Source organism: Truncatella angustata (genome assembly GCF_020726525.1).
Source record: "Truncatella angustata strain MPI-SDFR-AT-0073 chromosome Unknown BKA67scaffold_13, whole genome shotgun sequence".
Lineage (NCBI taxonomy): Eukaryota > Fungi > Ascomycota > Sordariomycetes > Amphisphaeriales > Sporocadaceae > Truncatella > Truncatella angustata.
In genome coordinates, this window is record NW_025763393.1 from 566204 (window position 1) to 685120 (window position 118917).

At 49.0% G+C, this 118917-nt stretch overlaps 39 protein-coding genes and 1 non-coding gene across 40 annotated transcripts; 14 read left to right on the forward strand and 26 right to left on the reverse strand.

The window, feature by feature from the left end:
- Window positions 1-2248: 2248 nt before the first annotated feature.
- On the reverse strand, window positions 2249-3212 carry BKA67DRAFT_587673 (thioredoxin-like protein). Its single transcript, XM_046104339.1, has 3 exons — window positions 2929-3212; window positions 2533-2859; window positions 2249-2441 (listed from the first exon to the last, which is right to left on the reverse strand). The coding sequence occupies exons 1-3, from the start codon at window positions 2938-2940 to the stop codon at window positions 2355-2357; spliced, it is 426 nt and encodes a 141-aa protein (XP_045951365.1). The 5' UTR covers window positions 2941-3212; the 3' UTR covers window positions 2249-2354.
- A 109-nt stretch (window positions 3213-3321) lies between these two features.
- Window positions 3322-5555, forward strand: BKA67DRAFT_651797 (uncharacterized protein). Its single transcript, XM_046106086.1, has 3 exons — window positions 3322-3353; window positions 3419-3718; window positions 3820-5555. The coding sequence occupies exons 2-3, from the start codon at window positions 3627-3629 to the stop codon at window positions 5060-5062; spliced, it is 1335 nt and encodes a 444-aa protein (XP_045951366.1). The 5' UTR covers window positions 3322-3353; window positions 3419-3626; the 3' UTR covers window positions 5063-5555.
- Window positions 5556-5961: 406 nt separating this feature from the next.
- Window positions 5962-8219, forward strand: BKA67DRAFT_596179 (uncharacterized protein; the record flags this gene model as incomplete). The annotated part of the gene is made up of 2 exons (XM_046105267.1): window positions 5962-7431; window positions 8133-8219. 2 exons carry the CDS (start codon window positions 5962-5964, stop codon window positions 8217-8219), a joined length of 1557 nt encoding a protein of 518 aa, XP_045951367.1.
- A 760-nt stretch (window positions 8220-8979) lies between these two features.
- Window positions 8980-9920, reverse strand: BKA67DRAFT_587679 (uncharacterized protein). Its single transcript, XM_046104340.1, has 2 exons — window positions 9606-9920; window positions 8980-9538 (listed from the first exon to the last, which is right to left on the reverse strand). The coding sequence occupies exons 1-2, from the start codon at window positions 9843-9845 to the stop codon at window positions 9371-9373; spliced, it is 408 nt and encodes a 135-aa protein (XP_045951368.1). The 5' UTR covers window positions 9846-9920; the 3' UTR covers window positions 8980-9370.
- Window positions 9921-11163: 1243 nt separating this feature from the next.
- On the reverse strand, window positions 11164-12504 carry BKA67DRAFT_134967 (CAP domain-containing protein). The gene is made up of 3 exons (XM_046095033.1): window positions 11773-12504; window positions 11403-11719; window positions 11164-11345 (listed from the first exon to the last, which is right to left on the reverse strand). Exons 1-3 carry the CDS (start codon window positions 12384-12386, stop codon window positions 11278-11280), a joined length of 999 nt encoding a protein of 332 aa, XP_045951369.1. The 5' UTR covers window positions 12387-12504; the 3' UTR covers window positions 11164-11277.
- On the reverse strand, window positions 12401-12856 carry BKA67DRAFT_587685 (uncharacterized protein). The gene has a single exon (XM_046104341.1). It carries the CDS (start codon window positions 12824-12826, stop codon window positions 12434-12436), a length of 393 nt encoding a protein of 130 aa, XP_045951370.1. The 5' UTR covers window positions 12827-12856; the 3' UTR covers window positions 12401-12433.
- A 6973-nt stretch (window positions 12857-19829) lies between these two features.
- On the reverse strand, window positions 19830-21026 carry BKA67DRAFT_587696 (NADH-ubiquinone oxidoreductasesubunit). The gene is made up of 4 exons (XM_046104342.1): window positions 20872-21026; window positions 20529-20756; window positions 20243-20375; window positions 19830-20182 (listed from the first exon to the last, which is right to left on the reverse strand). Exons 1-4 carry the CDS (start codon window positions 20889-20891, stop codon window positions 20027-20029), a joined length of 537 nt encoding a protein of 178 aa, XP_045951371.1. The 5' UTR covers window positions 20892-21026; the 3' UTR covers window positions 19830-20026.
- Window positions 21027-21677: 651 nt separating this feature from the next.
- Window positions 21678-23080, forward strand: BKA67DRAFT_587697 (nucleoporin complex subunit 54-domain-containing protein). The gene is made up of 3 exons (XM_046104343.1): window positions 21678-21813; window positions 21894-22537; window positions 22600-23080. The coding sequence occupies exons 1-3, from the start codon at window positions 21738-21740 to the stop codon at window positions 22717-22719; spliced, it is 840 nt and encodes a 279-aa protein (XP_045951372.1). The 5' UTR covers window positions 21678-21737; the 3' UTR covers window positions 22720-23080.
- Window positions 23081-23834, reverse strand: BKA67DRAFT_587701 (uncharacterized protein). Its single transcript, XM_046104344.1, has 2 exons — window positions 23611-23834; window positions 23081-23512 (listed from the first exon to the last, which is right to left on the reverse strand). Exons 1-2 carry the CDS (start codon window positions 23618-23620, stop codon window positions 23337-23339), a joined length of 186 nt encoding a protein of 61 aa, XP_045951373.1. The 5' UTR covers window positions 23621-23834; the 3' UTR covers window positions 23081-23336.
- Window positions 23835-24344: 510 nt separating this feature from the next.
- BKA67DRAFT_587703 (glycine decarboxylase-like protein) lies at window positions 24345-28498 on the forward strand. Its single transcript, XM_046104345.1, has 2 exons — window positions 24345-27432; window positions 27492-28498. The coding sequence occupies exons 1-2, from the start codon at window positions 24777-24779 to the stop codon at window positions 28088-28090; spliced, it is 3255 nt and encodes a 1084-aa protein (XP_045951374.1). The 5' UTR covers window positions 24345-24776; the 3' UTR covers window positions 28091-28498.
- A 404-nt stretch (window positions 28499-28902) lies between these two features.
- On the forward strand, window positions 28903-28975 carry BKA67DRAFT_t194. The gene has a single exon. It is a non-coding gene; the product is annotated as a tRNA-Lys (tRNA).
- A 1511-nt stretch (window positions 28976-30486) lies between these two features.
- BKA67DRAFT_651802 (glycoside hydrolase) lies at window positions 30487-31954 on the forward strand (the record flags this gene model as incomplete). Its single annotated transcript, XM_046106087.1, has 4 exons — window positions 30487-30493; window positions 30583-30809; window positions 30878-31057; window positions 31182-31954. The coding sequence occupies 4 exons, from the start codon at window positions 30487-30489 to the stop codon at window positions 31872-31874; spliced, it is 1107 nt and encodes a 368-aa protein (XP_045951375.1). The 3' UTR covers window positions 31875-31954.
- A 1400-nt stretch (window positions 31955-33354) lies between these two features.
- BKA67DRAFT_542398 (uncharacterized protein) lies at window positions 33355-34818 on the reverse strand (the record flags this gene model as incomplete). The annotated part of the gene is made up of 4 exons (XM_046101107.1): window positions 33355-33597; window positions 34082-34291; window positions 34350-34355; window positions 34666-34818. The coding sequence occupies 4 exons, from the start codon at window positions 34816-34818 to the stop codon at window positions 33355-33357; spliced, it is 612 nt and encodes a 203-aa protein (XP_045951376.1).
- A 1114-nt stretch (window positions 34819-35932) lies between these two features.
- On the reverse strand, window positions 35933-37986 carry BKA67DRAFT_587707 (cytochrome P450). Its single transcript, XM_046104346.1, has 4 exons — window positions 37664-37986; window positions 37374-37613; window positions 37079-37325; window positions 35933-37017 (listed from the first exon to the last, which is right to left on the reverse strand). Exons 1-4 carry the CDS (start codon window positions 37712-37714, stop codon window positions 36017-36019), a joined length of 1539 nt encoding a protein of 512 aa, XP_045951377.1. The 5' UTR covers window positions 37715-37986; the 3' UTR covers window positions 35933-36016.
- A 102-nt stretch (window positions 37987-38088) lies between these two features.
- BKA67DRAFT_587708 (S-adenosyl-L-methionine-dependent methyltransferase) lies at window positions 38089-39201 on the forward strand. Its single transcript, XM_046104347.1, has one exon. It carries the CDS (start codon window positions 38353-38355, stop codon window positions 39133-39135), a length of 783 nt encoding a protein of 260 aa, XP_045951378.1. The 5' UTR covers window positions 38089-38352; the 3' UTR covers window positions 39136-39201.
- A 469-nt stretch (window positions 39202-39670) lies between these two features.
- Window positions 39671-41623, forward strand: BKA67DRAFT_596186 (major facilitator superfamily domain-containing protein; the record flags this gene model as incomplete). Its single annotated transcript, XM_046105268.1, has 4 exons — window positions 39671-39742; window positions 40043-40188; window positions 40274-40730; window positions 40790-41623. The coding sequence occupies 4 exons, from the start codon at window positions 39671-39673 to the stop codon at window positions 41621-41623; spliced, it is 1509 nt and encodes a 502-aa protein (XP_045951379.1).
- Window positions 41624-41693: 70 nt separating this feature from the next.
- BKA67DRAFT_632928 (6-phosphogluconate dehydrogenase) lies at window positions 41694-42905 on the reverse strand (the record flags this gene model as incomplete). The annotated part of the gene is made up of 1 exon (XM_046105615.1): window positions 41694-42905. One exon carries the CDS (start codon window positions 42903-42905, stop codon window positions 41808-41810), a length of 1098 nt encoding a protein of 365 aa, XP_045951380.1. The 3' UTR covers window positions 41694-41807.
- Window positions 42906-43712: 807 nt separating this feature from the next.
- Window positions 43713-46134, reverse strand: BKA67DRAFT_665258 (ferric reductase like transmembrane component-domain-containing protein; the record flags this gene model as incomplete). Its single annotated transcript, XM_046108527.1, has 3 exons — window positions 43713-44927; window positions 45007-45580; window positions 45656-46134. 3 exons carry the CDS (start codon window positions 46132-46134, stop codon window positions 43713-43715), a joined length of 2268 nt encoding a protein of 755 aa, XP_045951381.1.
- A 2261-nt stretch (window positions 46135-48395) lies between these two features.
- BKA67DRAFT_587714 (major facilitator superfamily domain-containing protein) lies at window positions 48396-50027 on the forward strand. The gene is made up of 2 exons (XM_046104348.1): window positions 48396-48552; window positions 48600-50027. The coding sequence occupies exons 1-2, from the start codon at window positions 48496-48498 to the stop codon at window positions 49881-49883; spliced, it is 1341 nt and encodes a 446-aa protein (XP_045951382.1). The 5' UTR covers window positions 48396-48495; the 3' UTR covers window positions 49884-50027.
- A 753-nt stretch (window positions 50028-50780) lies between these two features.
- Window positions 50781-51071, forward strand: BKA67DRAFT_665260 (uncharacterized protein; the record flags this gene model as incomplete). Its single annotated transcript, XM_046108528.1, has 2 exons — window positions 50781-50896; window positions 50948-51071. The coding sequence occupies 2 exons, from the start codon at window positions 50781-50783 to the stop codon at window positions 51069-51071; spliced, it is 240 nt and encodes a 79-aa protein (XP_045951383.1).
- A 722-nt stretch (window positions 51072-51793) lies between these two features.
- On the reverse strand, window positions 51794-54281 carry BKA67DRAFT_587717 (GMC oxidoreductase). The gene is made up of 5 exons (XM_046104349.1): window positions 54096-54281; window positions 53919-54038; window positions 53642-53858; window positions 52439-53582; window positions 51794-52380 (listed from the first exon to the last, which is right to left on the reverse strand). The coding sequence occupies exons 1-5, from the start codon at window positions 54140-54142 to the stop codon at window positions 52157-52159; spliced, it is 1752 nt and encodes a 583-aa protein (XP_045951384.1). The 5' UTR covers window positions 54143-54281; the 3' UTR covers window positions 51794-52156.
- Window positions 54282-55017: 736 nt separating this feature from the next.
- On the reverse strand, window positions 55018-55834 carry BKA67DRAFT_528026 (uncharacterized protein; the record flags this gene model as incomplete). Its single annotated transcript, XM_046098918.1, has 3 exons — window positions 55018-55269; window positions 55331-55552; window positions 55655-55834. The coding sequence occupies 3 exons, from the start codon at window positions 55832-55834 to the stop codon at window positions 55018-55020; spliced, it is 654 nt and encodes a 217-aa protein (XP_045951385.1).
- A 1543-nt stretch (window positions 55835-57377) lies between these two features.
- Window positions 57378-58936, reverse strand: BKA67DRAFT_665263 (citrate synthase-like protein; the record flags this gene model as incomplete). Its single annotated transcript, XM_046108529.1, has 3 exons — window positions 57378-58560; window positions 58620-58804; window positions 58889-58936. 3 exons carry the CDS (start codon window positions 58934-58936, stop codon window positions 57378-57380), a joined length of 1416 nt encoding a protein of 471 aa, XP_045951386.1.
- Window positions 58937-60062: 1126 nt separating this feature from the next.
- On the forward strand, window positions 60063-61757 carry BKA67DRAFT_528182 (isocitrate lyase; the record flags this gene model as incomplete). Its single annotated transcript, XM_046098929.1, has 1 exon — window positions 60063-61757. The coding sequence occupies one exon, from the start codon at window positions 60063-60065 to the stop codon at window positions 61755-61757; it is 1695 nt and encodes a 564-aa protein (XP_045951387.1).
- Window positions 61758-62139: 382 nt separating this feature from the next.
- On the reverse strand, window positions 62140-63196 carry BKA67DRAFT_527909 (uncharacterized protein; the record flags this gene model as incomplete). The annotated part of the gene is made up of 3 exons (XM_046098910.1): window positions 62140-62790; window positions 62858-62999; window positions 63129-63196. 3 exons carry the CDS (start codon window positions 63194-63196, stop codon window positions 62140-62142), a joined length of 861 nt encoding a protein of 286 aa, XP_045951388.1.
- A 2182-nt stretch (window positions 63197-65378) lies between these two features.
- On the forward strand, window positions 65379-66896 carry BKA67DRAFT_528205 (uncharacterized protein; the record flags this gene model as incomplete). Its single annotated transcript, XM_046098932.1, has 2 exons — window positions 65379-66725; window positions 66783-66896. 2 exons carry the CDS (start codon window positions 65379-65381, stop codon window positions 66894-66896), a joined length of 1461 nt encoding a protein of 486 aa, XP_045951389.1.
- A 2110-nt stretch (window positions 66897-69006) lies between these two features.
- Window positions 69007-70469, reverse strand: BKA67DRAFT_542411 (concanavalin A-like lectin/glucanase domain-containing protein; the record flags this gene model as incomplete). The annotated part of the gene is made up of 2 exons (XM_046101108.1): window positions 69007-69595; window positions 69655-70469. The coding sequence occupies 2 exons, from the start codon at window positions 70467-70469 to the stop codon at window positions 69007-69009; spliced, it is 1404 nt and encodes a 467-aa protein (XP_045951390.1).
- Window positions 70470-71989: 1520 nt separating this feature from the next.
- On the reverse strand, window positions 71990-73325 carry BKA67DRAFT_587735 (phosphoglycolate phosphatase). The gene is made up of 2 exons (XM_046104350.1): window positions 73105-73325; window positions 71990-73014 (listed from the first exon to the last, which is right to left on the reverse strand). The coding sequence occupies exons 1-2, from the start codon at window positions 73111-73113 to the stop codon at window positions 72277-72279; spliced, it is 747 nt and encodes a 248-aa protein (XP_045951391.1). The 5' UTR covers window positions 73114-73325; the 3' UTR covers window positions 71990-72276.
- Window positions 73326-74136: 811 nt separating this feature from the next.
- BKA67DRAFT_671146 (chaperonin 10-like protein) lies at window positions 74137-75342 on the forward strand. The gene has a single exon (XM_046108689.1). The coding sequence runs from the start codon at window positions 74405-74407 to the stop codon at window positions 75143-75145; it is 741 nt and encodes a 246-aa protein (XP_045951392.1). The 5' UTR covers window positions 74137-74404; the 3' UTR covers window positions 75146-75342.
- Window positions 75343-75392: 50 nt separating this feature from the next.
- On the reverse strand, window positions 75393-77117 carry BKA67DRAFT_587738 (WD40-repeat-containing domain protein). Its single transcript, XM_046104351.1, has one exon. The coding sequence runs from the start codon at window positions 76942-76944 to the stop codon at window positions 75451-75453; it is 1494 nt and encodes a 497-aa protein (XP_045951393.1). The 5' UTR covers window positions 76945-77117; the 3' UTR covers window positions 75393-75450.
- Window positions 77118-77907: 790 nt separating this feature from the next.
- BKA67DRAFT_135470 (uncharacterized protein) lies at window positions 77908-79273 on the reverse strand. The gene has a single exon (XM_046095034.1). The coding sequence runs from the start codon at window positions 79053-79055 to the stop codon at window positions 78129-78131; it is 927 nt and encodes a 308-aa protein (XP_045951394.1). The 5' UTR covers window positions 79056-79273; the 3' UTR covers window positions 77908-78128.
- A 2848-nt stretch (window positions 79274-82121) lies between these two features.
- On the reverse strand, window positions 82122-82629 carry BKA67DRAFT_665272 (uncharacterized protein; the record flags this gene model as incomplete). The annotated part of the gene is made up of 2 exons (XM_046108530.1): window positions 82122-82136; window positions 82246-82629. 2 exons carry the CDS (start codon window positions 82627-82629, stop codon window positions 82122-82124), a joined length of 399 nt encoding a protein of 132 aa, XP_045951395.1.
- A 492-nt stretch (window positions 82630-83121) lies between these two features.
- On the reverse strand, window positions 83122-85481 carry BKA67DRAFT_587742 (uncharacterized protein). Its single transcript, XM_046104352.1, is given in 3 exon segments — window positions 83122-84848; window positions 84965-84967; window positions 84982-85481. 3 exon segments carry the CDS (start codon window positions 85098-85100, stop codon window positions 83240-83242), a joined length of 1731 nt encoding a protein of 576 aa, XP_045951396.1. The 5' UTR covers window positions 85101-85481; the 3' UTR covers window positions 83122-83239.
- A 1166-nt stretch (window positions 85482-86647) lies between these two features.
- Window positions 86648-88533, reverse strand: BKA67DRAFT_135501 (uncharacterized protein). The gene is made up of 4 exons (XM_046095035.1): window positions 88049-88533; window positions 87706-87994; window positions 87566-87652; window positions 86648-87515 (listed from the first exon to the last, which is right to left on the reverse strand). Exons 1-4 carry the CDS (start codon window positions 88130-88132, stop codon window positions 86797-86799), a joined length of 1179 nt encoding a protein of 392 aa, XP_045951397.1. The 5' UTR covers window positions 88133-88533; the 3' UTR covers window positions 86648-86796.
- A 980-nt stretch (window positions 88534-89513) lies between these two features.
- On the reverse strand, window positions 89514-90438 carry BKA67DRAFT_504198 (Reticulon-domain-containing protein; the record flags this gene model as incomplete). Its single annotated transcript, XM_046097115.1, has 4 exons — window positions 89514-89873; window positions 89927-90120; window positions 90179-90296; window positions 90352-90438. Coding segments are annotated over 4 exons (759 nt in total), but the record flags the coding sequence as incomplete, so codon positions are not given.
- Window positions 90439-92332: 1894 nt separating this feature from the next.
- On the reverse strand, window positions 92333-94279 carry BKA67DRAFT_527888 (uncharacterized protein; the record flags this gene model as incomplete). Its single annotated transcript, XM_046098904.1, has 1 exon — window positions 92333-94279. The coding sequence occupies one exon, from the start codon at window positions 94277-94279 to the stop codon at window positions 92333-92335; it is 1947 nt and encodes a 648-aa protein (XP_045951399.1).
- A 3214-nt stretch (window positions 94280-97493) lies between these two features.
- BKA67DRAFT_596201 (uncharacterized protein) lies at window positions 97494-98424 on the reverse strand (the record flags this gene model as incomplete). The annotated part of the gene is made up of 5 exons (XM_046105269.1): window positions 97494-97571; window positions 97606-97712; window positions 97805-97938; window positions 97978-98123; window positions 98260-98424. 5 exons carry the CDS (start codon window positions 98422-98424, stop codon window positions 97494-97496), a joined length of 630 nt encoding a protein of 209 aa, XP_045951400.1.
- Window positions 98425-102830: 4406 nt separating this feature from the next.
- BKA67DRAFT_528189 (glycoside hydrolase family 28 protein) lies at window positions 102831-104041 on the forward strand (the record flags this gene model as incomplete). Its single annotated transcript, XM_046098930.1, has 4 exons — window positions 102831-102992; window positions 103043-103212; window positions 103277-103381; window positions 103435-104041. 4 exons carry the CDS (start codon window positions 102831-102833, stop codon window positions 104039-104041), a joined length of 1044 nt encoding a protein of 347 aa, XP_045951401.1.
- A 5016-nt stretch (window positions 104042-109057) lies between these two features.
- On the reverse strand, window positions 109058-111675 carry BKA67DRAFT_596203 (uncharacterized protein; the record flags this gene model as incomplete). The annotated part of the gene is made up of 11 exons (XM_046105270.1): window positions 109058-109101; window positions 109387-109863; window positions 109963-110116; window positions 110293-110296; window positions 110377-110465; window positions 110495-110752; window positions 110789-110966; window positions 111049-111131; window positions 111168-111275; window positions 111315-111446; window positions 111661-111675. The coding sequence occupies 11 exons, from the start codon at window positions 111673-111675 to the stop codon at window positions 109058-109060; spliced, it is 1542 nt and encodes a 513-aa protein (XP_045951402.1).
- Window positions 111676-112416: 741 nt separating this feature from the next.
- BKA67DRAFT_542424 (uncharacterized protein) lies at window positions 112417-114291 on the reverse strand (the record flags this gene model as incomplete). The annotated part of the gene is made up of 2 exons (XM_046101109.1): window positions 112417-113645; window positions 113724-114291. 2 exons carry the CDS (start codon window positions 114289-114291, stop codon window positions 112417-112419), a joined length of 1797 nt encoding a protein of 598 aa, XP_045951403.1.
- Between the last annotated feature and the right edge of the window lie 4626 nt (window positions 114292-118917).

Genomic DNA, 118917 nt, shown 5'->3' on the forward strand with positions numbered 1-118917 from the left:
GAGAATGAAGAGGCTCTGCAGCTATGAGAGGTTAGACTTGTCAAGAATGCTATCCTGTAAGCAAAGCAAAAAAAAGGTCCAAGTTGCTTACCATTATAAGATGCGGGTTGTGATAGAACGAGCTCATCCCAATCACCATTGATTAGATGGTCGTGAGCCTTGCATAGTGCATCGCGGACCATATTTAGGTAGTAGGTGGGTAGAGAATGGAGACTTTTCAACTGCTCTCCGTCGAATTCGCCCAGAGGATCGGCCTGCTCCTTACGATCCCACTCTAAGAAAGCCTTCTTGTTATTTGGGTTGGCAAGAAAGTTGCAGCACCACGACCCAATGATCTCGCAAGTCCAATCAAGCATAACAGGAAGACATGATTGTACCTCGCTGTATAACTGGTTGATGATATTCCAGGCATTACGGACGCCGATGGTGTAGAGGTCTTGGGCGTCGAAGTAAATGTATAAATCCCAATAGCCCTTTGGCTGCTGGATATCCTTTAGTACCTGCCAGCAATACTTGGAGAAATGTTCCACAGCTGCTTGGATTAGCTTGGCGTCCCAAGAAAAGATCTTACGGCCCGTAGGAAAATTAATGCTGAACCGACGGCCTTGCCTGCCGCACATGGTAGAGAAGTGTGCAGGCAGATGAGTTGGTGCGTTTAGGAAATAGTCCATCGTAGGTTCAGCATCCAGGAAATGCGCGTATCCCCACGTCGGAGGAGCGCCGGCCTGCTCAATGAAAGCAGAAGTCATTGCTGCTACGTTGCAGGAGTGGGTGGTGGTGAGGAGATTGATGGTGTTAATGTTTGAGGTTGATGGACGGGTTTGATGAATGGGGTTGAAGCGTGAGGTTGGTTTGGTGGCAGGTGATGTTGTTGAATTATAATACTAGTTGATGAAATGATTATAACATAGGGCGATGAATTAAGTTACTAGCAATATGTTAATCATAACGGTGGTTAATTCATAAGGTTAGCAATATGGTATCTTAGCCAATTATAAGGCTAATAGCGAGTAGTATTAATTATAATCAAAGCTCTAATTTAATATGCTTGTTTTATATAAAAATAAAAATAAATAAAAAAACGGGTATAAAGGTTAGAAATTACTTATAAAAATATTAAGAAAATTTAAAAAGTATTAAAAGAAAAACATAAGAATTACTTAAGAAATTAAAAAGAACTCTTTAAAAAAACATAAGAATTACTTAAGAACTTAATAAATATTAATAAAAAAAATTAAAACTATTAAAAAGATAATAAGAATTATTAAAAAGGGTGGTTAAGAAATATCTAAGTTCACCGCTGCTAAGATGTGAGTGTCGATACTCGAAGATGCAAACCGATATCATATGTCTTGTCCAACAATACTTAACTCATTAATGCTTGCCAAGAAGACTCAACTGGTGCGAGAAGTGGAGGTGGCCAGGAAGCAAATGCATTTGGCATTTCAGGTGATGTATTTCAAGGCTGTCTTACGTGGATTGATGATGGTCTAATAGTGGCTATGGGTCTCAAACAACAAGGGTGTAATAAACGGTTTGAACAAGTCGGGTAAGTCTCTAGTTTAGTTGATGAGATGCGGACGAACTTGATATCGACGGGCACTATGCTGAGGTGGAAAGAGTTGAGAAGATATTGGTTGTTCATATTATCAAGATGGCGCAGAGTTGTTGTCGATTGGCGATGAGGAGGTTATGGGTGCGGTATGTGGCAGGCAGATTGCAACGCAAGCAGTATTGACTTAGTTTGGCAATATGGGTATAAGTTGGAAGACTCCAACCAGCAGTCTTACACAGGAGAGAAGCCGACGTTGCTCCCACATACCGAAGAGCTGAACGTGGTACGGGCAGGTGTTGGGTAGAACCGAATGGCGAAATTCGAGGCGAGTCCTTGAGAGTTGATAACATTTGTTATAAAAACACTTCTCTTCCTTGAATACTTGGTCTTCTGGTAAAATAAGCCGTCTTTCTCGCATAAGCCACCACTACTTCCACTATACCAATGACCTGCCGTTTGTATGGCAAATGGCATCGGAGTATCCATAAACGTTTTTAGAAACCTATGGAGCTGGTTCTTTTCGTATTACGAACTCGAAATACCATGACGCTCACTCAATACCAGCGCGACCCAGGCAATATGAGATCAGTGACATACAAGTGGGACGCTCGTTCGAAACAGCAACCTTCAGGTCCATATGGCAAGCATTTCAGGCAGAACGAGACGACAAACAGGTGAACGGGCCAATCATCCTTATCATCATGAAAAGTTTAGCATTTGACTATTGAATAGACTAGTGACATATGCATGGTGGTATCGCAGTTTGTACATGGTGAGACAGGAGCTTCCGAGGAAAAGATTAGGCCTTGTTGAGCTCGTTGACCATCTTCAAGATCTCGGACTCGTTTTCACTAGCAACGGCCTTCCCGTTGTTCCAGTCGACAATCTATGTATGTTAGCTTGCACGAAAGTAGGAGTTTCTGCAACTTGACGCAATATGACATTGCGCATGAACGATGGCGGGGGACGCCACATACCACTGGCCTCTTGAAGTTTTCCGAGCCCTCCTTGAACTTCTTCAAAGCGTCCTTTTCATTGGTCGCGCCTGGGATGACGGAGCCAATCTTGCCTGCACCGACGTACTCAAGGATGGACCTCAGCTGGTCTGATGTGGGGGCACTCTCGGTGACGTCGAGGTCGAACTCGGGGCGCTGGGGGTCGGTCTGGTGGGTGTGATCGCTTGCCTGGTCCTCGGTAGCTACCTCGGAGGCATTGGCAGAGACCTGCTTCAAAAGGTTGACGACCTTTGTGGAGGCAGGAGAGTTTGCCTTGTGGAAGACAGTGATGATGTCCTTGGTCTTACGCTGTAGCGAGTATGTTAGCAATTGACACTGCGACTGAGCAGTAGCTCCAACCAGGGTTTCTAGACTCACGAAGGAGAACATTGTGGAAGATTGGTTGTGTGCGGGATGTTGTCGATATGAAAAGAGTAAGTAGAAGGTTGCAATTGAGGTTGGCAGCTTGAGGTCGAACTTCACAAGCTATGATGTCGTCCGGTGTGCCGTTTTGGGATAGCTAGCTCATGGAAGCTTGGGGGGGCGGGCATGGGTAACTACAAGTCTGCAAGCCATGCACCTGGCACTCTGGAAGCTTGGAAGCTTGGGAGCTTATAGAGGCTTGTGACGTGACGGCACACCGTCTTGGCCAAGGCTCCAGTGGGTATGCACCGAAGATCTACTGTAGCACCTCAAAGGGCCCCTGCACAATCGGTACTGTAAAACGCATTTTCACAGGGGACCCGCTTGTTGCTATGGCAGACCACATAACTACAGTACAGCAGACGGTCGGTTTATACAGTGTACGCACATAGTCTAGTCTTACCTAGACTAGCATCAAGTTAGTTAGCACTAACGTTATTATTAGTTAGCAACTAAAGGCGGACTGGACAAAGTTGAAGATCGCGAACTCGCCAGAGGAAAGCCTTCGCAAAGAAGCATCCAAAGGTCCGATCCTCCCCCAATACAACCATTCATTCAGCTGCACAGGCTCTTCCTCACGAGTCGCCACATTCTTTGAACCCGCTGCAGCCTCCGACTGTTTCTGCCTCTGCCTCGACTGCTGTTTCCACACAATGCGTCCTCTAATCCTACACAACGTCCCCGATGAGGAGCTGTATACCGGCGATGATGGCATTACAAGGCCCTATGCCATGATATTTCCAGAGTACGCAATATCCCAGCCCCAATCTACATGGTCCATCCCGCGTCTCGTTCCCTCAGTGACCCTGACCCCGACCCTGACCCTGACTTACAACCCAACCACAGAGGCGACCGCCTACGAGATGCGCCGCGACGGAGAGCAGTAGCAGAGACGGGTTCTTTCGGAAAATCAACCCGCAGGTCGAGGTCGAGGACCGGCAGTCTGCCCCCCAAGCGCGAGGACGCGACCATGCAAGCTGCCGATAGGATCTTTTCCGACTTTCTCTCCAAGCAAGAACAGACCTCCAACCCCGCCACCCAGCGCAAGCCCAGCTATGCCACCATCCCCGACGACAACGCATCAGCTCAGCTGCCGCGAATCGTACAGGAGCCCACCGAGGTGATACTGCGCGGCTACAAATCGTCCATCCAGCAGTATGCAGCCATCAACCACTATGAGCAGCTGGCTGGCAGGATATGCGAAGACTACCCTCGCGAGCCTCCCATCGAGCAGCGGAGATACAAGTCAGAGCTGCGAGACCCAGCCTTTACCAGACGGAAGCCCCTGACCCCACACGAGAAGGCAAAAGTGAACCAGGTCGACGGCGGAGAACACTGGATCAAGGTCACATTCGAGTCTGCCGACGCGGCAAACGCTGCCACTTATGCCTCGCCTCAGAAGATCCTGGGCTATCTAGTCTATGCAGAGCACTATCGGGGTCTGCCGCCCATGGAGGATGCTGCCGTCGTTGACATGGCTGGCGACGTCGGCATGCTACAGGACGAGAACCCACTTTCTCGAGGGCCATCACTCCGGAGCAGATTACAGAAGGGAAAGCAGTCTACCCTGCCCAAGAACTGGCAGTCCACCCCCGCAGTCGCTGCACCTGGTCGAACAAGCGGGCTGGAGCTTGGTATCCACGGCTCGTCACCCGATTCGCGAACATCGACTCAAACCATTGACTCTACCACCTTGTCTACTGCTACTGGCACAGCCTCGTCAGCCACCGTCACCGGCACAACTATCAACGGGACCGCGTCATTCAATGACCCCCCGCGGCCCGAAAACACAGGGGCTGAGGCACAAAATGGCGACTACTGTAGAAGGATACCGACGGCGCGTCGTGCTAAGCTCCTGACAGCCGAGCAGGCACTTCTGCCACAGCAGGGTCTCATTCAGCGCATTGGCAGTCGTGTGCCCCTCATTGGATGGTTCAGCGGCAGCATGATTGGAGACGAAGTTCCTCGACTAGAGAATGGCGAGTTCGACTTGAACAGAGCCAGCCTGTATTGGCGTCTCATGTACTTCCTGGATTACTGGTTCGGGCTTTTCGGACATGAGATCGACCACCTGGAAAAGGATGATTGAGAAAACAAAGTCGGGCGAGATCAAAGTCGTGTAATGCATAATGAAAAAAAACAAATTGGTCTTGTACATTCGTGGGACGGCCAACACATAAACCATTTTCAGGAATTGAGGAGTTGAGGAGTTGAGGAGTTTAAAACCGGGGCGCATGAAGCGGACATGTTAGACAGTGGCTCCCAATGATACTAACCTAAGACTTGAAGTAAGTAGAATGAATCTTCATACTTGGTCTTCTCGTGTACGGATATGTATGTTCGTCCGTTCGTCAGAACCCCACTAGCAGAAGAACTTCAGCCGAACAAGTAGGTATACTCGACTGAAATAACGATTGTCTTAGTACATATTGTGTGCAGGGGTCCACCTATTGCATACCCTCACTTGATTACAAGGTCACGGCATGCTCCAAGGTCATCCAAATCTCATGCATGTCTGGTCGGCTCTCCTCCCAACGCCCATCCCATGGCCTGGATTAGCGCATCTGACAATTCATGATACGGTGTGTTGGTGGGGGCGTGAGCGGGCGGTGGGCCAGCTTTCGGTCACAAGGCAACCGAGAAACAGGGACCGAAGCATAACTACGGGCAGGGAGGTCTTTGTTATCTTTCTCCCTACCGGTATCACTTAACTTTGGGCCAGACTTGCGCCATTCTCTCACAAACCTAAATGACACCATCTTCACTTCTGTAAATGAAAATTACCAGATTGAATTAAGGACTTATGTGCGGAGCAGCAACAAATCGTACTCAATAGCAATAGACAGGGTCGGAGGTCCAGCCAGTCTAGCTGAAAGTAAACAAACCGGACCACTCACAACTCAAGGATCCTCATCATCTAAAGTTACCAGCACCCCCCGTCTCATCTCACTTTCGCATACACGCATCGCAACATCACCACCAGCCGAGATGACCTCAACGGCGACCCCCGGAGGCGCCCCTCAGACCCGGCCGACCTCGCCGTCGCCATCACAGCTCCCGCCGATCCCCGGCTCGCCGACCTTTACGTATGCCACCACAAACCGCATGTCCACCTACACCCTGCCCATGCCCCCACCGCCGCGGCCCTCCCACGCCATCCTGACCAAGGCCGACCTCGAAGCCAGCCAGATCGCATACGGTGACCTGCTCGCCACCGCTAAGACATACCGACAGGCGCTGGCCTCGCTGTCGGTGGCCGCGTCCGCCTTTGGCGCATCGCTCGAGGCGTGCGCCCGCCTCAAGGAATCGCGCTCCGACGCCCTGGGCCCGGACCACCAGAAGCCGGCGAGCCTGACCAACAGCTTCACGGCCTCGAGCGGGTCGTGCACGGCGGACCTGCTGCTGGGCGCCTCGGGCGTGCACCAGCTGGTGGCGAACCACCAGCAGATCCTGAGCGAGACCGTGTACCGGAGCTTCGAGGTGCCGCTGCTGCACGAGCTGGACAAGTGGCGGGCGGCTATCGAGGACGAGGACGAGTCGTACCGGCGGTCAGCGGCCGCGCAGTCCCGCGAGATCCGAAAGCTCGAGAAGGAGGGGCTGCGCCTCCACAAGCAGCGCAGGCGGGACGTGGGCAAGTTCCGCGAGCACCTTGTCGAACTCACCACCAAGCTCGACGGCCTCACCACCCTGCACGGCGAGCACGCCCGCACCATGCTCCGCGAGAGCCAGGAGACGAGCGAGAAGATCCTCGACGCCAGCTGCAGCCTGGTGCGGGCCGAAGTCGACATCTTCGAGAGCCTGGCCCGCAAGGGGTGGACCGGAGGAGGGCTCGACGAGCTGCTGGACAAGGGAAAGGATCTCTTCGCCAGCGACGAGGACGCGGCCTTGGCGAGCGGCATGGACTCCTCGGTCATGGGGGGCGCCTCGGCGGCGGCGGCGGCGGCAGAGGGCGCGAGGCTCTTTAGTATACTGCCTCCCAAGAGCATCCTGGCGGACTCGGCTTCCGGCCGGTCGGGCACGCCTGCGCATAGGGGACACGGCCGCGCCGACAGCCTGCTGGTCGATAACGACCGGTACCAGAGCCTGGCCGGGGCCATCGACCGCGAGGGCGACGGGGGCGATGCCGACAGTATCTTCAGCGATTTCAACCAGAGCCGGGGCGTCAGACCGTTCAGTCCGCAGCCCATACGCAGACATCCCACCGATGTCGTCCTAGACCCGGACACCCTAGTCATCGAGACCCCACAGCCGTTACGCCGACATGCGACAGATGCCATCCTCGACCCGGAGTCACTCCTTTCCGGCGACGGAGAGCTTGAGGGAGGACGGCCACGGGACGCCAGCGCGCAGGACTTGCAGGTCGATGAGCGGAATGAGGAGGATAACGACGACGACGACGACGACGATGACGACGATGGTGAGGACACGGCCGAGGAGTCGCCGTGGAAAGACGTCGTGGTAGGACCGAGAAAGGTCAGCGGTGATACGGCCACCGATGTCTCGACTGCCAGGGACAGGGAGCAACGGTGGAGTGCCGATCACGGAAACGGCAGCGATACCGAGTGAGCACAAATCACAAGCATAGGCCTGAGGAAGAGTGCAGGCTCACCTCGGTTTCTCGATGAGAAAGTTGACCACGAGGAAGACATGATAGATGGATAAGGCATAAAACTCTTGGCGCAAATTGCATATACCCTTCTGGTTGTATTTTTCTTTCGCATTATAGATTGATGATTCTCTGGTTTTGAGTGGCTGCATTGGCATAACGACATTGCTGTGATGCTGTGGGCGTTCCTGGATCATAGATAGATTTGTTTTAAATGAACTCCAAAACTCCTATATACGTCTCCAACTCTCTGTTTCTTTCAAACCATGGGTATAATGCTTGCCTGCTGACCGACCCGATGCCATTGATTTAGCCTCAGGAAGTATTATACGCTCGATGAAGCACCTGAGTTGAGTCCCAAATATCTGCCTTCCAAGTTCGATGTCCTGGAAACCCCTATTTGCCATGGTGACCTGTTCCAGAGCAGAAGAGGAGTAGTGGATAGGGCCCTCGTGTGCGTCTGACGAAACTTGTTGAACGACACACGCCCCCGTCTCGAAAAAAGAATTTGTAATAAAAAGATAACGAAAATTTGTTAAATAAAACATAACAGAAAAAGGAGAATGGGGATGTTATCTCCATGATTCCAAACTCCTATGCGTCTATACTTGCAGCGGCGCTCCAAGGTGTCGGTCGTTGATGTATTACTACTGCCGCTTGCTATCTTGCATTGTATAGAGATGTGATGAGTTGAGATATCTATGGGCCGGCTCACTGGCGATCTAGCCAAGGGAGAAAGGGAAAACACCTCACGAGGTGTACGACCTGGTAGTCAGAGTGGGAGTGGGAGTAGGAGTAGTAAGGAGACATACATGCGGTCGTTCGGTGACGGGGACGGGGACGGAAGCTAGGTGAGAGGGCGTTTCTTTTCTACCCCAGGACTATATTGACATTAAAGAGTTAGAAATCGCAACGAGTCACCAAGAAAGACATGTCCTATACTTACAAAACAGACAAGGCCACTGGTATCTGGGCAAACGCTCCGGAAGACGTGGTTTGAGCAGCTTGGGTACTGCTTTTTGGCAACCCGATTTAGAGGACGCTGTTGGTAGATTATTCGAGCATGACTCGTCCCACAAGGAAAAGACAACAAAACAATATCAAACCTCGCCTGGCGCTACGAAGTTCTGTACACATAAAACCGTTCTAACCACAGATCCTACACGCCTGGTGGCCTGGATCTGTGTCTTGTCGTTATTTACCCGCTGGACAGTCAAGGTTTACCATAGGATGACAGCACTGGACTGTTCTGGACCTCAAGGCACTGCTCGGTTCCAAAGTTGTTGCCGGACGGTGAAGACGCTAGTCCTCATGAACCTGCCGCTGGCGGATATGTCACGGTGCGGACCGACTCTCGGTTTGCCAACGGTCGGAAATACAGTAGAATTGAATAATACACCGCGCGAATGACGTTGCGCGAGCAAAGGTGCTAGAACCGCCCATCCCCTCTCGCCTCGGCATTACAATCGCAACTCTGGTCGAAGGCAAAAGCCTCTAACGAATATAGCTGTTGCAAGATAAGAATTTCTTGTTCAAGCTCCATGCAGGCATTACTCTCATGTATGCCGCTCCCAAAGGCCCGGTGCGCTGCTTGTCTCGAACGTGCAGTCCTCGCCATTCCATCGGAGCACAATAGAAACAACGACACGCCACAAAGTCAACGCCTCCCCCAACCACCGTCAAATGCCAAAAGGGGGTCTTACCGCCATCGGTGGACGTCCCCCAATCTGATGCGAGATGCCCTTATCTAAAAAAATTCTCGTTCTATCTTTGACGCGTCTGAGACAGGATCTAGAAGCAAAAGGACCTAGACACGGCACGGGTCGGTGCGTACATGTGGGATGGGTGCTGGACCAAGGCGCCCCGGTGGCCCTTTTTGTTTTCCTTTGCTGACGCGTTACGACGCAATAAGTGGACGGAGTATGAAATTCGCAAAGTGTTTCTGGGGCAATTGATAATCTAATATCCTTGGTGAAATGGTGGGCTCGTCGCGCAAGAGAATGTAGAGAGTGCGCGGTTTACTAACCTCGTTGCAGCACGCATGGACTGCTGAAATATTCCACGTTGAAATAGTGCAAGGTTTCCATATGAGCGAAAGCACGAGGCTCACGATGAATAAAGCACGTCGGTCGGTGGGGTATACAAAGTGAACCATCACGGAAGAGCACAACAAACAACCGAGAGGTCCTCCTGAGCTCATCGGTATTGAATAGAACAAGAACGCCGTTTCAAGGCGTCGGACACGATGCCGATTCTTCGTAACCATCTCTTTCTCTTTCTACTAATTCGGATTCAACCCCCATGACGGCACCACAAAGTCCAACCCCGCAAGGCTCCTAGGAAAACGGTCAGACATTGACAATATTGAGATATTCTCCCAATGATCTGCAATCCGGGAGCACACATATTGGCATATGCGGTCCGGGCATATGAAACTACTACTTCCTATTCAAGATAAAGTGACGGATACGATGATGATGATGATTCTTTTGGTACAGTGCCTAAGCATACCAGCACCGGCGCTGCTGGTGGCGCGCAGCTGAACTCGTGTTGCTAAAGACTCGATTAAATTTATTTCAAGGTTCAGGTTCTTGGCCGAAAATTGGCGCGCCCTCGGACATCTTGCCATACTTCAGCTCATGTGCGATGACGCGTCAAAGTCGGGATCTTCTGTGAAGACCAGCCTCGTTGATTGCCATGTACTTGTCCATCATAGTCCGCGGAACGAGAGTTGGAGTGTGCAGAACTGGCGACGTTTGGACTAGTCTAGACTACATCGATGTTTCGGTACTTGACGGGGCAAGGTGCATTGACCATGACGAAAGCCAACATAAACCTGCATTGTGGTGAAGACGCGATTGATAATAAACATAGTTTGAGGAACATTGCACATGTCACACAGCATCAGATGAGGAAAAGATGTGATAAATCATCGTCAGCATTTTCATGGCTAGCTGGACTTGGGCCGTCTCTTGTCTCTCAAGTCTACAGCGAAATCAACGCGAAAACATGTTTTGCTCATCCCAGAGAACCCTAATTCTCAAGCCATTTCGCGGACATCCCTTCGACCCTAATGACTTTTGCCATGACGCCAATCCCAATGTGACAACACATTTCAAGCGAGGGCGGCATCCATCACGTCGAGTCTCGGGACAATGCCATGCAGAAAAACAGGCTAGGTACAAGAAGTGAAGAAAAATCAGAAAAGGGGCCGAGACTCGACTGATGAAAATGCATGTCCCTCCAAAGATGATGGCCTAATCCGGTAGTTCAAGAAACCAGGGAACCAAAAACAAGGACCAGGTCGAAGAAAGAACCGCAGATGCAACCGCCGAAAGTCTGGCAACGAAATGTAGAAAAATGCTCAAGTGCCAATGAATTCCCTTTTGCCCCGAACCCCCTTGACACGCCCAGTTTCTTTTGGTCATTGCAGTCGTCATCGTGAGATTGGTGCGGATTGTTTCCGCCATGCACAGGATCTTCTCTCGGTGAGCTGGAACGGTATGTGGTGACCACCACGACTGTGCGCGGTATGAACGTTGGTGGTTGATAAACAGACTTCGTGTACAAGTTTATACACTACAAGAATATAAGAGACATGCTCTGTTGATTCGCTCCAGGCTCATCATAGACTCCCTGCCCTCAAGGCACGTTCGAGACTAGGGGCCGATTCACGGCGGCGTTCTAGATGGCGAAACTTAGTTGGTGACGGTAGCCTCGCCAAGGGACTGCGCAATGTTGGTGCCGTAACCGCCGCCAACGTTGCCTGTAAGAAAGTTAGTCTTTATGAGTCTCGCCCTCGTTTGACACCGGATTAACGTACCAGCGGGTCTGTAGTTGCAGACCATGTACCAAGCATCCATGTCGGAGTACATGGTGCCGGCGGCGCAAAGCTTGGCGTAGCAGCCGAGCTGGTTGGATCCCTTCCAGACAAGCTGAGAGAAGTGACCCCAAGCTTCGAAGTCGGTCATGTCGGGAGTGGACTCGCCGTAGTAGGAAGGCAGGAAGAGGTTGACTTCGCCATTGTACCACATGTCGTGGGAGGCCATGCCGATGGCGCCAGCCTCGCCAAGCGCAGCAGCGTTGTCAGACGTAGCCCACATGGCGATGTTCTGGCCGTAGTTGCCAGATCCTTGGTCCCTGGGTAATTGTCAGTCATGCCATATTGGATAGGCGGTGAAAGAATAACTTACATGTCGTGTGCGAACTTGCAGCTGTTGGCGGTAGTCTCAGCGTAGGTAGCGATCTCATCGAGCCACTCCATAGCGGGAGCAGAGTGGTTGGCACGGTGAAGGTTGTGAGCGTACAGAGCAGTGCTAGCCATGTCCGAAGGCGAAGCTGAGGCCTGGGTGCTGCTAGAAGCCGCGGCCTCAACATAGCTGGATGCGGCCTGGGTGCTGGTAGCAACAGGCTCCACAGTGGTCTGAGCAGCCTCAGTAGTTTGAGCAGCTTCAGTGGTCTCAACAACCTCAGTGGTGGGCTCAGCCACGGAAGTTGCCTCTGTAGTCTCGGCAACAGACGAGGCGCCGTAGGTCTTGGTGGAAGTGACGTAGACAACCGCAGGAGCCGCGCTGGACGGGACGACAACGGTGCTAGAAGACGACTTAGATCTGTGCTTGCCGCCGTTGACGAAAACAGTAGGCTTAGAGACACCGGTGGTGGTGGTGGTAGCAGGCTCGTCGCCAGCAGTGACAGTGACGGTTTGGTACTCGACTACAATGTCAGTCTCGACAACAAGGCGCTTGTCGACGGGTGTGGCGAGAGCCATGATGGCGCTAGTGGCCGCGAGAAACATTGACTGCTTCATCTTGATGATGGTTGACAAGTTGAATCAAGGAATGTCTGCGGATCGCGTTAGTGAAATGAATGATCACCTCGACGGTGTTGGTTTAAGGAACGTGTGTATGTTTGAGCGGAACGAATGAGCAAGTGAAGAGAGTTTATGGTGGTCCGATGCCGATGCATATGCTGGATTCGGCGCGGACACCCGCACGTGGGCCCGGTTATGAATGTGGAGATGACAATGAAACAATGACATGGCACTATGGAAAGAACAAGGTTTCCTCCATTATTGCCATCCGTGCTTCTTTTGACGAGGTATTTCTTTCTTGTCCGCTGGCAGACAGCCCGCGCCAAGAACCTTGACACCGGAAAAAGAACAATGGCGCTCAGTGATGGCAACGGGAATGCAGATCCCCAGAATAGGTGGAAGATCAAGATGGCGGACCAGCCAGATTTGGTATTCATGACATACCTTAAATAGAAGATTTCCTGTTTTGAAGCTGAGGGCTGCTCCAAAGGTTCACAAGAGTTGGTGAGAGATTGCCTCTTTTATCTGTAGCAGTAATGATGATGTGGAGCTAGGTATGATCCAGATGGCCTCAGATAGAGAGTGTGGTTGGACAACAGGCAAGTCTTGTTCGACAAGATTGAGAGACAGAATCAACTGCTTTGATTTGACGAGATCGTGAGATGCGATTCGTGGAGTTTGTTACGAAGCAGAATCCTGTGCTTGTGGTTGACGAGCTGGCGACTGGCGTCCAGGCGAAAGAGTGTCAATGTCGAACTAGCCGAACGGGTTGAAGATAACAACTGAAAAAATCCTGATGCTCGTAGACGAAATGAAAACTTGTCAAACGAGATGAAAGTATCCGGGGATTTCTGGTATGTTTGTGAAGGAGTGAATGTGCGCCGAAGCGGGTGGTTGTTGTTGTTGTTGCTGAATGAGCGGAAGTGGTTGGTCTGTAAAGAGGTCAGGGTCTCTGAGCAGGCCACACCGGGGATTTTGAGTGAATGTCGGGGTGGGGATGGTGGTTTTGACTAGCGAGCGGATACGGGAAGGAAGGAGTGGGTGAATGTGAGAGACAGTGATTGTGAGTGGGTGGATGCGAATCGTATGTACCTAAAGGAATGGACTGGCTGAAAAAAGTCGGCCGTGCTTGAGAAATGTCGAACCCGAAAGGCAAAAGAGAGGGTGAAGAGAAAGAAGGAAGGAGGAAACTCGTAGATGTTGACGGGTGACGAGGTGGAATTAAACTACTCGAGTCGCTAGCCTGCATCTTGCATTTCGAGGCGGGGGGAGCGGGGTGAATCTACGAAACGTCCAGGAAATCTGTGAGGCGATCCGCCGTGGTAAACACCAGACAGGGACATGAACTACTAGGCTGCTAGGGAAATGAGCTTCATTATTCCTACAAATGATCAAATCATGGCGGAAAGTGAAAGGGACTGCCTGGGAGGGGCACGCCCATGCTGCTTGGTGCGGTGTGCGAGATGAGCAGATGGGGGGGTGTGAAATTAGATCCAGGCCCCTTCAATTCTACTTTGTGCCTGTTACGACGTCACAAACCATGGTGTCGATCATTGGGGAATCCGGGACTTTCATGGTGGACCGGACAGGAGACAGCTGAGGTCGAGAACAAAACTCGTTTGCTTGGCAGAGTCTGGGGCATCGTGAAAACTGCTCCAGTATCCCCTGGCTCAAGCCGCCACTGACAAACTGCTGAGTCCATGGTAAAACAGACGGGCGCAGATTTATGTCTCGCCTTGCGCCGACAAAGCAACCACGCCTGCGGCGGATCCAGTAGATCATGCCCAGGTGATAGTTGACAGCGGTCTGTGGTTAGATCGGATCTCACGAAAGCAAAGTCAGCAACACCAAGAGCAATTATGGGCATGCACGGATCACAAGCGCAGAAGTATGTTAAATGATCGCCATTATAAGCGCTCAAACTGAGTTCTGTTCGCGCATTCGAGAGGCTGTGCTGTAACAAGCAGCAAACTTTGGTCACCAAAACGCTCCGTCTGGGACGTGCGCAGAGGATTAACACTTCAGCGATGGCGATAGTGAGCTCTCAGTAGTCCTTTTGCAAGTACAGTCGGGCGGTATACTAAGTTATACAAGTATAGGGGTGTACTGTGATATGTAATACGTACGTGCTTCCGCTGTTTGTTTTACGGCGTGGACATTCCCAGCCAAACAGAACTGTTTCCATCAGACCCAGCGTTCGTCACAAACCTGTCTGGCGGCTTTCCGTGCATGACAAGAGTCTGCCAATCTGTTTCCCAAAACAAATCAAGCTTATTATGAGATGTGCGCTGATTACCATCGGGAAACTTGACACACCAGTGGCAAGCGGTAGCTTCGGATCTCTGCGCGTGTTCATCCAATCTTCTCGTGGCCCTGTGCCAATCCTACCCCTTTCCCAAGCAACTGTCGTCTAGCGTGGCTGACCGATGCAGATGTGTGGAGTTAACCCCTGCCGCTAGCCCTGCTAGAGCGTTTCCAATATGCAGGTACATTCCGCACCAAGATCCATCTGAAGGCAACGGCGCCGCCAAATACGACAAGGGGACTCTTGGCGAGGCTTGCGGAGGAGTGACGCAGCTTATGATTTCTAGAATAATACCCCGTACATAACAAACAGTACAGTACTTTGCCAAGCTGGCTTGTCCCGCTACAGAGGCACAGCGCGGGACCGAATAGATGCATCCGTCGTCCAGACGACTTTTGAATCGTTCTTCCCAATAGGCAGTTCGACAGTTTCAACGGTTACTGCAGTGAACCCTAGCCACAAGCAATCCGGGGTCAATATCATGCACTGCTATTCTGCAGCCATTTAATGCAATATCAGCAACAACACGCAAGCTGCGGGGTTTATTAGAGTGGTAGTATAGCAGTTCAGACCTTCCCAACCGGGCTGCTGGGGCGCTGCTGATGGTGAAGAGGAGCAATTGAGATGACTGATTGATTGATTGACTGATTGATCGATGGGAAGAGCTGATCGGATGAACCACAGACATGGCTCGTGCTTCTTCTGAAACGTGCCAGGCTTGGCTTAGGCTGTGTCTGCCGGCTGCCCGCCTGCCCAGCGCTGGTTCGCTGTGACTTTTTAAATGGTTGGCGCGGGTTTTGGCCGTACCTTAGTGGCCCAACTTGATAAGCCACAAGTGCCTGATTCCAACGTCCGCAACCGCTTGATCGGCTCAGACATCTAGGTTAGAACTTTTCGAAGCTAAACAGAATCATTTGATAACGCCGAACATCTCACGAAGATTAACATGTCTTGGTGCAAGACATCCGGGCTTGACTCGGGTTGTCACACGCACGCACGCACCTACATACACTCACAAATATACGTAAACAACACATATTCCGGATCCTCTTAGCGTTGCGACACTTTGACATACTCAAATTCTTCTTGTGTCACGCGGTATCTTCCCGGGTCTTGCGTCTGCTCTGGCATTAACTTACACCCGTACGTATGGGCAGCTCACAAAGCACCGCATTCCTATGATTGATGGATCTTGCGATGACTATGGCTCGAGCGCTAGATGTTTTCGTACCCTTGTTAAAAATTGCTAACTCTACGCTATACCATGTAGAATTAACCAGAAGAGCAATATCATGCATATAATCGTTCACATTATCCTGACAAGGTTCAAAAATAGGTGACATACCCTACTAATAGCCAAAGTCTCTCTCTTAGCAATTAAACAACCGAGAGGGAAAAAAGAAGAAGAAGAAAAAAGCCAAGGTCGCGTTCTGGCCATATTCTCTGTCGTCTACTGGCGTCTCGAGTCAATATTTCGCCGAGACAGATCCTGTAGTGGTGTGGCGCGATCTTCAAAACCCCTGGATGAGGTAATTATCTTGCTTGCCAGCGACTTCCGTATGGTCGTGGGTATCAGTGAAGAATCTGATGGAACCCAAGTCCCCCGCCTTAGAACATATGTATGGGACGACATGCTCGGCATGATTCAGCAGCCGCCACGTTTTTGTTGTCTCGTCTCGAGTTTCTCAATTCACAGATCACATGTACTATGGATCGGGTTGTCCTAGGCCCCACGACGGGCCGTCCGGGATTGCAGTCGAGACCATTGACGCGTTGGCTGACAGGTCATGGAGGGTGCAAATCTGTGATCATGATACGTGGTGATCACAAGTGGAGATGGTGGTCTGTAAATGAAACGCTGGTCACCAAATGCACCAAAAACTTTATTTTCATCGCGCGTGGATCCCTGATCCCCCCATGCCCCCCTCCCGACAGCCCAACCTGCCAACTGTACATAGTATAGTACTATGTATTCTCCGTAGATGCGCATTTCGCTAATGGAGCTCGTCAATGCGTGTAATTTACTGATGCATTTTTCCCTCATCGCGCCCCAGTGGTTTGTTGTCTAGACCACTGCGAACTCCGCACTTTTCTAATGCGACGTGTCTGCATGCTGCAAACGCACAGGCAATAGGTACGCACTGTCGTCGATCAATGCCAAGCATTTCTCTCTTCAGCCCGGGGTTGTCTTCCGGGTGCCGGCACAACAGCAACCCGCTACAGCCCGAATCCTGGAGATTCATTAAATCAATAGATCTTACGGAGGACGGGGCTACTTTGATTGCGCCGCTTCATCTCAGGTTCGATATTAACTCATTACATTTCAACATTATATCCCAGTTTGATATGTGGAAGCCCTCATGGTCTTACTCCCTTCTGTATGTTATCGCATCCTTCTGTATGACATGACGCCCGCTGCATGCCTGGTGTGTTTGCTCATTTTCTTGCCTTTAGCCAGCGTTTCGGACTGGTATTGGTGACTGATAATAATCCCTCTTGTATAACCTTGCTCCATGTACAGTATGCTGCCTTCCACAATCCCACTATGCGAGGACAGCGATTTTAAAGCTGCATACGTTCGCCGCAAGGCTAGATATGATTGTAACTTAAGGAATTTTACACGGCAAAGGTTGCCTGGTTTGGAACGGTTCCTGGTCAAAGGTTACGCTCATCGTTTGATTCGTCATCTTTGCGGGAACACATCTACTTTCATTCGAAGATTGACCAATATAGATTGCATTGCGTACTATAGTTTGTTCGGCGAGGCTCTGCAAAGAAGTCCCGTCATCCCTCGACATGTTGCTTTTCGTTGGGGAAAGGGTGATTGCAGAACTCGCCCCCCAGCTGTTAATAGGTGTGTAGGAACACAACCACAGAAGTTCCTTCTTATGTCATACCGCTTCCCCACATGAAGCAATTATGTGGCGTCCGGTTGTCGGGTATGAGCTCCCTTGACTCTCTGAGAAATGATCACTTGGCCTCAGAAGCGGTATGGATCACTGTTTGTAGAGTTCGATTGGTAGCAGAGCAGGCATCTGGAACGCCAGTTTGTACATTGTATACGCAGTACTACGCGATGGCACCCAGCAACCACGCGGCGCGCCTACCCTGTGATCCAAATCATAGGTGGTTCCTGAGACATCTGTTTTCTTTCATAACGATCGAGCTTCCAGAAAATGTTTGAGGCAAACTTCATGCCGTCCACAAGCAAGCATTTGCCTCAGACGATAGACCTGAAAGTCAGAGGATGCCACAGCCTCTGACGTGTTAGAGCTACGAAGTTCTTGCTGTACGTAGTCATGTGTAAAGGCTAGCAGTGTGAAGCTGCATTTCTTGTAAAGGAAAGCACTCCCCTTTAACCAAGCCAAGATGACCGGATGTTTCAGTTCTCAGTGTTATACACGAGTGTTGGAAATGGCTTTTATGCATGAAACAATGACATAGCCAGTATATGTGTGTCTCAAATTTGGACGCTGCTTCCACCTCGTCGGAGTCGTCTAAGTTAGGACGGGTGCCTGTCTTGCTTCATTCAGGTACACACAAATAGATAGCCTCTGAGACATGCATACGATTAGCATCCAACTGAACGGGTATGCCCATAACTATCGTCCGACTGTCAAATGACGCCTGTTGCGAAATCCGTGGGCGCTGCCTGACTTGTGCAATCAGTCAGTGAAGACGTCATCACCAAAATTTCTTCCACTACTCTTATATGATTCACCATGGCAACTTTTCAAGACCTCGCACCGGTATACATGAATGTTAGCTTGTTGAATGTATGTGGGCTACTATCGAACGATACTTAACAAATTTCTTAAGAACTGTAAGCAATGAACTACCTTCGCGTGGCTGCTGTGCCACACGTCCAAGTCCAACCTCGTAATCGGGAGCACCACGCATGTTGCTCCTGCAACCCATTCAAAGTGACGTCGTCAATGAGCTCGTCGTTGATCAGTTTGTGCAGTGCGGTTTGCCCTACGTGGTTCAGCTGATCACCGAACCGCCACCACTGCCTTATACCTCGCATCATTATTGGAAAAATCAACATTACCTGTCAGCAACGTGGAAGCATGAAGATACCTACATTGTAGAAGCAGAGGGCGTTTCGGCCATTCTCTAATACAGTCGTAGATATATTATTACCTGTGGTAAAACACAAAATGGTGATTCTGCCTCACGGCAGTAGCCGAAAAATCGGGGTAATGTCTACGGATGATGTCTGCTTTTAGTTGTAGACATGGTTTCTCAACAGACCAGCGTCGGTTACTTGCCGTATTTTATGATCGAACCAATGAATGAATCACAGAGTCAGATAACCTAAGGGCTTGCAAAATTGAAATACTTCATAATTACAAAGAGTATAGCCCACTGTATAGTTCATGTATCAGCCGCGAACTCATGGGCAATATGCGTGTCCCGAGACTAGACTTTGTTATGTGTATGGAATAACAAACATCACTAGATGTCCCATTCACAGATCATGGAGAAATGTTACACGTGCCCGGAGCACGTCCAATGGGAAATGGGGTGTCTATCGAAGAAACTCATATTGAGTTTTGTGGCGCCAAGATGTGTCATAGGACGGCGAGGTTGTATATGCCGTGCATCATCCGGTTTTGCGGGGTAAGCTATATAGGTGGCTGGCGCAATGACCTGTGAATCATGACGTATATTGCTGGCATGATTATTGGGTAGGGATAATCGATTGGCAGTCAAATTTCACCTGGAGGTTGCAGTGTCGGATGGTTGGGTACAGCTACGGAACTGACTACCTTGACGCTTGTATTGCCTTGGAAGCTGACAGGTAAGTTGGCAGGAATCTGTGCTCTTCGCTGCATGTTACTACATGTGGATGTTACCCAATCCATGTAGCAGGTAATACAATGGCTGTAAGTAACTAATAGCGCCCCATCAATAGCTTTCGCCAGGATGTTCTGCGAGGGAAAGGAGTATCACCGACTAACGTATATGCAGCAAGTCGTTGACGATGATCAACGTGGTTCAAAGGAACAGCCCGGAGAAAGACCCAGCATCCTTGTCCATTCTCGGAGTGTCGGTCTTGTCCTGATAGTTTGTCTACTGCGACTGATACCGCAGTGGAGCGGACGTTGGTAAAAAATCAGGCATTCATATGCACTCGTAAGATTCAGTATAGAGAGGATTATCGTGCCAGTCGGACGAAAGTTTAAATGAAAGCCTGTTTTTCCTCGTGCAGACTCTGTTTGATGTTAGAACAATTGGCACTTTCCTGCTCTATGTACACGGATGCCTGGCGTCCAGCATCTCGAATCCCTAACCACAAAACCAGCTCATACATCGACCCTAACACTTTCTATGATGCCGGTGCAGATTGGGCTGAAGGAGCCTCAACAGCTTTGCCGAAGGGCTTCTGACCAGGGTCTCTGAGAATGGGGTAGTGGGCATAGATCTGCTTGGAACGAAGGTGGACGGGGATGCCTTGAGCATCAGGAAGTTCCTTCTCGAGTTTCTGTGGAAATTGTTAAAGACCTTGGCCTAGTATGCTGAGAGAACACATGGAGTGACATACCAGGTTGTCAAAAACACACTTGTTGAGCTTCCATTCGGGCTTACGGCATTGCCAGAGCTGGTGGTTGTTGTCATCAAGGCATTGCCAGTGTTTCCGGAACTCCTCTAGACAGTGCTTGTTGATATCGTCGACGCTGTTGAAACCCAAATGTCAGCCTAAGCTCGTGATCATCCCCGGATCTCAGCATCTTCTATCCATGCTCCAACTCGTTCCTCCCTGTGCATAGACGAGCGGACCGGTGGCCTGCTCCCAGACCTTCTCTCTCGGAATGGGGGATTCCACCTACACGGTGGCGGCGCATCTCGTGACCCGTCTGCCCTCCTTCAGGCACTCGTATTCGCCCTTGCCGGGATTCTCGTTCTTGCATTGCATGAAGTCATCGTTGTATGGTCGGCATCGGGCACCGATGAAGAATGAAGCCGACAGAAGAGGTGCAGAGGTGGCGCCGACCTCCTTGACCTTGGGGATGCTCTCGGGGAGAGGCGTGGTATCGACCAAGACTTGCTGGTTGAAGCTGTCGCAATCATGTTAGCTCGTTCCGGTGGTTGAGAAAGGTATACCGGAGGTTTTTTGGATGCTGTCGGCGTAGGACAACTTTTGGAAGGTCTTGGAGGAGGTGTGGTACGTACATTGGCTTGCGGGCGGCCATGGTTGCGGTATTGTCGGCCTTCTGGCTGGTGATGCGACTCTTTTGAAGCTCCGAGTTGACGTTCACGAACTCGAGAGTCGATGTTGATAATTGACGTCGCTGATTGGGTACAGCCACACTGAGGCTGGATCGACGGGCAGCAATGTCCGTCACTAAGCTCTTCTTGGAGTAGATGTGGCGGTGCGACCTGGAACCGGGCTATTGGACAAGGAAATTGGAGCTAAGGAAAGTTGAACCTCAAGATTATTATCATTATCGGGCGCAGATGCTTCAGCTGAGCTAAGCTGAGGCTAGACTAGGGCCAATGAATTGAAAGTCAACATATATGGAATTGATTGTTGCTGGGAACTTCATCGCAAAAGGCGACGACAAGCTGTAAATTCCAAACCCGTGGACACTCACTCACGTCACCATCCCAGCCGCCTCACTCTCACGCGCACTCAAGTCAAGACATCGTTGCTTAGAGTCGTTGACTGGGTCAATCATTGGTGCAAGTCTAAACTTTTCAGCCCGTTGTTTTGTTTTGTTCTCTCGAGCTTTGCTTTGAGTTGGAGCTTCATCTCTTACTGTCCTGTACCATCGTCTGCACCTCAGCGGAATATGGCAGCCATGTCTTTATTATTTCCGCCAGCGCAGCCGGCCACGAATGCCACCAATCCCTTTGGAGCTCCTCTTAATCAACAACAACAAAACCAAAACCAAAACCAACCTCAGCAGCAGTCCGCATTCGGCACCAGCAGCCTCTTCAATCAGTCGCAGAGTCAACAGCAGCAGCAGCAGCAGCAACAACAACAACAACAGCCCCAATACCAACAGCAGCAACAACAACAACCACAACAGCAAAACATGAGCGCATCCTTCTTGAACGCCAGTCAAAATCAACAGAGATCCAGTCTATGGGAGCCCGGTAGAGACTCGCCCAGTACGTCATGTCACTCCACCCCATTTCCTCGCAAACCCTTGCGACATTACAAGTTGCTGACCTTATCTGTCCTGTCCCAGACCAGAAACCTATTGACCAACAGATGGGCGCTCTCTACGAGAAGTGGAATCCGACAACAACCCAGACCGTGTTCAAGACCTACTTTTACAACAAAGTCGACCAGTCCCATGTCCCCTTCTACGCTCCGGGCCCCGCAGAAGATCCACGGGAATGGGAGGAGGCTGTTCGCAACAAACCTGGCTCAGCCTTCATACCTGCGTATGCCACCGGTTTTAAGGGGATTGGCGAGCGACTTCTTATGCAAAAGGCCGTCCTTGCTCAGTTCAACGCCCGCCTACACGAAATCAACAGCAATCTCGATGCCATCTTGTCGAGACATGACCTAGAGACTAGTGTCCGCGCCGTCAACGCTCGAAGGAAACACGTCGTCCTTCGTCAACGGTGTCTGGCGCTGGCGAGCAAGGTCCAAGTTCTTCGAAACCGGGGATATGCCCTCGACACTGACGAGGATGAGCTCAAGTCTAAGCTGGAGCAACTGGACCGGGGAATGGCTGATCCCGCACTGAGTGCCAGGACGGAAGAGCTTTGGAGCCGGCTGATTTTATTGAGAGGACATTCCGATACCCTCAGAAACGAGTTGAATGCTAGAGGAGGTGACACTGGAGAGGGTATTCCTGAGGAGGCTGAACAGAAGGCCAAGAAGGTGAGCTACTTCTCCCTTGTTGCCAATCCTCCATGACCACATGCTAATCATTCCGACCTCAGCTACTTGAATACTATGACAAGCAACTACAGGAACTCAAGAAGACCGTGGACAGGGTCAAGGATGACTACGAGGAGTGGGAGAAGGAGCGGAATCCCGACCCCAAAGGCAGCAAGAGCTGAACCCAATAGCTCAACAGGTTCGCGGCTTTGAGATACACCAATGCAGAATCCCCATGTGTCGTTTTGTAGAACATTTGCCTACGGCCACAACCACAGTATTCGAAACATAGTCAGACTCGCGGTGCTGATGAGAAAGCTATTCTACAAGCACGGGCAGATGACAAGGTGCTTGGCGAACATGCCGTCGCCGCTGCACAGCAATCCCAGGTGCATGATGCTTGGACTTGTGGGAGAGCTGTCTACGGCCGAGTTTGAAGGCGGCCAGTGTTTGAACAGTGACTATAGCCTACTGCCTTTCCAAACCTTCCGTTGATAGTGGCGGCGCAAGGCACCAGACTAGTCGTTTGATCAATGCAATGCTTGGGTGAGAATGGATGTCCGTTTCTATGCACAAAATATACACGTAATATACAGCCTGCAAGGAGTTTGCCCCTTTTTCGTTGGCCGGACCTGACGCCTGTCCATATCCATGATGCCCATATACCCTGACCAGAGATGATGTACCAGTGAAGTGTCAAGACGCGTTCCTATTATACAATGTATGGGCTTCCATCTGATTCCTTTGCGGCATCGCCGATACCATTTGGTCACTTAGAAGAAGCTCGAGACGGCATCGATCACGAAGGGGGCTGTCGGGCAGGATCAGCAACGCCATTTGGAGAGGACACAAGAGACATGACGAAAGACGTACAGAAGTACAGCGCAACAGCGGCACCAGCGAATGACTTGATGGTGAAGTTGGCAGCATCTTCGAGTTCGCGGATCTCCTCCTGAGACAGCTGCGGCGGTTGGACTACTGCATGTCAGCTCTCTCTGCGGCCTCGGTCAAAAAGATAGAAACATGAAACAAAATAAAAGGCAGACGCATGTTTCTCGCGGGGTGTCACCTACATCCGAACATCTCGTAATGGGGGTTGGTGCAGCTAAAGTCGGGCCTGAGGGTTCTTGACTTGTGTTGAGGTCGAAGTGCGACGCCGGGTGTTGTGTCAGTTGGTGGTATGAATGTCAGCGGTGTTGAAGTTGTACCGAAATGCGCAATGACGCTATCCACTGGAAATTTTTTGGTAGCTCCAAAAGTTTAGTCTTTGGTTTGACCAACTGCCAACAACAACGATGAGGACCGTCCGCTGCGTCCCGTCACATGCACCGCCTAAGTTATGCCCCAACTCCTAAATACGCCTAGCCTACGCCTACGAGTGAGCTTGGACAGCCTTGGAGCTCTCCATTGGCCGGTTATCGCTATCATTGAGTAAAAACTGGGGTATACTTGTACCTACCCAAAACTGGTAGCTTGGTAACTAGTTAGTCTATGTAGGCACTTATTTGCACGGAGAAGCAGCTACAGCGATAGCCATAAAACAGCGAGCAACTTGAACATCTCTTTGCTGAGACACATGACTCTCAACTGGAACAAGGTCGACTCTTTGCGACTGTCGAACTCTGGTAGAAGTGAGGCAGTGCTGTTAATCAGACATCCAGGGCTACAATGACACTGATTCCGCAGTAATGCTGATTCGTACCGCCATTGATCTACTGTAGGCCTAAGCCCTATTCAGTATCATTTAGGTGGTTAGTGCTTCTCGGTCAGGAAGAGAGCCCGCAGTTCTCAATGGACCGCTTTGAGCCGGTCCCTTACCCCATGTGGCCCTCGGATAAGCCGTTTGGATCCTCTGTGTAAATCTTATCGCCATACATAATTGATTTGCTACACAGATAGCCGATCAACGGCGAGTCAGACGTGTGAGCAAGAATACTGGTTTTCAATCTTGGAAACTCTAAACTCTTCTGTTACTTTATCTCTCGTTCCTCAGAAACCATTGGCTCGAACGGACGATTGCTTCATTGCGAATTGGTCCTTACAGCTCGTCGAGGTGGCAGCCCTGGAAGTCGATCTTGAGTACGAGTACCTCCGCCCGTTTGGTGCTCCGTCTTACGACCTTTTTCATTGATCGTCACGACTTTCGTGCAACCGTCCCAGATCAGTGATTATCTATCAACAACCTATGGTCTCTTTTGCAGTCTGAACATACACTGCCAACCTAAAGAACTAGGCAACGATGGCAAGCTCTGTTCGAACTCTGCCGAGGCGATTGGGCCAGTTGACTGTCCAGACCAGGCTGTCCGCGGCCAGGGCAAAGCTCAACCCCAGGGCATATCGCCAATGCGCTCTCCAAACCAGCACGGCCATTGCCCGGCCGTTTACCAGCTCCGTGGCTTCAAGAGCCGAGGTAGATGTGAACGCTGTACCGCAGTCGACTGAAGCTGTCGGGAGCTACGCTGATTTGGATACCTTTCCCCGGCGTCACATTGGACCGGATGATGCAGATACAGCAGCCATGCTCAAGGCTCTGTCGCCAGCCGTGGATTCACTCGATGCCTTCATTGAGCAGGTTATTCCAGCGGATATCCTCACGAGAACCCAGATGGATCTTCATCAACCTGGAAGCCAGTGGAAGCCGCAGGACAAGGCCATGTCAGAGACAGCTTTGGTTGAGTGGTTTAATAACTGCGCGAAGAAGAACATTCCTATGCACAGTCTTATTGGTGCCGGCTACTATGAGACCATCACACCACCAGTAATCCAAAGGAATGTCTTGGAGAGCCCAGCATGGTATACCAGCTACACGCCTTACCAGCCAGAGATCAGTCAGGGTCGTCTGGAGTCCCTGGTAAACTTCCAAACCATGGTGACTGATCTCACCGCCCTTCCCATTGCAAATGCCAGTCTGTTAGATGAAGGCACAGCAGCTGCAGAGGCCATGACACTCTCGATGAACGCGTTATCATCATCCCGCGCCAGGAGAGAGAACAAGACGTTTGTGGTTTCGCACAGGCTGCACCCACAAACCGTGGCTGTTCTACGTGGACGTGCTGATGGTTTTGGTATCAACATCGTGACCAAGGACGTCACGAGCAAGAGTGCTACATCCGAGATCGAAGCTCTTGGCGACGATTTGATCGGTGTCATGGTCCAATACCCCGACACACTAGGTGGCGTTCAGGACTTCCGAGACCTTGCTTCTCTAGTTCACAAACAAGGTGCACTTCTGAGTTGTGCAACTGATCTGTTAGCACTCACTGTTCTGACCCCTCCGGGAGAGTGGGGCGCAGATATCGCCTTCGGAAGTGCCCAAAGATTTGGAGTACCTCTTGGCTATGGTGGTCCTCATGCTGCTTTCTTCGCGGTTACTGAGAAGCACAAAAGGAAGATTCCCGGAAGACTTGTGGGTTTGTCCAAGGATCGTAACGGCGGCAAAGCCTACAGACTGGCTCTTCAAACCCGTGAGCAGCACATCAGACGCGAGAAGGCCACCAGCAATGTCTGCACCTCCCAGGCATTATTGGCCAATATGAGCGCCCTCTACGCAGTCTACCACGGACCTGAGGGCCTCAGGGCTATCGCAGAAAAGACCATCCGAGGAGCCCGCGTTATCCAACACCTAGCAGAGAAGGCCGGTTTCAAGACGGTCAACTCCAACACGGATGCCAATGGAACTGTCCTTTTTGACACCGTAACGATCGATGTCGGTACTTCTCACACGCGAGATATCATCATGGAGGATGCACGGAGTCAGAGACTGCTTTTCAGGACAACTGGGGAGGCCAAGATTGTCTTTAGTGTTGGTGAGCTGACCAACCTTGCGGTCTTGAAGAAGGTGGCCAGAGTGCTCCTCTTCCAGGGACAAGACTACGATGATTTTGCTAGTATGTCCACTACTTGTGAGGCAGCTGTCAATGAGGCCCTTTCCAAGCAAGGTACAGACCTCGCCATTCCTGATGCATTCCGCCGAACCAGTAACTATCTCAGTCATCCCGTTTTCAACACACATCACTCTGAGACGGAGCTTTTGCGATATATCCATCATCTCCAGTCCAAGGATCTTTCGCTGGTGCATTCTATGATCCCACTTGGTTCGTGTACGATGAAGCTCAACGGTACTACCGAGATGTCGCTGATCTCCAACGATTTCATGGCTTCCCGTCATCCGATGGCCCCGCTTGAGAACACGAGAGGATACTACACCCTCTTCAAGTGGTTCTACAGCCAACTGGCAAGTATCACTGGCATGGATGCCGTCTCGCTTCAGCCCAATTCCGGTGCTCAGGGTGAGTTTGCTGGTCTGCGTACCATCAGGGAATACCAGAAGCTGCATGGAAAGGGTGACAAGAAGAGGGACATCTGCTTGATCCCGGTGTCTGCGCACGGTACAAACCCGGCTTCCGCTGCGATGGCCGGCATGCGAGTTGTTCCCATCAAGTGTGACACGAAGACCGGAAACCTTGACGTTGTCGATTTGGAAGAGAAGTGTAAGAAGCACCAGGATGAACTCGGTGCTATCATGGTCACTTACCCCAGTACCTTCGGTGTCTTCGAGCCCGAAATCAAGAAGGTCTGCAACCTTGTTCATGAGTATGGCGGACAAGTCTACATGGACGGTGCCAACATGAATGCCCAAATCGGTCTATGCTCACCCGGAGAGATTGGTGCCGACGTCTGCCATCTCAACCTGCACAAGACTTTCTGTATTCCTCACGGTGGTGGCGGCCCTGGTGTCGGTCCCATCTGTGTCAAGGAGCACCTGAGAGAATTCCTCCCGCGAGACCCGTACAAGGTTCCCGAGAAGGGCGAACCAGGAAACCATCCTGTCAGCAGCGCACCATATGGTAGTGCAAGCATCAACCTAATCAGTTGGGCATACAACACATTGATGGGTGAGTAACAGTTCGTCAACGTACCCCACAAGGATTTGACTAATATGTGCAATGAACAGGACCTGAGGGACTCACTCACGCCACCAAAATTGGTCTTCTCAATGCCAACTACCTCCTTGCGCGCCTCAAGCCCCACTACCAGATTCTCTATACGAATAACCATGGTCGCTGCGCTCACGAGTTCATCCTTGACATCAGACCATTCAGCAAGTCTGCTGGTGTCGAGGCTATTGATATCGCCAAACGACTGCAAGATTACGGTTTCCACGCACCCACTATGAGCTGGCCGGTAACCGGAACTCTGATGATTGAGCCTACAGAATCCGAGTCTCGTGACGAGCTCGATCGATTCGTGGACGCACTGGTTTCTATCCGTAAAGAGATTGCCGAAATTGAGGAGGGCAAGGTCCCGCGTGACCGCAATGTCCTCAAGCTCGCGCCACATCCTATCCAGGACATCATTGACGGAGATGGTGAGGGCAAATGGGAGAGAAGCTACTCCAGAGACAAGGCTGCCTATCCGTTACCTTGGTTGAGGCAGAAGAAGTTCTGGCCTAGTGTTGCCAGGATTGACGATGCGTATGGCGACATAAATTTGTTCTGCACGTGCCCGCCTGTGGAAGACACGACTGACACGAAGTTCGGTGTTGCTTCGTAGTGGTGTGGTAGTCTAAGGTACTACATGTATTTAGAACAGCTAGGGCTATGCCATCGTGATCGATGGATAGCAGAGGGTCAGCATAACATCCGATTTCAACAGTTCGGTATGAGGCGTACAACGGCATATATAAGACCGGTATTTGACGCAGAGTCAATTTACTTTTCGAGCGCGGAGTTCTCATCAACTTCTAGGAGCACAGAGTTTTTGGTTGCTGCAAATGGGTTATAGGATTGGTTGGGTTATGATAGATTGTGTCGGCAATAGCACAAAATATTACTGATGGCTGCGATCATCTCATCTATGGATTCCATAAAAACCGACCGAGCAAGCGATAGCGTTGATGGCATCTGTTTATCGTCCCCTCGTGTTTACGAGATCTCTCCCGTGGTGTAAAGGATCAACGTCAAGACAGTGACAACCCAGAAATTGGGAATGCATGATCCGATACCTTAGCGCTATTGGTACTGCAATCACTAAGACTGGATGAAAAAGATTCACTTGATGATTATATACACTTCTCAAGCGAAAGGCTCCGACAAGTTGCATCCTCATGAAGCCCGACCACTAACCACTCTCGCAGAATCTGAGTTTCTCCTACCGCCGTTATCCACATCATTGTCGTCATCATCGCCATCGTCATCACCACCACCTGTTCATATCGTCGCCCACCAACTCTCCACAACCACCACATCAGTACACATAAGGTTTCGTCCCCGACCATTTTGACTATCCGGTATCTCACCGTCGCCCTTTTTGGCCGTTCTTGAAAAAAGACAATAACGTGGTGCTGCTTCAACAACAAATGACCCGCCTGGTTAGCTCAATCGGTAGAGCGTGAGACTCTTAATCTCAAGGCTGCGGGTTCGACCCCCGCATCGGGCTCAATTCCTGATGCGTCTCAGTTGACTGAGACTTAACTTTTGTGATAACATTCTCCTTCTTCTTTTCTTCTTTTTTATCTTCTTTTCTTCTTCAAATTTCTTTCTGAAGGATGAGATGCGTGGAGTATGTCCCGGTAGAGCGAGGTGGGTGGATTCAGCGAACAGAGTACTTCGCGGGTCAGATCCGGAAGATATTGTTGCACAGTCAGTCGTTCACACTAACAATTATTTATATTTTTTCTGAGCTAAAGATAGTGTTGTACCTCACAGGCAGTACTGGTATTGCAGACCCTCGCTCTCAAGAACGACGACTACACCTCCTTTGATTTCACGGCGTGAAATATCTCTATCACTACTAACATGTCAAAGACGAGAGGAGAATAGACGATCAAGGCCATAGTATCAGCCAGTATTATGGGTGGTCATGGTGGTTACTCGATACTTCATTTAGAACAGTAATATGTGACAGTCAACGATACTATTAGCAAAAGAACGAACCTTATGTGCCACGCACGTCTCTCCTGTATCTGAAAAGAGATGTGGTTATTCGTATCGTAAACAGCGTCGCATTCTCGCACAATACAGCCAGATCCAAGACTATTGCGTGGATAGCATGCGTCTCATTTGCACGATGCGGGCGCCGTCAACACGAACGACCCAATATTTGGTTGGGGGGTTTCATGTGATTGTTTGCTGCTTGTTCTCGTTGAATAACATTATAAATCTACGTATGGCTGGGTTTATGGTGACCTAGAGCGGCAGTGACAATTCCTGGATTGCATATATCGCCGGACTCGGAAGGACGAAGAGACTCGAAGTGGTCGAAGTGAGCAAATAGTGACTCGCTCTGATAACTCTACTAAAACATTTAAGCAGGAGGAGGGTCAAACTGAAGGACTTTTTGCTGCGAAAGCAACTTAACAGAACAAACATTAGAATGATCCCCACGGAATGCACTAACCTAGTCTAGTGCACAACATATTGCGATGCCTATTAATTTAGATTCTTGTTTCGACATGGTCTGTTGGCTAATGAAGCTTATACGGCTCTGCTATAGTCCAATCAAGACTGATTTTCAATTCACCACTAAGAAGAATTTCCGATATTATTAACTCCAAGCATAGTATTCGGTTTATCATCATGCCAGCCGCATATTCAATTAAGTCATTCCGGGAATCGTCGCATTCGTTTCTCTGTCTCCGTACACTCCTTCAAGTTCTCGTCATTTAAGAAGCGACCACTACAAGATTATGTTCGAGACTATTTCAATATACAATGCAACACCGGTCAATACAAAATAACAAAATGGCCACATGGTAATTTGACATGGAGGGTTCTCCATGTATAACAGGGATGCTACATGTTTCAGGATCGGATTCAGACCTTCCGCAGTGTGGAGTAATGTTATGTATTTGATTCTTAATGGTGGGTTTTCTTTTCCATCATGACTCCCTCAAATTCCACCTCCTTACCGTGCTCGAAGTAGGCCGTTGTATCAATGCGAATACATAAATGACAGGTAAGTCATGCTAGAAAAAAAACCCTCATCAAAATCAAGGCGACTTGGCAATTTAATCATGATGCAGCATTTAACGATATTAATCACAGCATTCGCGGTCGCCAAGACTTGTGCCACCCCTGCCCCGGCACCAACTCCAGGACCCAGTTTGGAAGATGCAGTCGTAAAAAGAGCAAACTCGTGCACATTTAGTGGTTCAAATGGCTACTCGTCAGCAAGTATCTCCAAGACTGCATGCTCCACGATTGTATTGTCTGCTCTTACTGTTCCCGGTGGCAAGACGCTGAATTTGGAGGGTCTTCGCGACGACACCACGGTCAGTAAATACGAACTACCCAAACACAGACTACATCCTAAAGATGCATATCTAACCACGAGCTTCAGGTTATCTTCCAGGGTAACACGACATTTGGATATAGCGAATGGTCTGGGTCACTCTTTTCTGTCAGTGGAAACAATATTACCGTGAGAGGAGATCCCGGATCCGCTCTAGACGGTCAAGGTGCGTTATACTGGGACGGCAAAGGAGGAAGTGGGGGTGTCACAAAACCAAAGTTTTTCAAGGTCAGTCGTATTCTATTCAACTCTTGACCTAGTGTTCTAGATGGCCTCTGATTCAGTGCTTGGAGTCACATATGCTCAGCACAATTGGTCTTACTACGACGGATTAAACTAACAGCTATGACAGGCAAACCATCTAAATGATTCTCTTTTGGACTCAATTACTATTCGGAACGCACCGCGGAATTCATTTAGCTTAAATTATGTCAACAACCTCATCGTCAAGGACATTACAGTGGACGACTCGACTGGTGATTCGTTGGGCAAAAACACTGACGCATTCAACATTAACAATGCGGACGGGGTTCTTATCACTGGTGCTAAGGTTTGGAACCAGGACGACTGCGTTGCTATCAACTCTGGCAAGAATATCGTCTTCACCAACGGCTTCTGTTCAGGCGGACACGGTCTCTCCATAGGCTCGATTGGAGGACAAGATGACAATACTGTACGCAATGTTACCTTCAGTGACACAACCATGGAAAAGTCGCAGCAATCCGTTCGTATTAAGACCATCTCCGGAGCAAACGGTACTGTAGATGGTATCACCTACCGCAACATCGCCATGAGTGGCGGAGATGACTATGGCATTATCGTCATGCAGTCATACAATGGTGTCGACGGCGAACCGACCAACGGAGTGAGCATCACCAACGTCGTGTTGCAAAATGTCACGGGTACAGTTCAGAGTGACGCTGTCGACATTTACATCAAATGTGGCCAAGGAAGCTGCAGCGACTGGACATGGACTGATGTATCTGTTACGGGTGGAAAGAAGAGTACCGCATGTCAAAATGTCCCTAAGGGGATCTCGTGCTAGTGCACAAGACCCGATATGGGTTCAATGCGCATGCATTGAGCAAAGGAATCAGCATATGGCGGCGGAATCATAACCTTGGTATGTATACTACAATTTATCTTTGAATATTTGCAACTGGACTGGATGTGACCCTGCTCTCGTGGGGGCTGGTGTACCGCAGATAGACTGTTCTCGAATATCGTAATTTGGAGACTAGAAAGCTTTTAGACCTCGAATGAAGCGGCTTTTCTGTTTTACCAACTTCAAGTGATCAGGACAGTTCAAGAAGAACTTATGACATTCCAGCAGTGCGTCTATGTCTGTAGTTCTACCACGCTAGAGCCCTCCTTGATCGACCGAACAATTCGCGAGTTCTTGTGCCAACGATTGATCTTGCGTTTCGTAGAGTTTGGAGACCTTCACAAATTCTGTTGTGGGATACACATATAGAAATTCGGGGCAGGTACTCCATGCTCTAATGAAAGTCGCGACATCAATAATACCGGTCAACATGCCCCTAATCAACGGTAAGAAATCATAGCCTTTGCGGCGTCTCCAAATACGGTGATACTTGTTCATCTTAGTGAAAAGCACCCAACTCACCAAGATGAGTCATGTCAAGGCGGTGATAGCCACCAGAGGTGAGGTCAATCACGAGCTATATGCATCAGAACCAATATGGTAATAAGTAAAATCTATATCCGTGTGTGGTCTAATTGTACACAATAGTCTAGTAGCCGATTTCTGACCTCCACTGAATGTGTTGAATAAGGCAGCTCCTCGTAGGTAAATTCAATCATGCCATCTGTATAGATATCCAAGCCATCAATGATTCAATACAGTATTATAGACATTGGCCTTCAGCTTTTCTCAAGAACATGTAGCAAGGTGTCTATAGGTGCTTGCGAGAATTCTTGGGTCTGGTGACAGGCGTGGAATTTTTGCCTACAGTGAGGATATGGGTAGATTTGACGCTGCACGTTTGACACTGCATAGGTAGGAAAAGGAGTTCTATGTCATTGGCGACAGGTTTAATTGGAACGAGTCTGTCAAGGCTATCGAGGATGCCTGTTATAATTTCGAAGCCGAGCGAACGTGCACATTCTTACAATCTTACCGAGAAAATTAGAAGTATCAAGTTTGACGCCACGAACGATTCGATTGAATTGCTCACCATCTAGCAAGGCCACGGAGCTCCCTGGCAATGTGCCCGGCTATGCATTCCATCCTAAGAAACAGACACAAACGGTAATTGCCGGCTATGAGCTTTTATTTGCGGAAGGTTGTTTCGATTCCAAGGTGAAACAGTGGGCTGAACGGCCTGTCTCCTGTGATCCGTAGGATATCTGCTAAAGACATGCTGCAAGTTGGTTGGAAATCCTCACATTGATGCTAGACCATGAGAGCCACATGAAAACTCGCAGAGTGCGGCCTTGAGATATTGGTAGGAGATCAAAAGAGTCAAGCAACTCGGGGTTTGGTACGCTTTCAACACCCATGATCAAGCATTAATGGGCTGGGGGATCGACGAGTGAAGGGACGCAGGAGGTAATTCCTGAAACTGGAAATTCTCGTGTTTCAACCTGGCGTTCTCGGATTTGTACTTGAAAAGCTCGTCCTTCATACGCTTCAGCATGACCTCAGTGCCCTTGACGTAGCGTACAGCTGACTGATAGTGGCTCTCGAGTTGCGTTATCGTCTCACAGTATACATCTTCCCTTTCCTGAATTTGAGAATCAAGGTTCTGTATCATTTCATGTAAGCCGCTCGAAGATCAACCAGCCGCCGCCGTAGATTGTCTTTATCAGGAAAGCTATCTTCGAAATTAACATCGCCCGACAGAGAATCCATTCCATTCTTTCCTTCGGCAGCATCACAGCACCAGTCTCCCAGCTTGGCTTATTTCTCTCAACTTCCACGGCTGTACCGGGGTGCTGAGACCTGGCTTGCATTAGTGCTCAACGGTATGCCCTCGAATTGACAACAAGATCATCGAAGAGAAAGGAGGTATGAGTGGCAACCATTCCAAGGATGCTCTCGTTGTCTAATGAGTCTTCAAGTATTGATCCGGGTGCTTTGACCCTTGGATTTCTGGATCTCAGAGAACGCGTTTGACAATGATTGGAGTTGAGCATAAAGCTATGCTGAATCACGAGCTAGTGAGTGTCTGATAACGACTCCCTGCACCGGTGAGTTATGGGAATTCATGTTCTAATCTGAACACTTACAGCTGCAGTGCTTGGATCAGCAGGCTGATGGTGTGCTGCTGAGAGCAGGTCGGTTATAAATTTCTCCTTCCGGAGGAGCTTGACCCTCTCCTTCCGAACAGGCTGCAGATATGCTGCATATTTATTGTATAGCACTGCATATATCACCATGTATCCTGTAACAGCGATGTAGAATATCGCCACGAGTTCAGAGTGTTCCCTCATTTGTGACTGTAGAGATTCAGGTCTAAGCAGCACTAAATTCTGTATCTGAGAGAGAGAGACGCACAAATAACTGTAGATTCTGTGCATAGTGCTGATCATGTTATGTGGGCGTATTTGAACTTCTCGCGCAAGTCGCTGATGGCATTCGCCGTTTTTAAACAAGCTGATGTTAGTGCTGCGACGCTTGTAGTTATCGAAATGGGGTCCATCTTTGCTCTAGTGCTTAGTCCGCCAGGTCGAAGATGATAGCACAAAAGACGAGGGAAAAGCGATAACCTTAAGGAAGCTGTAATTGGGCTTTGAAGCCTTGTACCGCGATGAGACTGAGGAAGGGGCTAGCGGTGCTGTAGGTCGCATTTCATAGAGCGCTCGTTGCTCACGCCGCCTACAACAGTCAAAGCCCAGCCAACGGCGACGATTTGTTCGGGAACCCTCCTGATGGTCCTCGCGTGCCTCAGAGTTGGCCACGCAATATGTGGAGGCCACCCAAATGACAGGAATTGATATAAATGTGTCAACCGAAAGGAGTCCATGGTCAGCTTGCGAGAGGTTTTAGCAAGGCGAGCAACTTTGCAGAGCCATTGAGATAGTTGTGGAATTGGTACCGAATAGCGAATATATATTGCCGGTGATTAGCGCTTTGAAATTCATATCTGATGTAGGTTGCGATCTTCTCGCGCACCAATTTCAAATAACGAGTGACGAAGCTGCGAAAAGAACTGCTACGTTATGAGAAGAGATTGTGGGTGGCTTGCAAAAATATGAAGGAATCTCGGAGATGTGAAAGTGTACCTGGTTATGTTCCCCAATAATGAGAACATCATCAAAGCTTCAGTGGCACTTGGATGCTGAGTCCTGCTAGCCATCGAAAACTTCATCAGCTCTTACACTAAGAACAAAGGTGATTAAGAACACAGGAATTTATGGGCGGAAATCTGGTCGCAAACTCTTCTTGAATGTTTCTGAACTACTCGGTAATCCAGACCGGCTGACAATCTGTAGTATCGAAGAGCATTTCTACAGTGTTTCACCACCAAGAGTATAACAAAGACGTGAGAATTAGACATTGACTCGAAAGCGAAAACCTCGTTAATTGATTAGAGAGGAAAGCCTTTCATTCAACGGCCAGCCACGGTAGCCGATCGAGCTGTGAATCTGCGCAATGCCGCGTGCAAGGATATTCAAAACAAAATCAGTGACAATCTTGGCTATCATAAACATTGACATACGCCATTGCGAGTGTATCGAGGATAATATAGTCCAAGAATGTAACGCAGCCAGGGATCAGTCCTGTATCGACTAGCCCAATGAGGCCGCATGTAACAAGTATGGCTCCTAAGTGATGATGCTTAAATGCTGCGAACTCGCGTCGGTTTGCCACCTCAGATAAAGTCAAGAGTTCCATCAAAGGCACCCGACATGCCTTTGAATCATTCGAAAAGCTCGGTATGTCAAAGATGATCAGCATGATCAAAGGCATAATTATGACGAGAAAGAGTTTCGTGGCGTTCAGCTTTGAATTATGAGAAAGCTTTTGAATAATTGCCGAGACAATACTAGTACGGCCCATGAGCAACAAGAAATTGAGGAAAATTGTAGGAGTTAAATTACGCCGCGACACTGAATGAACAAGCAGAACTTTACGCATAATTACCGATACATAAATTCAATATCTTTCTACGAGTCTCATTGAAGACAAGTGATTCCTTGACCATTAAGAGTCGTACACCGTCATACCTGCGCCTTGTTCAATCGTATCCACAACTCAGGTTTGGTCATTGAATGAAATACCTTCATAGGTTTCATCTTGCCATCTAAACCCCAAACGTCATTCTTCTTTCCAAAGTCTCCCCTATCAATTTCAAGGTCAAACTTCCATAGCAAATGTGCTGTGATAAGCCGCATCTCCATGTAAGCAAGATTTCTCCCGATACATACTCTAGGGCCAGTGCCAAAAGGCAAAGAAGCACTGAGATGATCATTGATGTAATCTTTATCTTCACCTAGCCATCGTTCCGGTCGAAATGCATCGGGCTCCTTAAAGTGTAGACGTGAATGTGTTGACACCCAGGGCGGAACGGCAACTGTAATGCCCTCGGGGACATGCAAGCCGTTGATTGTGGCACCACCTCGGGGAACTACACGTTGCTGACTCGCGGGCGAAGGAGGGAATAGGCGCAACGATTCATGTATCGTCGCTTCAAGATAGGGAAGTTTCCGAACCTTGTCCCATTTTATATCGTCATCCGTACCCAATGCACCTCTAATTTCGCTTATCAAACGTTGGTACACATTTGGATTCGTACAAACAAAGTAGGCCCAGCCAGTGAGTGCTGTAGCGGTGGTATCTGTCCCTGCACTAATGAATAGTGCAATGTTTAGAATTATTTCGGTCTGAGAGAGCGAATGTTCAGTTGCACTGTTAAGAATGTGATACATGAAATCAGTGTGGTCGCGATCCCGATCGTTCAAGCGTTGGATTGTCTTCTCACGCGAGTTTTGCAGATGAGTTTTCCTCCACTCGGCCGCATTTGTAGGAACAAGCAGCCAGGTCATCAGAGACTCAAGCCACGTACCGGTGCCAGACAGCCGGCGGATGCCCTGCGTCCAGGTAGCCGCCACAAAAACGTTGATAACAGAGGTAGACCAGTCTGTAGCCGATGCCTGGTCCAAACATCCGAAGGGCTCTGCGAAGCAAAGGTCGCCCATTATGTCAAACGCAAGGTAGGTGACTATATTTGCAGTTAGTCTAAGCAGACCTGAAATATATCCTTTTATATGTTCAAAACTGACACCAACTCGATAAGTCGACGGACCGGTTCTCGGTAATCTTCCTGTCAAGAACGCCAACGAACTTGTCGATCTGTAGTTGAATCAAATCCTCAAACTTGAGTAGTGCATTGTTCGTGAACAAATAACCTAATGCCTTTCGCTGGCGAGTGTGCTCTGCGTCAAGCGCTAAACTCACGCCAGTCTGGCCATCGACGTTTCCGACCGCTCCAAGAAATATCGGGCTTTTCTCCATGCGCAGTCCGCCCTTCTAATGGTATTTTAGCTCTCATGTATTTCATTTACGTATTTGACTTACCCGGAATCCATAGATATCCTCTCGAGCTTGCACACCAACGAAGCTCAGTTCATTGGGAGATACTCGTACCACTGTACCGTATTGATTATGTAGTGACTTATAGTATACATGTTGTTTCCCTGTCACTAAAGCGAGAAAGGCAGGAAACTCTGAGACCCTATTGAGAATAGGACCTGGGACTGATCGGAGTGGATGGAAGAATAATCTTTGCAAAATATGAAAGACCATCCAAACAATAAGCTGCGAAATTTAGCGGAGATTTTGCCGACTGGCATTCAAGGCCAACTTACTAGCAATACAAGTATCGCGATGCTGGTCGCGGTAGGGAAAGATTCGTTCATGATCAACTACTCAAGTGAGCCTTGATATACGGAGACGCTCATGCACACCCCTTGACGTTCTTCTTATCAACCGCAGGAGTTTTTCTTCCTCTTTGTATAAATTATATGTTGCAGAGAAATTACCGAATTCGGTAGGTTCTACGACCAAGCAACGTTGCAGGTGGTTTTCAGCCTTTGCGGGTCATGAAATAACCGCTGGTAATACAATACAGGGCTGCCTTTGCTGCTTCAAAGTATGTGTCCATTTTAACAGTGTTCGATCTGCTAGAATGTCTCTCGGCTACCTATGTAGTCCGAAACGAAAAGTCCCCACCAGTTTGCCGCAACTATTAATCTGCAGGTGTTGGGGTAAGCTATGGATCCGTAATGTCACTGAACAATTTAGCACACAGTAAATAACTTAAATCTAGTCTAATGTGCTCAAACCACCTCGTCTTACCAGAGCGTTTCGGAAGGTTGGCAACAATGCATCTTAAGGAAACTGTCGGATTGAATCTAGCTCCGCAAAGCGGCCTCATCATGTCCAATTGCAAATATAAGGTTGCCAGCCCTTGTGGTAGGTATGCGCTCGTGGAACTCCAAAGGAATAATTTTGAGGATCTATACACCATCACACAAGCTTTATTTCAGCAGACACAATGGACACCGAGGAGCTGGCGAAAGGTTACACTGCGGTGAATGACACCCAATATAATGCAGGGTTATTCCTTCTGGAAAAGCTGGAAATAGTTCCAGGTCTGCGCGTTCTCGATGTTGGCTGCGGGCCTGGTAACCTCACCTCTCATATCGCCACTTGTGTTGGGGATCATGGAAGCGTTGTTGGCATCGATCCGAGCCAAGAGCGGATTGCCATTGCCCGTGCCCGTGGCAGAACGACTCCGAACCTATCATTCCATGAAGGAAAAGCTGAAGACCTCTCACTATTTGCCGCGGCCAGTTTTGATGTTGTTTATGTAAACTCTACATTTCATTGGGTAGAAGATCAGCCGGCTGCACTCCAGGAATTCGCGCGGGTGCTCAAGCAAGGGGGCCGACTCGGTATCTCAGGTGGCTCAGGAGACTTTGTTTCTGCACAAGAAAAGATCAAAGCAGAGGTGCTTTCGAGGGAGCCCTATCGGCGTTATCCAGAGAAGAGCGGCCCGAAATTTCTTAAGCAGCGAGAGCTTGGGGTTCTTCTGGATGGTGCAGGGTTAGCCCGAAGACAAAGTGTCACAAATAAGATCGTCAAGCTGGCTAGGAACGGAGAAGCGATGATTGAGTGGTTGGACACAAGTTCATCGGGGAAAACCTATGGTAGCATCCCGTTGGACTTGCGCCCAAAAGCGCGGGAAGAGATGAAACAGGAATGGAACAAAATTGCCACAAAGGATGGAATTCAAATGGACATGGAGCTGTTGGTGACTGTGGCTATCAAGGAGTAATAGTTGCATCCACTCCAGCGGGTGTACTAAGGAGTATATCAAATCTTTATAATTATTCATATTGAGCTTCGGACTATTCCTTAGAGTTACAGTGCTTGTAGCCAGCCAGCACTTCGTTAGTTTCGCCAGCATTTCTTTCGTTTGAGTAACATAGGTCGACACTGAAATCATCGCGCAACGACTCAGCTTGACTTCAAGATGAGGGGGGGAGGGGGGACTAAAAATCCAGGCTTCTCTGGGGCTACGTAGAAAACGATGCCGATCATGCTTTTGTTCGCATCCAAAAATCACCAGGTTGACACGGTACCTTGTGTCAGATTCACTAACTTAGCTCACATGTATGCCAAGCGTCCGTAAAGAGCCAAGAGCCTGCTATACCCCTCTCTAAACTTGTTGGGAGCAGTGCCAGAGCGAGTTTATAGTGCTGCACTAATATATCGAGGTATTTTGAGCAAAATAACCTCGATGATCCGGCAATGCCAATCACGCTTGATCTTTGGCATGACCTTAATTTTAAGCGCAAAAGTACGACATGATGTGTGTCTCTCCAATGCAAAGTGCGCCGAGACAAGACCTCGGCAGTGGAACGTCTTCCGTTCCTGGTAATGTACACGAAGTCATCAGCTCTATTCTCTAACTACGTGGTCCTCTTCTCAAAGTCCAACTTCGGTGGCTGGGTCGAGTTTCGTTTCAATCGGCGACCACCTGTCCTTGTATTTTCCTACGACTCACTATGCCGTCCTCGCCGGTCTCGGAGCAGTGCTCGATAGGGTCCACGTCCAATCTCTCGCATTCAGCGGAGATGGAGCGAATTACAGGCGTATTGGCAGAGAGAGGCGGTTCAAGCCTCATCGGAAAGAACAACAACCTCACAATAATCACCCCCCCAAGCGTTTCATTATTCAAGGACGAGACTATCCCACATGAGCTCGACTCGGAGTTTACAGTATGGTGGAATTTACCGGAACACAAAGATCCAGAGAACCCAATGAACTGGCCAGCACAGAAGAAATGGGTTAACATCATTACTATTTCCATAACTAGTTTTCTTGTGTGAGTATATTGCATAACCATACTGTTCTACCACTCATGGTGTGTCTCAACAACTCGTTGTCAAACTATCAGTTAACGCTATCAGGCCGCTCGTGTCCTCCATGCTTGCACCGGCTGTGCAGCTTGTGATGAAAGACTTCAGAACCACTTCTACATCATTCGCGACTTTTGTAATCTCAATTTTCGTACTCGGGTTTGCTTGCGGGCCGTTAGTACTCGCGCCAATGAGTGAGCTTTATGGCCGTGTGCTTATTTACAACATAACCAACGCGCTATTCTTGTGCTTCACTATCCTGTGCGCTCTATCACTAAACGAGACAATGCTTCTGGTATTCCGCTTTTTTTCAGGGTTCGTAGGGGTCGCCACAATATCCATTGGCTCGGGCAGCATTGCAGATATGATGCCGCGTGAGAAAAGAGGTCTAGCTGTGTCAATATGGTCTATAGGTACGATTCTAGGCCCAATGGTTGGCCCGATCATCGGCGGCTACGTAACAGAAGTCGCTGGCTGGAGGTGGATGTTCTGGGTCATTGCAATTGCTGTAAGTAAATTTCAAAGCGCTCGTCTGGATATATGATGGTATCCATTAACACTCACCAGGTCGGGATTGTCGCGATCTTCACGTTTGTTGTCTTGAAGGAAACCAATCACGTGGTGTTGTTGGAGAGAAAGGCAGCTAAGTTGAGGATCCAGACGGGAAATCCCACATACAAATCCAAACTCGCACCAGACATTACTTCTCTGGAGCTATTCAAACGAAGTATCATGCGACCTTCGAAACTGCTGATTTGCTGTCCGGTTGTCACTATCATGTGCACCTACGTCGCCATTCTATACGGAATACTATATCTCCTCTTCTCAACATATTCCTTTGTATTCAAAGAAGTATACGGATTCTCCACCTTCGCTACTGGCCTAGTCTTTCTTGCCGGTGGCGCTGGTACATTGTTGGGGCTTTTTTATGTTGCGAATTTCAGCGACCGAGCCCTGAAGAAGCGTGCAGCGGCGGGGCAGGCGACTACACCAGAAGATCGACTCTCTCGCATCATCATCTTGCCTGGTACCTTGACATTTCCAATAGGCCTGTTTGTATACGGATGGGGTATTGATGCGCAAGCTCACTGGATTGTTCCTCAAATCGGCACGGCTGTTACGGGATTTGGCTCGATTTTGGTATTCATCAGCATCCAGACTTACCTGATCGACGCTTTTGAAGGATACGCCGCCAGTGTGATTGGCGCCAACACGGTGCTAAGAGGTGTCGCCGGAGCTCTGATACCGCTAGGCGGGTTGAACCTGTACAAGGCGCTTGGATGGGGATGGGGAAACAGTCTACTGGGCTTTGTAGCACTGGCCTTTGCACCAATACCCCTAATATTTGGGTCCTACGGCGCTAAGATTCGTAATTTACAGCACAGCCGGCTAGAATTGTGACGTACCGCTACACACCCTTGACATATAAATGTATATTTTCCAATTGAAGCTGAGCCGCATATCGCTGCATCTCAATTTAGACATGCCTGTATAACTGAGGCTCCATCTTCCACAAGGTACACTTATGATTGAGAAGCCTCGCATCAAAGTTGCACTTGAAGCTACCAGGTTTCACTAACCACTATTACAATCGACTCTCGAAATCCACTATTGAGTTGTGGCCAAACCTTGCAAGGAGCTCGCTTCTAGTGACGTCTCGAAGTTGAAGTTTGTTCAAATTCCTCCCCATGCGCATGTAGTCTGTGCCAGTAGCCATCCCAACGAGAACAATAACGGCAGAGAGAGGCGATGCATCTATGCCAATCTTTTCAGCTAGGCCGTGCCAGCTCACCAGTAGGTCTGGCACGTCCTCTGAGATGTTACGGTTGCCAATGTTGGACGGTGCTTTCAACTTGTTGTGAGGCGGCGACCGGCGTGCCAAATCGACCAGGTCGGTGAAAGTTTGACCGTAACACTCATTGGAGACTTCGAGCGCACTCCTCAACCTAAGTCCAAATGATGCAGCAATTTCTATTCGCACTCGGTCGACCGCAAGCATGGCATTGGCAACTGATCGGGTGAGACCATCCCGATACAAAAGGAAATCGCCAGCAGTGCTTTCGATACGGCCAGCGTTCATCAACATCATCAAGGGATGAAACACTCCATTGACATTCGACAGACTGACTTCAACAACGCTGCTGCACCAGCGCAATGTCATTGGGAAGATGCTCTGTATCGAATTGCGAAACGCGGGCGTCGTATCATGGCGCAGAGCCGCGATAAAAACGAGGTTCTTTCTACCCAGCACAAGCAATTTCCCACCCTCCATTCTGCAAGAATACGGTGACAGGTTGATTTCGAGGATGTTTTCCACCTCAATCTCTGTCTCAGCTATCAGGGAAAAAAGGTTGCCAGGGATTGCGATGATTGTGTGCTGGTGCAGGTCAAAATTCTTCAACTCCTGCAGCACTGTCTCTTGTCCAGTGGATGGGACCGTCAGTATGATCACCCGGGAAAATGCAACGACCTCACTCATACTAGTCGTCAGAGGGAGGTTGGCAAACCCATCCACCGTACCGCTCGCTTCGAGATATCCCTGCTCTCTCACGGTTCGGGCATGCCGTGCATGGGTTGGATGCGAGTATAGCAATACACCTTTCCCGTGACTTTGGAGATCAGCGGCAAGTGCAAACCCAGAGGGCCCGGCCCCAACGATTGACAAATTCGCCTGTACGTCCATGATATGATATATTTGTTAATTTGTTTTTGTCCGCGTCAAAACATTCATGTGTTTGATGTGATATATGTAATACAACGAGCGCCAGAAGCTTGATAGTCGCCCAGTGATGAACTTGGAGATATGAAAATGGTGTCATCGCTCATCTAGTGCTACATGAAAAGTCGGAAAATGTCCTAGATGTATATGGTAAGAGACTCTGTAGCACCATGTACACTATGTTGAGCGATGGCACAACACCTTTACGGAATACTCAACCTAGAATGGCGTCAATACGGGGAATAAAGTCCCGCAGAAATCGTTTTCGTTCTCATTCGAACCCCTGTCCGTCATTCCCCACCCATTTTCCTTTATCATATTGCTCCGTCGAGATCATAAGCCGCGCCCCATTTTAGTTCGCCCTTGAGCAAGTTTGCTCGGTTTAGAGTCCATTTGGTGAAACTTGTCTGTTTTCAATAGTACCTCATATTCTCTTTTCACATCGCCTCATCTAATCATTTTGATGTCCGGCGCCGATCTCGCATCAAACGAATATCGTCATAACGACATCTCAACAGGTGCATAATGATTGTCCTGTTATTAGTTGGCAATTACTACAATAATCGATATTTGTGACCTGGCATACTCGCCAATACCTAGAAGCGACATTCCTCGCCTCGCTAAGACGAGTGCCCATTTAGTTCATGATATAATCACTCGGCGCCACAACGACGGTATGAGCAGCTTACCGATCTTAGCGGAAAATTGGGTCATAGAAAGAGTAAGAGAGCGCCTTTGAACTGGACTATGTATGGAGAAAAGAGCTGGTGTCTACCAAGTGTAAGCTTCCTCCACCAGATCCACGTCAAACCCATCCTTCACACAACTCACAACTTCTCTCGTAGCCTCATCCGCCATACCACCAGGGCCACAGACCAATACGGTTGTCTGATGACCTACTTCCACGGAGGATCTTATCACAGTCCCAACGTCCATTCTTCCTGTATTTATTACTGGTATTGCCGGCGTCGCTGGGCTTCTACTTTGTTGACCCTCTTCCTTGAAACTCTCAGCCTTTGGTACAGAAGTATCGGAAGTACCTGTACACCAGAAGTGATACTCAATCCCTTCCAAATCGGTAAGAAAATTCTGTTTGACATGTACAATAAGAGAAATCTCTCGAGCAGACCAGTCAAGAATGAACCGTTTCGTATTCCTCATAATCCCATGAGTGTTTCCTGATGGCTTGCCTTCCCGGAGGTTTGCTAATGTGTATGCGTGGATAAACCCCAGTGCATTTGTGATGCCAATGCCTCCCGCTAAACATAGGACGGTATCGGCAAGTAACAACGGTTGAAGTGTAGCTCGATGACCGGCATATGGCCCCTCATTATAAACCGATACTTCAATACTGTGCTGGGGAGAGGATGCGAGGAGGCGACGTCGAAGGCTAGCAGTGGTTCCACTGTGCGCACGAACTAAGAAACGAATAGATGCACGGCATCGAGTCTCCGTCTCGTTCAAGGCCATTGCCTGAGTTGTGGTCTCATATATAGTCTCATCATCGTTCTTGGACCCAGACACAGACGAATGAGCCGCCGGTAGTGCTTGTCCCTCCTGCTTCCAGCTCGCAACACTGAAAGGGTGGCTCTCCCAAGCCTTGCCTACTCCAAGGAAGTAGAGAAAACTGTGCTGTCCAGGCCCAAATCCGCGGAGTGTCCTTGGGAAAACAGTAATCTGCATGATGCCGCTATCTGGGATTGCCTGCACTATTGCCTTGGAGCTGCCGATACGGTTATAATAAACGATGCGAGCGAACCTCACAACTCGGTCGACAGCCCAGAAAGCAAACGCAAGATAGAGCCAAACTTGGTAACCATAATCGTACCCAAAGTGTGGAACGACATGATACCAACACCCAACCAGGGCCAGAACCACAAGAACGATGTGGAGTATCAAAAAGGTCTCGTAGAACCTGATGCGAAATGGTAACATGGCAAATCCTGCTGCCAAGCAAAAGGCTATCGTCGCAAGAATGCCCCACCACTACAGGAAACAATTAGCGAATACCGAGAAAGGGAAAACTCTATAGGAACAGTTTGAAGCGCAAGTATATAGCACGTACATAAAAGGGCTCTGCCGCCTTAGCAGAATAAGCAGATGCTCCATCGTACCCGGGCTCGAAATATGCCAATGTATACACGATACTGTGTACAACGGCTTGCACAGTAGCGACTCGCGCGGCCCAACGATGTAATGTTAGAAACGCCGATTGACTCCATCCGGTCACCACAATCAGAATGTTGTTGCGGCCTGCAAACAAGATGGCGATACTTGTGTTCACGAAGCTGAGGATACCCGTTCGGTTTCCGACATATTCGCAGAATTCAAATCCTGAGGACATGAACCAAATGTTTGGCTGAAAACTTTGGAAGGAGATGGAAGATAAAATAACGTTTAATACAATATATACGAAGATGAAAATGCTTAGCGCCCTGCTTGGGACATATCCTAGTTGGGAAGGAAGCGGCTCTAACCGCCGAGATTCGAAGAGAGCAGGAAGCCATATAAGTCGACGAAGCTTGGTCCAATGCTTAGAGGTCTGCAGCAGTTTTTGCAGTCTGGGAAATGTGCTCATAATATGGTTCAGAATACCGCAGCCGATGCAGATGCCAATGACTATCAGATAGAGAATTAACCTTCAAGACGAATTAGTGTCATGTTCAGAAGAAATGTGTCTACTACCTAAAACGGTAAGCTCAAAGCAAACTTACGAATATGTTGTGTGGAGATATTCAGATCTTGCAAACTCCCCGAGAGTCCCATGAGTAGAGTAATAAAGATCGTGATTGACCAGGCTTGTCATGTTAAGCCACATAGCATCATCTGGTAGTTCGAGTGTAGGAGCGTTGGCAGGAAGGCTATCTTCGAAAGTCGGTTCTGAAGCCCCAGCAACTGCCTGATGACTGAAGCAGGTGGCTTGCTTCTCTGAGGGATAGCCATCTGCGTTACAGTTTTGCTGTATACAATACGCCATAGTCTGGAGCCAAGGAATGTTGGTCGCATAGCACTCATCGCTAGTCGTACCCATAGGCATGTCCACGCCCATGTCATTCATGTCCATATCCGACATTCCACTATCAGTGTCAAATATGCTACAGTTCAAATAGAGCGAGGTGAGGGAGTCATGACATGCTTGACAGCACAAGTCCTGATATAGGGAGACACCAAAGCCGACGATTCCATACTGCATGGCTCTGGCATATTGGGGAAAACAGGATATGGGCAAGAAAAGAAGGATGAATGAAGTATTCATGATGAGGAAGTTACAATCCAATTGGTTGACAAAAGGAAAGAAGTATTACCAGATGACAGCAGTTGTTCAGAGGCAAGAACGAATATTCTCTTCCGTAGTATGGAACAACAAAATATCAAATTTATATGGACCAAATCGGAGGCGAAATCTGAATGCGATGGCTAAATTGGCGCTTTGGAACATCCGTTTCTAGTTCATTCGAGTGAATTCAGCTCGCACTACTTAAACCTGAGTGCGTTCAGTGCATGAATAACGGCAAATAATTTCAGCAAGAATCCAATTCTGGTGAAAGAGGAATTCTGATTTGTTCATGGCGAGAGTCTGATTAATAACATCTGCCTACAGCATCTCGCCATGTTTTATCACAACGAGGACGCTGGCCTGGGAAATTGGGCTAACTCCAATGTGCTGCAATACGTTTTGATATCATTCGCTCACCCTGCGGTGTTTCAAACTGTTAAAGATGTTAGGGGGAACGAGAAAGATTGAGTAAGTTTTCGTTACCGGCTACTGACGCGGCTAAAAGTAGTGAACGCGGAAAGCATACTCCGTTCCAGTCATGTCGTGCTATATATAGCCAATCATGATAAAAACAACTTGCTCAAAGCGGGCACCTCCGAGAAACACATGACGCGCCCAATTTGGCGTAGCTTTGCTTTGCGCTTCTATGTAATATTAGGCAGTAATCATGGCGACAAATCTTGCGTCTTCGCGTATGGCGTTGGCCTCTCGACAGAACGCTCATAAGGGTTGCCGCCGTGATTTACTAGACAGCGATATGCAGCAGATGAGGATAATTGGATAATCGGGCCAAGATTTATTAGTTGACTAAAAAGCGTTAATAAAATAGAGATGGGCTTTGTTGCATAACAATGGATCAACGCAAGCCCGTTTTGGGAGCAAACTCGACCTCACATCTCACCCAGCGCATTAGCCACAATCAGCATATATATTACAAAGGACCTGAGTTTATCGTACAAATAGATTTATCACATTACTATAGGAACCATTACAGGTTTACCATATTAACTTGACACATGGATTACAAGATTCATGAAGTTGATGATTGCAGAGCCCGTGAATCTTGAAAGTCTGCTTCGATACCCGTGCAATAACTGCACTTCTCCGACCATCTACAGAGGTCCATACCACTAATTGGTGGCACATGCCAGCGCTCACCAAAATGTTCAACTGATGCAGCATATGTCATACCCATTTCTACGATACCCCTATGCCCCTATGGTCGGCCAAGTAGTCGTGATCACTCGGAAGGTTTCTATCACCAGATATGACCAATTGTTTCTTTCTTACGCCATGAATCGTTGATTCAAATGTATGCTTTATGGTATCTCATTTCAGCCTTTGCTTCTAGAGCATTAAGATGAACGAATTGTGTTGAGTTCTCGTCGCCGTATGCGGCCTGAGGGATTTGAGTGATGTTCCAGATGCAAATGACAGTAGTGATAACTGATAAAGGAAAATGATAAAGAGAACAATAACCTTAGCTCAATTCTTGGGCGGAAGTTGATGGGACATCTTCATGGATGGAGTAGTCTATATCGGTTCCACAATCGCGCAGACCGTCCATGTCGACCTAACTCCGAACCTCAGGTAGGCGAGCATGGGCCGAATCGAATTTGACTCTAGACTACGGATCCGTATACTCATTCACACTTGAATGAATTAGCTGATTGGACTGATAGAGATTTTCATCAGAAATGAAATGCTGGTAATGCTATCAACACCTTGTAAACCAGGTGTCATGCATTAAGAACTGTATCTGTTATCTCGGTTCTTTACGACTTCTTGGGGCACGTTGCTGTCCTCTTTCTGGATGTCCACGCGAGCGGTTAACGAATGCGTCGGCCGTGCTGCCACGTTAAGCTACTACATATGCAAGGACACTCCCCACTCATTCAACATCCCTGACCAATCAACCACAACACCCGTCAAGCTGTGTACGTATCAGCCGATTGAGGAAGGATGTATGACATCCACATATTCTTGCTTCATAATTGTAGCTTCTTTGCTTATACGTCCTTCAAGATTGGAATTTCACTCGTCCACATTTGCCTAGTCGCGATGTCATTATATCAAGAAGATCGTGGTATCTCAGGCACCAAGAGCCCTTGTCATGAGGCGGCCAGAAATGCCCAACCCCTCACGGGCGATGTTGGTAATCAAATAAGAGATGATGCCCTTGATTTTCTTGAGCATCATAAAGCAGGAAGAACGGAGAACTTGTCCCAGGATGCCTGTTTTACAAAGGCTCTAAGGCGAAAAATCGATTGGAGATTGATGCCTTTCCTTTGCGCTTGTTACACGCTGAATTTCATTGACAAAGTCCTCTTGAACGTGAGTCATGGTTGGTTATTGTACGGCAATGACGCTAATTGGTGAAGTATGCCAAAATCATGGGAATGGAATCTCAATTGCATCTTATCGGCAACAATTATTCGAACGCTTCCTCTGCCTTCTTCATTGCCGTCCTTCTATTCTCATTCCCAAACATGTGGCTGCTCAACCGTCTACCAGTTGCTAAATGCTTAGGCTTCAATCTTCTTGGATGGGGTCTATGCTCAGCTTGTCACGCGGCTCTTAGCAACTACGGCGGGCTTGTTACTGTTCGTGTCCTTAGCGGAGCGTTCGAGTCAGGTATTCCGCCAGCTTTAATGCTTTTGAGCAGCCAGTACTTCACATACAGCGAGCAGGCTCCTCGGTTTGCCTATTGGTATATGGGAATGGGGAACGGACAAATACTGGGTGCTCTGATCTCCTTTGGTTTCCAGCATATGTCGCCAAGCGCCCCACTCTCTAGTTGGAAGACGATGTTCTTGGTTCTCGGGCTCGTCACTATGATGCTTGGGGTCATTGTCTTGCTTTTTGTCCCAGATTCGCCGATGAAGGCTCGATACCTGAATAATGAGGAAAAGGTGGCCCTACTAGAGCATATCAAAGTCAACCAGACCGGCATTGATAGCCGTCACTTTCATCCTCGTCAACTGCTTGAGGGTCTACTCGATTTGGGATGCTGGGGAATATTCTTTGTCATCATACTCCAATCTTCTGGCTCCGGTGTCGTCACAGCTTATTCAGCTACTATTCTGACCTCGTTTGGTTACACCCCAAAACAGGCCGCTCTGCTCAATATTCCTTCCGGCGTCGTCAACATCATCGTCATCCTGTCGTATTCTGCATTCGTCCGATTTAGAGGCCAAAGGTGGCTGGTGAATGCTGTTGCAGGTGCTATAGGTACGATGGCTGCCGCACTGCTCTGCTTTCTACCCAATTCAAACCGTGCCGGACTTCTCGCGGGGATGTATCTGATCAACGTCCTGCCTGGAGCCTCGAACATCACCTTTCAGTGGCTGACGTGCAACACTGGCGGACACACTAAGAGGACATATGCTACTGCGGGGATGAGCGCTGCTTTCGCCATTGGGAATATTATCGGCCCTTTGACATTTAGAGCCCAGGACGCGCCACAATTTAGACCAGCGAAGTTGACGCTCGTGGTCATGTGGGGGACTTCAATATTAGCTAGCGTGCTCTGCTTCCTCTACTACTCCTGGATGAACAAGTCTCGAGCCAGAGGCTCTGGAGGTACTGCAGAAAAGGTCGAGCTGAGTCAGGCTTATGCCGGACTCACGGATAAAGAGAACAAGGATTTCAGTTATCATTTGTAGCAATCCGGTCATTAGACCAGCAGTACTATGGCGCAATAATTGCTTTCCTTTAGCGGGGATGAGGGATTGAGTATTCAAGGAAGTACTCACAACGCATGTCGATCTGGCACGGTAAGTCCTGGCCAATCTAACACTCTGCATGGGAAAGAGATAGAAGTCTTGTAGAATATCAACATGATTGAAGTCGTCGCAGATCCGGAACAAATATTCGGAATGCTGTTCCTCGTAATGTGGTTTCACGATCTCTACCGCAGAGGCATTATTAGCCAGCAGCTACCGATACTTCCTGTGAATGAGCACCATGTACACGAGTAGATGCGGCTATGTAGACGCAAGCTATCATGCTCACCTTTAGTGCCTTACCAGTAATGGAAATTCAGCATGGGTGAGCGAGTGATTTTAAGCATACCTTCTTGCATATGCGAGTGGACCCATAAGCGAACCCTTATTTCCCACGTTTGAGATACGCAATAAAATCTGGCGATTGCTAATTACATTCTATTCCTTGCCTTCGTTATTCATCAAACCTTTAATTCTTGGAATCTTTCTGCCGCTGCCGAGAGATGTCTGCGCTTCAGATTCTGGACTAGTTAGGTCATACAGCCGAACGTGAAGCCCAGGGCGACAAGCAGGCCCGTCTAGACCATCTCAAGGGAATCCAGAGGCTGCAGAAAACTGTAGCAACTCCAAGATACAAGATTCTCAAGGTGGGTTTTCAGGCTTACCGAAATATTTGTGTACGAATCGTCCAGGAGAGAGGGATCCTCCTAACCCTGGCAGCCGGTCATTGCGTGACGGCCCGAAGCTCAGTGCCGCTAAAAAAGCTGATGAGATACTGATAGGTAACAATGCTCTTAATCTCTCGAAATGCATGGTCTAACAGTGTCAGTACACATCATGAGACTAGTGACAATGATCGGTGTAGCAGACGAGGTCGGGCCTAGTACCTATGAAGCCAACGAGGCGACGCACTTCAACGTCAAGAAACAGATTCTTGGCGATTCCAAATACTAGTTAGTTGCTACGGCGATTATATAGCGATCTTAATGTTAACTCGTTTTTAGTAATGACATCGCCCTCAAGGTCTACAGCAACATGGGCTCTCTGATGGCCCAAGACATTGAAACTGACGGCCATTTATTTACCTTTGGCAAGCCCATGCTCGATTACACTGCGGAAAACCAGTAGTACGATCAGGCATTCAACGACTTCTTTACGTCTCGTCGCGCTGCTACATGAGGTAGATGGTTCGGCCATTTTCCGGCTCGAGAAAAGGCTGACATTTCGAAGAGGAGAGAGATTCTGCTTGTGGATGTGGCAGGTGGTCAAGGATATTGATTACATCAGTTTCGACAAGCATATCCAGGCTTGCCAGGACTCATCATCATCCAGATCAAGCCACATGTAATCACCAGTCTTGATGATATCGAAACCATGGCATATGATTTCTTTACTCCACAGCCAATTCTTGGTGCCAAATTCTAGTACATCAAGCAGACCTTGCACAATTGGAGCGAAGAGAAATCGATCGCTATTCTCCAGAACACGGCACGAGCAATGGAAAGAGAGTATTCAAATATATTGCGGACATGACACAAAGTTAAGACTCAGTGGTGGCATGGTTGAAAATTGGAGCACTGCCGGTTTCCAGACCCGTCCAATGTTCTTGTATGATCAATTTCATCGGCGATGTAGGTTTACAGAGACATTGAGAGAATATCAAAAGTGCTTTCTTCATGTCACCATGATCACCTCGGCACCCAGGTTCTGTTGACAACGCGCAGATAACAGAACGAACGTCTGTGTTTACTTCTGGCCTTGAGAATCGATTCTCAAGTCGCATTGATGATTTTGCGTCCAAAAGTAAGGCCAAGTTCAGCTAACTAGGATTAGAGATCTCCACTCCCAGTGCGCCAATAGCGGATACAGGACGCGCAGGTAGGTATGCCACAGTGACAAGAACATGTTGGGCAGATTGAGGAGGACGCGCAGATCGTTGGTATAACAGTACTCGTAGGTTGCCCTTGTGCTAAAGAGGAGATGGAGAAGCTTTAGAATGAGCAGCTGGAGTGAGATCTCGGTCTCGCTTCCGGGGGGCAGTGAGAAGAGCGTGAAACGCCAACCAGCCTTCTATGCCCTAAAATATTTGCAGAATCCTATGCTGTTTACATTGACTCCAATTAAACGCGTCTTGCGGAACTTCAACCATTGATATGCCACAATATCCTCAAACACCATGTTACTCATATCTGAAAGCCGTCATGATCATTGCGTTAAACCACAATGCCCATGTCCGTCCAATGCAATTTGATCAGATCTGCGCACTTCTCCCCAATGCCATACGCTGGCATTTGCGTGTGACCGCCGTGCAGAGTTGGAATGATGCTGCAATCGGCCACTCGCAAGCCTTTGACACCCCTCACGCGGAGCTTCTCGTCTACTACAGCTGCCGGATTATCCGCCTTGCCCATCGCGCAAGTCCCTGAAGCATGATAGCCTGAGATTCGATTAGATATTACAGTACCCACCGGACTATTAGGATAAAAGTTACTTACAAGTCGTAGCATTTTCGCGAACATACGGTATCCACTCCTCTCGAGAGGTGTATTTGTGGTGGGCCAAGTTCGGCGGCCACGATCCTTTCACAACGTCTTTGGTGCCTTTGCCATTCATGATAATCTCGTTACCGAAACGGCATGCTTCGGCGAGGACCTCGACATCCAATGGATCGGTGAGATATCCGCAGTCAACCTCCGGTCCAACAAGAGGATCTGCGTTCTTTAGTTTCACAGAGCCGCGGGAGCGGGGCGCGAATAGCTCCGCAATCATGCTGAATGCATGCTTATTGTCGATCGGGAACTGGTCGTACTGCCTTGGACCTCCGTAACATTCGGTATTCCAAAACTCCACATTTGGCTGTTGAGGCGTCAACCCCATAGGATCCCGTCCCGGTTGCCTTGGCGCAGAGTTCCACAATTCAGAATCAGCGAGGCGATCGTCGAGTCGGGCGAAAGCGAATGCTCCAAATGGGAATGTCGCAAGAAATCCTGTCTTGGTATCCTTCCACATCTTGTAGGAATTAGCAAGCCCGTCGCCATGATATGCAAGACGATCATTTGTGAGCCCTTCCTGCTCAGTTTCGTAGAACATGAACACGATCAAGTGGTCCATCAGGTTCTGGCCAACGCCAGGCAAGTCGATCAACACTTCAATCCCCAGTCGCTCGAGTTCTTCTTTGCTTCCAAGACCTGAACGATTTAGTATGTTTGGACTACAATAGGTTCCGCCGCTAATAATGACTTCCTTTGAGGCAGCGATCTCGGCTGGTGAGCCGTCTGGCTTGATAACCTTGACACCGGTTGCGCGCAGCTCTCCGGACGGGCTGCGCTCGAACATAATCTTGTCGACGTGTGTTTCTACCAGAATGGTGATATTGCCTTTGGCGCGGTTGTTGGTAATGAAATCTGCCCCGGTTGTACGAACACCCTGATGAACTGTTCTAAGCACATGGCCGCATCCGTGTGGATTCTCTCCATGAGTGAACATGTCGTCGTCTAGGGGCATCCCCTTAGATATCATGGATTCTAGTACGCGTTCCGATATAGGTGCCAGGTCGTGCGGTTCGATATGAAGCGGACCGTCATATCCATGTAACTTTGATGAGGACTTGAGCCATGGCTTTGAATGGAATGTTTCAGACTGGTTATGGTGTTGACATCAGCATGCGCGCCAACTCGTTGGCTGGAAGCCTAACTGACCTTTTGCATGTAACCAAAAAATTCTTCGCCACTCCAACCTTCCAGTCCCCAGTCATCAAAATCTTGCTTTGAACCTCGAATGCAAAGCGTGCCGTTGCAGCCTGAGCAACCACCAAGAAACTTGCCTCTACTTAATTTTACTTGGCGGTCGTCGATCCCATATCCTCTCTCACAAACAATGTTCCAGTCAGTCTCTTTGTCGAACAACTGCGACCATCTAGGCAAGGGTTAATACGATAGTAAAAACATGGTTTTCGCTCTTGGGGCAGCAACTAACCCTCCGGCCATCTGGGTATTTTCAAGGTTCTCATTATGCTGGCCTGCTTCAATTACTAGTACGTTGACATTCTGGCATTCCGCAAGTCTGCCCGCTATCACGCAGCCAGATGTTCCTCCGCTACATGCAATGTCAATTTCGTTTCTTGCCATGTCAGAGGGAGGCGTGGATACTGACCCGCAGATAATGAAGTCGTATTCAAGCTGTTCGCCACCAGAGCCCATTTTGTTTGTCTCGGATAGGCAATGATAACATCAGCGTAGTCTTGTTCTACTCAGTCGAAAGGGCATAGGCATGAGCAATTCAAGTCTGCAGGACAGAATACTTATACAAGATCTGGCCATGTGGAGTCCTTCAGATGGGATATCGCTGTATTACTAAATAATCTCACGGTTTAAGTCGAGAAGCTAGCTTAATCCGCTGATGCTAAGCATAGCGAGCCACGACCCCGCATTCTACCAGATGCACGTTGCTTATTCAAGAGTCTTGTCACATAGACCGTGTCTGATCCCCAGCTGCACATGTGCCGTGATTCGTCAAGAGCGCCAAGTCATGGAGCTATGAAGCGATAGCGTGTGGAGAACCCGTGACGATCCCCCGTGGGGTAGGTCGAAGGAGGCCAGACTAATAGAGGAGACGTGTGGCACACACGGGATTGGCTGCCGTTCGGAAACAGAATACTGGCGGAATAAGAGCTTCCTCGGAATCAGACCATGAAACGGAATGCATATGGCTTCAACATGCGGTCAATATTAGCTTTCATGTTCATCTCTCGGGGCACCGGGCAGGACTCTGTCCGGGTCTTCGAGTCATCAAGTCGTCGGTTATCCATCAACTGAGGGTTATGCAGTGTAGATAGGTATTGAATCAGTCCCATGGTTTGCATTCAGACTCAATGGAAAGGCTTGATTGAGTTATGCTAATGCCCCTGACATTATAAAAGCCAAGAAAATAGAAACGACCATGGAAGAAATCAACCTCAACCCTTCACACACATTCTTTCCATATTTCAGCTTGTCCACAGTCTCGTTACTGTGACTTGGGTTTCCTGTTCTGGTCAATGCCACCCCGCTACTTTCGGTCATGTCTGCAAATTCGCTTACTTAGGGACACATGGCTGCCAAGAGACGTGAAGCTGATGAGTAAAGGCGACTGTAGCATCATCGTCGGATATCTGGCCAGTGGCTGTAGCGTTACTGCTGGTCAGGGCAATGCGGTTGTTGATATTAAGAATGCCCGTTTGGCCGCAGGGAGACCAGATGGTAGAGGCGGTGGGGACCTGGTCCTGCTTTGTGTAGACCTGGCCGTTGGCCCATACGCCACCTCCAGCAATCGAAGCTTGAGTAGTGGTCTAAACGGTATCATTAAATAGCTGTTCTTGAGTTGTTAGAAGAAAGCAAAGCTCAACGTACGGTAGCTCCTGCATCTTGGGAGAAGAAGTAGGTAGAGTAGAAGGTTCCAGTAACACCCTTGTCCAACTGGGCAAATCCGTGGTAGGTGGACTCAACGATAGCGAACTGAAAGCCACCAGGGTACTTGAGATTCAAATGCAACTGGCAGTTCTTGGTCTTGTCTGCAGCAGTAAAGCCAGGCCCGATGTAGGTCTGGAACCCGTCAAAACCGAAGGTGACGACCTAGCGCTGCATTAGCCGTTGTGTCTCATGTGGCATGATTACATAGTAACGTTGTGCCGAGGGAGAGTAGGGGGTTCAGGTATCACGCAAGAAGATGCTCACAGTCCTATCGGGAGAGAGGTCGGTGGTAACGGTGCCCTGGGGACATCCGTTGCCAGAGTTAGAGGTGCTGACGATCTGGATTTCGTTGGGAGAAGGAGTATCGCCGTTTGAGCCAGAGGGAAAGTTCACCGGCCCAGCTACAGCCAGAACAGGTGCGAGAACAGCAACAGAGAAGCGCATCTTGAGTGATTGGAAATTTCTCTGTTGGAGAGAGTAGTTATGAAGATCCTATGACTGAAACCTGGAGAGCGAAGTTGGCTGTTTTTTTCTTTCAATATCGCATCATGAAGGGATCAAGGCTTGTATTTATAGGCATCGTCATCTCGTACTTGCTTGGTAAGATCTCTACAAGTCCAATAAACCGAACTCATGATGCGACGATGCTGAGGCTGGAGCGGTCCCGTGGGTACGATTCAACACGTCCAACGCAAAGGAAGTTGTGTAGCTCTGACGAGAATAGATTGCCCGTGGTCTGACTTCAAGGTCGCTCAGCTCTTCATCTCCGTTCCAGTCCGCCAGCATCTAGATTGCGGTCGAAATACTTCAGTCAGATTATAGATGAAAACATATTGTGCCAAGGACATTTGGCTACACCTTGTTAGAGAGCAAAGTGCAACATTATTCTGTTTATAGAACCACTTGTTGATAGCTTCACTAGAATGGAGGGTCTCGCTGCCGCAGAACGCTCAGCACTTTTGTCAACCCAAGCTTCTGGGCTAATATCGGTACAGGTCTGGCCACTCTCAAAGTTACGGCGCTGGTATACCGCGTCTCTCAAGAAGACTTAGTCTTATATGTGGCGCACGTGTTTTCATGGTAGCACATATTGCGCAGGTTCTAGAGCTCCGTATTGTCGGAATTGCTGCTATTTTTGTATCAGTTCGAGAGTAATATATATTAAGCTTTATTGTACTCATCAGCTGACCCACAGAAGAAAGTTTGGTTCGAATTCGCTTGCATATGTCGAGACCCTTCCGGCGATGGCAACCGGCCTTCCTCGACGCTCATCATGGTAAAATGGACTGACGAATTGCTGGAGTGGACGACCAACTTCTCCCTAAACCGGGTGCTGGATTGGAAGGTTGATAGTATCATGCTTGATATCAATTAAGAGATGTAAATTTTGATACAATCAACAAAGCGCGCGACTCGAGCACTTTCGGCTTCACGGTGTTTCCTTCTTGTGCAATCCTGGCTAAATATACATTTAGCCTCATTTACGAAGGTCAGGGACAACGCTAGGGACCACTAGTTGTAAGGTTCTGTCCTAATCAAACGATGTCACTGTAACATGACATCTAGACTAACCCAGGCATAAATAAATACTAGGCAAAGCTAAGCTTTGAGTTCAAAGCTGAATGGTCTGCAAGATCTCAGATATTGTGTAGCATTGACGCCTGACCCTGAAACTCGCTTGTTCGCACATTTTCGAACACCGGACCGTCAAATCATTTTACCCAGCTGAACTGTGGTGTATTCTTGTTAGCGTAATGCTATGCTCTTCTGGTCCACTTCTCATTATCACATTCTTCCATACTCCATTGTCACAGCAGGATGAACAATATGATTTTACTGGCGTGGTATTTTCGTAGCGTCATGAGCTCTCTGGAAAGGAAGAACATACAAAAACCGCTGGCAAGATCAGAAGTCTAATGTCGTAAGCGTAACTATGAATGATCTCTTGCTTTTTCTTTTCATAAGATCTGATTCCATAGCATTCAGCTCATGCATCAAGTAATCCCTGCAAGTTGATGCTCTTGGGCCGCTCAATTGGCAAGCCGAGAGCACGATCCCAGATCAGCTGGGCCAGAGGACCTAGACCTCTACTTACGCCGAAAGTGGCGGTGTAGTAAAGGGTCTCATGGAAACCATAGTGATGAAACAAAACGCCAGAGCTTGAGTCGACGTTGGGGTATGGGTTCTTGGTCTTGCCGTGCTTCTTCAATACTTCAGGTGCAACTTCACTATTGATCTTGACCAATTGGAACACGGGGTCCTTAGCGATCTCTGGTCGCGAAGCGGCGTAGTCCATGAGGGCCTCAAAGCGAGGGTCAGGCTTCCGAAGGACTGCATGGCCATACCCCGGAACAACTCTTCCAGAGTTCAAAGTGGACCACAGGTAATCATGTACTTCCTTCTCCCCGTAGTTCTCGGGAATAACTTCCTTCATCTGGATGATCCATCGCAGAACTTCTTGAGCAGCCAAGCCATGCAGGGGACCGGCGAGACCCTGGAGTCCTGCACTGTAACTGAGGAATGGGTCGCTTAGAGCGCTTCCAACCAGGTGGGTGGCATGAGCCGACACATTTCCGCCTTCGTGATCACCGTGAAGAGCCAGGTATAACCTCAACAAATCCTGGAAGTTCTCGTTCTCTTGGCCGCCTTTGCCAAGCATGGCAGCAAAGTTGTAAGACCAGTCCTGCTCCAAGTCTACGTCGGCTGGCAATGCGCCGCCATCACGGTATGAGTTTTGATATATCTTTGCAGCGATCGTGGGTAGTTTGGCGAGCAGGCTTATACAGTCGTCAAAAGTAGGCTCCCAATAATCGGCTTTGTTCAAACCGCGCTCATAGGCCTTGGCAAACTTGGATGTATAGTTTAGCGCGCTGACAGCAATAGCAAACTGGGTCATGGGGTGAAGATCTTTGGGAAAGTTGTCGAGCATCTTATTGACGAAATCAGGAAGTGATGCTTGCTCAGCAAGCTCTCGCGAGAATTGTCTGGTTTGGGCGACAGATGGGACTTGGCCGGTGAGCAGTAACCAGAACATGGCCTCTGGCAGCATCTCAGTACCGGTCTTTCCTTTGGGAAGCTCCTTCTGGCATTCCTTGATGGTTCGGCCATGAAATCGGATACCCTCATTAGCATCTAATACTGATCCTTCCCAGAGCATTGCCTTGAGTCCTCTGTCGTATGATTAGCCTGTAAAGCACCTCCCATGTCTTCAAGTCGCGAAATGGTTTACCTCATGCCGCCAATTGCATTTTCCACCTTGACCTCTCCAATGACCTTGGAGCCATTGGCTTTGACCTTCTTGAGCAGCTCGCGTTTGGCGGGTATAACTCCTTTCAAGGTCTCCTTCAAGTCTGGTTCGGAAGAGGACGAGTAACATCGGGCTGCTGGGACTGCAATAGTTGGGGCAATGCGTGGCTATACGGGAGCATGAGACGTAAGAACAGAGACATGGTCGAACGATTTGTTGGATGCATAAGTGAGTGTAGGTCTTGCACTTACACGAAGAGCCCCAACTGCTCTGGCTGTCGCTCTGACGTGCGTAGCCATCCTTTCTGCTCAATTGACGAACGAATTGATCTGTGTTACCTCGGCAATCGCGGGATGCGCTATGCGATGTGTGTTTAAGGCGTATGAATATGATATGAATCGACTACTATGGCACGGTCTTTGGATATAAATAAAAAGAAGAGCTTGCACACTGCAAATTCCCACTTTATGAGCTGAGCAAACAACAACAAGACAGATTATTTGGACAAAGATAAACAACACACTCTCAATGACCCAACCATCCGCCTTTTGAAGCTCGGCATTAACGGGAGACAAGACATGCGGGAGAGGGGGGCGCTACGAACACTCACACCTAGAACTGACCACAACCCACGTTCCCCCGCATGAACCGAGGGAAGCCGTCGCTGCAACGGCTTCGGGGATATGGGGGAACACTGGGTAAGACCCCTGACACTTTTGACCCGTCCACTGAGCAACTCTAACGCCGTCTCCATTTAGTGGGACATTCCCCTCACCTCCCCAAGTGTCAGCGCCAATTGCCCAATTACAATAGCGCTCATGGACTCTGGATGGATGTACGCACTGGAGTAACTACTGGATCCGTGCCTGATCTGATCCAATCGGCAAGCGGTTAGTTACCACATACCAGTAACCAAGGTCCAAACCACCACCAGATGCAAGCTGTGAGGGTGAGCAGTTTTCAACATCCAGACGGCTGTGAAAGGATAGGTCCTGTAACACAACATGCTGGTAAGCAGACTGCTGATAAGCAAGGACTGACTGGTCCGATTCGAATCTAGATATCAACCAAGGACCCGACATTGTAGGAACTATTATCTTCCCCGCGAAAAAGAAAAAGACACACCCCAGCCCGCTATAGCCGCTCTACCCGCGCATGAGCCGGTCTTGATAGACCTCTCTCTCTCTCTTGTTCTCTCTCTACCTCTCGGCCCATGATACACACTTGAGCTCCCTGTTCCTGATTCTTTCTCGATAACCTCAAACTATTTCCTTATTTACCATCTAATCGACAATCTCACAAATACTGCAGAGCATGATGCTTCGCCGTGCAGTGCTCCGAGGTTCCCGCAGGGCGCTATTGCCAGTGCGCGCAGCGCCACTCATTCTGTCCGTCACAAGACCGCTGTCGACGTCCGTGTCGAGGATGTCCCAACCATCTGTTGACCCTCCCATCTCCACGGTCCTGCCCTCCGACTCCTTCCAACTGCTCTCCGAAACCGACAAGGCCGGCGCGGCAGAGGATGCCCTGTATGAACAGCAGATCAAGCATGTCGAAGCGTGGTGGGCCAGTCCCCGATACAAAGGAATCAAGAGACCTTACACAGCCGCCGACGTCGTCTCGAAACGCGGTTCGCAGCTCCAGAGCTACCCGAGCTCGCTCATGGCACGGAAGCTCTTCAACCTGGTTCAGGAGCGCATTGCAGATGGAGAGCCGATACACACCATGGGGGCAATCGACCCGGTGCAGATGACGCAGCAGGCACCGCACCAGGAAGTCCTCTACCTCTCGGGCTGGGCCTGCTCGTCTGTCCTCACGACGACGAACGAGGTCTCTCCCGACTTTGGCGACTACCCGTACAACACCGTCCCGAACCAGGTTCAGCGCATGGCCAAGGCGCAATCGATGCACGACCGCAAACAGTGGGATCTGCGCAGGAAAATGACAGCCGAGGCCCGAGCAAAGACGCCATTTGTGGACTATTTTCGCCCCATCATCGCGGACGGCGATACCGGGCATGGTGGGTTGAGCGCCGTGCTCAAATTGGCGAAGCTGTTCGCGGAGAATGGTGCTGCGGCCGTACACTTTGAAGATCAGTTGCATGGCGGGAAGAAGTGCGGCCACTTGGCCGGCAAGGTGTTGGTACCCACCGGCGAGCACATCAACAGACTACTCGCCGCTCGTTTCCAGTGGGATGTCATGGGATCCGAGAATCTAGTCATCGCCCGTACCGACTCCGAAAGTGGCAAGCTTCTCTCAAGTGCCATCGACGTTCGGGACCACGAGTTTATCCTGGGTGTAGCAGAAGAAGGCATCGTGCCTCTTGCCGAGACCCTGCAGGCTATGGAGGCTTCTGGCGCATCAGGCCCCGAAATTGATGCTTTCGAGGCTGACTGGGTCAAGAAGACCCGTCTGGTATCCTTTGACGAGGCAGCTGTAGAACAACTGCGCGCCCAAGGTGTCCCGGAGGAAAAGATCGGCGCCTACATAAAGGCGGTAGAGTCAGACCCCAGCCTAGGCATTTCGAAACGTCGCGAGCTTGCCAACCAACACGCCAACAAGCCCGTCTACTTCGACTGGGACGTACCGCGGACGCGCGAGGGCTTCTACCACTTTAGAGCCGGCATGAAGGCGGCCACCAAGCGGGCCGTCGCATTTGGCCCTTACGCAGACCTCCTCTGGGTCGAGACGGGCGATCCCAATGTCGAGGTGGCATCCAAGCTAGGCCGCGCCGTGAGAGAGGTATACCCCAACAAGGGTCTCGTGTACAACCTGTCCCCATCCTTCAACTGGATGTCGCATGGGTTCACGAACGAGACTTTAAAGTCGTTCATCTGGGACATTGCGAAGGAGGGCTTCGTGCTGCAGCTCATCTCCTTGGCCGGTCTGCACAGCACCGCCACGATCACCAATGAGCTGGCTAAGGAGTACAAGAAGGATGGCATGTTGGCGTACGTCAATCTCGTGCAGCGGAGGGAGAAGGAGCTCGGGTGTGATGTCTTGACGCACCAGAAGTGGAGTGGTGCAAGCTACATTGACGGAATACTTGGCGCTATACAGAGTGGTAGCAGCGGTAGCAAGAGTATGGGTGATGGAAATACCGAGGGCCAGTTTCACTGAATTGAGGAGATCTACACTGAGAGGGGGTCGAGGTGAAGAGATAAGCAGCATTTACTGGCGTTCGCGGAGCGGCATAGTGTACCAAGAATTGGACATTAACTTGTATTTTCTATTGAACCATTGCTCAATGGCTCCAACTCAAGTCTGTGAGGCGTGACACCACACCTTGACAAATCATACCCAGACCATGTCTATCGTTAGTCGCAAGCGCGCAAATAGACTGCACAACAATCGTTTCATGGGGGAATCCGTGCGACCATCCATCTAGCAAACCCTTTCAAAACACCAACTCCATTCTCCGAGCGCAATTGTCAGTTGAAAAAAATACTAATTGCGTTATCCTCCGCATAGAACATCATAGATATCAGCTTTCCACAATTCCTTACAGCTGATCCTTCAGGGCGTTGTTGGTAGGTGCAGCGGTAGGCTGGCCCTCGGGTGTGACATAGGCCTTGGTCATACCACCGTCAACAACCATCTCGTGTCCATTGACAAAGCTGGCCTCGTCGCTGGCCAGGAACAACACGGCCTGTGCCTGCTCGATGGCCTCGCCAAATCGACCGCCGGGGAAGTGGATCTCACGGCGCATACGCTTGGGGATATCATCACCGAGCCAGTCCTGGAGCAGCGGTGTGTTGAGCGGCGCCGGGCACAAGCTGTTGAATCTGAAGCCCTCGCGAGCGTGGACGATGGCCAGTTCGCGGGTGAGCGCTAGGACAGCGCCCTTGGAGGCAGTGTAGGCGAGCTGCGGGGTGGCGGAACCGACAAGAGCGACGACCGAGGCAGTGTTGATGACGCTGCCCTTGGTCTTCTTGTGCTTGCGGAAGGAGAGCACGGCGTGCTTGGAGCCGTACCATACACCCTTGACGTTGATGTTCATGGTCAGGTCCCAGATGTTCTCGGGCGTGCCGACGGCGTCGTCGTCCTGTGCGTGCATAATACCGGCGTTGTTGAAGATGATGTCGAGGCCACCCCAGGAGTCGAGGGATTCGACAGCAGCTTGCACTTGGGCTTCCTTGGAGACGTCGGTCACCTGGCGAGAAGTCGCAGTCAGTACAGTCGTCCAAATTTTACAGGTCACCTCGATGAGTAGAACGTACTCTTGTCTCAACCTTGCCAGCGTTGGGAACCAATTGTGTGACCTTCGCCTTGGCCTTCTCGAGCGCGGGCCCCGAAATATCGGTCATGAGGACATTGGCACCCTCCCTGGCGAAAAGGATACACGTCTCGAGACCGATGCCGCTGTGAAGTGTTAGCAATTGTGATTCTGACTTCTTTGCGCTCCACAGTAAATCCTCACTGCATTTGCGACAACGATGCTAAGCACATGCATGCGCGGCAGAAAGTATCTGGGTTGGGAATGGAGCTTACCCGGCAGCACCAGTAACAATGGCGTTCTTGCCAGCGAGACGGCCCTTGTTTTCGAGGAGAGATCCCATGTTGCCTTGGCGGGTGGGTTGTGAGCGGTGAGAGGAGGGTAAGCTGTTTCACGATGATATGACCAGGGGAAGGAAGTCTGCGTGTGGAGGGTGGTCGCAATAATCGATGTCACTTGCTAGTAGAGTTTTGGAGATGTTGACAAAAGTTATAAGGAGGAGGGAAGAGCTCAAGGCGCGAGATTGTGTGATAGAAATAACAAACGATTATGCGAGTCGGTGAAACCGCATAGTCCCCAAGCACAAGACAGATAGATAATGAGTCAAGGCGCAGACGCATTACCACATGGCATAGCGCAGTATGGCCCATGGTACACATAAGATAAAGCAGATCCCCGCCATGCTGGACCCTGGATGGGGACTGTATTACGAGACCCATGGCTGATCTTGGTCATGGCAGATGCTTCTGGGCGGCAGGCGAGAAGGGCAACCAGAGTTCCGTGGAGGGGCGCTTTCCGAAAACGGCGGAGGGATTGACCATAATGGGGAAGCTTGGGCAGATAAGGCGACTATGCTTATCTTATCAGCCAGCCAAGGGCAGACGAACGGAGGGGCATCGGACATATCGGTCTCTGTACGGATCCGTAGTGTCGCTTTAGAACGCTTCAGAACTTACTTTGACTCGCTCCACCACCACCGTCATGTGTCAGGACTTCGTGAATCGTCGGCGGTTCGCTACACAGGCTGGCCAATCCGGCAGAAAACTGGAAAGGTGCAAAGCTAATCAAGAGCGGATGTGAAACAAGAGATAAGCCAATGACTTGCTTGTGTGTCGTCATACCATCCTGTATATACGATAATTATATGTGCTATTTTGAGGCAACCACTCATCGAACATCGTGATCGGATCGTGTGATTCCCAATTCCCGTTGTCGGTTGTGATAAGTAGTAGGTGCAGGCGAGTACCAGATTTGGCCGACTAATAGAATTGTAATAGAAACGCCAGCTGACCATCTAGGAGCCTCGGCGATCGGCTGCTCCGTACATGGGGCACCGGTTGAGTAAGCTAATGACTGATGAAATTACAGAGAAGAATAGTTCTATATACATAGTATACAATGGTCCAATCTGTTATCCAGTTCCGAGTCATGATACTGCCACCGTTGGTTTCATACCTGGCAAGCAAGTGGGCTGTTCGAGCCGATTTGCTTCTGCTGGCCTATTTATTGAGGGGTAACAACCGGGATGCGGGAAACAGCCCCGTACTTGAACCTGAACCTGCACAAACCAATGGACTGCCGGTATGAGGATATTAGGTCATGGGAAATGCTAACTAAGTTGGCAATAAAAGCTGAGATAAGGTATTGCACATTGTTTCTGATCTCTCGGGATTCGGTAAAGAGTATACAGTGAGTAAGATAGTACCCGAGATCACGGTGGGCCTACATTGTGAAATGCTGATGGCGAGATCCGTAAGCGACGGACAACTCAATTCAGATGAGTTATGCCTTCAAGCTGCGCGCTACGTTACGCAAAACTCAACCCTCAAACCGGTGGTGACCTTGAAGGAATCCTGGTGTGGTGTGGCAAAAGACAGTCCATAAAGTATTATACATTCGAGGGACCGAAAAGAAGTCGTAGGTTTAGCATGGGTATCTGACATGAAATCAATCACCAATGACATTGCCAGCTTACGTACCAATGCTTATCGCTGCCCCAGGTGCATGATGCTAGCCAGGCTGCCAGGGCGGCTTGCTGCAATGACTGCCCCACGTTCCGCACAGTAGGGAGTTGTTCGCATTACGTATGTAAAGATGCGACGGCTGTACATGCCATAGATGATCTCGAGATGTAAAGGACAATGCGATATGAGATTTCCTTGTCCCACATCTTGTCTTCGTTGACTTTTGAGTGATCGCTTATAAGTTTTTCTGTCTTGCTAAGACGATCGCTGCTCGTATTGCTTGTTGTCTTTTGTATTGCCCTCTGTTGCTCACATTTGTTGAGTCTCAGCGTCAGTAACCTTTTCGTTGGCACGTTAAGAACCCACTACGTCACCGTATAGCGCCTCTTTGATCAAGTTTCCCAGCCTCGACCATTCTGTGAGAAGGGCGTAGAACGAGACACGCGACATTTCCTCTCCTCCGCGACTGTCCCGCGCGTCTATCATCTAGAGCCTCCATATACCTAATTCGTTGCGACGGTAACTACGCTCCAGTACAATTTCAGCTCACTTCAACCCACGATGCCTTCGCCGAAAGAGATCACAGCCGAGACTGTGAAAGAGCTCCTCCAAGATGACAACAAGGTCAAGCTCGCTGGAGTCGACGCCGACGGTCAACTTCGTGGCAAGCTGATGTCAAAGAAAAAGTTCCTGTCAATCGTCGAGTCCGGTTTTGGTTTCTGCTCCGTCATCTTCGGATGGGACATGCACGACCAGACATACTACCAAGAGCTCAAGATAAGCAACGCGGCGAATGGATATAGAGACTTGATCGCGATCCCAGACCTCAACAGCTTCAGGCGCATTCCCTGGGAGGACAATGTTCCTTTCTTTCTTGTCAGCTTCTACGATCCCGATACCAAGGCGCCCGTCTCGGCATGTCCACGAGGTCTGTTAAAAACGCAGCTCGATAAGTTCAAGAAGCAGGGTCTTGATGCTATGGCCGGTGCCGAGTACGAGTTCTACCAATTCAAGACGCCATCCTCAGAGACAGAGGCTGCGGCTGGCACGAAGCCCTCGACCGCCGCGTATTTGCGCGATAATCCAACACATACACTACCCGCTCTCACAGAAGGCATGTTCGGTTACAGTATCACCAGACCTGTGCATAACAAGGATTACTTCTACGAGATATATGACTCGTGCGCCAAGTTCGACTGCGACATCGAGGGATGGCACACGGAAAGCGGGCCTGGTGTCTTTGAGGCGGCATTGGAGTTCGGCCAGATCAGTGGCATGGCAGACCGCGCGAGTTTGTTCAAGTACGCTGTCAAATCCATTGGTACCAAATACGGCATTACTCCCTGCTTCATGGCCAAGCCGAAGCAAGGTCTGCCCGGTAACAGTGGGCATATGCACTGCTCCATTGTTGATAAGGAGGGTAAGAACTTGTTCGCTCGGGAATCAAAGGATGAGAATGCGGCATGGCCAGACATCGCTGGTTTGAGCGACTTGGGCAGACATTTCCTGGCAGGTCTCATTGAGGGCCTGCCTTACATCATGCCTCTTCTGGCACCCACAATCAACAGCTACAAGAGACTTGTCGAGAACTTTTGGGCTCCTGTGACTGTCTCGTGGGGTTTAGAACACAGAGCCGCGTCCATTCGACTGATCGCACCGCCAACCTCAAAGCCTGGTGCGACAAGATTCGAGGTCCGTGTCCCTGGCGCGGATGCAAATCCTCATTACGTGATGGCTGCTATCTTGGCACTGGGTGCTAGAGGTGTAGAGAAGAAACTGGAGATCAAGGTACCACCTTTGGGTAAGGGCGAGGACGTTGGCGGCAGCAGCGATCAAGGAGAGAGGCTGGCAAAAAACCTTAAGGAGGCAACTGATAAGTTCATGGAGGAGGGCAGTATTGCGCGAGAAGTATGTTATCTTCCCGTCCGTCTCGCTTGAGACCTTGCATTGCTAATCAAAGTTCAGGTATTCGGCGACGAGTTTGTTGAGCACTTCGGAGGCACTAGACGCCACGAGATCAGGCTGTGGGATGAGGCTGTGACTGACTGGGAAATGAAGCGATATATCGAGACTGTCTAACCGAGACATGCATTTATGGGGACCATGAGAGTTTTAGGGCAAGTGAAGGCCAGACTTTGAAACAATGTGATTTCCTAGACGGTGGCTTATATATAGTGAGTGATGTCCCATAAATCTGAATGGACAGCCGGTTTATATTTCCACGCTTACGATAGTTCTCGAGTACACAGCATGGGAGACTGAGCATGAACATTATCGCCTAGGCCGGAACAGTCACAGACTTATACATGATCTGTTTTACGAATATGCAACTCATGCACCAGTGATTGATTCTCGCCAAAGGTGGCCGAGCCGGCCTACTAGATCTGGAAGTTCGAGAGCTCGGTGCATACCACTATATACAGTCCCGGGTTTTAATACACTGGGTTGCACCGCACGAGCCCTTGGGTAAGCTTGTGTCGACTACGTGATCGTCTGAGCTTATCATTACGTCTCCTGGAGTATTCACCAGCATCGTTGTTGAATTTGTGAGGGTTCATATCACCTTTATACTAATGCTCAAACTCCTTTAATGGTGGCATTAAATGTTTACTTGTCAAATGCGATATTCATGTGATGTCTTCGACATGCTTGTTAATTGACTGTAGGCTCAGAGATGCCTACATTCACCGCTGTATATAGTCCAGAAGCAGAATCGCCAGAAATTCATCATAGAGCGAATATCTAACATCTGCTACTTCATGGAGCGGATGGATCCGAGGGCACAGTTTGTGTAAATTGACGGTTTCCGAGTTCGACGTTATATAACGCATTCGCGAACCTCGGGAACCTTGGGCAGTATCGTTGACTATTTTCCAAACCAGACCTGGGATCCACAGACTCAGTCGAACGGAATTGTAATACGTGTGTCAAGTTGAATCCGAGTCTGAGCTCGGGTGGCGTGGTGCTACATGCTTAATCGTCACCGCATTGTAAGTGAAGGCTGCTGGTGGTCTTACAAGTCTCTGTCCACGATCTTGCTGTTTGGAGTGTACTTTAAAGAACCAAGCCAGGTTGGGAGATCTCATTTATATCTGTTAGTAGCTAGGTTATACACACTGACGCACTGACACACACTTCATAACGATGCAAAGGTGATAACGCAGCTACGACGTTATAAATAAGGCGGCGGCGGCCATAGCATCTTAACTTATACCGTATCTTTCCGAGCGAAAGATCGCAGTCTGGGAACCAGCTCATCTACTATTGTAAAACGGACCCCATCTTGGCAATTTATGTATCAAGCTGTCGAGGATTGCCCTGATTCAGGCAAACGGCATCAACCGACGATGTACTCATTCCCGGAGCATAAAGCGGTCTCGAACACATGGGTCGGAGGGGAGGGTGGCATAACTACCGTTTGCCCTAGTTAGGTCAAGAAGTACTGGGATGCCTCTTTAAATCGCACATTTATTGGGATACACCTTAATACCTGCCAGATTGAGGTCGAGCTTGAGGTGAATGCGTTCATCGTCGTTGGCTACAGCCGATAAATCTATAAGAAAAAGAAAAGAAAAAACACCGTAGCTCGTATGGAGCCAGTGCTCGCTTATAGAATGAGGTTAGTACTAGAAGCGTATCGTTCGGAGCACTCAATATTTCTGATGCGCTCATTTGGCTGGTTGCTGCATCTACATTGCCGTGCTCTCTGGAGGTTCTTGGAAGATGAGCCGCGTTTGTACGGTACACCTGCAGGCTAATGCAAAATTCACCCATCTGGGCATCTCATTTGGAGGACCGATCTGTAGTTCCGGCGCCCTTTCTGATTGACATATGTTTGCCCATATCAGGCTGAGCGTTGCAGGTTTTGCATGTAGGATTGCCGTTCTAAGAAACGACAGCAGGATTCGCACCAATGGTATTATTGCATTACCAACGTTTTGAGCCAAGCCTCAAACCATTACAACGAATGAGTACTTAGCATCCTGTGGTGGGTTCTCGCAAAACATGACCACACAATAAAGCATATTGTAACCCTCCTTAGGTATATACAAACATCAGATACGAAATTGAAGGGGGAAAAAAATAGCTCACGTGGCTGACTCCGGCCAGGGAAAAAAAAAAAAAAAAAAAAGAACGCTCGTTTTCGCACCACAAGTCATACACATCTCATTCTCTAACATTGCCTGTATCACCTATATCCACCGTTACCGTTGAAATATCCGTTGTTGGCACCAGTGTAGCCACCCGAATGACTCGGCGCCGGACTTCCCATTCTGTTCATGCCCCCTGGACCTGTCGGTGACATAGGGCTATAGGTGCCGCCGTTGCTCGTAGGGTCCCAGCCGGAGGTCGTGGGGGGGACCGCATTGTGCACGCTGGATAGCGAGTTGCTTCGAGAATCGCCGCCGGGAACGGTGTATGCCGTGGTAGAGACCATACCGGCCTTATTCATAGCTGAGGCATTGTATTCCGCACCTTCATAGGCCAAGGCATCGGGGTCTCTCCCCTCCTTCTTGAACTGCTCGAGTTCCAAGCGCTCCTGCTCCAGGGCCTTGGCGGCGAGCGCGGCATCCTGCTGGCCTCGCTTTCGCTGTTTGATGTAGTAGACGAGCCAGGAGACAAATGCGAGGGCTGCGAGACCAGCGACACCGGCGCCGATTCCGATCTTGGCGCCGGAAGAAAGACCGTCCCACTTCTCGCTCATGGAGCTGTCGTCGTCGGCGGCGGCCGTGGTAGGGTTGTTGATCGTGTTGACTGCAGTCGAATTGCTTCCGGCGCTGCGCACAGTTAGCATTGTGTCGAAGGTCCACATGGCTCAATCCTAAGCATCACTTACTTCTTGATCTGAATGCTTGTGGAATTGCCGGTCTTGTCGCCATAAATATATTCCGTACCGCTCGAATAATCCTCGACACGCGCACTCTTCACATACATGCTGTACGGACCTGCGTCGTAGTCCGTTTCGCCACCAGCCCACTCAATGGTTCCTGCGCTCTGGCTGCTGTCACCACCGGCCCAGATTCCGACAATGAGCTTCATGGGTGTCTGCGGGTAGTACAAACTATTGTTGGCCATGGCGGGCGTGAGAGTGCGGAGGAGCGTGCCGTCGTACCACCACTCAAGCTTCTCCTCAGTCCAGACATTGGTGTAGTTGTGGTATTCGGTTTGCGTATTTCCGGTGACGGAGTGTGTGGCACCAACAGAAGAGTTGGTGTTACCCTTGCTATAGTAGTTCGATTGTACACTTCCGGTGTCGACTCCACGAATCTCCCAATCCACCTCATCGAGATCGTCGCTACCATATACGATGGAGCTGATGATGCCTGTACCATTGGCAGTCTTCATGATGACTTCAGTCCTGCCCCAGAAGAAGTAGAAGTTCGAGGTAAGGGTAGGCGAGTATCCTTTCTCGGAAATGGTGAAGCCAGCACCGGCGGTGGCATCATAGGTAACGGAACCAGCTGATTCGTTCCATAGACCGGCTGTAGGTGTCGAGTTGAAGTTGAAAGTATGAGCAGTACCCAGGGCTGGGTCAGCAGGGCAAGTCTTCAATGTTGGATTGCAATCAGTGTGAAGCTGGGCGGCAATGGGTGTTGCGATGAATGAAACCAACAGCGTAGAGGCTGTGGTCAGGAAGGATCGTGGCGACATATTGATGTCTGTTGCTTGTTTAGTTTGGTTTTTAAGGATACTACGTGTCTGCCTTTAACTGTGCCGTCGATATCGGCCGTGTAAGGACTGGCGTGGTGCTTCGAGTCCAGCGAAACACAATGATGCCAAATGAGTGTGGATGTCTTGAATCAACCAAGATATACCGGCGTGCTATACTCTTCCGTGCATAACCTTTGAGCGTATTTGATAAAAATCCGAACTGGAAAGATGTCCAAACGCTTTACCACAATATTCTGGCTACGCGTAGGCGCGAAGGATGTTGGGATAAAGAGCGACGGTTGATGAGTTGCGAATTTGTGATGGAGAACTAATGTCACAGATACAAGCCACTAGTTCGAGAGGTCTCAAAGCGCCGAGCCGAGGACGGTGGTGTGCTGTTTCAGATGAACGGTTACCCGGAAATTCGACAGATAAGAGACTCAACCTTTTTTGGGCAGGTAGTCGGATTTGCTTGATGAATGTGAAGGAATGAGAAAAAATGCTTTTTGGTATAAAATAAAAAGAGTGGGTAATCCAATCAATGACTTTGGTCTTGCGGTCTGGTTCTTTTTTCGAATCTCTTTGTCCTCCTTCGCAAATTTGAGAGATCCGAGAAATGAATGAACGTCAATCTATGGAAGGGCTGCACGGCAGCAGAAAAGGACCCAAAGATAGTCCCTACGGATCAGAGAAAGCGGAAAGGGGAGATATTGTATGGAGATGGCATCCATTTCTGGATAACGGGAATTGATAGGCGGTTTTGGCGGCAGCATTCCTTGCAGCTCGGCGTTCCGTTCCTGCATTGGTCTCAATCATGGATATTAAAGGACCAATCAGACCAATTGCAGCCAACAATGACTTTGCTTCTGTTCCGGGATTGACGGCGCAGGGGGCCTCGAGGGGGCACATGAATGAGGAATCTGTGACGGGCCCCTGAGCGAGTGTTAGAACCAAGCCGCCAATGGTTTAGCATCCCCTTCGTCGCCACCAACCATCATCTCGCATCATCTCGGCATTGGTGGAGATAGACTCGACGCTTTCGATAGATCCTCCAAAAGATGACCCGTGCTTTAATGCAGTGTGGGGATTAGCTCCTTGGCATCCATTCTTAACATTAATCTTACCGGCTTTTAGCAAGCTTGATAATCGGCTCTTTCCGCTGGCGTGCGGAAGCACCAAAGCTCTTAGACTAGGGGGATATCGATGTAGTTATGTGTGACCCAAAGATCGGATTACAGATTGTAATACTTTACCAAATAAAAAATGGACCTCGAACTTGAGTTTCTCTATGGCTTAATGGCATTTGCCATTCCGACACGCTACCTTCTGCGAATAAACTACAGATCTTGGGCAAGCATCACTTCATACCAAGTTCGGACGGCTACGCCCAGGATCTTACTGTCTCCTGGATCAGAGCGGATCAAGTGACTAGCTTGAGGCTTCCGGGATCATCATAACAGACCAGTGTTTCTCCAAGTGGTACCTTGGCTATGTATGAACAGCTCGGGATTTCTAATCAATGGCTGTTGAACTGTATTTCAATTGATGCAACATCATACAACGCGCGCCCACATGACTTGGTGGTAAGTGATCTCAACGGGGAGTAGTGAACAGCTCTATTAGGCTATCTAGTTGCACCATTTTGGTATTCATCGATTCCGCGCCAGAATCTATTACCTCATCATTCATCAAGATCATAACCTATTTGCCAGTGGCTTTCCATGGCTCCTGAACCAGCTAAGCATCGCTGCCTGTTGAGACATCCTCGTAGGGAGTCGCCGAGAGTGTGATAGAAGCGGTGGTCGACTTACAACATGGATTCAATCTTCTTGACACAGTCGGGGAACTCCTTCCAGTCATACATGATGACAGCAGCGTTGCACTGCTCAGTGAGGATCTTGGCCATCTGGTCCATCTTCTCCTTACCCTCCTCGATGCCGTAGATGCCGACGTAGCCAATGAGAGGAATGCCAGCTCGCATCGCAGCAGTAGCACCACTCTTACTGTCCTCGACAGTGAGGGTGTCCTTGTTGGCGACGCCGAGCTTCTCGCAAGCGAAGTTGTAGATGGCGGGGTCTGGCTTGCTGGAAGGCTTCTCCATAGACGTGGCAGCGCTATAGACGTGCTCATCGGGGAAGTAGTGGTCGATGCCGACCTTCTTGATACTGGCAACGACACGAGGCTTGGCGGAGGTACTGACGACGGACATGGGATAGCCCTCCTTCTTGGCCCACTCAAGCTGCTCCAGAACATTAGGGCAAGGCTCGCACTTCTCGCTCAGTTTGGCAGTGACGGCTCCAAGCTCACGGTCGACGTAGGCATCAACCTCCTCAGGAGTCATGGAGAAGCCATGCTTTTTCTGGAGACCCACGAGCATGCCACGGAAGTTGTGGCCGACGAAGTCCTCGAGCAGCTGGTCGACGGTGTATCGCTCAGACTTGCCCCACTTCTCAAGGACTTCATTGGTCAAGTCGGTGCATGCTTCGAAGGCGAGACGCTCTGACTTGCAGAGAGTGTTGTCGCAGTCGAGGAGGATGTACTTGACCTACATTTGGAATGGTTAGACTGAAGGGAACGAGCATGGTAGGCATGGTAGAGTTGAAGGTAGCTGGGTGGATGGAGAGCTAGAGCTTACACGAGGCATTTTGTGTGACGTAGTTGGTGAACGGGTAGTTTGAAATGGACAACGTGAAGTGCAATGCTTGTTTACGCCGAAAGTAAGGCAGTCTGGTGGTCGATGGTTGTGAGTGAGAGTGAAGAAGAAGAACTTCAAGTTGCAGGTAAATTCGCTTGCTGAAATACTTGAGAATGGAGAGAAATTCCGGACAGGTTGTTGTTTCTCAGACAAAACTTCTTGATTGTTGATAACACTTTTAAACTCAATGGAGGAACGTGCCCCTCGATTATTGCAAGGAGCATCCTCTGTGCAACCAAGCAGCCAGAAAGTTAAAGGCGGGGTAGTGAGCCGTTTCTTACTTGATCTGTAACCATGAACCAATGAAATATGAGCAAGATAGCACCCGCCCTACAGTGCTACGACCTTTCTAGTTAGCTTAGCGAGAATGGCCGGTGAGCTGCATGTCAGAGGGGCATTCCCGTTCGTTCTTGCATGCACCAAACATTCAAAGTCTTGGAGTTCATCGATCGATCCGATTATATGATCGGGAAGACAGCCCAAAGAATAAACCTGTCTGTTGCTGTTAGTTCTGAGCAGTGGGTTGGAGATAAAAGGACTGTCAAGGAAAAGTCAGATTGGTTGGTTCCTGGCGATTTTCAGCCCTGCCAACTCATAAAACATCAGCCAGTAGCGCATCCCGTGATGCTGTCTCCTTTGAAAGTTAAACCCGAAAAGCAACATTTCAGTGTTCGGTCAGCTGAGATGAAACTTTTCATGGGGTGAAATCCGGACTGCTCCAGATTCTGATTGGGTTACTCCATAAACTCTAAGAATTGCAGAGTATAGAATCGGAGATAAGTATGGATCTGCAATGACGTCACCAGTAGCTCGATATAATCTTATCTCAACCATACAATCCCCAAAGTGTTCAGCAGACTTTATTAACCTAGTAAGAGCGGGGGGCTGCCGCCGCCTACGGCTGACAAATACTATCTCGAACATAGGGATAATGATATTTGTGTCACCATAAGATTTCAGATGCGATTATTCAAGTCACCTACAGATATAACCAACGTTGGGTTGTTCCATGTGCGCTAATCTACCCAGCTTGAGCTCACGATGACATCCAGTCGGTCTATCACCAAACAAACCCAATCATGCCACCCATTGCAAAAAACTTCCCAAGCAGATGAAAGCCGTCTAAAAAACGGGATTCAACAAACCCCATGTCATAAATACAGTATCCGTGCCCTATGACCTTGGGCCGCATGATCTTCTGGTCAAGGTCGCCGTCGCATCCTACTGCCACACGGACTCCATGGTGTCCCCGGGCAAGTTCGGCACCAAGTTGCCTGTGACAGGGTCACACGAGGGCTCTGGAATAGTGACGTCCGTCGGGTCCGATGTTCCCAACTTTAATCTTGGTGATCGTGTTATGTGCGGACTGCCGCTACATCCCTGCGGAGCCTGCCATGACTGCCTGGGATCGGAGGAGGGCCGCCGGCAATATTGTGCCAAAGTTGAAGGGCATGTGGGCGTGCACATGAATGTCTGTTTTGCCGAGTATGTCAAAGTTGATTCGAGGTCCACGACGCCGTTACCGGACCAGGTCAGTTTCCTTTCTGCGGCGCTGGCTTGTGCAGGACGGACGGTGTGGCGGAGTGTGCTGCAGGCAGAGCTGAAGCCGGGCCAGTGGCTGGCTATCGTTGGATCTGGACGTGGGTTGGGCCATTTGGGTATCCAGTTTGCGAAAAAGGCGACGGACCTAGAAGTGATCGCCATTGACGCGAGAGACGAGGGACTTGATTATTCCAAAGAAAATGGTGCAGATGTCGTTATGGATGCGCGCAAGGGCAAGGCGAATGCCGTTGCCGAAGTGCAGCATGTCACTGGTGGTGATGGAGTCGATGCTACTGTCGTATTGTCCGATGCGGGAGACTCAGCTGCAGTCGGGTGTGCTGTTACAAGGATGCATAGTACGTTGGTGCAAGTGGCGCAGCCTGACGAGGTCAAGATTCGCTCTTCTTCCGTGATATTCGAATCAAGGGAAGTCTTCTGAGTTCGCCGGATGAGTCTAAAGCAATGTTGAAGGTGATAGCAGAGCATGGAATTACCGTCAAGACGAACCAGTTCCATGGTCTGGATAAGATCAAAGACTTGATTAATCTGATTCGCAGTGGTAAAATGTCTCGCAAAGCAGTGATAGTGGTTGATGCTGAACAAATCGAAATGGAGAAAAACATAGGGGCGAAGTACTGATGTTGTGGACGCAAACCAAGCACTGGTATGAATGCGTACTGATAGGCTAATATCGTTCGAACCGTAATCTCTACTGTCTTGAATACCTGAGCTATGTAGCTTGACTCATGCCTCGAATACAAGCACCACACCATCGTCACCAGCTGTGATGATTCTCTCACCAGAACCACCCTGCACGAAGCCAAGCACGCCACCCCCCTCGCCATCTCCTCTGTGACCTCTCCACTCCTTCATGAATCCTGAGGCCGTGGCGACACTGACGTTTCCACTGGGGGTAGCACCTCTGACATCCCATCTCCTGATGACACCATCCATACCACAACTGGTCAATAACCAACCGTCGCCTGTGCCCTTGACGAACTCCAGCTTGACCACGCTGAAATCCTCATGTGCCTCTTTGATATGTCTACGGACAGCGAATCCTCGAGCAGTGTCGTAAATAGCGATACTTCCATCAACGCTTCCGGTAGCAAGCAGATTCTGGGTGGGTGAGAATGATAATGTCTCGATACCGTCGGCTTGTGTTTGCAAACTAGCCAGAACAGTGCCGCCTTGGCCACCACCTGACTGGCCGCCCTTGGCCTTGGCTTTACTCTGCTTGCTGGACTGTGGCTGAGCAGATGCTGTGTTTCCTATGCGCGGTAAGGCAACTATCTTGACGACACCGCCGGCACCGCCCACGGCGACGAACGCGCTCCTCGGGTCAATGGCGACGGAGTAAAGTCCGCCCTCCACCTCGAAGCGCTGGTCTTCGGCAGTGAGAGAGACGACCGTCTGTCCATTCGCATTGGTGAGACCTTTCGCGGCGGCCTCTCCCCAGACATCGAAGACGTTCAGCGAGCTGTCCTCAGCCACTGTTGCCAAGAGAAGGCCGTCGGCGGACCAGGCGCCGGCTGTGACAGGAGCGTTGTGTAGGAAATAAGTCTGGACAACCTGGAGAGGATTCGAGGCTTCAGAGGCATCGATCGTGTACACCCATACCGAGCCATCGGAAGCTCCTATGGCAACAGAGTTCGGGTGCTCCGATGACGGGCAGGGTTGTAACCAGTTGATCTCAGGCACCTCTTGCGCTTCACCGATGAATTTGAAGGAAGCCTTGTTTCTGCCATCAAAAGCAACCTGGTATGCTCGCAATCTTCCGTCCAGTCCTGCTGATGCCAAGTATTTTCCCTGCGGGAGTGTGAACGCTAGGGCGTTGATCGAGTCAGTGTGACCTTCGATGGTGAACAATGGAGTCAACTCGGTGTTTTTCTGCTGGGTCGCGGTCGGGTCTGCGTTATAACTCGGAGGAAGAACCGGTCTACCAGCGATGGCGCTTGTGTCGAAGACATATCCCTTTCCAGGGGCATCTTCTTCTTCGCCTTCTCCACCTCCACTTGCGATCAGAGAGGGCTGTGTCGGGTGTTGTGCAATGGCGTAGACGGAGTCCTTGTGCAGATCAAAGTAGGCTATGCTATCGTTCTGAAGCTGGATCTCTTCTTGCTCATCGTCCGAGTCCATCGCAACATCACCCTCGACATCCTCAATCTCTTCGGCCGCCTCGTCCAAGTCGAGCATCTCTGGCGCATCGTCTGTCGGGTCGTCGTGCGGGGCAGACATGATGACTGGTTGGGATCGATGGGGTATGACGGTAGTCGAAATCGGGAGGTTGGACGGTTTTATGCTTTAGGAACAGAGGACGTAGGAGATTTGACGGCTTATACTCCCGAACTGGGTATGATGGATGGCAGAAGAAATGCTGAGATAATCTGTAAAACCTCGCAACTTGCTTGATAATCACCATGGGCGACTTATTTTTTTCATTGCTGCAGGTGCGGGATGCGTTTGATGGTGGGGCAGACGATTGACCCCGCAATAATGCATGCACAAATACATCATCTCACTATCCACATTACTGCATAACTCAGTTGCGTATCTCTTATTGTAAATTCAGCCTCAAGATTGTCTTCGCGAACCAAATCTCCACATCTTGATATCGCCAACAGTCTCGATACAATAGTTCACTGATTTTAAAACCCTCCTGAGGAATCTGCTGTAGCAAGACCGCGCCCTCCCTGCAGTTATGAATTCGACTCGCAGGTGTACCAACTACCAACGTTAAATCCTGTGACCACCGCAGCCATGCCATGTCATCACACCTGCGGTATGCAGCTGGAAAGCAGGAAACAACTTCAGCCTCTATTGCTTCATGTGATGTACCAATGAAACCGAATTTTTCGGCCTCGAGGTAGAATATGCGCATCACACGGATTCCGCTACAACGCCCGTACCAAGTCGCAGTAGTATGGCATTCAGCTTCTAGACATCTTATTGCATCGAGGTTCGGGTTATCGCAACACATCTTATTGCGCCAGCATGCCTTTTGCCGTGGTACCTAAAGTGTGCAGTGGTCGAATATGCACTCATTCATTGGAGATACTACCTAGAGGTACTGCATCCTAACGATGGCGTTCAGTGTTTAGAGCAACGGTTATATAAGAAGGATGGTCAATTTTAGCATCGACAATCACAGTTGCAACCTTTGGATTGTTATTATGAGTACTTGGTGGAGCTCCCTAGCCAAATTCTGACCGAAGTGCATCATATTAAGCTACAGGAGACTATCAAGTACTTATATTGTACCAGTACCCATCATGTATAGAATGGACAACAAATAAGTGGTCAAGCTCTCTATCGTAACCCAAAGTGAAAGAAAGTCATGGTTCTGACATCTAGTGACTGCTTACAATCAAACATCAAGAACCTCAAAGGACAAGTTAGTAGACGTGATTTTACACGCCAGACTAGCCCAGCCCGAATTCTGCCGATCTATCGATTTGACTATCGAACAGACGCTCAACAGCATCCGGACTGCCGACGGTCTTGGGGTTGTCTAGGTTCCACCAGCCGCGAATGGTTGCAACCTGCCCATATAGGTAGGCTATAGTGAAGAATGCCGCCATGCCACTAGTCGTCCTGACATGAGTTAACTTGGCTTCGGCATCCTCGACGCTCCCAAGGGATTTGAGCTGCACTTTGTCCCCAGTCTTTTTCTCGTAAGCCGCGGCTAGGTCTCTCGCACTTGCTGCTGCCGACTGGACACTGAACAAACCGCCTTCGCCATTCAGAACCGCCTGGTTGGTTGTGATCAAATCCATGCTGAAACGCGCTGCGTCTGGCATGTAGGTAAAACTCCATCTGGTGTCTCCATCGCCCCAGTAGGTAAGAACCTTTCCGTCTGGGCTGTCCACTATGTTGCCAATGCCAAAGTGCTCGCTTACTGACAGCTCGGCGAATAAGCCTGTGAAAACAAACACAGGTTTAATGGACGATGTAAGCTCTACCTGTCGTCGAAAACTTATATATGAGTCGTATAGTTCAAAGTCGCCAAACTTAAGCTTACTCCAGTCAAAGTTCCAAGAGTGCGCGTGGTATATTTTGACCCCAGCCCTCTCAACGGCGCGGAAGAGACTCAGCTGAGATTCAATAACCGCCGACGCTATTGGATAATAAGCGCATATTACGGCATCTACACCCGATAGTGCCTTATCCAAAACTGCCCTGTCTTGGTAGTCGTCACATTGAACGAAGGACTCCAGCTGATCCAGGAGATGCGGTGGCAGTTTAGATGGTGATCGACCAAAACCCCTGATCTGGTGTTGTTTCGCAAGGCCGTACTTAGCCAGTTCCCTGCCTAGATATCCAGTGATGCCAGCGATAAGAATCAACATGGTGAATGAAGGCTGCGAAAAGGCTGTGGCGCTATTGCCTTCAAACTAGATTAAGCTTGAGTATTTCTCTTGTAGATGGGCGACTCGCGATGGATGATTACAAAAGATCGAAGATCCTTTGTATATCTCACATGGACCTTGTTGTACAAATGCGTGGGTAAATCATAGCTCCAAATAAATTGCTGTGTCGCGATTATATATTCAGGAGCCGGCCTTTGATTTGTCATTGTACCCGTAAATCATCGTACAGTATCTCGCAATGTGATGTATCAAACCTGCCCATTATGGTACCGTGTGTTCCTAGGTAAGCGAATATCATGGCATGACAAATGGTGTTTCACAACGCCTCTTCATTTCCGCCGGTATTGTTCAACGAGATCTAAGCACATGCTGACGAATAATAACACCACTCGGTGTCATTGGATTAGACGCAGTGTACAACGCGCAGCACAGCTCCGAATATGAGACATTTTGCATTGTCCACACAGTTGTGTCGGCGGTACAACCCTCCGTATGAATAATCCGATAGCGTCGACCCCTTGCAGCATGCTGGAATGTCGCCGAGTTGTCCTGCAGCCCGGAGACATCTTAAAGACCTTATATAAAATGTCGCCGGTTGGCTGTAAATATATATGTGCACCTTCAGCGAGACCGGCTTCTGCAACTACATCAAAAGTACGCAGTCCAGCATCTGACTTGGCCATTCGAATGATGATAACAAATATGTGAGACTACCATCTTCGGCCGTTACTTTTGCTTGCCAGAGGGTATATTCGTGGGTCTCTGCTTGTCTACGCCAGTCCTGCTCCCGCGATGTTCGGCTCCTCAGTGAAGACCTCTCTAGTCTTTTAGTCATCTTAAAAAATTCCTTATCAGATCCTTTGAAGGAGCCAATCCCCATGGTTGAGGTTACATATCTAGGATTCGACATCTCCGGGCAGATTTGAGTGCTTGAATGCGATCACGGCATCAATAGCACCGAGTGATAGGCACCTGTCCCTCGTCAGTCAGGTACTTTCCAAACCTAAATATATGGAAAACGATGCATCAGGGTCTCGTTTTTGCGTGGTCTCAGTGACCCTTTGCAAGGAGCCATGGAAGATTCTATGTATGTAAGTCTCCGTGAATAGGAGCATTATGTAAAGAACAAGCATAAAGTCCAGAACGAGAATCTATTCCTAACACGGTGTAAGCTTTGACCAGAACTCAAATTTCTGATGAAGAAGTTCTTAAAGGGATTCGATATCGGTTATAGAGTGTAGTCAAAGAATACCCCCTATTCTCCAAGCATAGGTGGCAGCCAAGGCAACAAATCCCAAGAGAGTATCAAGGCATGGTCCATCATATAGGATCCAGTAGGATATTCTAACCTATCCGACCATCCAGCATGCCTTCTTACCACAAGATATCCAACCGCTACTAGCAGTAGGAATGAGCCTTATAACAAGCATTATAAGTAAGACGATTATGCCGCTCAATTACCATATAAAAACTTACACCGACTCTATAAATATGGCTGAAGTAAAGTGATTGAGGACGAATGAACACTACTTAGCATTTAGGCTAAATCCTGCGCCACATCAAATGATAGACAGACATACGTCCTGCTCGTAAGCCTTCGAAGCCAGCACTAATAATCTCTATGTTGGTGACAATTTGCTGATCGCTAAGCGCAAGCACTATCTCATAGAGATATTGTGCAACCTAGAGTAGCGGCATCCTTGAGCCGGTGTGGGGGGTGGAGATGGAAAGTATTTCGGTCAATAAGGCCTTAAAAAGATGAGCCGACTAAGCCGAAGGCTCGAGCAGCCAGAACAGCAGTGGATGTAATATATTGTAGCTAGGCGCCAAGAGCAAAAGCCAAAATCAAAACAATACCAGAAATGTCGGCATCACTTTGAGCAAAAGCCTCCTAGGCCATCAATTATTAGCCTGATTCGTTGGTCATGGCATCACATGAAGCATTCTAGAGATCAAGAGACAATTGTCAAACTATGACAGTTTCTATAATTGGTATAGAACACTGTTTGGGGAAAGATAGGTCTGATGCACTGGAAAGGAAGGGCCTGGTTCTACTCGAGCAAAGGATAGCACATGCGGTGCTCGCATAAGCGTACTATCAAGTAAATGGTATATAGAAGTCTAAGTCTACAAAAGAGAATATCAGTGTACAGAAAGTGGGCATATGCCCACTGGGTAAGACACGTGATCACCCAAACCAAGGTTAGGTGATCCGAGAACTCCTCGCCTTAGTATACGGAGTGCTCTCCGTTAACTGTGGTTATCTACAGTCGTCCAGATTGCCACACAAACATATCACGAAGAGTTTTTTGAACCATCGCTTTTGTTTTTATTTTCCGCTTGTCGGGGCCTTTGGGAGGTTTCTCAATGTCATCGACTCCACACTCCACCGTGCCGCATACCCGCCGCTGGGGTCAAGCCTCTCATTGAGCTAAACTGTAAGCAACATGAAATGTCTCGGGGATGAATGTACCAAATCCGTCGCGCCGGTTCAGCAGCAACAACCAGCGCGGTTGGCCAAGTCTAGCGCGGATTTTATAAGCAGGATCCCATACACGCCTAACCAGCTTCGTACGCTAACTCAACACTCTGTGATTGTTTTCTTCACTAGCCTAATGCAGACGGTTCGCACAAATGATGCAAGTTGAATGGCATTTCTCATAATTTTCCTAAATAATAAATTTTACGCACGGCTTGATTTGAGCTGGCGTAGAAGACAATTTACAAGTAGCCAACGTGGTCGTGATAGGCATGGTTTATTATAGTATTGATGCCAAGCCTTGATAACTTGTAAATTGTGGGACTACGAGTTCATCCATAATCCATGATACCCCTAGAACCTCTTCTAGTAATTTGCCTTAGTGGTAAATAGCTTCGGCAACCACAAATAGGGGTTTTTAGTAATTGAGATGTCCTTAGAAAGTATACGTTGTAGGCTGCGCATTTCGCTAACTCTTGTGCGATTCTTCTACTTCCTGAATTGTTTCTAGACGTTTCAGATTCAGTATTTCGTGTTGCTGGTCCAAAATTGCGGCAGTCTTTCTATCATTTGATATCGTTCTATGGACAGATTAGCACAGTTCACGAGAAAGCGTTGCACTATGAAAGTGTTCATGAGGGAAGCGTACGGGTGCACTCTATTAGATTGCTGTTGCCAAAACTCACAAACTTCCACCACGAGTACCACCGAAATCATGATACTTAACAAGACAACGATCATGGGACCATCTTGGGCTGTAAGTGGGGCCATGACCGAGTCTGCTATGCCATACTGATTGTTTGATATCGTGGCAGGCTTGTCATACAGTCTGTCCCATAGTAGGGCTTCCGGTAGTAGCTCAAAATCTTCTTCATCGTGAGTGTCGGAAGTCTGAGCTAAACTGAGAAGGTATGTAGTAGGTAATGGGCGTTGATCCTTAAGTGCAATTGCGGATGGTATGTCGTCGAATGGTGCAAGTGGGTTATTATCAAATCGTGATGATGCTTCGGCTGTTTTTGTTCGCAGAGGCTCGATCGAGGGCTTAGCCTGAGGCTTGAATTGTACTGGTGCCATGGTTTTATGCGAGAGCGTTCGAATTCTTGGTAAGGGCTACAAAATTATGTCGTGAGAACTTGCGTCACGCAATCGGACAGTATGAACGTTGTCTTGTATCTTGTCGATGTGATGTTGATATTGCCAAGACCTAGTATGGTGGCCATGGGGAGAAAGTATGAAATATCAGAGGCTGCTGCCTATTGTCTTCCACCAAACAATGCCGATCACCGTGCCCGATCACACCTAGGTTAAGTCCTTTACGGAGTATTATGCTGCAGGTTAACAGGTGGCTTGGACCGATCGAATGTTAGTCGGAACCGAAGCCGTTGATTGGTTGTGTCGTATTTCCGCCGTACTAAATTAGTGCTCTGCATTTATCATTTGGCAAATCACCGAGTGCAATTTGAGTGCCAAGAAGCCGTTTGTGCCGGCACTCGCCAATGCGCACATAAAAGCTTGGATACAAATGCTCCCAGTTGGAGCAAATTTATTGGCGCTGCGTTGAGGGCGCGGTCATTTGTGTATTGGAATCATCTAGGTAGCGAGCTTACTTGATTAAATGAGTTTAAAATGCTAGGCATGACTTGGCGAAAGTCATTCAAAGTCTCATACAATTTAATTTGGCTCTTTATGTCGCCATAAAAGATGCTAGCGGTGTCGTTTTAACACTTTGTGCCAATGGTACAATCGAGTTTGTGGCAGAAATGCACGGAATGTTCAGAGACAAGAGCATTTTCGCCATCGATAGTACCCCACCGGCGAAGTCAACTTTGATAGGTAGTCCGAGCTGTTCGCGTGCTGTTATGGCTGCTTCAAAGATCTCGGCAAGGTCTTGGCTGTCCCAAACACCTTCCCTCCTGTTGAGTCGCCTCAGTGCCGTGATAACACGGTGCAGGAGATCCCTATCGTCCGTAAAACAACCGACGAGCGCCAAACATGGTATGATATCCGCATCACAAGTAAAAAAAGGTCGCGACAGGGACCCCATTGACTGAATGATCAGCTCTGCGTCATCGACCATGCTCTCCAAAGATCCACGTTCAAAGCTGGCTTCCATCATATCAAGCCAAGGCGTCTCGTCCAGAATCGCACACCAGGTCTTCTGTTGTAGGCGTACTCTCAAAGCATCGCCTGTTTCTTTTGGCGAGGCAGTCTCAAACTGATAATGGTCCATGAAAGTGTCGAAGCGTCGACTCCACTTCCAAAACATACGATAAATCCCTCGATATGTATTTTTGTCCTTTTCAGAGAACTCAGGTGGCGTCCGATCCAGTTCTGAATTTTCTTGCCCCGCTACAGCTGGTAAAGGTTTGTGTCCGTCGGCGTGGCATAATTGCTCAAAGAAGATATCGTGAGCGATCTCGATCCTGTGGAGCTCTTTTCTGGCTGCGGAGAGGCACGTGAAAGACGAGTTGGTCGTAGCAGTCTCGACAGCAAAGTCACTGGTGCTAACTTGTGAGAGTTTCTCGAGCGGAACAACCTCGTCTTCTAAAAAGATTGAGACATCTATACCAAGGCAAGAAAACAAAGTGGTGAGAGCATCCATATTGTCCTGAGAAGAAACATGTGTGGCAGTTTCATACTGAGCACGACTTACTGTCGGATCTGATTCAGACACGGACGGCAAAAAGATACTCGAGTTGGAACCTTTCAATGATGCGAGCAGGCGTGCACCAGCCCGCAGGTGCTGTATAGCTTCGGTGTATTGTCCTCGTAGGTTTTCGAAGCAGATAAACAAGAGGCAGCAGATGAGTGTCGCCTGTATGTTGGTTGTCGTTGGCTGAGACATGAGAGGCTGAATGTGGCGAATGGCAAGATTATAGTGTAGTATAATAAATCGCTCGTTATCTCTTTGCGCGACCCCCGCTATCTTTCTTCCTCGTAATAGGAAATCTTTATGAGCGGCTCCTAGGGCAATCAAAGCATGGCGTATGCCCTCGACTTGCAAACCATATAGAGGTAAATATTGACTCCAGAAGCTCGTGTTCAGGATTGAGTCTGCGAGATCTGGCATTGTGTAGAGCATTGCATGATGAAGAAACAAGTTTTCAAGATGTGATGGATTGCCATGTGTTGAAAGACGAAAACAGGGGATAGAGTGGCTGAAATGAGGTGTTGTTCTCTTCTGAGAGATGACTTGTCCTTCTCGAAACTGATCGTAGCCATCGCATTTTATCTGGTCTTTTTGACATCGGTGGCAGATTGGTTTTGCCTCATCACACTTGAGGTGGCGTACCCTAGAGGTCTAATCAATGTATGACAGACAGGCGTCTCCATCCGGACGAACTCACTTGCTGAATATAAAGATGTTAGCGTTTTAGGTCTCAGTATAGCCTCGGAACCGTTCCGAGGCTTGTAGGGTCAACCAACCAGGTTTTACATCCGGTCCGTACCTTGGTGACGCGGGCCCGGGTTCGTCTACGAGGGAGTGAGACTTCTTGATTGTCGCGGTCTTGCACCTCCTGATTTCGATTCACTGTTCTTGCCATTGTCGTGGGCAAGTCTACAGGTCTGTGAATTTACATTCTGACTGCCATGGCGAATAAGTTAAGCTTTTTAAGATCTCGGCATGTGCATAGCCACAATCCCTCCGTTGACAGGCTTATTCAGAGGCTTATTTAGCGCAGGGAGAACCATTATTAGCTTAAATGACTCTGCCAGTGGACTTTGAACTTTTTGTTTCGACCTCGTCTCAACTACGATGTACGAGCACTGCCCACAAATACTTGATCTTACATTGTTAGCGTCATGCAAATTACAGCCATTTATTGCAGAGGACTTGAGGCTGAGGCCGGCCCCTAGCAACTCTCCAACGCCGAATCATTCGGACAGCTCGAGGCGCGCTCCACGGTCGCCGCGGACACCGACGCAATCCATTCCGTCCTGATGGAACGTCCTTATACGATGTATTATGCAAAGCCCTTACATAAAGCTCTGTTTCCCGCATGAAGTCTTACTCCAATTTGCAACACAATCCATATGCTCATATTGCACGGATGACTGGAATATCATATTCGCAGAAGGTCGCAGCCCTAGGGCTGACTGCTTTACTCTGCATCTCCTTTTTGTACAGACTTTGAAACCCAGATGACATGAGTTCTGCTACCTCAACCTCAGCATTAACAAATTCCAGTACAAGTTTTCAATACGACATCAACAATAGGATTCTATGCTCAACTCCACCACTAGCCTGGCTGGTCCCACATGGATTTGTACCATCAAACTCAACTTGAAGTAAAGCCATGAAGCAGTGTCTGTATCTGTTCATACAATTGACACGAACATGAGTGAATGACATTCTTCTATCTCTGTGGATCAAAACCCGCCTATGGCCCTCGAGCTCATTAAATAGTGATCAGCTAGCAGCATACTCCATCGTCAAATCCGAATTGGGACACTCATGCGACAATTGGGGCCAGGGACAGACTCCGAGGGGGAGGAATACCAAGTGTGGAGTATCTACTAGGTTAGTAGTGGTATTGGGTTTCACCACAAGCCGGGACGACTCTGTACAAGTAGTCGTGATGAAGAAGATGCCTCTTTCGGGAGACGACAATACCGGATGTGGGAACCGAGCTCTAGTTGTCATGTGAGATTCCATGAGAGAAGGCGAGTTGGTTCTAGTCCACGAACGAAACCATACTGATCAAGCAACGAGTTGGGCCAGGCATGTTAAGCACAGTAGTTATGTGCTGGCACGACGAAGTCATTTGAAGCGACATGTCATTGAACCATCTCTTCGCTATGCGCTCGCGCTCAAGATATTCGCTATCCCGGTAGCAAAGAAAATAACGGCAGTGCTCCAAATCATCGCTGAATTAGCGGCTAATGATTTCTGGGTTGTCTCTTTTCGACTACGTGATTGAAGGCAACAATGTAAAGTATGAGAACAAATACAGGATCCAGCGGTAGCAATGGCATCGTACGTACTACACAGTGGAATTGTTGTGGAAGTGCTGCATTAAGATTTCAGGTGACATGTAGCGACGAATTAGTGAACAGGCTGACCCACGCGGTCTATGAAGACAGGCCATGATTTATTGTAACATGCACATTGCACGACGATGGACTGGGTTGGTAGATTTTAGATATTGCGCAAACTTCTGCCTATCATACACGAGCCTAAATATCATATTCGCAAATCCTATTTTCTGAGCAGCTGACTTTCCTGTAGGGGATATTCCCTCACTCAATTGGCTCGCCAGAGATGACGATAGCAGGTGTGGGCGGTGGGGGACTTGACATGACGACAGCGCTATCTCTTCGCCTGACTACGCCCATATCTACGAGAATCTTGACCTGAGTATCCTTTTCCTCAATTAATGCGCGAAAGCCTTCATTTTCCACGTCTTCGATCCCGATCATTTTCGTGATCATTGAGCCTGGTTTGATTTTGCCTGCGTCAATTGCTCTGAGCACGTGCCCAAAGTCTTCGTTGCTGTATGTCGCGCATCCCATGTAAGCCCGTTCCCTGAATGTGAGTGAGTTCATCTCTAACGTTGCTCTCTTCTCCCAGACCGCGATGTTGACGACGGTTCCACCCGCACGTAGGCAGCGCATTGCCTCGTCCAAGCCTGACTGAACTCCTGCAGCGTCGAGCACCACATCGCAGCCTCTATTGTTGGTTAACCTCATAACCTCGGCAACCAAATCCTTTTCGAGCGGATTGATGACATGACGTGCCCCAAAGTTTCGAGCGAACTGCTGCCGTGTGATTGAAGGTTCCGAAACAATGATAAGTGGCGATGTCTGTGAAGAGTCGGACTGTGCACGGATTGCCTGTATGACTGATAGTCCAATCGGCCCTCCACCCAACACTAGTATAGGCGTGTCTGGATGAATCGGATGCGCGATTGGGGCGATGGTCACAGCATGGTATCCGACGGCCAGTGGCTCAACCAGAGCTTATCGATCATTCAGCTACGCCTCGAGCATCACAAGTAGATCAGCTTACCTCCGTATTCCAACGACACTTTGGCCGGCAACTTCCACACCGCGGACCTTGGTACAACTGTATGTTCTGCTAGTCCTCCTCCCCAGCCTGATTTTGTCATCGGTTGCCATATTCGTATTGGTTGTGTAAAAAATACTTACCACTCAATCCGATAAAACCGTTTCTAGTGCACGCGTTATGTAAGTTGCGCTGGCATGAATAACATTCGTTGCAGTAGATTGTAGGTTGGATGCAAACACGGTCGCCCGGGCACAAGTCAGTGATATCACCAGCTACTTCTTCAACAATACCGCTGAACTCGTGGCCCAACGTCACAGGTGATGTCTCTTTTGTGATGACATGTGGATGACCTGGTTTGGGAATCAAGTTGTTGCCTCCTAGATACTCGTGTAGGTCAGTCCCGCAGATGCCAACATAAGCAGGCTTGATCTGTATTTGTGGTAAGCAATTTGGCACAAAACAAAGAAGAGTCTCGACCCTGACTTTGACCCATCCTGGTTGCACGACCGGCTCGTCGATCTGTTCGAGACGGATATCTCGTTTCCCGTGAAATCGGAGGGCTTTCATCGTATTGAGAGCTCTGGCAACTTTCAGCGTCGGACTTCTGGCCTAATCAGAGCCAATGTCCGTAGCTATTGGAAACGTGAAAATTTGACGACATAGGACTCTCACTCGTGGTTCCTGCAGTTTTAAAGACAACCCTGTTGCTAACAAAACATTCCCTCAACAGTGCCAACACCCCCGCAAACACTCGGCATCGCCGACTACCCCGCGGGGAAGTGTATTATAGAATGCGGAGTTCTACACCACAAGACTAGCTGGCCAGATAGATGTGAACGATCGGCAGTTTGCGGCAATGATTGAGAACCAGCGGCATTTTAGCGTGCAATTGACTTTCAGCCAAACAGGTCATGGGTTGAATACATCCCTGCTTACCGAGTTCTGGATAGGAGAAGGACAACTAATAGATGTTTGATGAAATGCCTAACATAGTAAACCCCGATAAGGTATCCAACGAGCAACAACAAGCTGCCAAAGAGGACAGCGAATCTTCTGTAGCTGTTCAGCATTGTTTCACGATAAAGTCAACACTAGGTATAAACAAACTGCATTGCCGCATTTACATCATTCACATTCTCCGATCAACTCTCAAAAGACATGATTTAACCCCATATTTCGTGTTATTATCTTATGCTGACCCCTTCAGCCCTGTCACTAGTTTGTTCATAATCTCATGACAGATACTTTATATAAGACTGCGCCTCATACCTTAGAGTGACATCATGGACTCCCTCATCTATAAACTTTGTTGTAGTAGACGTGCCTAGATATTCTCATCACAAGCTGTGAATACCAGTCTGGCATGTCGTATCCGATTTCTTCCTTACAAGTTGGTGCTGTTGATAGTTGTAGGGAAGGCAGTGTTGACTGCGCCAGTAGGCTCAGGACCTTGAGAATCAGTTTCATCGAACCGAGCGTCATAGGCATCATTAATATCGTTAGCAGATCGGGGGGTCTTGGCTGCGAATCCCAAAGTAGAGCCTATTGTACTATTACCATGCAGAGACTGGTCGGTGGCATTAGAATTGGGAATGTGGGTATAATCATGTGAGTTGTATGAGCCAGACTGCGATGTAGAGAGTGTGTCAGAAACTCTGTTCGTGTTGGAAATCAAGTCATTGAGGCTACTGTCTTGGGTGTTGTAGCGCGAACTAGCATTGTTACTATTTCGGGTAGTGTCTTGTAGGGAAGATCGAGTGTCTTGCAAGTCGCGGTTGATGGAGCTGTCGGTGACCCGAGGGAGGTCCTTGACGGTCGAAGGGTGGGACCCGGACAATTCTAATCCTCTACCAGTACCATGACTGGAGGAACCAACGCTCTCTTTCCCGCTCTGCACTGTATCTCCGGTGCGGCGAGTGGCGCTCTGTTCGGTATCTCGTGCGTAACCGGTTGCGCTCTGAGCGGTGCCTTGTGCGTTACCAGCGGCTCGTTTGGCCTGTTTCTTTGCAGATTGGATATTGCTTCCAGCAGTGTCAAGGGAGCGTCGACCAACGTCCGTGACGGTATCTCGTGCTTTGGATGAAAATGCTGCGGCCTGATTCGCACCATCTTGAGCGATTTGCTTTCCGCTTTGGGCAGCTGTATTGGCAATTTCTCCAGCGCGTGCGCTTGCATCAAGGGCGGCTTCACGGCCACGGGGAGATGTAAGAAGAGTTGCCAAATAGACCGAGGTCAAACCAATTACAGACAGTCCAAACGGTGATACAACCTTGATGAGCCAATAAAGTGCAGTGGAACCAACGAAGGCCTACAGAGGATTAATAAATAGTCGGTAACTGCACCAATGGCTACTAAACTTACCGCGAAAGTCTTGTTCAGGTCTTCGCCGAGAACAATCCTCTGAACTTGAACAACGGCATACTGGACGAAGTCGTGGACATCTTTTAACGTTGCGTTAAGAGTGTCTTCCGGGATGCGCTTGTACTCTCGAGGTGCAAGACGACCAGCGGTTTTGGTGTTGAATGATCGGGTCACGAATGAAGCAACAGACATAACTTGATCTCAAGATTAAAATCTTCAATATACGTAGAAGAGGGATCAAGGATGACATACTTCCAAATACGATAGCACTCGCCTTCAAAGCCAGTTGCGTAAGCGGAAAGTAGTGAAGACCAGAGAGGAAAGCAAGAGCACCGATGTATGAACTAATAGTTCGTGAAGGTTCTTCCCACTGATAATTGGTGAACAAATGGCCCGATAGTAAGCTTGCAGGAGCAGAAACTAACATTGATATACTTGTACAAGCTGTCAGTCTTACCAATGGCCTGCTTCAGTGGTCCGGCCTTCCCTTGTATACCATAATCAGCGTTGGAATGGAGCTGGCTTCTGTGGTCAATAATGTCCTGGCGGTGAAGATACTCCTTGCGGGATAAGTTGTCCTGGCCGTTGATACCGTCGCGCTGACTGGCAATAGCTTGAGCAGCTGCGAATCACAATATAAGCATTTGATACATTGATTTGGGGGAGCTGTAAAACTCTACCCTGGACGGCGCCTTGCCGAGAACCACCAGCGCCAATCGGCGCAACAACATAGGCTGTGTCGCACATTACGGCAACCGTGATTTCAGAGGTCGTCTAGAAATATTTTGATTATGAATGATATTAAAAGCCTAACACATAGGAGTTGAAAGCGGAGTTTGAGAAGGAATATTTTGTATTGTATCAGAAATGGCCGGCAATATGTATGATACCTACTGCTGTGTGACCTAGTCTAAGGTGAATCAAGTGCGCCATACGTGTTGTCGTTTTCGTGATGTATGCTTGCGGCTTAATGACGTCTATGTTGTGACGTCAATTGATGGTTTGCTTGGGCCCAATGCATCAAAGGAAGCCCTCAGAGTTACGACGGAACTCTTCAACTATATTAGGGCGTTTTTGCGTTTCGTGATCGTAATTCATATGTCATCCACGAAGCTATGGGGTATGTCTTACACAGCCCGCCGCGTACACAATCGGAGCTAATGCTCCATCGTGGCTTTGACATGCCAGTCCGGCCAGTAATCCTGCAAGATACCCAAGCAGGAACTCAAAGGAGCGTAACTGAGAAAGCATGAGAGGGAGAACCCAACCAATTTGATATTGTCTTGCCAGCAGTCGCGATTCGAGTCTGGCTGACACCGCTTTATGAGCTAGTCTAGATGCCCGTTAAGGACCGGCACGGATAGGCGGCATGCTTAGGTTCAGTTAGCACAAAAAGCAAGACACTAAGTGGCAAAGCTGGAGGCTCTCATATTCGTCATGGCTGTTAATCCGCACGAGAGAGACATTGACAAGCTGAGGGAGGACCTTCGTCATTGCATGGATGGGGGGACATGACCGTCTTGGAAGACTGACAATTTTACTTGTACGACAAGGCAAAGTGCAAAGTGAAAACATGTACAGTAGTCTAGAGTGTAAGGGCACAAAACTCCAAGTGGGCTATGTTCCAATTGTTGCAGCCGTTTAAAGATCGTATTTATGCCCATGGCTGGGATTGCCTCGTAGCTCTATGAATATCACATCATGTTGTGCACGACAGGTGTGGCCGACGACGCGGTGTAGTAATGGATATTTAGGATCCACTGGTGTGAGACGAAAGCGACAATCGCTCTCTTTTCCATTTTCTCTTCCGGTTCCAGGGTGGATCGATTAGTGGTGGGCAACCAGGCAGTATTTGGGGCGTTGGATATCACAATTCGACTTATTGGGACTGAAGTCAGACGTTAGACAAACGCTCTGTCGCAAGTACATAACCACATGCAACAAAATTGTGAGCAACACTCGTATCTCGACGCGCCTGGCTTTCCTGTCTCGAGAGACGATGATTCGGCAGATTCGAGTTCATGGCTGCTGTTGGACCATCGCGTTGCAAAGGTACAATATGATGGAGAGTTGGGAGGTGTAATTGAACGTCATCGGACGGTAACGAACTTGGGGTGAAGTCATAGGAAATGCGTCGAAGGGCAAGGTTAGAAGTTCTTCAGATACACAAAAATCTGCGGGGCTGTTCACCCCTCAAGCCCCTCAGCCGTGCCTGTGGCCCGCAACGAAGACTCGCCCCTGTCCGTAACACTCCACATTATTTTATTTGATGCCTCAATCCGGCCGTCAGCATTCAACATGTTGTAATCACCTAGGAGAACGCCAAGATTTGTAAATGTGCTGCAGATTCTGCATTTCTCATTTGAAGATGTCAAACATGCAAGGATACGTATTTTCCCTACCGTCTTACGATGTCGTTGTCGCATTGGAGCTAGCGAGCTCAGCCAGAATAACATCTGCTGCCTTTTCGCCAACCATGTATGTCGAAACCGCAGTGAAAGTACCCGGGATGCGAGGGTAAACCGACGCATCAACAACACGCAGGCCGCTCACACCACGGACACGGAAGCTCGAGTCCAGAACCGCGTATTCGTCATCGTCGGTGCCAATCGGGCAAGTAGATGACGCATGGTGACCCCAAGTTCCGTCTTTCGCATACTGCTTTATTTCCTCCTCAGTCGCAGTGGTGTTGCCTGGCAAAGATTCGACCGTCGGTACAAGCTGGCGATCGAAAGCATCTCTGGCGAGTTCGATCGCCTCGTAGATGGCTTGAAGATCCTCGTCACCACCAGTCTGGAAGTAGTTGAAGATGATGTCGGGCATGTCAAGGGGGTCTGCACTGCGCAACGTCACACTGCCTGCCCTGTTGCGGGGGTGAGCCTTAAGGATCGCCCAGGAGAACCAGTCATGGAGCTTGGTCGCGTTGTAGCTGTAATCGGGGAAGTAGCCACGGAAGTTAACAGGGCCGCCAAAGACGAAGACATCAAAGTTATCGTTCTCGGCGACACTGCTCTTGTACAGCATGGTGGCGGCGAGGCCAGCTGAAGCGTAGGTACCGTGGTCACCGAGAACGGGGTTGTTCCACCTATCAAGGCATGCATCGGCTTCGCCGTCGAAACTCCATGTGCAACCTTCAAAGGCGGTCCAGTTGGTAGGTACCTTAGCGTTCACAGAGATTTCGTAGTGATCTTGCAGGTTGGTACCAACACCAGGAAGATCAGAGACAACCTCAATGCCGAACGACTCGAGCTCGTCGCGTGGACCGACGCCGGACAGCTTCAGAAGCTGAGGTGAGTTGTAGACACCGCCAGCCACGATCACTTCCCGCGATGCTGTGGCAGATCCAGCAGTACCAGTGGCACCATCACTCAAGGGACTGGCGCTATAGAGGTGAGCACCATCTAAAAACTCGACTCCCGTAGTAGTGGGTGGCGTTGTGCTATTGTCAAACACGACTTTGGTGACGTGACAGTTAAGTCTTACGTCTAGGGGGTACATCTTGGTTCCATCGTCATTGACAGCATCACGCACAGCGACAACGAACTCACGCGAGCCGGTACGAGATGCATCGTTGGTACTCAGGGGGATCTGATAATATCCAGGTTCCTGATCGCGAGCCAGTGTATCAGCGTTGGCATCGCCGGTAAGAAGTTCGGTCACATATTCCAGGCCTCCGGTCAGGTTTCCGAGGGCATAGGCACCACCAGTCAACACAGAAAGCAAGTTTGTATCGCCAAGTACGATGCTCAAAGGTGGCGTTTCTGTCTCGAGCCAACCGTTGTAACCGTGGCCCTCGATCCCGGCCGTGAGGTACTGGTTCTTCTCCAACTTCTCAAAGTAGGTGCGCATGTTGGAAGGCGACCACGAAGAGTCACCGGTCAAGTTGGCAATGTACTCGAAGTCAGACTGGTGAGGATACACTGCGATGAGGGCATTGTGGGCTGTACAGCCGCCAAGGGTTCCGGTCCGCGGATAAAGTGTGCCCTTCATAGTGGATCCTTCGGGAGGTTCAAGACCAGTGTAGACGCCTCCATCGACAGTGTCGTAGCTCGTCTTCCAGTCTCGAGCTTGTTGCTCGTCGTCGGCGTAATGGCGGACAAAGAAATTCCATGCAACTTTCTCGTCCTCGGAGACTTTGGCGTTGTAGGCTGGCACAGTGTAGTTGACATTGGTGCCTTGATCGTCTCCAGCCTCGATGAGGAGGGTCTTGTGTCCGGCCAGAGCTAGGCGAGCAGCTACAGGGCCACCGCCAGCACCGGAGCCAACAACAACATACTCGTAACCGGTGAGGTCTTCGGCTTGTGCGAGCCAGGAAGAAGTGGCCGCTAGGCCAACAAGAAGATTGAAACGCATGGCTAATGAATGTCGATGGTCGGTTGCCGTGCAGTAAAGGAACGACTGCAGATGTTCATCGCTCGGACAACTCGTGGCAGCGACATCCTTATGAACCCCTCACGCAGTACTATCCTCCCCTGAAGCCAAGATTCATGCTCCTCTACGATCCTGCGCATCATGATATTTGGTGACCCCTGATCATGCTCCAGAATGTGGCCCAGAGTCGACACTCGGTTCGCCTAGAATGGCACAGCACGCGGCGACAGGGTCTCATTGTATGCACATGAGGTTACATTTAGCGATTCAGACCGAGGCAGATCGATGACTGCGTATGCTCTCGTAAAGTGCCGTGGATCATCATCTAGATGTTTAGAACTCGACATTCGGTATGCAAGTATATGCCCCTCAATGCCGAGTGTGGTGGGCCGAGACCCCGGCTCCTCCTTGGCCCCCAACGGAGATTATAGACTAATGCGGGATGGTTCACATGAACCCTGTCCTTGCTAGCAAGCCAATGAGCTGCACCTGCGTGCGCAGCAACTGTCGGCATTGCTGCCGACGAGGTCATATCCCGGAAAAGGTCATATGAGCGTATTCCACTTTATGCATGCAACGCCCTGCAAGTATTGACCTCGACGGTGAATGCAGCATTGATCGGCAATTTTATGTGGAATTGCTAATGACAACGGGAATGCGTCTCGTCGATTCTGTGGAATCCTCGTTCCTCGTAGTGCTCATCTAATGCCCTCTACGTTGTATCGAATTTTCAGGATTGGAATAGTTCGCTAAACTATTGATGGCGCGTACCCACGATAGACTATCATGGTAGCTGCCAAATTGGAAACTGGGGTCTCTCAAGGCTTTTATACGCTAATGTACACCAAGGAATCCCGGTTGAGCCCCCTAACAATGCATAGCACGTTGCGGGCGGCTCCCAGGGTCGCGATGACTATCAAAATCTGATCACTACGATATGTGACGGGAATACTGGAGACCTCCTACGCAATGTCAAAAGAAAGCATGGCTGATTCTATGAACATTCTTGGAGTTACGCAATAATGTGCCTGTCAGTGGCCCACGTTACCACTGTTTGTCGCAAACGCAATCTCCTTGTCCATGTCTATGTAGTGGGATTTTCTCTTAGTCGCTATGGCAGAACTGAATGCTACAACGAGGCGAAGGTAGTACGGAGTTCTTTGCTGCAGAGTCAGAAGTACCCTTGAATACCACCATGGCTTTCCCGGGTGCCTTTCAAATATTATGATCCTGCTTTGAAACTCTATAACCCGGATTGGAGAGCCCTCATGGATTCGACGGCCCCTTGAGTATCACCATGCGGCCGAATCGTATTAGCTATTTACGAAGTAGTATCACAATACCTAAATCAGACGCGGTGGATGTGATCGTTATTTCGTCGAAGTTGTCGCTCGGTTCTGGGCCGCAGTTTTACAAGTGCCGGAATTTGGTGAGGGGATATATTGACCACAACATGTGCTGGTATGAGCTGCAAACCGATGAGGCTTCGACTAGTCTAGTGCAACTCTTAGGTAACTCGCCATCTATATTTATCACTACCCCCGGCGCTTGGTTCAAGTGGGTGTGTATGGATTATATATTCGTACTCAAAACATAATTGTACCGTCGTACCATAATTCTACCTATGGCCAAGAGTGTAAAACTTAGAGTACGTAGTCTTGACATTTAAATATATTGAATCATTCTACCATGCTTCATTTGGATATTACGGGTTTTCACTATAACTGACTGTATAAAACGCTACGATATTTCATATCCGAATGAAACGAGACCTATACAATCCCATATTAATACAGAAAATTGAACATTTGAATTGTAATCTACCAAACAAACCTTTCCAATAAAGACTGTACGGAGTCAAAGTGTTCTAACTGCTCAAAGTTTACGAAGACCTTGCTTTAAGGTTACTGATGCGAAACACCTTATCGTCTTTAATGAATATGGAAAGCCCCGATGAGATGTACCATAATCGCCTCAGCCCTAGTATTAGACTTTTCGCTTTTCAACAGAAGATAAAATACCAAGTCTTTCATATGACCGTATTTGTTCATATGAGAAGGCAGTCGTGCTTTTCCTTTGCTTCTAATGTAAATATTCCGAAGTAACGATCCTAAAAGGCTAAAAAATGACCTTAAATGCGGTTCGGTAACAACTGAGCTGATTTTTGACGTGGATAGAAAAGATTGTTAAATCGATCTTTAGGGGAAACTGATCTCAAATAGAGCGACGAGCGCCCATTTCTTTATTGATTTGTACCATTGTTTCAATGATTAAACCCATGATATCGATGGCCATACTTCAATCCGTCGGAGATGCGATTCTCGACGTAGAAGAAGATTTAGAGCCAGGACTGCACCCAGTCCGTCTTGCCTCTTTGTTTCCTCCTAGAATTCTTTGCATATAGTGTCGGGCACTGTTGGGCGGGCAAGGTCCTCAAGCTACTAAGAAAGTATTCTAGAAGATTTTATATACAAGCGCACATACGCTCCGCTTGGAATTGACAAGGTTATAATTTGCCCTGAAAAAAAATAGGGAATGAAGGAAAGAATGGCTTATATTGACATGTTGAACAACGAAGGGGAGCCGCCAGCTGTGGATGCTCATGTATTCGAAATCCCCTCTGGGTAACTGATTATCTTTGTGGCGGTGGTCTCTTCGCCTCCCTCACGTGATATCAGACCATTATTCCTTCAGTTCGCTCTTGTAGTCAGCGCCTTTCACAGAGCTTGTCTGACCTTAGCTCAGTAAGTTTTGGCCCGGAACAGCCTTATGGACTCGAGTCATAAGTCCAGTGTGGCTATTGATCATGACACTGGTATATGTAGTATAGCCATGTGCTAGATCATCTGGCCCTTATACACTGCAGTAGTGGCACTGCAGGAGAAAATTCAATGGGATGTATTCGTGGCGGTTGATAGAATCGCAAAACAAATTTCGACAGACTGAAACTAATAGCCATTTAACTCATCACAACCAAAAACGCAGAAAAGGTTTAATGGCCAATTCGTTAATTTCACTCAACAAGACTATTCAAAATCTGCAACTCAAATTCTAGAGATCAAATCCTCCATGTTACCCCGGTGTATACGTCCCAAGCTTACCCAGCCATCTCCGATGAATTCCTTGACATTGGTCCCGCACCATTTATGGTACTCACTCGCCCTCCCCGAACCTCCATCCTCGACAGACCTTAGTGCTAGAATAGGACAAGATCTTCTCGCTGTCCAGGATGCCATCTTCCATTACAGATGGCGTAACGGCCTGCTACACTATCCTTGATCGTGACAGAATCGGAGAAGGCCATCCACAGCTGTCTCGTCCCCATGAACAGGATCGTGGAGAGTGGGCCAAAGAATATAGTAAAGCATGCTAACTGTAATTCGCCAAATATTGGTAACGTAATTGCCTAGATTCCCTGTTATATGGATAATTCCTACCTCTTTAGCTCAGGGGCGTGCGAGCCCGGATGCCAAAATCCAATTTGTAGTCATGGATGAGGAATATAACTCATTCTCCTCTTGGACACTTGTTGGATCCTGTAAGAATTTCGTTTATATGCCGCTTTTGGTGACCCCATCTTAACAAGGAAGGAGGCTAGCCAAACAACGCGTATAGTATCCTTCGGGTTGGTCTTGGCCGTCCTGGACAATATTGGCGTAAGAAGTTATGTCAACAAATACGCTCCAAGGGACTTGATTGCAAAGTGGTACTCATGTCCCTTGCGGCTCCAGTGATCGTTCTTCAGAGCACTGGTGCCTGCGTTGCTGAACAAGACGTCGGGTCTTCCATTTGGTCTCTCTAGCCGTAAAGACCGCCGTATAGCGGCCTTGAACGTTAAAAGTCCAAAAGATCGTGTAAAGGAATATCATGTTACCTGTGAATTTCCTTATATCGCAGTAGTGGGCTTCTATTCGAGCAATAGCTTCATCTAAATGTTGCTTGGATCATATGAGAATGTAAACTCTGCTACCAGCGCCGTAGAGAATGCGCGAAAGTTCATAGCCCAGACCGGATAACTCATCGGTCACGATGAATACTTTGCCAGCCTGTTTCGGTAGGCTGTTTTCTGTGGGCGGCGCGCCGTTGCGAGGAGTGAAGAACTGTGTCCAAGTCGTACTGAGGGACATGCTGATCGAAGAATACACGTCACGTAGGTTGCTGGGATTTTGAGTCTCGAGAACCACGCACCGCAAATTTGATGTGGAATGGGCTCAGCTCGTTGCATAAGTTAAGTCTTTTTGCCCTGGGATGCAAAGTTATTAGGGCACAGCACTTTCCACATTTGCATGTAAACACTAATGCGCTGGGTTTAGGCAGGTTGTACTTGTCGCCTTTCACCCTCGCCAGCCTGCAGCCCGTAGTTGGCTCATCTCTCCTCCCCCGTTCTTTCCATGCAGTATTGATACATTTGCAGGTTACAGAGTATCAAGTGGTGGAAACCCATGAAAAGACCTGCAAATACTATACCCTTTGAATGACAGGTTGTCTAAGTATTGGCCTGATCACTTGGGGGACCGACTCTTATAAATGCATGTACGAAAGCATGTATGTCCCTGAATACAACGCAGTGTTACACATTTGATGCCTTGGTGCCCCGTCTGTGGCTTTACAAGACTGTACATGAGCATCACACTTGGGGGCAATCCATTGCAGGTAGAAAATCAAATGACTCTATGATCCATGACCGAGAGAATGAACATGATGGAAGTGGTGTGCATAGCAAACTTTTGGCCCTACCTTAGGGCATGCGAAGTCGTCGGGCGAAAGAAAACCGTCCGGTCTGAGTCTTTCCGCCTTGACACGCTTAGCAGTCCAAGCCGAACGACTACAAATCGCATCAAAGTCTTGAAGAAACTTTATCAGTTGCTTGATATGGGGTGGCAGTAGTGATATCGCTAAATGCTCGAACTATTACGGGACTTCTGACAAGGCGGCTCGAAGGTCTGCCTCGACCAAAAGTGGACTTGAAGTATTGCCTGGCTTTACCTCAGGTCCCGAGAGCACAGCCTTGCCGATCTCATGTCATCCGCCGTATTGATACCTGACCCTCGGATTGATTAATGTCTCGCACTACATATTGCTTAAGGCATGCATGCATACTGGCCCGGACAATAACTACAACCATTACAGCAAGGAGTATATCCCAAGAAGAATTACCACCGGTATCGTTGAGAATATCAACGAGTCGCTGTTCGACTTCATGGCACTAGAAGTAGGCTCAACCAAGAGCAAGACCTTCGGATTGGCAGATTGTATTATCTCCACAGATCTGACTACATAGTAACACCGAGTGGGTGTCTCGTCGGATACTAGGATGCATAGCTATGGAAAGATAGCTCCTCACGTGATACCTATGTTGCCAAGCAGAAGACTTGCATTCCCAAGCAAGCCTGGCAAGGGGCATGTCAAAGGGCGTGGCGCGCATGAGTCTTCTCAAGCCTGTTCTCCCTTAATTGTCGTGAAGGACTATCCCGTACTATTACGATGCTTATCAGAAGAGGTTGAAGCGCGTTGTTGGGATTTCAATGGGTTTTGGATAGACTTTTCATAGTGTTTCGACATGTAATGTTGTCCATGCAAGAGAGTTCGCCAATCACTGCTTTTTAGGAAAACTTTGTAGGAAGCCTCATCTGCTTAGTAGCCGTCGCAGTGGAGATTGACGTACAGTTTCTTGCGACTGCGATACTATTTTGGGGTCTTTGAACTGGTGCCAATGCACTTCAATTTGTGTCTTCTCGCCATTGCCCTTTCAAGTTAGATCCATGACCAAGCATGGGAGTAGAAACCTTGGGTGAGCCTCTTTTCGGCTTTGCTGATGTCTATCAAGAATTCTCGAAATGATGAACGTCGTGCTATATTTCCCCCTCTCTGACAGTCCATATGACCAACTCGATATGTAGGCAAGAATTAAATTTCAAATCGAAATTGGAACCTAGAAGCTAAAGTATTTAGACGAAGTTCGTAGCGGATACTAAGTAGAGTTTAGTTCGTCGAACCACATCCAATTCAATGATCTACAAGAGTGATCGTTGACTTTGCCGAAGGTCCGGCTGAGTTTTGCCGAGTGTCCGCCTCACTTTGAATAAGCTCCGTCCAATGACCTTACAGTAAATGAACATAGATAAAGTTTTAATATACTCGAATATATTTAATACAGCCGCTTTTATACAGCCGCTTTTATGGATATGGAGGAGTTTCAAGGAGGCTTTGCAACTCTATGCGCCTTGAAAGCTGTTGATGAACGGACGTGTCTGCGATTACCCATCCGCAACTGGGCATACAAGAGATGTGTTACACTTGCAATGCGTATACGAGCTCTATGTCAGGACCGTAAGAGAATTACTCCGTATCCGGCCTTGAATTTTTACATGGTCGCTTAGAACATTCGATAGAATGCTATAGCCAATCAAAACCCCCGCGGTCTTGCAATTCCACCTAGTCTAGGTACTGGATTCCACGACAACCCTTCTAATATTTACAGTGTTCGCTGTTGAAAAGTCTATCACGACAGAATTTCTTTGGTTCGCTATGCTATTACGTGCGAGGTTAGGGGGCCTGCGGCTCTTTTACCAATGCGGCGGCGGAGATATGCCGACAGCGTGCTGTAAGATCCATAATTGATTGTTGCATTCATAAAGTACCGATCAGCTGGTCATACCATCATTACACACCAATCTAAGTATAGCTAAGGACTCGGTCATTGCGAGAGATTTAGTCCGTCGAGATCCATGCGGGCAAACCCTGATTCGTCTCCAGACTATGGCGTGCAAATCTACAGAATTCACGGGACCTGTCATCATCAAGAGGACTAGGTACTGAGGTTCCTGCAACCTGGTGTGTCAGTGCCGTAGAATTGGGTGGTGTGGGTATAGCTTCGGGTGATTGAGTGCATGCATCCTGCAATGTACAACACGTGCTGTGGAACCAAGGTAACGCGTGGTGCCTTCGCAGACTTACAGGGCCACCACTCCTCGCTTCCAGCTCTCGCTTATCTATGGAATGCGGTCCTTATCTACTACTAGAAAACTTATGTGGGTTCCCTCGAGATTCTCTAATTCTTTCTCTACAAACATTGACCAAAACCTCAAGTGCTGTTCTAAAGTCGTAGTGTCAATATGGACGTGCATTGTCTCTTGGAGGAGGAGATAAAATACCAAATAGGTAGATCCACTCCGTGGCAAATCTTGCCAACATAATAATAGTCGAAAGTGATTTGTGAGTCGTGAAGCAACTGGCATTGATCTGAGTCCTTCCGAGTGGAGCTTCGGAGTATTTACGCAAAGAAGCGCTGGGAAAGCCGATACATTAGCTTTGTTGGCTCGAAAGCATGTCATAAAGGATATTGGCTGTACTGCGCACTGCTCTCACTAGATCCAACAACCTCTCATTGTTGGAAGATAAGATCGTGTATAGCCAGCATCGCAATCGGAATCTTACTGTCACTATTCGAAACTTGTCTGCTTACTTCATGATGAGCAGTGTAATATACGCCGCATAACACAATACTAAAGCATGCACAATTAAGAAACAGTTTATTCCCAGGCACAACGAATGCAGGTTTTGCGAAACTTGAGATTGTTGAGTGGACATGGGCGTGGGAGCTAAAGTCTCCGAACCAAGCGGAAAGTGTGGATGATGCCATATCTTGATTTTGGTACGGAGTATGTGTGCTGCCTTATCGAACCCCTGGGAGGCGGATGAGAAGGTCATCCCATGCTAGGCGATTAACCTAACCTAGCCAATAGGCATGGCGGTCTGTTGAGCCTCATATGATATCCAGCCGCCGCGACTCGGCTCTCGTCAAGAAGACTGGCAGATATAACGTATTCTATGTGAAACGGCGGCGGATGCACCTGGTGACCCAAATCTTAATTTAACCTTACAGCGCTTGGTGCATTTGGGATCGATTCACCTGACAAAAGATGTCAGGGGCTGGCTATCTCCACTGAACAAGCTCTATTGAGTTAGGCGTGAGGCCGGCATGTCAGCTAGACCAAGCCATTTCCACAAATCAAAATAAGCTTTTTATTCAAGCTAATGCCAAGAATCCCAGCAAGATTCGGTAGTCCCCGAGTTTTGTCTTGAACTGTCCAATGCCGTGATCCGATTCCTGATAATATCCTAGTCTTCTGGAACGAGGGATGGATACGGCAAGCATCCACTGAACCTCGTGTGCTTGGCCTAGAGAGAAACGCCCGTTTACCATCACCTTTCGAATTGATTGCAAGGACTCCATGACGGAAATTGAAAATTCCATCATGGCCAGAGGCTACAGCCCGGGGTGTAGATACTGCCGTAGGTATAAGATGGGTTGCTAAGTACGTCAAAGTCTTGGTTTTCTTGGATCATCCAGAACTACAACGACTGCTCAGCGAGCTTTACATTCTTTTAAACATCTGTCACTCTTTCATTCTACACTTGAACCCACGTGCTCACGTCATTCCCCTCGATTTCATTCGCTTCCATTCAATTCCCTAGTGCAATCATGCTCGGTTCTGTCTCCGCCGCCCTTGGCCTTTTGGCCACCACAGCCATGGCTGCTCCCGCCGTTCTTGACGAGCGTGCTAGCTGCACCTTCACCGATTCCGCTAGCGCCATCAAGGGCAAGGCCAGCTGCACTAACATCATCTTGAACGGTATCACCGTCCCTGCTGGCAGCACTCTCGACATGACCGGTCTCAAGACTGGCACTACTGTATGTGAATGATGTCCACATGAACATGTCCCTCCACTAACACAATACAGGTTACCTTCCAGGGTACTACCTCTTTCGGTTACAAGGAGTGGGAGGGTCCTCTTGTCTCCTTCTCTGGTACCGGCATTACCATTCAGGGTGCTTCCGGCCACGTCATTGACGGCAACGGTGCTAAGTGGTGGGACGGCAAGGGCAGCAACGGCGGAAAGACCAAGCCCAAGTGAGCAAAATAACCGCCTACCAATCTTGGAGACCCCAATCATGCTGACGCCCTCGAACTATAGGTTCTTCTACGCTCACTCCCTTAAGAACTCCAACATCAAGGGCCTCAGCGTCAAGAACACCCCGGTTCAGGCATTCAGCATCAACAGCGCTACCAACCTCGGAGTGTAAGCAAATTGTACTCTGTACGGCAAGTACATCAAGCTAATAGCTCCTATAGTTACGACGTCCACATCGACAACTCCGCTGGTGACTCTGGCGGTGGCCACAACACTGATGCTTTCGATGTCGGCTCTTCTACTGGTATCTACATCTCTGGTGCCGTTGTGAAGAACCAGGATGACTGCCTCGCCATCAACTCTGGCACCAACATCACCTTCACCGGTGGCAGCTGCAGCGGTGGCCACGGTCTCTCCATCGGTTCCGTCGGTGGCCGCTCCGACAACGTTGTCAAGACTGTCCGAATTGAGAACAGCTCCATCAGCAACAGTGATAACGGTGTCCGCATCAAGACCGTCTACGGTGCTACCGGATCCGTCTCTGACGTCAAGTACACTGGAATCACTCTGTCCAACATCGCCAAGTACGGTATTGTCATTGAACAGGATTACGAGAACGGCAGCCCCACTGGTACCGCTACTACTGGTGTCCCCATCACTGGCCTCACCGTCAGCAAGGTTACCGGCTCCGTTGCCTCATCCGCCACTGATGTCTACATCCTCTGTGGAAAGGGCGCTTGCTCCAACTGGGCCTGGTCTGGTAACAGCATTACTGGAGGCAAGAAGTCTTCCAAGTGCTCCAACGTCCCCAGCCCTGCTTCTTGCTAAGTGGAGTCTCGAACGGCGCTTAGCGCTATCAAAGCCAAAACGCCTTTGTTAGGCTTTCTCAATACAACCTCGAGGGCTGTAGTTTAATTCTTGTATATACAACACTACGCAGTAGCGTGTAAATAATTAATTTCCTGGAACAAACTCTGTTGCGCACGCGGGGACGTGGAACTGCCTTGATACGGATGTAAATCCCTCTGCTTATATCTATTAATGTGTATGCGACCAAGGCCCTAGAAATCTTGAATACCGCTAAGCTTCAGTGCCTTTTCCTAATGATGTACACCAAATAAGTCGCTCTTGATATCTTAGTCGAAGAGGTTGTGTTGGAAACGTTGGGGGTGATTTAGAGCAAGTTGTTTCTCCCGGAGATATGTCAATAATATGGGCCATGACCAATCAACCATCTTCACTGGCATTCTTTCCTTTTCCATCGAGCATAGCTGCCCAACTTCTGATTCTGGAGACCATATCGTAAGCCGTACGATCGATTGCATGTACTATCTGTATTCGCGTGTGATGTCAACCGCTTAATAAAGCTGTGATTTCTCGCTGACCTTCATTACTGTCCGTAGAAAGTAAGGCATGATGCAGTGCTTTACAAAAGATTTCAATCCAGTCATTTGGATCTGATCACTTGCTGGTGAGAGTACGCATCCTTCAAGGCTACACCAACGCCCTTTGTGTGATTGAGCATATACTTTTCAGTACTTGAACAATATTTGGACCTCCCGGGACTTTTTCGGCTTTGTCTTTGTACTGACTGAGATTGAGCCTCATTAGTATGTATACCAAATTTGACGACAGTCGTAGACAGAAATCATGGCGACTCATCGTGGTGAATCGACCCACTATGTTCGATTCTAGGCCAGCTCCATACTCGGCAAATGATTTGGATACTTTATCGAATATTCTAGAATATTCCTCGGTCGGGTCGTCTTAGCCAAGCGGTATTAATTGAACCCTTCAAGACATAGAAGGCAAGTCAAGAGTAGTTTCTAATGCTATATCATCGCTTGCACTGGTGCCCTTTGCACCATAGACCCTGTGACGAGTTCAGCGCCACCATTGACCTTGTGGTGTTCAGCTTTGTTGCAGCCGATACAAAGACCGAGCGTTCGAGTCGACTCGTATACCAATGCTCTGATGCAATCGAGAGTTTCACCACCCGACCACTGGGTACTATCATTGGCCATACTCACTCACGCTGACCGAGATGTATAGTGTAGACCACTGTCTTGGCTGTAACAAGTTATAGCTATTTCTGCCATAGACACTTAAGGGAATTGGAGGGATAAAACCCAATCATGTAACTCTCAGGTAAAAGTTTACACAGGTCGAGCTCGGGCTCCCATAGATACCGACTCAGAAGCCAGATGGGAGACAGAGAACGAGGAGGAGCTTGATGTCAGCGGCGAAGACTACGGCGACGCCGCTGCTCTCAAAACGCCACCTCCACCAACGAGTCCAGTACGAATGGGTACTTGCCAAGCCAAACCTCTAACCGCGGGCCAGATTAACCTTTAAGAGCGTCAGGAGAGAATCATGAAGGAATATTTCGAGCAAGTGACACAACCTCTAAGGAACATCGTCACCTTGTCGAAGATATCTCTGGTTGAACAGGCAATATCGTACTTAGGCAATCAGGGATTCAAGCACTCAAGCACACCATTCTCAAGCCATCACCTGGCGACTCCTCTCATGTCAGATTCTCTATTGGCATGCCTCATCCTAACCCAGCTTCCCTTATGACTTCCGTGTTTAAACGCCAAGACAATCTTCAATCGATTGAGGCTCCGAGACGGCTTGGGTTCCATCATAGTTCGATTAGCCGGAGCTCGGTTAGTCTCCATCATAGTTGAATGATGACGCCGACGACAAGCTTTTGAATCGCTGATTACCAACCCCCGCATACGCATGTGCAGGGCGATCTAATTATTTCATATATACTACTTTAAAGTAACGACTATCACGTATGTCGGAACGTCAGTGCCATGGAGCTCAGTTAGTTGGCACGTCGATGGCTTTGAATTACTGGATTACCTTGATTCAATTGCCTTGTCAATGCTGACTTGCACAATCATGTCACCCAATAGTCTATTGAAAATGTACGGTAGTCAAATTGAACAACAGCGAGTTCACGTTCCCCAGCTACCAGATCAATGCCATCTTGCTGATACACTCCATCATGGAGTCTCAGGTCTGACTACCAAATGGATCATGACGCTGTCACTTTCGCCGAGTTCTAAACTACGGAGGCTTGTCGTTCAAACACAATCTTGCCCCCCATGCGTAGGGCGTTAGATACCAACTTTCGCTTGAGATACCAATTGAGCGGCCAGGACAATTGTGACCAACCCGTTTGAGACACAAGGTCTTCTGCTGTGACTACACCCTGTACAGATGAGGCCTGATTCTAACATACATGCAATCATGGGAACCAGTAATGGCGACAAGGGAAAAATGGAAGCTCATCAGCTCCACCTGCATTCAAGATCCATTTATCGGATGCTTCTGCACAACAGCTATTACCTGGTGTGTTGGTTCTTCCCGGGCTTCCAACCCCGCGCACGCAGCCACAAGTTGAATATGGAGGTCGTTCTCAATGAAATCCGAATAGACACAATTGAAGAATAAACTTTTACGACTCTATTGGCACCAATATGATAGTGGCCAGCCGTTGTGCTCGTCTGTCACGCCATTCGGGGCATCCAGTCCGCGGCCGGCAGAACTTAGACAAGAAAAGCCCGTAGCCTCAAGTGGGAAACCCCAGCGGCTCCCGCAAGGTCCGCGCAGCTGGCCTGGGCCCATCTGTAGTCGATCTCTATTGTAAACAGACCTGGAAATAGGGTCTGGTCCGCAATGGGAAAGATGAATCTGAACCCCGATAATTCAAGAGGTCCAAAGTAATCTTGGCGTTGGTCTACTGCTGGGTTATAGCCTAGGGTATGTCTTGAAGAAGCAATGTCGCATTAGTTGGCGTGGTCGTGAGACATAAGTGGCCGGTTTACGTAGACATGATGAACCGTACCTTCTTTGGGAGGAAGAGCGATCTTAAACACGAATAAGTGTATATTGACCGGATATTTCAATCAATATCAAATTAAGCTAGACTCAATGGCATTTCGAGCTGCCGTAAGGTGCCTATCCTATACCATCCAAGGTGAAGAATCCGTAGCTCGAATGTGAGCCCCAGCCAATGCTAGGAGACATGCGATAGCTATATAGGCAAGTCGGGCGGACGAGCTTTCCGACGACCCAAGAAAAGTACCAGGCTATGCTCCAGGCCTAATTAAAGATGGGCCGGCCGAGAGCATAGGACAATGTTGTATAAGAATATTATACTTGTTGCCGGACATTTTCTTGTGCAGTCTGCAGAGAACGTCGGAAGCAATGGTGTAACACAAGAGACTCTTGCACATTGGAAAATCAGCAGCCGGGTCCTGATAAAACTGTCTTGGGTATCTATTTGGGTGCGGCCGCAGGGATTTCTCTCCTTTTCAAGTGCAGGAGAATGAAGAAGAGTGCTAAGTTGGGCTCGCCAGAATTTACGGCAGATTGTTGATTGTTGAATATGAGGACAAGGCTTGCATGTTCGAGAACCCGAAATAGAGGGCTTACTAGGTAACAGATAGAGAAATGCATCTGTTTCAATAATACGTAAACATATTGACAAGAGACGGCGACGATATGTGGGTATGCATTTAGTCGAGATAACAAGGCTTCGAATATGCTGGCGCATTTCCATACAGAGGTTTTGTTTTTAGAATCCTCATACTACCTACCACGAGGAACGGGATATATATACACAATCAGTTTGATCACTCAATAATGGGGCCAATATGGTGTGAATAAATACCTAACATACCTCCGTGGCAGATAATCTCAATTCCATCATCCTACTCGCCGAAGGCACTTGAAGATCTTGTGCCTTCGGCCCAAACACAGAAAAAAAAAAAAAAACAAGACATATGCGTGCTCCATTTGGACAGTGGCTTACAAAATGCGCCCGAGGAATACAGGTGTTCCTCAACATCAACCCTGCCTGAACCTTTTTAAAGCAGGAAATATGGTCAGCTCCCTGGCTGTAGTTCTGATAAGGATGCCTATTTCAGCGACCAATCTTGCTTTGGACTTGTGCGTTCAGAGTCTGGCATACACTGGCACAATTGCGTGGTGGTTACCAAAATTATACGTATAACTTACGTAGCACGGCCTGGTAGCAGCGTAAGCACGACTTGACAGGACGGAACAAGGGCAACCAGGAGAAACATCAAACTATTTGTGCCCTAAACGCATGAAAAAACGCGTAATAGTTGAACCGTCGACAACATCGGAGCTTTGTCGATATACGACTTATTGATACAAATGCACTGACTCTGAAAGAGTTCATGGGCAACAGCTTTCCTCTGTATGCCATGGACCGGCGTCTTGCAATCGCTTATGTTCAATACTTCCACTGGTCCGGTAGCTCTTGGTGTTTGACACTATCTCAACACGCTGGTTTCATCGCCTCCTAGGCTGCGTTCGTCCTCCAGGGGTTCTTCATCGCCAAGGAGACTGGCCCATATACCTTCACGAGCCCAAGGACTACAATAACAACTGGGGCTACCTCCAGACAGGCGATGCTGCGTACGCCAGCTGGAGCGACACCAACACAGCGGTCCAGGCCTGCCAAACGGGTGCCGGCTATGTGACAAGGATCACTGATATCACCTTGAATGCTGGCAATACCATTCCACTTGCATTACTCTGAGCTAATGGCGGTGGTGTTGCGCAAAGTTATTTTACGGTTAGGACCTAGTGGAACGACCACTACTGATGGTATTGAATACTTTGTCGGGGTTCACAGCTACAATGTCTTCTCTTAAGAGGAATATATGACACGTTAATAAGAGACACTTATTGATAATGTTAGTCATTATTCAATAGAAGCAAAAATAAAAACAATAATAGGATATGGGCATCAGAATTCTAGTTCAGAAGCTGCATATTCCCTCTCCCGTGCCTTTCCACTCATCCTCTCAAGGTCGCAGCCGCAATCTTCTCTGCAAGCGCATCTGAACCAGATGTTAGCTTATTCTAATTCTTGTTGAACGAATCATTATAGGAACAGACATCTCAACAGAAATACTGGAAATATCACGTTATACAGAACGGAATTACGTGGCGAAGCATTAGGAAAGGAAAGGAAAGGAAAGGAAAGGAAAGGAAAGGAAAGGAAAGGAAAGGAAAGGAAAGGAAAGGAAAGGAAAGGAAAGGAAAGGAAAGGAAAGGAAAGGAAAGGAAAGGAAAGGAAAGGAAAGGAAAGAAAAAGGACTCAAAAACAGTAGCTTGGGGATGACACGGCACCAATAATGGAAATACCGATGCATCAACAACCCTCAAACCCGTGGTACCGTAGACCCGTGCCTGGGCATCCACCACGGCCATGCTGTCGGTCGCCCGGCCCATCTTGCAGGTCCCGGCGGCGTGCCAGATTGGCGCGGTGCTCACCATGATGTTCTCCAAGATCTCGGAGTCCGTCTGCACCGCCGGACCGGGATAGACCTCGTCGCCGTCCCTGACGGGTGCTAGGGCCGCGGTGTTGGCGATCTGGCGCGCGCGCTTGAACGCCGCGACGGCAATCTCACGGTCGCGCGGATCTGAGAGCAAATTAGGGTGGATGATCGGGTTTACCGCCGTGTCCGTGCTATTGATTGATACGTTGCCGCGGCTGAAGGTAGCCACGATCGTGGGCAAGACTGATACGTAGTGGCGGCCGTCAATTGGCGTGAAGGCGTGGTCTACCAGCGTATCGCGGCCCATGCCGTAGAAGGCGTCTGCAATTGTGTTGGAGTTGAGGCCAGTCCGCCGGGAAAGTATTTATGAGGTCGGCCGGGTGGAGTTGCTCAGGGTGGCAAGCAGTTCGTCTGGCAGACGCTCGAAAGCAAGGAAGTCGGAGCCCGGATTGGTCAGATAACCTGTGCGGCTCTCCCGATAATTTATGAATTGCTCGGCCATAAAAGCTGGATTTGACAGAGCTGAGTGCGTACGAAGGGATACGGGATAGGATGGTCCGAAAAACGGTTGGTCCTATAAGCGATTATGATTGTCAGATGATTGATGGGGATGCAAGCTCTAGAAAAGAGATATAAGAAATATGCAAAGGAATCCATATTATTTACGAAGGCAAACGAGAGAAAAAAAGGAAAAAAGGAAAAAAGGAAAAAATAAGGGTCGATAGACTTTGTGCTTTGACCCGCCCCCACTGCTCTTTGCATAGCAAGCATAATGGGCAATGTGAATACCAACAAATTTTTACCTACACCAGCAAGATCCGAGATCATATCTACTCCAAGGCTCTTAGAAGTTCTCGTGGTCCAACCCCCGAGACCATCAGCAACTGAGGAGAACGATGAGCGCCTGCAGAGATGATAACCTCCTTGTAAGCGAACAGAGCATATTGAACACCACCCTATCGACCAGAACACCTCTTGCGGCCTTGTTGTCATCGAAGAGGATACGTTTGGCGAGTGTTGCTTTATACAGTTGCAGCTGCGAATTGTCCCGAATAGCTGATCGCAGGTTTGCTGTCTCGGCCGAGCTTCGTGTCTGCGAGGCACCATCAATGGTTTGCGAAGCGTACTGATACCCGAGCAGATTCCCGCTTACGAATTCTTGCAGCTCATGTAACCTAAGCTCGGCTAGGGCTAATTTTGCCCATGAACCCTATGCGGTTGCCCAGTTGCTGAAGGAGATATGGACCGGATCGGCAGTGCCGAACGTAGAAGCGGAAGCATTGATGGAGGAATTGCTTGCGCGGAGGTCGTTGTTTGCACCGTCAAAGCGTACGCTCGTCTTGAAGTAAGGTAGAAAGTTGGGCAATTCATAGCTTTTATCGCCTACGTCATCTGCCCACTTAGCATACGATCCTGTGGTCCCCCTGTAACGAAACTTTGTCAGACGATGGCCCACAAAATTCAAAGCGACCAGTGGTCCAGTAGGTGGCACAGAATACTATATACCTGTCGTAGATCATATAATTACGTGCGCTGCCGCCGCTAAATGTCTTTCCGGAGTTATACAAGATTCGTCGTCCGCCGAGTCTCTGTATATGTCCCCGAGGCTTACATACCTCATTCACCTCAGTCCGATAATCCCAATCGATCAATGGATTTCTCTCGCCGGGGTCAGTGCCCACAAAATACGCGGCAGTGCCGGGCATGGTGGAAAGATTTCCGTTGTCCATCTCCTAGAAACTACCCGCCTCGATGACAGCGACGGTTCCCACCCCAGCCTCAGCCAATCTCGCGGCGACCGTTAGGCCAACGGTCCCCCCGCCAACCACAACATAGTCGTAAGTCGCATTCGCAAATGATGGGTAGCCAAAGTGGTCGCCAAGTGTGTTGAAGTCCGTGATGGTCTCGAGTTATTCTTGACCGCTACAGGTAGCTACGATCACCGACAGCAAGAAGGCTGACCGCATTAGGCTCCGTTGGCTCTTTACAAGAGCTATAAGTCCAGTTGAGGTTTACGGTGTCAGATTTTGACAGCAACGATTCGGGACAGTTAAGTAATCACGAGAGAGAGAGAGAGAGAGAAAGAGAAAGTGGGGGAGAACGAAGAAAAGAGCCTACGACGTCTTCAAACATGAAAAAAAGAAGAACGCTGACTACGTGCTGGCGCCGCAAATTCCAGAGATCCAATTGAAGGTTGGTCAATCCGGAGTCGGCGTCGCATGGGGATGAAGCTCTCGCGCGTGTCGTCAGCCTGTTCACCTATTTGGTACGACAATACTATGCACAATGAGTGTCGCGCATGGGTTAATGGATACCTCTATGCTTACTAGGTCTCATTCTCCACCGGGAAAGACCACGAGGTTTCCCGTAATCGAGATGCCGTAGGGCAGATTATGCAGACACAACCGAATGCGTCTTTAAAGATGCGGACCTGGATAGAGACGATCTAACCGTTTTTGTAGAAGTACTTGCCAATACGGATTAGTTCCTCGAACAAAACTCGCGAGTCGTCATCTTACGCATGTGCCAGGATACTGGACTGGGACTTTCCGCAACGCAACGTGGAGAGGATCCTGGTAAGTTTTCAGCTCTCTCCCAATCTTTGAGAAAACTTGCCAGACGAGATTTGCTTAAAGCGCTTCTTCAGATTGCACCCATGGAACACGAGAAAATCGAATTAAAACAAATAAGCCCAGCAGAATGTGCTCCGAGGGTCAAACGTTGACAGATCGGGCAGGACCGAATACAGAGAACCAAGAGAAGCCCTTCAGAAATACTGAGCTGATCATAAAACTTCTCTTCTTTTATTTATCTTCTATGGAGGACCTGAGTCGAGTATCGTATTCATCATTACCTAATCCTGGGACTTTGTTTTCACAATCGTTTCTTGATGACATCAGCTGCCTTCTCGGCAACGGCATACACTGAGGACATGATATTGCCGCGCACAATCAAAGGGAAGACACCGGCATCCACAACACGGAGATTCTTGGTGCCATATACCACCAATTCTGGGTCCACTACGCCGCTTTTCCCTCTGGGGAGCATTGCCGTAGTGCCGCAAGCGTGGTATGTTGTGGTGGCCGTATTCAAGACATATTTCTTGGCGCCCTCCAGATCCGCTACGTCGAAAGCCTCCGGGTGATTTCGCCGGCCGTTCTCCTTGAATAAAGGTGCCAGCTCAGGCACATGTCGCAGCTTCTCGAGCGCCTGAACGTGGCGGGCCATGATCTCGAGGTCGGCGGGGTGTGAGAAGTAGCGTGGATCAATATCCGGCTTGGCTGCAAAGTCGGCCGAGGCGATGTGCGTGGAGCCGCGCGAGAACGGGTGCGTTTGTGAGCACCCCAAACTGGCGTAGTTGCCATCAAGCAGCTTCTTGCCTACAAAACTCTCACTGCCCTCATGCAGGTTTGCTTGCGCCAAGAACATGAACCACCCCGAGGAGTGCGATTCCTCACGATCCAGGACAGAGCGCACAATATCTACGTACTCTCCATCCTCGGAGCGAGACGGAGGGTCGGAGAGTAGCTGATCGTAGGTAGTTGCGCCTTGCAGGGGCATGTATGCATGCGATTGTAAGCCACCGATGGTGAAGGGGCCGGCTTGGTGTTCAACGTAGAGCTTCTGCGCGAACGCGAGCGCTTCCGGCTCCTGTCGTATCAATGCGTCACCGGTCAGGACATAGTCGGCGACCTCGTAGCTGATGCCCGTCATCAGATGGTCTTGCAGATTCTCACCAACTCCAGGCAGGTCGATAACCACGGGGATCTCGTGCTTAGCAAGGATGCCAGGGTTGCCGACTCCTGAGAGCTCGAGGATCTTGGGAGTCGCCAGGGCTCCAAGGGCGAGAACGACCTCTTTGGCAGCGGTGAAAGTTTCGGACTTGCCGGCGACAGAGGCTTCTACGCCGGTCGCCACAATTGAGTCACTTGTAGTGCTATCAAACAAGATCTTGTTGACCGTCGCGCCGGTGATGACACGGACATTGGACCTTTCTTTGAGAGGAAGCCCGTAAGCCGAGGCAGCATAGCTTCGGGTCTTAGTCTTGGGGTCCACAGTTGCGGCATTACTGTAGCCGCCTGTCGACTTTCCAGAGAAAGGGTCTAGACAGAGAAGGCGTATGAGCCGGTTGAAAACATAACAAGCGTATAGATCTTAGGATGGGGGTCGGGCAAACATACCGCCTGTAGTGGCCTTGCCCATACCACGGAAAGCATCAATCCAAGCCTTACAAAGTGGGTTCTCCTTCACGCCAGGGAAGGAGACCTGGATTGGACCATCCTTGCCACGGTACTCATCATCAATCCAGTCAAGGCCAAGGTGCTTGATGGTCTCTTCATCGGGTGGGGATACTAGTGTATACGATTTCTTGTAGTAAGGGACTAGTCCCTCCCAGTCCCAGCCTGGGTTGCCTAAGCCAGCCCAGGCGTTGATCTCGGCCCGAGCCGGTGCTACGAAAGTCTGCCCATTGATTGCGGATGAGCCGCCGAGGACCTTGCCCCGTGGTTGTTGGATAGAACGACCATTCAAACCAGGCTGGGCAGCTGTTTTGAACTGCCAGTCTGCATCAGAACCTAGTAGGGTAGTCCAGAAGGCGGGGATGTTGACACGAGGGTCGGCTGTGAGATCCTCCCCGGCCTCGAGCACAAGGACTCGGACATTTGGATCTTCGGATAACCGACTGGCAACGACAAGGCCTGCCGTGCCACCACCGGCAATGATAAAATCAGCCGATTGCTGAGAAGCCATGCTGGGTAGTTTTCTAGACAATGTAGTACGGGATCGGTAGCAGAGAGTAATATAAAGGAGGGGGAACTAGAAGGAAGGAGAAAAGGCTTGTAATGATTCGTAATGGGAGGGCCAAAAATGGGATCCTAGTCGGTCATGAGAAAAGTTCAAGCAAGGAATTAGAAACAATATATAATGCCTATTCAGAAATATCAATTCGAGCGTGGATGTTAGCTAGATAGATGTTGGTAGGTTGGTACTTTAGTTTGTTTCACACGTTTGAGTCTTTGACAACTTGGCGATAATTGCGCACAGTCAAGAAGATCTTCACGGCGCTGGGGGGTTACAACCGTCTGAATAGTGGGAGGCAGGCTGTTTAGGCAGGCTACCTGAGGCAGGCTACCTACCTGCATACGGGCCGATCTGGCAATCTGCACAGTACCTCATGCTATAGTATGTGGGAACGCCTCCACGTTCTTGCATCTCCTAGCAGGGATTGACGGCGTCATGATATCTTCTCGATGTTGCTATTTTTATGGCCCCCAAATCGGGATGCGAGACGTTGCGGCACAGGCGAGGCGAGAAGTCCCATGATGGGAAGGCTGGGAAGAAAAGAGAAGAGAAGAGAAGAGAAGAGGGGTAAGGTATTGACGCGAAGGATTTAGCAAGGTAGACATGTTAGCGCGACTGATGCGCTATTGGATGCGATGCAGCGGCGCATACTGGGACGGGACTTCATTGATGGACAGGTAGGCTGTTTGCGTGGCTAGGGAGGCTAGCAGGCTAATGTCTGTCGCCGCATAGTTGCAGTTGATGCACAGGCTCCATTTGGGGCTGAGACTTTAGGGATGGGCCACCGGGCGGGGCGAGAGGTTGCACCCCTAACTTAAGTTAGATATCCGTGATTGGATATCTCTCCGACGAACCTAAATCTAGATATGGATACCTTCTACATGATATACTGTATTGAAATGATGAAGAGGATTTTGAATTGCATGATCTATTAACGTTATAGGACCAAACTCCCTCTGACGCACTGTTCTCACGAGCGAGCCAAAGTGCCGCTCAGCAGTCGGCATGTCTTAACCATTCCCGGATCTGGGAACTCGAATAAAGAACCCACCATCGGACAGGCACTTTGTTGACCGATGATTTATACTTTCACTGTACAACAATTAAATTGTATCTTCCTGTCTTGAATAATGGAATAAGCAAATCATCGCGTAAGCAATTCCACAATGGACACGTATTCGAGCCCGTCTGCGCTGAGCCACGTCTCTCACTTATGTCAACATGAACTGCCCGTTTCCAAACAATGAAACCGTCTCCCGCCGTGTTCCTTGTGCCGAGCGAGATCGCCAGAACGACAGAATCTCTCGACCTCTAATCATCTCCGTACTACCTTTTACATACTTTGGAGAGGTTCATCTATGGATTCAGGTTTTGTTTGTATCAAGTACTGCATGCGGCAAAGCTTTCTCCAAGAATGTGCTCCACGACCTTCATATATAGTGAGATCTCTATAATTTCGGGGTGGGAGGTGTGTCGACGACATCGTTGGCGCTCATATGGATAGTAGTTATCTGACAAACGGATGTACACGGTTCCTTAAGCTTGGATAGGTATGCAGCTATGATCTAGGAGATGTAGTAAGTCCGTCGGTCGTGATGGAGAGGTACATAAATTTGCCATTTACCTGGAGATTGATGCTATTGCCTTCCAAGGTTACAATCGATCTTTCCATCACGCAGGGCGTAGAATTACTATATGCGACATTGGCTTCTGCCGCCAGCACGTCTGTAGGTTGCTTCTGCTTCGGGACAGGGCTCGTTGGGCGGAGAGGTAGACTTTGTAGAGTCAACTGGCATCGACGGATCAGGCTCCGTTGCAACGACTTCTTGCTACTGTTGAGCGAGCTGGAAAGCCAGATTGGCAAGACTGGGCTCTATCCCAGTCTTGCCAATCTTGACTTTAGCCTAGAGTCAGTGCCTGAGCTCTGGGTGCCTCACCATCATGGTCGGCGACCAGAAATACCATGGCGAGTTTTCGTGACCCAATACCGCGACGGTTTTAGAAAGCAGGGGTGTGTTGAAAGGCAAAATACGTACCGCTGCGAGCAGAACTCGTACACTATAAGCCATACGCCATTATTCAAGCCTGTCAATCTACCAGCGGAGGTTAACTATTGGCAGATAAAAAGAAATACGAGTATCCGGGAGCATGGTTCAGGGTCTCGACGTCTAAGCAAGTGGGCCTGTCATTGATGATATATATGCCGAAGTCCTGTGGGATGACTTGCTATTATACTCTGATACGACGTCTACCCGTGACATGTCCCGGCCAGCCTCTACCGTAGGCTGATATTATAATCTTTCCTTGGCATCATTAGCGCAAAAGCTCTTGCGAGTCCTCGTTTCGCGCTTATAGCCGCAAGGCTGTACTCGCTGCCCCCTTAGTGTCTTGATGCTGTGACAGAACTTTGCCCCTTTCCTGTCCATCTTCCTTAACTGCACGTAAAAGCGGTAACGCCACTGTGATCGTTGCCCCTGGTCTGACCTTGCTTGACACGTTGATAGTACCACCTAGCGTGTCTATTATGTATTGACCAGGTTTAAGCCCAAGACCGGTTTATAATGCAAATCCATTCTCTTGCGAGAAATGGGTGGAAGATTGATTACGAAGAAACTCCTCGCTTATGCCCTTGCCAGAATCTGGAGACGGTGAGCACGACCTAAACGGTGCCAGCTGCGGCTAGTCGCTTTTGGCTGGCTCTCCTGGCGTAAAAGAACACGGATAAAGACGGATCTGGTTAATTCGATGGAGTTGCCAATCATGGCGATTCGTCGGAAGGCACCTAGGTGCATGTAAATCGGCCATCTTGCAGAATGGTCGATGTCAACGTAGATTTGAATGGTGCCGCTAGAGCCGATCAGCCGGCCGTGGGGTTGCTCATCGCCAATAAAAAGTACGTGCACGTCGACAAGGGGAGCTCGCATGGAAGTTAAGTACGTGGAATGAATTCCCACCTGGGTTAGTAGCTAGCCCTGCAAATATACTTTTGACGACTTTTTCTATGAGCAGGTCCACCAAAATGGGCAGCTCTGGCAAGGGCGGAGTATCTGTAGCAGACAGTTACGAACACTGGCGGGACCCTATAGATCTGCGTTTCTGCCCAGTTCTCAACCACTTTTTGGAGTTGATCTTGACAAACTCTCATAGTGTGAGGCAGATGCAAGATTAATAAATAACTTCGGTAATAAATTGCTAGGAAATGCACCGTTCAACGTGATTGATGGTTTCCAGTATTGCCCTTGCTGAAGCTTCGTTTACTCGTAGGATGCCATCTTACATTACATCCAGGGTTGTATGTCTCAACAACTCCACCGCCTCAACTATCCCGTGCAGCGGTAACAGCACCTCGTGGCTAACAGACCCGTGGATGTCCGTTCTGGCCTCGTCGGCGGCCGCATTTCAGTCGCGCCACCTCGGCCATAGCAGTCAGCCAGAACACGCGTATGTATGCCAAATCTCCTCACTAACACCTGGGTTCGTGTCCAAATTTACGCGAACACTCCTACAAACCAGCACCCGGTCTACGTGTTCCACATTGGCATCACCGTCACGCTTCGTTTACCTGCGAACTTCTCGATGATGCGCCTCTGGTGATTCGCAGGTAGTATTGTGCTGTGGCCTTGATCTGAGTCTAAACGGCGGAGACTAGGGCGACATCTTCCAACAGTCTGTTGGAGACTTATCGCTGCCTGAACTGGTGTAATGGTCAGGTAATTATCCCGTTCGAATCAAAATTTCAGATTTGCCCCGGCGAATGCCGCCGCAGAACCGCTGCAGGAACGACTCTCAGAGCCCTGTCAACTCGCTTAGTGTCACATCCCTGACAACTGCGGAGCTGTGCAACGTGGAAAAGCCCAGCACATCGCAGATGGGGTGACCGGAGGCTGGTGCGCCGCCACTTTGATTTTGCGCGCCCTCATCGCTGCTACACATCCTAAACGACGAATGTTGCACCTTGGGCAAGATTGAAAGTTCTGAGTGAGTATTGTCTCCATGGTCACCGCAGAAGCGCACACACGCATATAAGAAGGAGATACCTTCCACCTCGATGGACTCATGTCTGTTTCCTGCTGCTCCTGCCGCTTTGCCGCTGCCGCCATAATTGACTGTAGTTTCTCATTCAGCAAACCCTCGCTCACGCTACGTAGGTTTTGAAATAACGCGGAGTGGTCTGAAGCCTCTTGGGCTGAATTTCATATCGTAGCTTGGCCTATGACGAAACTGGACAGCCCGTATACTATGCGCTGCTCGCGCCGGTACCCCTCATGGCTCCGCTTGCTCTCTAGCTATTCCATCAACACTCCGGATATTTCGATGATGGACCGCATTTTTTGGTGCTCTGTCCCTGTAGTCATGGTGTGGCAATATGGATGACTATAAATGGCCACAGTGTACGGGGTGCACCCCGTACACTAAGGCGACGAGCTCTTGGATCACCGAACATGGGAAGTGGTGATTACGTGACTTCGCAAGTGGGTATATGCCCACTTTCTGTACACCGATATTCTCTTTTGTGGACTTAGACTTCTATATACTACTTGACAGTACCTATATTATCATTTTACGCCTAGAGCG

What these genes read in the sequence shown, in the direction of transcription:
- BKA67DRAFT_587673 (XM_046104339.1), bottom strand. An exon ending in AAAACTTCAAGAGGCCAGTG is followed by an intron (nt 2,442 to 2,532) that starts GTATGTGGCGTC and finishes TAACATACATAG; the next exon opens with ATTGTCGACTGGAACAACGG.
- BKA67DRAFT_651797 (XM_046106086.1), top strand. Translation starts at nt 3,627, where the DNA reads ATGCGTCCTCTAATCCTACACAACGTCCCCGATGAGGAGCTGTATACC. An exon ending in TATGCCATGATATTTCCAGA is followed by an intron (nt 3,719 to 3,819) that starts GTACGCAATATC and finishes ACCCAACCACAG; the next exon opens with AGGCGACCGCCTACGAGATG.
- BKA67DRAFT_587679 (XM_046104340.1), bottom strand. Translation starts at nt 9,845, where the DNA reads ATGGTTACGAAGAATCGGCATCGTGTCCGACGCCTTGAAACGGCGTTC. An exon ending in TCCATGCGTGCTGCAACGAG is followed by an intron (nt 9,539 to 9,605) that starts GTTAGTAAACCG and finishes CAAGGATATTAG; the next exon opens with ATTATCAATTGCCCCAGAAA.
- BKA67DRAFT_134967 (XM_046095033.1), bottom strand. Translation starts at nt 12,386, where the DNA reads ATGAAGCAGTCAATGTTTCTCGCGGCCACTAGCGCCATCATGGCTCTC. An exon ending in TGCAAGTTCGCACACGACAT is followed by an intron (nt 11,720 to 11,772) that starts GTAAGTTATTCT and finishes ACAATTACCCAG; the next exon opens with GGACCAAGGATCTGGCAACT. An exon ending in CTGCAACTACAGACCCGCTG is followed by an intron (nt 11,346 to 11,402) that starts GTACGTTAATCC and finishes ACTTTCTTACAG; the next exon opens with GCAACGTTGGCGGCGGTTAC.
- BKA67DRAFT_587685 (XM_046104341.1), bottom strand. Translation starts at nt 12,826, where the DNA reads ATGAATACCAAATCTGGCTGGTCCGCCATCTTGATCTTCCACCTATTC.
- BKA67DRAFT_587696 (XM_046104342.1), bottom strand. Translation starts at nt 20,891, where the DNA reads ATGGCCGCCCGCAAGCCAAT. An exon ending in ATGGCCGCCCGCAAGCCAAT is followed by an intron (nt 20,757 to 20,871) that starts GTACGTACCACA and finishes TGATTGCGACAG; the next exon opens with CTTCAACCAGCAAGTCTTGG. An exon ending in ACGAGATGCGCCGCCACCGT is followed by an intron (nt 20,376 to 20,528) that starts GTAGGTGGAATC and finishes GGGTTTCAACAG; the next exon opens with CGTCGACGATATCAACAAGC.
- BKA67DRAFT_587697 (XM_046104343.1), top strand. Translation starts at nt 21,738, where the DNA reads ATGAGCGCATCCTTCTTGAACGCCAGTCAAAATCAACAGAGATCCAGT. An exon ending in GCCCGGTAGAGACTCGCCCA is followed by an intron (nt 21,814 to 21,893) that starts GTACGTCATGTC and finishes GTCCTGTCCCAG; the next exon opens with ACCAGAAACCTATTGACCAA. An exon ending in CTGAACAGAAGGCCAAGAAG is followed by an intron (nt 22,538 to 22,599) that starts GTGAGCTACTTC and finishes TTCCGACCTCAG; the next exon opens with CTACTTGAATACTATGACAA.
- BKA67DRAFT_587703 (XM_046104345.1), top strand. Translation starts at nt 24,777, where the DNA reads ATGGCAAGCTCTGTTCGAACTCTGCCGAGGCGATTGGGCCAGTTGACT. An exon ending in GGCATACAACACATTGATGG is followed by an intron (nt 27,433 to 27,491) that starts GTGAGTAACAGT and finishes TGCAATGAACAG; the next exon opens with GACCTGAGGGACTCACTCAC.
- BKA67DRAFT_587707 (XM_046104346.1), bottom strand. Translation starts at nt 37,714, where the DNA reads ATGAACGAATCTTTCCCTACCGCGACCAGCATCGCGATACTTGTATTG. An exon ending in TCGCGATACTTGTATTGCTA is followed by an intron (nt 37,614 to 37,663) that starts GTAAGTTGGCCT and finishes TAAATTTCGCAG; the next exon opens with CTTATTGTTTGGATGGTCTT. An exon ending in AGGATATCTATGGATTCCGG is followed by an intron (nt 37,326 to 37,373) that starts GTAAGTCAAATA and finishes AAATACCATTAG; the next exon opens with AAGGGCGGACTGCGCATGGA.
- BKA67DRAFT_587708 (XM_046104347.1), top strand. Translation starts at nt 38,353, where the DNA reads ATGGACACCGAGGAGCTGGCGAAAGGTTACACTGCGGTGAATGACACC.
- BKA67DRAFT_587714 (XM_046104348.1), top strand. Translation starts at nt 48,496, where the DNA reads ATGCCTTTCCTTTGCGCTTGTTACACGCTGAATTTCATTGACAAAGTC. An exon ending in TTGACAAAGTCCTCTTGAAC is followed by an intron (nt 48,553 to 48,599) that starts GTGAGTCATGGT and finishes TAATTGGTGAAG; the next exon opens with TATGCCAAAATCATGGGAAT.
- BKA67DRAFT_587717 (XM_046104349.1), bottom strand. Translation starts at nt 54,142, where the DNA reads ATGGGCTCTGGTGGCGAACAGCTTGAATACGACTTCATTATCTGCGG. An exon ending in TACGACTTCATTATCTGCGG is followed by an intron (nt 54,039 to 54,095) that starts GTCAGTATCCAC and finishes CATTGCATGTAG; the next exon opens with CGGAGGAACATCTGGCTGCG. An exon ending in TCGCGAAAATGCTACGACTT is followed by an intron (nt 52,381 to 52,438) that starts GTAAGTAACTTT and finishes ATCGAATCTCAG; the next exon opens with GCTATCATGCTTCAGGGACT.
- BKA67DRAFT_671146 (XM_046108689.1), top strand. Translation starts at nt 74,405, where the DNA reads ATGGTGTCCCCGGGCAAGTTCGGCACCAAGTTGCCTGTGACAGGGTCA.
- BKA67DRAFT_587738 (XM_046104351.1), bottom strand. Translation starts at nt 76,944, where the DNA reads ATGTCTGCCCCGCACGACGACCCGACAGACGATGCGCCAGAGATGCTC.
- BKA67DRAFT_135470 (XM_046095034.1), bottom strand. Translation starts at nt 79,055, where the DNA reads ATGTTGATTCTTATCGCTGGCATCACTGGATATCTAGGCAGGGAACTG.
- BKA67DRAFT_587742 (XM_046104352.1), bottom strand. Translation starts at nt 85,100, where the DNA reads ATGGCAAGAACAGTGAATCGAAATCAGGAGGTGCAAGACCGCGACAAT.
- BKA67DRAFT_135501 (XM_046095035.1), bottom strand. Translation starts at nt 88,132, where the DNA reads ATGAAAGCCCTCCGATTTCACGGGAAACGAGATATCCGTCTCGAACAG. An exon ending in TGCAACCAGGATGGGTCAAA is followed by an intron (nt 87,995 to 88,048) that starts GTCAGGGTCGAG and finishes CCACAAATACAG; the next exon opens with ATCAAGCCTGCTTATGTTGG. An exon ending in AGTGTCGTTGGAATACGGAG is followed by an intron (nt 87,516 to 87,565) that starts GTAAGCTGATCT and finishes ATGATCGATAAG; the next exon opens with CTCTGGTTGAGCCACTGGCC.